Source organism: Engystomops pustulosus, chromosome 10, assembly GCF_040894005.1.
Source record: "Engystomops pustulosus chromosome 10, aEngPut4.maternal, whole genome shotgun sequence".
Classification (NCBI taxonomy): Eukaryota; Metazoa; Chordata; class Amphibia; order Anura; family Leptodactylidae; genus Engystomops; species Engystomops pustulosus.
The window spans coordinates 54,755,670-54,899,848 of NC_092420.1; the positions used below are offsets into that span (position 1 = coordinate 54,755,670).

At 42.2% G+C, this 144,179-nt stretch overlaps 4 protein-coding genes and 1 long non-coding RNA gene across 11 annotated transcripts in view; 3 read left to right on the forward strand and 2 right to left on the reverse strand.

Annotated features, from left to right (window-relative positions):
* The window catches only part of ZBTB41 (zinc finger and BTB domain containing 41), a 14,099-nt gene extending 11,739 nt beyond the window's left edge, over window positions 1-2,360 (forward strand). The window contains exons 9-10 of the mRNA XM_072126672.1: window positions 420-508; window positions 1,365-2,360. Coding sequence (XP_071982773.1) covers window positions 420-508; window positions 1,365-1,894 — 619 coding nt within the window. The 3' untranslated portion in view covers window positions 1,895-2,360. The remainder of the gene's footprint in view (window positions 1-419; window positions 509-1,364) is intronic.
* A 17,149-nt stretch (window positions 2,361-19,509) lies between these two features.
* On the forward strand, window positions 19,510-49,025 carry ASPM (assembly factor for spindle microtubules). The gene is made up of 30 exons (XM_072128980.1): window positions 19,510-19,890; window positions 21,373-21,516; window positions 22,972-24,691; window positions 25,693-25,785; window positions 26,615-26,722; window positions 26,974-27,120; window positions 27,494-27,739; window positions 28,011-28,078; window positions 29,196-29,337; window positions 30,154-30,284; window positions 30,474-30,649; window positions 31,113-31,258; window positions 32,284-32,369; window positions 32,845-33,063; window positions 33,272-33,476; window positions 34,837-34,982; window positions 35,113-35,241; window positions 35,526-35,720; window positions 36,049-40,542; window positions 41,199-41,348; window positions 42,270-42,436; window positions 42,913-43,072; window positions 43,340-43,549; window positions 43,892-44,041; window positions 44,168-44,359; window positions 45,327-45,519; window positions 45,620-45,774; window positions 46,984-47,160; window positions 47,280-47,455; window positions 48,701-49,025. The coding sequence occupies exons 1-30, from the start codon at window positions 19,585-19,587 to the stop codon at window positions 48,801-48,803; spliced, it is 10,734 nt and encodes a 3,577-aa protein (XP_071985081.1). The 5' UTR covers window positions 19,510-19,584; the 3' UTR covers window positions 48,804-49,025.
* Window positions 49,026-53,332: 4,307 nt separating this feature from the next.
* Window positions 53,333-81,694, reverse strand: EEIG2 (EEIG family member 2). 3 transcript variants are annotated; one of them, XM_072129218.1, is made up of 13 exons: window positions 81,543-81,694; window positions 80,984-81,149; window positions 80,608-80,847; window positions 77,479-77,599; window positions 76,849-76,878; window positions 76,389-76,505; window positions 74,159-74,205; window positions 73,267-73,370; window positions 73,078-73,173; window positions 63,787-63,973; window positions 63,237-63,364; window positions 61,454-61,523; window positions 53,333-58,700 (listed from the first exon to the last, which is right to left on the reverse strand). In XM_072129218.1, exons 3-13 carry the CDS (start codon window positions 80,754-80,756, stop codon window positions 58,658-58,660), a joined length of 1,092 nt encoding a protein of 363 aa, XP_071985319.1. In that variant the 5' UTR covers window positions 80,757-80,847; window positions 80,984-81,149; window positions 81,543-81,694; the 3' UTR covers window positions 53,333-58,657. The 3 variants fall into 3 exon arrangements, with proteins under 3 accessions (XP_071985319.1, XP_071985317.1, XP_071985318.1); XM_072129216.1 differs by having other exon boundaries at window positions 80,608-81,149; XM_072129217.1 differs by having other exon boundaries at window positions 80,608-81,149; window positions 81,496-81,678.
* On the forward strand, window positions 80,640-111,471 carry SLC25A24 (solute carrier family 25 member 24). 4 transcript variants are annotated; one of them, XM_072129212.1, is made up of 12 exons: window positions 80,640-80,780; window positions 83,782-83,995; window positions 85,023-85,229; window positions 97,394-97,520; window positions 97,765-97,852; window positions 98,817-98,928; window positions 100,197-100,355; window positions 100,544-100,693; window positions 101,437-101,544; window positions 104,939-105,106; window positions 106,498-106,648; window positions 108,689-111,471. In XM_072129212.1, exons 3-12 carry the CDS (start codon window positions 85,047-85,049, stop codon window positions 108,862-108,864), a joined length of 1,422 nt encoding a protein of 473 aa, XP_071985313.1. In that variant the 5' UTR covers window positions 80,640-80,780; window positions 83,782-83,995; window positions 85,023-85,046; the 3' UTR covers window positions 108,865-111,471. The 4 variants fall into 4 exon arrangements, with proteins under 4 accessions (XP_071985313.1, XP_071985314.1, XP_071985316.1 ...); XM_072129213.1 differs by lacking the exon at window positions 80,640-80,780 and adding an exon at window positions 82,077-82,223; XM_072129215.1 differs by lacking the exons at window positions 80,640-80,780; window positions 83,782-83,995 and adding an exon at window positions 84,790-84,838.
* A 9,147-nt stretch (window positions 111,472-120,618) lies between these two features.
* On the reverse strand, window positions 120,619-130,098 carry LOC140104344 (uncharacterized). Of its 2 annotated transcripts, XR_011850297.1 has the most exons (5): window positions 129,300-130,098; window positions 128,758-128,875; window positions 121,835-121,886; window positions 120,918-121,165; window positions 120,619-120,829 (listed from the first exon to the last, which is right to left on the reverse strand). It is a non-coding gene; the product is annotated as an uncharacterized lncRNA (long non-coding RNA). The 2 variants fall into 2 exon arrangements; XR_011850296.1 differs by having other exon boundaries at window positions 128,758-130,098.
* Between the last annotated feature and the right edge of the window lie 14,081 nt (window positions 130,099-144,179).

The following is a 144,179-nucleotide window of genomic DNA, read 5'->3' on the forward strand; positions in this document are numbered from 1 at the left end:
GGGCAGTTTGACCTTGTAAAATTGATGTTCCCAAATCTTAAGTAATGTAGTATAATTAAAGAATACAAGAAAATCTATTGTCCACTTTTTTTTTTATTTTTCATTTTTTAAATTTATTTATTTATTTTTTTTTTCTTCTTTATACTTTTGATCCTGCTGGTATATATTGTATTGGTAGGTCGCTGGTTTCCAGATGTTGTGAGAGTAAAAGCTCAATGAGAACTGTTCTTTCTCTTGTCAACTTGAAGTGTAATTTGCCATCACATCTTTGACCTCCCCTGTATGAATTTTGATGTCAGTATAATCACCATTGCTGCTGCTTTCACCGATTCCTAATATAGATTATTTTTATCTCCTACTGATATGTCTGCTACAGCTTTTCCATATCTTCTTAGTATGTCACCTTCTCCACTTTGCAGATACAAAGCCACATTTCATCAATGCGAAGTATGCAAGAAAGTCTTTAAAGGAAAATCAAGTCTTGAAATGCACTTCAGGACACATTCTGGTAACGCTAATCAACCATCAAACCAAATGTGACATTCCACCAAATCATTCTGGTGGCTTGGCCTTTTCTAAAGTAACGGTGTTCAGTATGTATATACTGGCGGTCCCCTACTTAAGGACACCCGACTTACAGACAGACCCTATTTAAAAACAGACACCGCTGTCCAATGTGACCTTTGATGAAGCTCTCTGAATGCTTTACTATAGTCCCAGGCTGCAATAATCAGCTGTAAGTGTCTGTAATGAAGCTTTATTGATAATCCTTGGTCCCATTACAGTAAAAAATTTTGGAACTCCAATTGTCACAGGGGCAAAAATATTTTTTGTCTTGATCTACAATTATAAAATATACATTTTCGACTTACATACAAATTCAGTTTAAGAACAAATTTTTGGAACCTATCTTGTATGTAACCCGGGGACTGCCTGTATAGTGCTTTTACTTTGTCCAGTTGTGCTGTGTATACAAAAACATTCACACTACTACTAGTAGTACTACTCTCTAACACAATTTTTTTTTTTTTTTACAAACCTCTGGTTTCTTGTTGTCCTGCCAGGAGTTGGGTACATGATGTCACTGGCACTAGTACTGGGTGTCATGTTATAGATTAATGTAGTGAACACCCTTCTCTAACAAATGCCGAAAGGCATCATCTTGGGTCAGGCCATAGCTCTGTAAATGGAAAAATAAAAATGTTATAGTTGGGAGCAATAAACGCGCAAAGTGAAAAAAAGGCCCATTGTTATTTACAAGTCTTATTTATATCCAATAAAAACACTGGGGTCTTGGAGAGCCCCTTTTAAAAGATAAAAAGGTTGATGGTAGGTAAACAAGTTTTTCTTTTTTAAACCCTTAGGTGAGAAGCCATACACATGTCACATCTGCAATCAGTCATTTTGCATTAAAAAGACCCTGACTAAACATTTGGTCATCCATTCTGATGCACGACCATTCAATTGCCAGCACTGCAATGCAACATTCAAGCGGAAGGACAAGCTCAAGTACCACATTGACCACGTTCATGGCTCTAAAGCAGAGGAGGACACGGCAAGACAGGAGACAAAGACCTACCCAGATACCACTCAGAGCTCAGATCCTGATATCTGTGTCCCAATAACTTTGGTACCTGTTGAAATGGGAGAAAATGAAGATGAACTGGAGACGCATGCTGATCCTTCTGTGCTGTCACAACCAACTGATTATCAGCGGCCCCCAGACTTGGCTTTTTTGGAAAAATACACTATAAACCCACAGCCTGCAACCCTTTTACATCCTGTCCGACCAGAGCAAATCATGGAAACCAGAGAACATTCATATTTGGGGACATTGCTCGGGCTGGACCCTCAGCCTCCTGTGCAAGCTGTTTCCAGCACTGAGCATCGCTAACAGAGGGGAGCCATCCCACATTAGTTATTAAGAAAGTAGGGGCTGCACTACAGGGGATCAGGGCAGGCACCACCCTGGGGGAAACACTTCCAGCTCTGTTTGTCTAGACTGTATATAGAGTTTTTACACTGCTGTACAATTAACTTGCTCCATTTTCTCTGTAAAATCTGTGAATGGTGATAAACGGTAGTCCTGACCTTACTATAGCAAGTTTCTTTTATCTCTAATAGAATATTGTTATTGATGATTATACAATAGACTGTCACCTACTTTTTAGTGTATTAATGAAAAAAAACTATGATACCAAAGATCAGTTGTGAATGAAATTTTAGTTTATTGTTTTAGAAGTAATAAATCCGTTGTAATCATTACAATCTATTAAATGGGTTTTAAAAGTTAATGAAAGATCTTTATTAGATGTGATTTAGGTTACAGACACTTGGCACATTACAATCTAGAATTAAGATTAAGAAAAAAGCTTCTTGATGTCATTTTTCCCATGTCATTTGCAAAACACACTGCAAGTATCACGGCAAGTTCACGCCAGCTCTCTTTTCTTCTGTCATCTTTTCTAAATGGAGAGTATCTTTCTCATAGACTTTAACGTACCTTACATTACAAATCCGTTACTAATAGAAATAAAACATGTGGCGTGCTGCACTATTGTTTTCACTGTTTAAAGGGAACGGAAAACACCGCAAGTGTGAACTTAGACTTATAAAAATATGCAAGCATGTGTGTTAAAGGACGCCTGTCATCAGGTCTGTGTCACTAGTCTTGTCATTACTACATGTTGGAGCAACTCACAAGGATCCCATCCCAGACTCTTTCTAGTCAATTCATACATTATTCATTGTAACATCATCTATTTTTTTATCATGTAAATGAGGCTGGTCACATGTGCAACATCCCCCACCGGGGCCTAGCCCTTGAGGTGAGGCCTGGAGACAGCCGGGGCCCGCGGTACCGGAGTGGCTGGCGGTTGCGGCCTAAGCACGCTATGGTCACGGTGCTTGGTACGGGGGAACCGGGGGGGCTGTCCTACAGCCTGGCAGGTCTCCAGCAGGGTGGTGTTGGCAAGAAATGATGAGGGAGAGGCTGCTATAGCGGATCTCCCTGGGGCAACCCCTTAATGTCCCGAGTGTGAGTCTCTGTGTGGTGGACAGGGTGCCGGTGATGAAGGCAGCCGTATTAGCAGGGACCAGACGGAGACAGAAGTTGAAGAAAACAACTTACAGTTCTTTATTTGAACCGGCAGGAACCGCAGCAACGTGCCTTTAACAGGTAGATGGAGTGCTGAGATGTGAGTTGGAGGGAGCCTCAGGAGAGAGTTCACCAGCCTGGATGTAGAGGGCAGGCTGGGAGGCAGCTGTGTCCTGGTAGGAAGCTTCAGCTTGTCCTGTAGGGCTTCAGGTATCACCTTTAAAGGTAAGATGATACCCCTTTTCCTCACTACACTAACTCTAGTCTGATGCTCCACTCTTCAGAGGCAGGGGCTAGGCTCTTCCTGCTCTGGTATGGGCTAGACTGAGATTACTCACTCACTCACTGATCTACTAGAATTCCATACTAGAATAATCTCTGAAAGAAGATCTCCAGAATCTGAGACCTGGGACTTCTCTCTTTCTCTCTGAAAAGATCTCCAGAACATTCCTGGCCAGGGAGTTTTATTACCTTCCTTTGGTCAGGTGGTGGCTGCTCCTCCAATCACATCTCAGCTTACAGAGCACAGGATGTAACACATATCATTGGACAACAGCATCTTGCATCATACAAAATACTTAACCTCTGCCTTGCCAGGCAGGATTCACCACTGCAATACCCCTATGTCCTATCAGGACCATGTAGTGTAAGGTGATTACATGCAGGTGGGACGTATTCGCAAACCCTCCCTCGCCATTGCATCGGCGAGGGTGTTGCATACCCCGGGGGCAATTGAAAGAGCCGCCCTCGGCTCGACTACAGATGGTTTGGGGCACAGAGGGGGCTAAGGGCACTTCTAGGAAGTGCAGGCTATGTGAGGTGTAGGGACAAACCGCCCATGGTCCTGGAGACAGGCACCTGGGTTGGTGTCGGACTAAGACAAAAACATGTAGCTGTATGACAGTTGGTCGCTGACGCCATTAAACCGAACTGTACAGTAGGAAAGGTGTGGTGTCATGTCCTGTAATCCACTCCTTGCACCAAGGCCTGTATATTTGTTATATCAACGCTTCTTCCCTGGCGGCAATTATATAGTGTGTATATCTGCATTGCGTTAGCATATGCGACACAAGTACCTCCTGACTGCCATCCTTACCCATGTATGGGTGGCATCCAGGTGCTATCTCTGTAACACCCCCGGTCCCCGTAGGACCCGCAGTTTACGGACTACCCCCACGTGCAAACCTCAGTTTGAGGGATCAGGTAGCGGTCAGTGTTTTACATAGAAAGACGGTCCGACACAGCCACACTACAACCTGAAAAGCCTATGAAAGGGTTAATGCAGACTACTGGCATATATGACAGTGTGCAAACAGGTTAAGATCACATTGGCTTAGGAGCCCAATGGGTACACATCTTGAACGTTACAAACGTTACAGAAGTAGATAGGCTACTCAGGGTAGCACGATAGTAAATGTCTCTTTTCCTGCAAAGAAAAGGCATAAAGAGTGCAAGCAGAATGTCCATACCTAAAAAGGAAGGCATTAAGTGCAAAATAATAATTTACATGGCAACTTTTCCTGGTAGTATCTGGCAAAAGTCTCACAGAAGGTCTCTAATGACAAAGTCCATCTTCTGGGTACAGCCCTTGATGTGGGGAAAAGTGCACTGAGAAGCAAAGGGTCTCCTCTTTGTGTAGAGGGACAGAGTCCTTTGGTAGGAATCTCTGCTGTGGCAGAGGAAGGGGTGCTATCATAGCACAGGGCAATAATCAGTTCAAGGTATGTCTCTTGACTGAGATAAATAGGGTAAGAGTCTCAGGACAGTTTCTGGCTCTTTGGGGAAAGGACAGAAATATACAATATGCACAATGGACATAGTACCTGGAGAGGGCTACAGCCCTTCAGGGGTTAGTCAGATGCACCTTCGCTGGGTTCAGCAGGGACAGGATCCAAAGTCAGTAGGGAATCCTGTGCATCCTCAGCGGGAGTAGGTGCCGGCTGGGGACACCCGGTGGCAGTAGCGGGTACTGCAGGTGCAGCAACATCCTCCGGACCTTCAGGGGGAGGAGCGCTGTCGCCCGGGGTGTCGGCTGTTCCAGCCGGGGGCTCAACTGAGCCAGGGACCACGGAGGGGTCCAGAAAGAAATAAACAGGGACCTGCGGCAGCGCCGCCGCTCCCTCCAGCTCCGGTTCTTCCGGGGCCGGGTCATCACCCCATTGGTAACCGGCAAGGGGAGATGTGGGCCTAGACGGAACCTCCGGACAAGGCTCGCTAGCCGGGATGTCTTCTCCCACAGAAGAGCCGCGGGATCGGGCAATACTCCCGGCAGGGGAGACGGTGGGGGTGGCGCCCTGAATCATGCCCGGCCCATGGATGGCAATGGGACCCGTACTCACAATCACCGTGGATGGAGCATTCACGTGGGTCACCGCCCGGAGACTCGCAGCCGAGGAAGAAGAGGTGTTCGGAGATTCCGGCCACTCGTCGTCCTCATACAGGTCGTCATACGGTGGGTAGCGGTCCTCATCGGAGTCGGGGATCCGGATCACACCAGCCACCCAGGGTCCTCGGGGCCCCTCCTGCAGGGAGAATTCAATGCACTCGCCTGGCTTCAGGTTGTGCTGGCTCTCCGGCAGATCAGGCCTCTTGACAGACCGGCGGGGAATAAATACCTCCCGTCCGGTGTAGTCTTGAGTGGCGAAGCCATAGCCACGTTGTTTGTCGAAGAACCGGACCATACCGGTGGTGCGGTTCTTTTCCACCCAGGCTCCAGCTGTAGACCGGCCGGCCATGTAGCGTTGAGCCTCCTTCTCGCGGCGTCTCTGCTCCGAGACAGCGTCCCGGAGTCGCTGGCGGGCGGCCTCACCTCGGTCTCGAGGCTGCGGAGGTGCCGGTGCTGGGGCTCGTGGCTCCAGTGCAGGCTCGGATCTCCGTGATGGTCGGGCAGGTGCCGGAACAGGAGCGGGAGCAGCCGGAGGATCAGGAACCGTCACAGCAGGGCTAGCAGGCCGAACAGCAGGGACAGTAGGCCTCGGAGCAGGTGGCACGGCAGCAGTAGGCCCAGGCGTTGGCTCAACAAGAGTTGGGGCCTCCCCACGTGGCGCCTCCACCTGGGCCTGCGGTACCGGTATGGTAACCGGGATAGGCACGAGGAACCGCCCGGGTGGTACTTGGTACTCCGTCACCGTCTGGACATACCTCCGGGTGACGAACGCTCGGGTCAGTCCTCGATGCAGCCGGTGCCCAGCAAAGGGCCTCCGGACCGGCTGCGCAGAGACCACCACCATGGTCTCCAACACTTCAAAGAACTCGGGACGCTCCACAGGAGGGAATGGCGGAGGACCCCACATGATGCTGTCCTCACTGTCCAAAATCCGCACGAGTTCTGGCGTTTCTCTGAGACGGGGCAGGAAGTCCGCCTCAAGCCAGTGGGAGGAGTCCAAGTCCTTCCCGCCAAGAGCTGTGGCGGGCTCTAATTTTTCCTGCGCCACAGGAGGCGGGGTTCGCGCCATTCGCGCGTGGGCGGAGTTTGGTGAGTCATCTGGGTTTCCCGCCAGTGAAGGTTTTGGCGGGCTTGAATTATTTGCTGCGCCACAGTTTCTGAGGTAAAATCTTCAGGTGCGGCAGCGCCGGATGTAGCAGAGCTGGTACAGTTCTTGCAAGGATTAACCTCTTGAGTGCTGGAGCGGCGCTCGACAGCACGTGGCAGCATTAACACAGTTCAATCCAGAAGCACACAAATACTTGGGCCTAAACCCGGATGGCAGCAGGGTTAGGCAGCACAGTCTTTTTAATAAAGGAAAGTCTTTAATGCCGTGATAAGGCACAGAAGTATCAATCCTGTTCGTGACGCCACTTGCAACATCCCCCACCGGGGCCTAGCCCTTGAGGTGAGGCCTGGAGACAGCCGGGGCCCGCGGTACCGGAGTGGCTGGCGGTTGCGGCCTAAGCACGCTATGGTCACGGTGCTTGGTACGGGGGAACCGGGGGGGCTGTCCTACAGCCTGGCAGGTCTCCAGCAGGGTGGTGTTGGCAAGAAATGATGAGGGAGAGGCTGCTATAGCGGATCTCCCTGGGGCAACCCCTTAATGTCCCGAGTGTGAGTCTCTGTGTGGTGGACAGGGTGCCGGTGATGAAGGCAGCCGTATTAGCAGGGACCAGACGGAGACAGAAGTTGAAGAAAACAACTTACAGTTCTTTATTTGAACCGGCAGGAACCGCAGCAACGTGCCTTTAACAGGTAGATGGAGTGCTGAGATGTGAGTTGGAGGGAGCCTCAGGAGAGAGTTCACCAGCCTGGATGTAGAGGGCAGGCTGGGAGGCAGCTGTGTCCTGGTAGGAAGCTTCAGCTTGTCCTGTAGGGCTTCAGGTATCACCTTTAAAGGTAAGATGATACCCCTTTTCCTCACTACACTAACTCTAGTCTGATGCTCCACTCTTCAGAGGCAGGGGCTAGGCTCTTCCTGCTCTGGTATGGGCTAGACTGAGATTACTCACTCACTCACTGATCTACTAGAATTCCATACTAGAATAATCTCTGAAAGAAGATCTCCAGAATCTGAGACCTGGGACTTCTCTCTTTCTCTCTGAAAAGATCTCCAGAACATTCCTGGCCAGGGAGTTTTATTACCTTCCTTTGGTCAGGTGGTGGCTGCTCCTCCAATCACATCTCAGCTTACAGAGCACAGGATGTAACACATATCATTGGACAACAGCATCTTGCATCATACAAAATACTTAACCTCTGCCTTGCCAGGCAGGATTCACCACTGCAATACCCCTATGTCCTATCAGGACCATGTAGTGTAAGGTGATTACATGCAGGTGGGACGTATTCGCAAACCCTCCCTCGCCATTGCATCGGCGAGGGTGTTGCATACCCCGGGGGCAATTGAAAGAGCCGCCCTCGGCTCGACTACAGATGGTTTGGGGCACAGAGGGGGCTAAGGGCACTTCTAGGAAGTGCAGGCTATGTGAGGTGTAGGGACAAACCGCCCATGGTCCTGGAGACAGGCACCTGGGTTGGTGTCGGACTAAGACAAAAACATGTAGCTGTATGACAGTTGGTCGCTGACGCCATTAAACCGAACTGTACAGTAGGAAAGGTGTGGTGTCATGTCCTGTAATCCACTCCTTGCACCAAGGCCTGTATATTTGTTATATCAACGCTTCTTCCCTGGCGGCAATTATATAGTGTGTATATCTGCATTGCGTTAGCATATGCGACACAAGTACCTCCTGACTGCCATCCTTACCCATGTATGGGTGGCATCCAGGTGCTATCTCTGTAACACCCCCGGTCCCCGTAGGACCCGCAGTTTACGGACTACCCCCACGTGCAAACCTCAGTTTGAGGGATCAGGTAGCGGTCAGTGTTTTACATAGAAAGACGGTCCGACACAGCCACACTACAACCTGAAAAGCCTATGAAAGGGTTAATGCAGACTACTGGCATATATGACAGTGTGCAAACAGGTTAAGATCACATTGGCTTAGGAGCCCAATGGGTACACATCTTGAACGTTACAAACGTTACAGAAGTAGATAGGCTACTCAGGGTAGCACGATAGTAAATGTCTCTTTTCCTGCAAAGAAAAGGCATAAAGAGTGCAAGCAGAATGTCCATACCTAAAAAGGAAGGCATTAAGTGCAAAATAATAATTTACATGGCAACTTTTCCTGGTAGTATCTGGCAAAAGTCTCACAGAAGGTCTCTAATGACAAAGTCCATCTTCTGGGTACAGCCCTTGATGTGGGGAAAAGTGCACTGAGAAGCAAAGGGTCTCCTCTTTGTGTAGAGGGACAGAGTCCTTTGGTAGGAATCTCTGCTGTGGCAGAGGAAGGGGTGCTATCATAGCACAGGGCAATAATCAGTTCAAGGTATGTCTCTTGACTGAGATAAATAGGGTAAGAGTCTCAGGACAGTTTCTGGCTCTTTGGGGAAAGGACAGAAATATACAATATGCACAATGGACATAGTACCTGGAGAGGGCTACAGCCCTTCAGGGGTTAGTCAGATGCACCTTCGCTGGGTTCAGCAGGGACAGGATCCAAAGTCAGTAGGGAATCCTGTGCATCCTCAGCGGGAGTAGGTGCCGGCTGGGGACACCCGGTGGCAGTAGCGGGTACTGCAGGTGCAGCAACATCCTCCGGACCTTCAGGGGGAGGAGCGCTGTCGCCCGGGGTGTCGGCTGTTCCAGCCGGGGGCTCAACTGAGCCAGGGACCACGGAGGGGTCCAGAAAGAAATAAACAGGGACCTGCGGCAGCGCCGCCGCTCCCTCCAGCTCCGGTTCTTCCGGGGCCGGGTCATCACCCCATTGGTAACCGGCAAGGGGAGATGTGGGCCTAGACGGAACCTCCGGACAAGGCTCGCTAGCCGGGATGTCTTCTCCCACAGAAGAGCCGCGGGATCGGGCAATACTCCCGGCAGGGGAGACGGTGGGGGTGGCGCCCTGAATCATGCCCGGCCCATGGATGGCAATGGGACCCGTACTCACAATCACCGTGGATGGAGCATTCACGTGGGTCACCGCCCGGAGACTCGCAGCCGAGGAAGAAGAGGTGTTCGGAGATTCCGGCCACTCGTCGTCCTCATACAGGTCGTCATACGGTGGGTAGCGGTCCTCATCGGAGTCGGGGATCCGGATCACACCAGCCACCCAGGGTCCTCGGGGCCCCTCCTGCAGGGAGAATTCAATGCACTCGCCTGGCTTCAGGTTGTGCTGGCTCTCCGGCAGATCAGGCCTCTTGACAGACCGGCGGGGAATAAATACCTCCCGTCCGGTGTAGTCTTGAGTGGCGAAGCCATAGCCACGTTGTTTGTCGAAGAACCGGACCATACCGGTGGTGCGGTTCTTTTCCACCCAGGCTCCAGCTGTAGACCGGCCGGCCATGTAGCGTTGAGCCTCCTTCTCGCGGCGTCTCTGCTCCGAGACAGCGTCCCGGAGTCGCTGGCGGGCGGCCTCACCTCGGTCTCGAGGCTGCGGAGGTGCCGGTGCTGGGGCTCGTGGCTCCAGTGCAGGCTCGGATCTCCGTGATGGTCGGGCAGGTGCCGGAACATGAGCGGGAGCAGCCGGAGGATCAGGAACCGTCACAGCAGGGCTAGCAGGCCGAACAGCAGGGACAGTAGGCCTCGGAGCAGGTGGCACGGCAGCAGTAGGCCCAGGCGTTGGCTCAACAAGAGTTGGGGCCTCCCCACGTGGCGCCTCCACCTGGGCCTGCGGTACCGGTATGGTAACCGGGATAGGCACGAGGAACCGCCCGGGTGGTACTTGGTACTCCGTCACCGTCTGGACATACCTCCGGGTGACGAACGCTCGGGTCAGTCCTCGATGCAGCCGGTGCCCAGCAAAGGGCCTCCGGACCGGCTGCGCAGAGACCACCACCATGGTCTCCAACACTTCAAAGAACTCGGGACGCTCCACAGGAGGGAATGGCGGAGGACCCCACATGATGCTGTCCTCACTGTCCAAAATCCGCACGAGTTCTGGCGTTTCTCTGAGACGGGGCAGGAAGTCCGCCTCAAGCCAGTGGGAGGAGTCCAAGTCCTTCCCGCCAAGAGCTGTGGCGGGCTCTAATTTTTCCTGCGCCACAGGAGGCGGGGTTCGCGCCATTCGCGCGTGGGCGGAGTTTGGTGAGTCATCTGGGTTTCCCGCCAGTGAAGGTTTTGGCGGGCTTGAATTATTTGCTGCGCCACAGTTTCTGAGGTAAAATCTTCAGGTGCGGCAGCGCCGGATGTAGCAGAGCTGGTACAGTTCTTGCAAGGATTAACCTCTTGAGTGCTGGAGCGGCGCTCGACAGCACGTGGCAGCATTAACACAGTTCAATCCAGAAGCACACAAATACTTGGGCCTAAACCCGGATGGCAGCAGGGTTAGGCAGCACAGTCTTTTTAATAAAGGAAAGTCTTTAATGCCGTGATAAGGCACAGAAGTATCAATCCTGTTCGTGACGCCACTTGCAACATCCCCCACCGGGGCCTAGCCCTTGAGGTGAGGCCTGGAGACAGCCGGGGCCCGCGGTACCGGAGTGGCTGGCGGTTGCGGCCTAAGCACGCTATGGTCACGGTGCTTGGTACGGGGGAACCGGGGGGGCTGTCCTACAGCCTGGCAGGTCTCCAGCAGGGTGGTGTTGGCAAGAAATGATGAGGGAGAGGCTGCTATAGCGGATCTCCCTGGGGCAACCCCTTAATGTCCCGAGTGTGAGTCTCTGTGTGGTGGACAGGGTGCCGGTGATGAAGGCAGCCGTATTAGCAGGGACCAGACGGAGACAGAAGTTGAAGAAAACAACTTACAGTTCTTTATTTGAACCGGCAGGAACCGCAGCAACGTGCCTTTAACAGGTAGATGGAGTGCTGAGATGTGAGTTGGAGGGAGCCTCAGGAGATAGTTCACCAGCCTGGATGTAGAGGGCAGGCTGGGAGGCAGCTGTATCCTGGTAGGAAGCTTCAGCTTGTCCTGTAGGGCTTCAGGTATCACCTTTAAAGGTAAGATGATACCCCTTTTCCTCACTACACTAACTCTAGTCTGATGCTCCACTCTTCAGAGGCAGGGGCTAGGCTCTTCCTGCTCTGGTATGGGCTAGACTGAGATTACTCACTCACTCACTGATCTACTAGAATTCCATACTAGAATAATCTCTGAAAGAAGATCTCCAGAATCTGAGACCTGGGACTTCTCTCTTTCTCTCTGAAAAGATCTCCAGAACATTCCTGGCCAGGGAGTTTTATTACCTTCCTTTGGTCAGGTGGTGGCTGCTCCTCCAATCACATCTCAGTTTACAGAGCACAGGATGTAACACATATCATTGGACAACAGCATCTTGCATCATACAAAATACTTAACCTCTGCCTTGCCAGGCAGGATTCACCACTGCAATACCCCTATGTCCTATCAGGACCATGTAGTGTAAGGTGATTACATGCAGGTGGGACGTATTCGCAAACCCTCCCTCGCCATTGCATCGGCGAGGGTGTTGCACATGGTCAGAGGCAGTGATGTGACCCCTGTTACCCCTCCCCTCTCCTCCCCCTGCTCATGTCTGTGTGTAATGTATAGTAAAGCATGGCTAGTGTGTGTGCTGCATCTGCTGACATGCTGCATCCTCCTAATATACATGTGAGAGACACAGACATCAGCTACACATGAATCTGACATGTTCTGCTGTAACATGGCTGCCTGGAGCTGCTGTATCTCTCCTATACACACACACATGCACACACAGGCTGCAGGGGGTGTGGCCACCAGCACCAGGAAGCACATCATTATACAGCCTCACTCCATTATACAGGCTGTCAGTCATGCACTGGGAGTGTGGCTGTGCCTCCCACTCATGAATAAGCTGGACAGCTTGAATATGCTAATGCTTCATTGGACATTTCACAGGTCATTTGCATACAGCTTTAGGAACTCATTGCTTAGGTTTACAGGCATGTAGAGGGACAATGAAGGGATAGAGGCAATGCTCTCTAATGGCAGTTTATGAAAATATATTTAGTTTAGGGGGGTTATTTTGCATGACTTGTTCTCTTTAAAGAATACTGATCCAAATGCCATTGGATCTAATGGGTCATCGCTCAATGGGAGTCCCACACTCGAAAGTAGCCTCGGACAGTATTTTTACTCTTCTGGACAAACCTAACCACTGTAAAGGCTATTTAACCATTTAGTTGCTACTGTCAGTTCTGTGTCAGCAGTATCTAAATGGTAGGGGGGCTCATCCTCCATCGGCGTTTGTGGGGTGTCAATGATTGCCCTATAAGTTACTAACAGTTTATAATTAGAGGCAAAAAATGTAATTAAAGTTTATTTAAAAAAATTTGTTTTTGTCTTGTCAAAGTGAATTGTCAACTGCAATTTACCATCAACATGAAACATAATAAACCAGGGGCTATGACTGTGGTAATCTTCTTGTATGTGTTATGCATGGCCTCCTTACTTCTAAAAATCTACTTTCCTAAGTATGCTAATGAGCCTGGGTTACAACCTTAGTCCTTTTATCATCTAATTTTACAGGATGTTCTAATGTCCTGCTCACTTCACAAGTGCTGAGGGAGCAGGGGGGTGATGTGACAGTGTAATAGTCTGTAATGCCAGATCCCAGAGGGGCTAGTGTGTCTGATTAGGGGGGGGCGGGGCACAGGTAACTTCCGTTTGGGCCTGTTTGTTTGTTTGATCTCAGTGGGGAGGAATGACTTCTGATAACGCTCCCTCTCACTCTTGGGGTGAAGCAGTCGGTCACTGAAGGTGCTCCCCAATGCCACCACAGTCTCATGCATGGGATGGGAGCTATTCTCCAGAATAGATTTCCCCCTACACAGTGTCCTCCTCTATGCCACCACCTGCACAGTGTCTGAGGACCCCCAGGACAGAACTGGCTTTCCTAATCAGTTTGTCCAGTCTGCTCCTCTCCCTAGCTGAGGTGCTGCTTTCCCTACAGACTACACCAAACAAGATGGCTGGTGCCACTACAGAGGTGAAGAAGGTCTTTTTCAAGAAGAGCCTGCTCTGACCCTTCCCGTGAGGTGCGTTTATGTTCTCTGCCCAATCCAGTTTATTGTTGAGGAGGACACCCAAGTACTTATAAGACTTCACTATCTCAATGTCCATCCTCTGGATGACCACTGGTTGAGAAGGAGGACGGCGCTTACAGAAGTCCACCACCTTTTTCTTGGTCTTCCCAGCATTAATCCTAAGGTGGTTTTGCTGGCACCAGTCCACAAATTTCCAGATCAGTTCTTTGTACTCTCTCTCGGTCCCAGTAATGAGGCCTACTATAGCAGAGTCATCAGAGAACTTCTGAAGGGAGCAGCTACCTGAATTGTACTTGAAGTCTGCTGTGTACAATGTAAAGAGGAAGGGAGCCAGAACTGATGTAGCAAGTAGAGGGTATACAGACAAAGCCCTCTCCATACAGGGGAGGTGTCTGCTGTAGTATAAAGACTCAATTTTGGGATATACAGAGTTTGCAGTAAGTAACTGCGTAATTGCTGATGGGTGAGTGAATAGCATTTATACAATGGACAATTTATGATGCAAACGTTGACCTGTTCAGACTGCACGGTATGACTTTCTTTTCCTTTATTTTTTTTACTAAAGCTAAAATATATGTGTAAGTTAGACCCCAGAGGACAGGAGTGATCATTAAACGGAACCTGTTTTATGAATTTTGGTGCACAAACATCCACCAAACTGTAATACAGGTCAGTGACAGGATCGCAAAGATTTTCTTTTGGATTCTGGTAAATTTACCTTTGACCTTCAAATAGTCACATGGGTGGAGGAGAGTTGTATGTAATGATGTCCCCTCCAAACTAGTACCCACCAATTGACTGGTTATAGTGTCCCTGTTGTATGGAACATCTGTTTATTTTTTTCTGGAAAAATGTCAGGCAAATAAGAGTCTTGTGTTTTAGTGTATTCCATTACACCAACATGTCAGATTTTTACACCAATTTAGCATTTTTGGGTGCAATCTTTATCACCCTCCTCTACTCCCAGTTCCTCGAATACTTCAATAGGCATTGTCCCAATGATTCTGGAACATTTAAATGTTTTTTTTGTCTTTAGCCATTTACAAGCATCTATATCATTATCTTAAACTCTGTATTGTCAGATGGGCGGAGCCAGGAAGTCTGCTCTAGCCCATAAATGCCCATCTGATACAGAACCTAATTAGCATAGTTTGAGTACATGATATGCTATTAATGCTCATTGCTGTCAAACGGGTGGTTCTAGGCTGGAGAAGAAAGACTGGCTCTACCCATCTGACTATAGATATCAGAATTCAACAACACTGATTGATTGCTCAGCAATGGTGGAGACAAGAGAGAAAATTCCAATTGTGCCACAATCAGTGGAGCAGCACTTTATAAAGGATGGAGGTAGTGTAAAATCTTCCTTAAAGGAAATCAACCATCAAAATCAAGCATGATAAACCAGGAACACTATGGCCTCCTTCCTTCTAAAATCAACTTTTATAATTGTGCTAATGGGGGGTTGTTTACAGGGCCCTTCACTGCTGTTCCATAGATCACGAGAACAAGGGATCCGTCGGACCGTACCTATTGACATATACTGGCACACAGAGAAACAGTTGTTTCCGGTATAAAAGACAGAATGGAAAGACATAACAAGCTACATCTCTACATCTTCTAGTAGGGGCGTAACTACAGTAGTAGCAGCTGCTATGGGGCCCACAGTGTAAGGGGGCCCCAGCATCTGGGGCATTGGGTGTGTATTGGGTTTATTTGGAGAGTATATAATGTTTGTTTGTATTCTGTATATATAAGTATATTAATGTGTGTTTATATGTTTGTATAATATGTATATTTTTTTTAGGGGGAAGGGGGGTCCAATTCAAAGATCTGCTATGGGGGTCAGCCTCCACTAGTTACGCCCCTGTCTCCTGGATACATTGCGCCGCCATCTTTTCGAGGATCGCCACTCCCTGGGACGTCATCGGGGAGCGGCGATCCGTCGCCAAGGTAGCCCCGGGTCTCACGAAGACCCGAGGCTACTTCTGGTTAACCCATGCATTACAATGTGCTATCAGCACATTGTAATGTATGAGGAGTAAAATCTCCATATACTGCCATACTGTAGTATGGCAGTATATGATAGGATCGTACAGAGAACCTAGTGTTAAAGTACCCTAGGGAGTCTGAAAAATAGTAAAACATTAGGTATTGCCGCGTCCGAAAATGCCCGATCTATCAAAATATGATAATGGTTTTTCACTGCGTTTTTTTCATCCCGTAACAGAAAATCGCGAACAAAAGCCAAAAATGGCACTTTTTTGTCATTTTAAAAAAAAAATTTAAATTCTAAAAAAAGTGATCACAAGGTCGTACAGTCCTAAAATTGATAACATTGTAAACGCCATCAAAATCCGCAAAAAACAACACCACACACAGCTCTGTACACCAAAGTATAAAAAAGTTATTAGCGCCAGAAGATGGCAAAATCCCCAAAGAAATTTTTATACAGGAGGTTTTAATTTTTTTAAATGTATGATAACATTATAAAACCTATATACATTTGGTATCCCCGTAATCGTACCGACCCAAAGAATAAAGTAGACATGTCACTTGGGGTGCACAGTGAAATCTGTAAGATCCAAGTCCACAAGAAAACGGCACAAATGCGTTTTTTTACCAATTTCACTGCATTTGGAATTTTTGTTACGCAGAAAACAAGTTGTCACACAGCTATGGACATGGATCATGGGGAGTGAAAAATGGAAATGAAAAAAACAAAAAAGGGCCAGGTCCTGAAAGTGTTAAAGGACACCTGTCATCAGGGGTCTGTCACTATTTCTGTCACCACTACCCTTTGGAGCAGATCACAAGGATCCATCCCAGCATTTATCTATTCAATTCTTACATTAATCATTATAAAATCATCTTTTCTTTATTATGTAAATGAGGCTGATCACATGGTCAGAGGCAGTGATGTCACTCCTGGTACCCCTCCCCTCTCCTCCCCCGCTCCTGTCTGTGTGTATCGTATAGTAAAGCATTGCTGTTGCTTGTGCTTTACCTGCTGACATGCTGCATCCTCCTAATACACATGTGTGAGACACAGACTTCAGCTACACAAGTGCCTGACATGTTCTGCTATAACATGGCTGCCTGGAGCTGTTGTATCCCTCCTTTACACACACACAGGCTGCAGGGGGCGCCAGCACCAGGAAACACATGGAGGAGCCATTACACCATTATACCTCACATCATTATACAGGCTGTCAGTCATGTGTATAGGAGCATCTCCTATACACACAGGCTGCAGGGGGCGCCAGCAACAAGGAAGCACATGGAGGAGACATTACACCATTATACATCACACCATTATACAAGCTGTCAGTCATGTGGTATACGAGTATCTCACATACACACAGGCTGCAGGGGGCATGGACGCCATCACCAGGAAGCACATGGAGGAGACATTACACCATTATACATCACACCATTATACAAGCTGTCAGTCATGTGTAAAGGAGTATCTCACATACACACAGGCTGCAGGGGGCATGGCCGCCATCACCAGGAAGCACATGGAGGAGACATTACACCATTATACATCACATCATTATACAGGCAGTCAGTCATGTGTATAGGAGTATCTCATACACACAGGCTGCAGGGGGCATGGCCGCCATCACCAGGAAGCACATGGAGGAGACTTTACACCATTATACATCACACCATTATACAAGCTGTCAGTCATGTGTAAAGGAGTATCTCACATACACACAGGCTGCAGGGGGCATGGCCGCCATCACCAGGAAGCACATGGAGGAGACATTACACCATTATACATCACATCATTATACAGGCAGTCAGTCATGTGTATAGGAGTATCTCATACACACAGGCTGCAGGGGGCATGGCCGCCATCACCAGGAAGCACATAGAGGAGCCATTACACCATTATACCTCACACTATTATACAGGCTGTGAGTCATGTGTATAGGTGTATCTCATACACATAGGCTGAGGGATGGGGGCAGCACCAGGAAGCACATGGAGTAGCCATTAAACCATTACACCTCACACCATTATATAGGCTGTCAGTCAAGCACTGGGGGTGTGGCTGTGCCTCCCACTCATGAATAAGCTGGACAGCTAAATATGATAATGACATCATTGGACATCTCTCGGGTCATTTGCATGCAGCTTTAGTATCTGATTGCTTAAGTTTACAAGGATGTAGAGACAATGAAAGGATAGAGGCAATGCTTTCTAATGGCAGTTTCTGAAAATATATTTTGTTTTGGGGGTTAATTTGCCTGACGGGTTATCGTTAACAATAGCAAACTGTACTCCATGCATGTATCTGACCACATCAAGTCACAGCAGCCTCCATGGACTTCTACTTCTCTCCATCCTACATGGAGGCTGTTGCGATTTCATGTAATCACATACATGGTGTACAGTTTGCTTTTATTAGAAGGACCTGCGATTATATCTTCTCCTCTCTCAGGAAGTCAGAAAAGGTAATTTGCATATCAGAAACACATCTGTAATTAAGGTACAGTGCCGGACTGCCAACTAATTTTAGGTGATGGGGAGGACTTGTAACCCTTTATTAGCAGGCACTGTTAGTCAGGGAGGGCAAAGTGGCTATAGGACCTAAGACCAGTAAGCTCGCATAAGCAGGAGTAAATGGGAGGGGCTAGGTGAGCAGGGCACGCCCCCTCTGATGCCAGATAATAAAAGATAAAAGGTGATTTATGTGTATTTTTAGCTAAAATAAGGGTGCCAGTCAGTTAACGGGGCTCTATAGGAACCTATCAGTGGCTGAATATGTGCAAATGTGGTGATAGGTTCCCATTAAAGAGAACCCACCACCACATATCTACCTATAAATGTAGATCGGGTGGTAGGTACATCTATAGGACAATAGGATAGCCCTTTTAAGGGCTAATTCTAACTTCCCCTGTACCTTTTGCTAACTTTTATTACTGAAATATGTACATTTTCTTAAGTGGCTACTGGGGAGTGGAGAAGCCGGAGCTGAGGTTACACGGCCCCAGTAGCCTCGTTGTTACTCCAACCAAAAATCCTCATCCAAGAATCCTGCTGTCCTCATCCGGCTTCGGGCCTGCTGTTCTGCGCATGCGTATACAGCAGGATTCTCGGATGAGGGCGCGCAGCTATGAGGAGGTGGACTTTTGTTGAAGGAACAAAGAGGCTACTGGGGCGTGGAGTAGCCGCGACGTGTAGCCTCAGCTCTGGCTACTCCAGGCCCCAGTAGCAGCATAAGAAAATTTACATATTTCAGTAATAAAAGTTAGCAAAAGATACAGGGGAAGTTAGGATTAGCCCTTAAAAAGGCTATCCTCACATCCTATAGATGTACCTCCCACCCGATCTACATTTATAGGTAGATATGTGGTGGTAGGTTCCCTTTAACTGTATGCAGGTGGTTGGTTTCATGGAATGGCATTTTGTTATACAAAAGGCACTTCTCTAACACAGAAAACTATTTTATTTGTTTGGCAGCACACAATGTTATTTTGTCACACAGTTGCAGTTTTATTGTACAAAATATTTGTTTGTCAGACAGAATAGCATTTTGTAGTGCATCCTATTTTTATGTTATAAATAATTTGAATTTTACATTTTTCCTTCTGCAGACAAACTGATACTGAAGCGGGTGTGTGGCTGAGCCCTGTTCAGACGAGAGGGGGGATTTGAATGACTTCCCCTCTGACATTATCCATTACCATTGTAGAATGTGCGGCGGCAGTGCTGGGCTATACTGCACGGTCACACACCCCCTGACACTGCTGTAATGCTGCCACTGTTTTGTTTTCCCCGTTGCCATAACGTGACCGCAGACTTGCCGCAGACAACGTTTTAAATAAATCTCTGGCCTCTGATTGGTTCTTAGTTCTGTCTCCGCCCTATCCGCAGTGGTATGTGCTCTGAATGGCTAAAACATATAGTTGCTTTGGGTAACCATTGGATGACATGAAGTAGTAGGCGGAGATAACTTTGACGTTGGACCTATCAGCGGCTTCTGTAGTTTTGAATGTGTGGATGCACGGAATAGTAGGTAGACGAGTACATGGCCGGTGTGATAGCGGCGGGGACACGGAAGACATGCTGAGTATCTCTCCCCCGGCAGCGGCGGGGCACAGGCTGCCTCCGGAGGATGTACCGGTGCTGCTCCTTACACATTTCTGCAGGCCGCCCTTCGTGAGCTTCGGATGTGTCCGCCCCGGCTCGGCCCGCAAAGCGGTTCTTCTCCTGCAGAATCCGTCAGCGGACCCGGCACAAGTGACTGTACATAAGCTGCCGCAGCATCGAGGCTTCGCCGTTACTGAGACTGAGCTCATCGTGCCGGTACGTGGAGAGAGAGGGGACGCCGCACCGGCTGTAGTGTAACCGGGCTCCTGGAGGCCACCGCTGCCTGCACCAGGGCTGCCCGACACGAACCATTGAGGGCTGTCCTCACTGATGGAGCTCCCCCGCTATGGGGTCCCCAGTGTGGACGCCCCCGCTTTGTGGGTGCAACTAGGGTGCTCCTTACAAGTACAGCCCCATGAAATGGAGCAGTATGATATCTTCATTTTTTCATGGCTAGAGTGCTAGAAACATGCATGAAGAGTACAGGCAGACCACCAAACTCTAAGGACCTGTGGAGCACCTGGTCCCGGGCCACGGACAAACACTGAAAAGAAGAAAGTCCAATACTCACCTTCTCTGTTCCCCTGAAATTGTCTTCTCATCTTCACTTTGCTTCTGCATTAATGCACGGCTCTATTGACGGAGAACATGACGCTGTTATCACATCATGTCTGTCAGCAATAGAGTCGTGGATTAACGCAGAAGTGACGATAAGAAGACAAATGCAGGGGAATGGGGAAGGTGAGTATTGGATTTTTTTTTTAACACAGGGGAAATGGGAGGAGAGAGACGGGACATGGGGGGCATGCTACAGGATGTCCTTTGCACTTGCTTGTATGATTATGTATTACTTTAGGGATATAAGCTGTGGTCACTACTATCTGTAATAAATAAATATTCTTAATTTGACTTATTTATTAGCACGTGCTATTTATTTATCTGGTCTGATGTTTTTGATGCTTATTTATACATATTAAGGGGTTATTTATGTGTCCCACCGTACATTTTGTTTTCTTGCTGAATGTACTTTGTTCAGCAGAGTTTGCCGTCTGCTATTCTAGAATCACTTGTGAGGACTTCTGTAACACTGTCGAATTAGTCATTTCTTACCATACTTTTATATTTTTAGTCTTTTATCTTTAGTTTATTATAATAAAGATTATATTGGTATAAATTTGGGTATGTTGTGAAGCTGACACTTTGGCCCCTTCTAGATCATGCTCCTTAGATGAACCAGCATTAAGACATCATCCAGAAATTTTACTTTGTGTTGTGAGATGTCACTGAGCCGGAGAGTTCAGCAATTAAGTCACATTTGTCCTACCTCAGAACATCATCTCTGCTATAATGGACATCAAGCAACAGACTTATGGAAGAGCCAGTTATGATGTGTCTGTCTACAGCACCAATAATACCAGGGAAGGGCCGCATTCCAAAGAGGAGAGAGCTTGACTTCAGTGCTGAGCTCTCCACATCCCTGACCTTATACAACACATTTACATCCCACAGTTGATTTTCTGGATGATGTCATTATACAGGGTCATGAAAGAAATGGGATCTGGAAGGTGTTTAGCTGCTTGACAACTTACTGGTGTAGTAGGGCAACCTGTGCTGACAGGTTCCCTTTAAAGTATTGTTGGAGTCCCCCTATAACGTAGACATTTTTATACATTTCTGTGATTTATTCAATATTTGCAGCCTTATGAAACTCATCCGCTGACCATCACATGGACTCCCTCAGAGGAAGGAGGGATCAGGGAGCTGGTCACGTTTTTGCTGAATGATGTAGTCAAGCACCAGGCTGTGTTGTTGGGACGTGCTGAGCTTCCAGTAAAAAAGAAGGTACGTGTCTAAATATAAACGTGACATGCTCATGATGCTGACTGTCTAAAAAAGTGGACGTTTAAGAAGGCATTTTATGTAGTATATATTTAGAAGTTCTGTGCAGGTCACTGCGAAGGCCAAGGGATTAGCTGCACTAAACACTTTTTCTGCCCTGGTAGACTTTTTTTTTTTTTTTTTTTTTTTTTTTAAATGGTTTGGGCAACACCTTTAATCCTTTGTTCACACTAATGTTACTGATGCATTGATAAATTTAATAGTGACTGATAAGTCTATGGCAACATTTATCATGAGGCAGGCCCTGTTCCGCTGTTCTTTGGCTGTCTTGGTGGCTTTGGCCCTTTTAATAAATTTGTCTGCAGTGTTCTTCTGTTCTGCTGCAGATTACACTAGACTTAAAGGAAATTAACCAGTTAAGAAAACACAAAAAACCTAGAAATAGGAAGTGACCTCACGCAAGAGGGAGGTACGGGGACGTGCATAATTAGCAGCTTGGAGTGCTGGACATCTAATATGTAAATTTATGCAACTATTCTTTACGGTGAAACAGCGAATGGCTCATAAAATCAGTTATGGTTCCTAATATGTAAATATAGTTATGCGGCTACTGGGGCGTGGAGTAGCCGGGCACGAGGCTACGCGGCGCGGCTACTCCACGCCCCAGTAGCCACGTTACTCCTCCAACCCCGTTGTGTGCGGCAAGCCTCGGAGCTGTGGCTGCTCAGCCGCGGGGCTGCGTTCTGCCCATGCGCAGAACGGCAGCATGTCGGACGCAGGCGCGCAGCTACGGGGCTTGTCGGACGAGGGAGCGCAGCTACGAGGCTTGTCGGACCAGGGTGCGCAGCTATGGGGAGTGGCTTTGTTGCATTCTGGCCATCACAGATCCAGGTATAGTGACTTACATGTGTTATCCATGGCTTCCTTCTAAAATAAACTTCTAAAAGGATGCTAATAAGTCAGAAGGGCTCCAGAAGGGGTTACCAAAGCCCCTCCCTGCTGTAGCTTCACTGGCTGTTACAGTGCGCACTACCCCTCCCTCCTCCAATTGTGTGCTGGAACTTCCTCTACTGCATTGGGATTACAGCAGCCAGAGGGTGGACTGTGATTTTATGCCAAGTGATTTGGGTAGTAGAGCTATCTGTCTGAAAAGCAAACAATTCAAAATGTATTTTTCCTCTCACGATTTTTGAGTTTAGCGCCACTGTGTTTGTGTGAGTGATTCTCCGTTAACTTGTATGCAGTTGCTGGGATATTTGGACTCCCATCTATTGTTCTATTGGTCATTTATTTCATATCTTGTGGATGTTTTTATTGGGCAGGAGAATGCTTTTCCTACAAGGTTCTAATATATGTTGCACAGGACAAGTCTAATTGTATATAAATCCTGGAGAGTTTATTGTGAGAACTCTATCTTGTGCTATTCCTCTTTTATTCATTTGTTCCATATCCTTCCAGAGAAGCAGATGGAATACTGTAAGAAAGAAATATTCTCCGTTGGGATCCAAAGCTCCTCAGATGAAGACCAAAGTTTCTACTTGTAGTAAAAATAAAACTTTCAGCTTAACAAGCAAGAGTGGTCATGGCACATTACCAAGGGCAAGAAGTCCTCTTCAGTCCTGTGAGAATCTGTCCACACCAATGACCAGTCCCTCCCCACTCAGAGAGTCCAGAAGAAGTACAGAGAATAGACTTCCAGTCGGCCACATCAGCCCTCTTGCCAGCCAGCTACAAGCATTTACTCCTGGGTCACTTAGGCGCTCCAAAACCTATTCGGTTCTGTGTACTACAGAGTACAGTGAGACCATTGAAGAAGTGACCACTACATCCACTATACAGAGAGATGTGCTTATTGAGGAAGAGTGGACCCTAAGTGAACAGATGGTGAATAAAGTGTCCATGTCCCCAATTAACCCTGTACATAATCAGCAGGGTAACTTTATTTGTACACCAAGTGTAATCCATGAATACTCTGGTTACCCTGCCTTGTCTCCCTCTGAGTTCTGTAAAACTGAGGTTAAAATTAAACATTCCCAGACTTCTCACTCTTTTCAAGAGTATTCACATAAGCACAGCGGAGAAAACCAGACTCCCCCCTCCGTCTTGCAGACACCACAAAGAAACATCTTAAGTCCTGACTCCTTTGTAAATAACAGCTTTGTGGTGTCGGATGAGTACCTGATGACCGCTCCTTCAACTCCAATTCTGTCACCTGATCAGTTTGTGAAGGACAACTTCCTAACACAAGTTGATTCAGAACATTTGGGTGTGTTCTCCTTAAATACACCCCCTTGTACATCTTCTGCTATCAAAGAAGAGGTTAAGATATCACAATTTGCAAGTATAGACCAGAAGTTGACAGACAGAACACCAGAGGATTTTGAACCAGTTGCCTCTAGGTTAACGTTCTGTGTCAAAAAGCCAAAAGGAAGCTATGGTCTCTTAAGAAATGACAGACATTTTTCAAAAGGCTCTGCAAAACCGCCCATCATCACATCCACTGTTACAAAAGTGAAGGCCGGGCATGGTGGCACAAAGCACATTAGATCTCAATCTCCATCGCTCAATGATGCCACTGGTATCCCAAACCCTTTAACACCACCTATAATACCATCCACTGTTACAACAGTAGAAGACGGACATGAAAAGCAGCCTGGACTTCAGTCTCAACGAAATGATGTTCCTGACATGAAGGATCTCACAAAACTTCCTATAATATCAGATACTGATGCCCATCCTAAGGATGATCCAGGGTTCCAGCCTCTCCACTCCTCATCAGAGGTTTCTGTGAAGCCGCCCATAGCATCGGCAACTGTAGTAAAAGTCAAGGCAGTGGATCGTGTTGATATGGGACAGAAACTCGAGCGAAAGGCCCGCAGAAGACTGAAGAATATTGAATCTGATGGGGACGTTCAGCTTCCAGATTTGCCTGTGATACATGTTTCTGACTGTACAGCGAGTGCATCTAGTTCAGTCAGCAGTACTGAATCCTTAGCGAGAGTATCCAAAGCCAAATCCATCTGTGGTCACAAAAGAAGGAGCGAGGAAATGACTAGAGATGATTCTGTGGCCTGCAGTGACTCCCTACAGAATGTTTCTGCCCAATCCAAAAGAGTACACTTCTCCAAAACTTCTCTTTCACAGCAGGGTGGCAAGCAAACGCAACAAACCCGATCAGGTAAATCTGTCTTGTTTAAAGGGGGTTCCTTGTTTATTGCAATTGATGGCTGAGCCTTAGGGTGGCTCCACGTTGGCGTTATTTTTCACATCAGTGACTTTTCACTGAACCCATTTTGCCTTATGGACACATACAGATTGGTCTCGTCTTCCTAGATTTAGTGATTTTGAACTGATGCCTTACTGACCCATTATTTTCAATGGGCTTTTCACTGATCAGTGATCAGTTTAGAACCTGTTCTTTTTGAGTTCACTAAGGGCTGTTCCACAGACTGATCTCTATGTTGGGGATTGAACTCTGTGCATGATATTAATATATGATGGATGGAGTTCTTGTTTCCCCGATATGACTGTGGAGTTCAACCCCCACCTCAGTGGTCCCCAACACGTCCGTGATCACGAACTAATGTGAAACAGCCGTCAGTGAACTCAAAAATAACAGGTTCTAAACTGATCAGTGAAAAGCCCATTGAAAATAATGGGTCAGTAATGCATCAGTGCAAAATCACTGAAGCCAGGAAGACGAGACCAATCTGTATGTGTCCATAAGCCAAAATGGATTTGGTGAAAAATCGCTGATGTGACAGCACCTTTTAGGTTAGGCCATTAATATCAGACGGGTAGGGATCCAATGCTTGGCAATATAAAGTAAATTGGTGGATATCGCAATAACCCACCATTAGCTCTTTAAGAAAAGTGTAGGGACGTGTCCACACAGCACTGCAGATTTGCTCGTCTTCCATGCATACCTTGCTGTGGGGTGGCTACACCTTCACCCACTGTATGCATTGCGATGGCTAATAATCATAAAAAAAATTCTGCATGTAAAATAACGAATACCTTAAAAGTCTTGCATACTTTAAGAAGAGGAGAAAACGATGTGTCTTCACATGCGCACATTTACAGTCATTGGCTTGCAAGGTATAAATGTTTAGAAACATCGGTCTATATAAGTAACTTCTTTTCAAGCAACTAATGCCATTTGTTTTTGCTGTTTTTCAGCCAATTTAGTATCAAAAAGCAATGGAAGAATACAAAAGGTCAAAGCTGAAACTATCAAAATCAAACCGGCTTTGACAAAAGCTAACCAGAAAGGTATGGAAATATAAAAGCGGTTCTATACTAGATGTAGGATAAGGCACTGTTTATTATGTCGTCTATTTTGGGCAGCACATTGGGGCACATTTACTAAGGGTCCGCAGCCGCGAATCCGTCGGGTTTTTCCCGAATATTTCCTCTTTGCGCTGTATTTCACGGAATTCTGGCGCACGCGACAGACATCGGGGGGCGTGGCCACTGGACAACCCAAAGGATTCGGAAAAACCGCAGAATTTAAAAAGCCATTTGTGTCGCAAGATCAAGCACTCACATACACCAGAAAAAAGCAGGTGAACTCCGGCAGACCTCGGCGCAGCAGCGACACCTGGTGAATATCGGCGCCCGGACCTTAGTGAATCCCGGCAGAACCCGAATCAGCGTCGGAGTACCCGCCGCTGGATCGCGACTGGACCGGGTAAGTAAATGTGCCCCACTATGTACTGTCTTCGGGAGATCTGTCAAGTTGGACTGTATACGATTGTAAAACACATTTTATATTTAAAGCGGTTTCACAAAAATGACCATTATTGCATGTATATGCATGATGTGTTATATATGTCTGATGGATGCAAGTCAAACCTCTGGGAGCAGCTTCCCATCTTCCCATCTCTGCAGACAGTCTGTGGTGGTCCAGAATTTACATAAAGGATGTAGATCTGAATTAGTGTTTTCATAACTCCTATAGAAGTGTAAGAAAGCTTTACAAACCGTGTTGACAGAGGAACTCACATCTAAGTTATTTATGGGAAATCCACAGGAAAGAAAAAAATCACGGAAAAACACTTGAAAATTAAAGTAGATCAATTTTACTTTTTGTCTTTGTCAGAAAACACCGGGATACCAGCACCAAAGTCTGCCCTTTCTTTTAAGAGTTCTAACAGAGTTGTTGCAGTTGCACAGTCAAAGCTGACGTTTATGAAGCCACCCAAAACTGGTAAGAGATGTTACAGCATGTAGTTAGGCTTGTCCACCAACTTTGGCTCTGATCATTCTCCCTCCTGGATAATCAATCAGATGTGTTTAGACCTAGGGAGAAGCTTCTCCCCACTGCGCCTGATTTACGTACTAAACGCAATTCAAATACAACGTATGAAAATGGCCTGAACAATGTGGGGGTCTATAGATTGATCATTACTCTGCTGTATAAATATCTGTATTGTTCATAGAGGAATGTTTATCGTTTAGTCATACCCCGCCACCCGATGCCGTTCGCTGCCAAAAATATGTTTTATGATGAACGATGGATGGCAAAACAGGAACGTGGTTTCACTTGGTGGCTGAACTTCATTCTTACACCTGACGAATTTGCTGTGAAAATAGATTTAATGAAAGGTGAGTCAGTAAAGTAAAATCTGTGCGCGTTGGAGTTTTAGCAAAGTTAAATATTCTGTCTGTTCTCTATGTTGAATTTCATAATGCAGGATTGATTATAGGTTTGTGGAGAAAAAAATTAACTCATTCAAATCCCTTAGTTTCAGGGGGTCAATGAGTTGTTGTACTCAATGATTGTAAGCCTTGTGTATAGAAGTATATATAGAGATGGGGGTCAGTCACCCCTCGCCATGAGTCAACATTAGGATAATTTAATATTAAGCCACAAAACTATATTTAGATCTGCTTTAATATACCAGTTCTGACTGTGCCATGTTTCTTAGAACATGATACTATTATTTATGGATGTCTCATTTTGTTATTTCCTTAATAGTTAATGCAGCAGTTTTGATCCTTGGGGCTGAGAACAATCATAAAGTCAGTGTGCCAAAAGCACCGACCAAGGAAGAGGTCTCCCTCAAGGCCTACACAGCCCGATGCAGGTTGAATAAATTGAGGAGATCTGCCTGCCGCCTTTTTACCTCAGAACCTGTGGTGAGAGCAATACGGAGACTAGAAATAGAGATAGAGGCTCGTCGTCTTCTTGTGAGGAAAGACAGACACCTGTGGAAGGACATTGGTACAGTGAAAACTTCTTTATATTATTTGCTCTTTAATACGTAATGAGGCATGTGTGACCCTGTTGTATATTCAGTCACATATATTCAGACTTGGTCGCTTCTGTCTGAGTATACCAGCATTTACCACTATCCACTGACAGAATGGCTGAAATAAGTGTCAAGCACTCTATTGTCTTTCACACATTTATGGCATATTGACTGAATTTATATATGTTCTTCTAAGTAATTTGCATACTGCAAAGGATATTCACTAGTGGATTTATTGTATAGGTGAACGTCAGAAAATCCTGAACTGGCTGCTTTCCTACAATCCTCTGTGGCTTCGTGTTGGGCTTGAGGTAATATCTTCAGCATAAAATATGTTTTATTTGAGATTATACATCTTTTCACAATTCATAGATTTTGACAGCATCTGTGACTACATTTGTTTTGTCCTTCCTGTTGCTCTACAGAGATGTGCAAGGTCACCAGGGATTTTTGCAAAAGAAATAAAAAATGTACTGTATTTTTAGGAGTACAATGCGCACACCAAATCCTTTGATTTTTCTCAGAAATTAAAAGTGCGCCTTATAGTCCAGTGCGCCTTATATATGAACAATATACACAATGGAGATGGAGCTCTTGGCACCATCCACCAACATAGAGGTGCTCTCGTATCGGGCAGGAATGTAGCAGGCGTGGCGCAACCTCTTCACGAAAAAGCACAAATGGTGGTGCTCAGCTGGAGCGTAAAGTCCATAAAATCATCAACGGAAGGAGAGAAGTAAGCGGCACTCACCAACGTATGCGAATATCCTTTATTTAAGTGCAGTGACCAAGCTAGGCCCCGCTCTGTCACTGCACTTTAACACAATAAAGAATCTTCACATACGTTGGTGAGTGCCGTTTACTTCTCTCCTTCCGTTGATGATTATATATGAACTATACTTACAGATAACAGCTGCCTTGATCTGTGCACAGGTCTGCCACCTTCTGGTCATTCATCCTTATAATCCGGTGCGCCTTATATATGAACCTAGATGTTTTAGCAGGCATTTATGGATGGTGCGCCTTGTAGTCCGAAAAATACGGTACCTCTAGTATAGCTTCAATAACCCATTGATTTGCTCATGGTGATTTCCTGGAGGATAAAATTTGAATCTGCCTATGGGTATCTTCTACTTTGTGTTCCTCACTTTTCTATAGCCGAAGATTATGGTGGAAATTAGAAAGGCTGACTTTCCGTCTAGTTGGATTGACGCCCATCAAGCTAAGATTTTGGATGTGCCATAACTTTTTATACTGCCGCACACCCGATGTTACTGTCACTCAAAGAACTTATTCCTTGTATAGAGAGTTCTTCTTACCAGGGACATAGGACTACAAGTTTTTTGGGGGGTTCAAATTCTTTTCAGTAGGTCTTTTTATTCATGTTCTGAGTTTAATGGTTGACTTTTACATTTGTTTGTTTGTCAGACTATATATGGAGAGCTAATCTCTTTGGAAAGTAATAGTGATGTGACCGGCCTAGCTTTGTTCATCTTGAATCGCTTGCTGTGGAATCCAGACATTGCAGCAGAATACAGACACCCTTCAGTTCCACACCTTTATCATGATGGTAAGTTTATTATCATATAAGGTTATCACAGTTTAGTCAGCACAAAATAGATAAAGTCCGGAAAAGTGGGAGAACTAGAAATACTTATAAAAATTGGAGGAGCCACTAACACGGCATACTCCCATATAAGCCAGAAAAGTCCAAAATTGTAAAGTTAGTGCTCTACTCCTTATGGTATTATCAACGATGGGAAACTCTCACCACCTTCTTGTAGATTGAAAATAAAAGATATCCCCGACTCCTTGCATCACCATACGTCCTCCTGTGCTAGGTTCAAGCGCGATCTCTGTCCCGTTACCGTGTCCGTGATACGTTCTTGATCCTATGTCAGGAGGTTGCAAAAGAATAGTGCAGATTGCCAGGTACAAAGGGAAATTGTATTTATTGATGTACTCAATAAGATCAAGAACGTATCACGGACACGGTAACGGGACAGAGATCGCGCTTGAACCTAGCACAGGAGGACGTATGGTGATGCAAGGAGTCGGGGATATCTTTTATTTTCAATCTACAAGAAGGTGGTGAGAGTTTTCCAACGTTGATAATACCATAAGGAGTAGAGCACTAACTTTAGTTTTAGCACAGTTTAGTGCTTAATTGATGGACTGTAGCAGTGGGCAAAATATTGTGAGCGAGCTGGAATCTTCCATGGGCAGGATGGTCCTTTATAGCAGCCCAGCCAGTAGAATTTACAGAGACCATAAGTTCACTTATGGCTAGCAAACTTCAGATATCTCCACTGATTGTCTCCTATAATTTTATTTTCCTTCTGTAATGCCATACTAAGTTTTATGGGCTTTTTCTATGTGTTTTCAGGTCATGAAGAGGCTTTGTCAAAGTTCACCTTGAAGAAGCTCTTGTTGTTGGTTTTCTTTCTTGATCATGCCAAGCAGTCTAGGCTCATCGATCACGATCCCTGCTTATTCTGTAAAGATGCAGAGTTCAAGGTTTGTATTTTTAGGTTTGTGCCATTTATTGATAATAGCCAAAGGATGTATTGGTCAAATTAGTTTTTGGGGTGGTATAAAAAAAAACTGCAATTCTATTAAAGTCCATATATATTTTTCAATTATGGGTCTGGTTTAGACAAAGAATGACCTGATTTTCTCTTTTTTTGTTTTTTTTTCTCTTTGCAGACTAGCAAGGATCTTCTGTTGGCATTCTCACGTGATTTCTTGAGTGGAGAAGGAGATCTATCACGCCATCTTAGCTATTTGGGTTTAACAGTTGGCCATGTCCAAACCCCATTAGACGAATTTGACTTTGCAGTGACAAATCTGGCTGTGGATTTGCAGTGTGGTGTTCGTCTAGTGTGAGTAGTTTGTTGTGTTTTATTTTCTTTTTACCAAGTTTGCCTCACGGCTCCATAGACCTCTATTGTACACGGTTCTGGTGTATGCACTGGGGAACATGGGGCATTTTTTAATGGACCACTGTGAGGGCAAGCAGTGCATCTAACTAACCCCCCTACCTACGTCCACCAACCCAAATGGCCATCATGCACACACATGTTTGTGTGCACTGGGCCTTTTTATGGTTCTGTTAATCTGCAATTTGACTACTATAAAATCCCAATACTAGTTCAATCGAAAAATGAGAAACGTGTCACAAAGTTTTTGCTTTGTAGAGGACACTGGACATTGGAGCGTGTCAGACTTCCTTACTTATGACTATTTTGGCCTAGCAGCAGTTTACAAACAGTTTACAAACTGTTCATTGTGGCAAACCTTTGTGTATATGCACATAGTATTTATACTGCTCTTTTCTGTATTTAGGAGAACAATGGAGCTTCTAACTCAAAACTGGAGTCTATCAAAAAAGCTGAGAGTTCCAGCAATAAGTCGCTTGCAGAAAATGCACAATGTGGAAGTTGCTTTTCAAGTTTTGACAGATAGGGGGGTGCAGATAAAAGATGAACGTGGTAAGTTATGATCTTTTTATAGTAAGAATATAATATAAATGAATGAGGGAAAATATCTGTAAGACCTTAGATTATTTGGTATGTGGGACCCTTTTTAACAGCAGTTTTTTCCTAGATTGATGGGACTGGCTGGCCTGTCCCTATAGAGTTTATTCCAACATATCCATGGTTCTCAAGAACCTGACAGACCCTTGGTTGTCCAAGACAAACTATCAACTTTCCGAACTATTACATTACAATTCCCAGTAGAGGTCTGTTTAGAGAAGGCAGAGGTACTTCTCTGTACTTTCATACATGCTGCTTGTGAGTGGTGCCATTTGGATATCTGACCATATTGCATATTAAGTGTGCATTTAAAAGAGAACCTGTTGTGCAAATTAATCCACCCAAAATAAATTCTTCATTAAAAACTATGATTAAAAGCATTGTCTTAATACCTTTGCATGGCTGCAATGTTTTAAAAAAATCAGTTTTGTAAACTTATATGCAGTTCACCTGATGTGAATCAAATGTCACTTCTTGAGTTCAATGAAGCCATGTATATTCATGAGTTGCTTTCATTGCTCTGCTATCTAGGTCCTGATGACATAATCTAAGGCCCTGTTACATTTGCACAGTCTACCCCATGTATGTATCTGATCATATGAAATCACAGCATCCTCCATGGAGGATGGATAGAAGTGGAGTCCTAAGAGGCATGCTGTGAACATGATATTGCCATGTGATCAGATCTATCCATGGTGTAAACCTTGCTAATGTTATGAGGAAAAACGCTATTCTATTTTGATCTGACACAGTATGGCAGTATATGGGGATTTTGCACATAATCTATTATCTCTGTTGTAGTGGCGGGTGTTTGATCACAATTTGGACAAACTCACTTTGATATAACATATGTATGAGGATGATGATTATTATTATTATTTATTTTTTTAATATATATTTTTAGCTAAATCCTTTTTGGTCCATTCCTTTTGCTAAGCTTGTAAATTCACTGTATGTAAGTTATATGTGTTGTTTTGCAGGTGTTGCCATCGCTTCTAAGGACATTGTAGACAGACATCGTGAGCGTACGCTGGCGTTGTTGTGGCACATTGTATTTACATTTCAGGTATAAATGCTCAAATTTTATTAACATTTGTGAAAACACAGTGGCAAATCCACTTGTAAAGACCTCAATCACAGTTTCCTCAAGAACCGTTCTAGTGTTTCTTAGAACCACTACTATTAGTAAGTTGGGCATGTTGAACACCCTTAAAGGGAATCTGTCATTAAAATGCGGCCTAATAAACCGCTGCCAGTACTGTATGTTGTCAAGCACCTGAACAGTTTCTAGATCTTGCTCATTCCGATAGTCTCTGCTGTGCTTGAAGCTGAGCTCCCCAAATTATAGAAGTTCTTCATTCTTATCCTATTGGTGACAGCTTTTGGGCATAAATCCTCATGACAGGTTCATTTTAATGCAGGTTATTATGATAAAGAGATTATTACCAGATAGAAAACCCTTCCATTAAATATTTGTGACATCATGAAACAATTGTTTTGTGCATAAAATGGAAAACTATATTATGGTATTAATCTTATAGGTGGACGTCTTGCTCAATATTGATCATCTGAAGGAGGAAATCAAGTTTCTAAGGCACAGTTATGGCGTCCAGAAAAAGCTTGCCAACCTTCGGGCTTTGTCTGCTCCAGCAATTTCTAAGAAACGTGACAGCGACCCTTTTACCCCTGACAATTACAGTGAGCAGGTCCTGCTGCTGATGGAATGGGTTAATGCAGTTTGTGCCTTCTATAATACAAAGGTAAGATCTCATATGGTGTCAGATACCCTATACTCCTGTTATAAATGTTACTGTACTAGTATGTTCTACAAATCAAACTGTTACTATGTAAACCATTGGATAAATGTAAATACTGATTTAATATTATGTTATATACTTATAACCTTTGGAAATCAATAAAAAAAATTTTAATTTCCAAAAATAGGACTGATTTATTCTTCTCACACAGGCTGAAAACTTCACGGTATCCTTTTCTGATGGTCGAGTACTCTGCTACCTTATTAATCATTACCATCCAAGTTACGTGCCACTAAATGCAATCTGTCAGCGGACAACTCAGACCACAGAGTGTAGCCAAACTGGAACAATAGGACTCAATTCTTCCTCTGACTCTGACAGTTCTTTGGATACTTGGCCGGGAATGTGTGATCAAGGTGAGCCATGATATCAATAAGACTATTATTGTGTTTGTTAATGAGGAAACTTGGCAACAAATGAGGAATTCCATCACTGTCCTTAAAGGTTCTTCCACCTCCCAATTTTCTCACGGGGTGTTGCCTGCTATCTGTCATGTTTCTAACCATTCTTTTTGCATTTGTTTGTCAATTATTGTGCAAAGGGATGACACCTCTCAGTGCTAGGCAGCGTAAAAAGCAGAAAATGAGTGCTATATTTGCATGGATATATCATCTTCTATTTCTTATCCATGGCCTTCTTCCGTCTTAAAACACATTTTTAAATTAATAATAAGGTAGATCTGATGGTAGGTTGATGCTCCAACCCTAATCCCTAGAGGGGCGTGGAGTAGCCGGCGCCGTGGTGCGGGAGTAAAGGGAGTCAATGTCGCCTACAGTTTTGTCTTCAGTGCCCTTCACCCGGGCGTGGAGTAGCCTTTACTCCCGCTCCACGACCCAGCAGCCTCGGACGCTAATTTGCATAATAACATTAGGTTTTTAACTAATTATACTGATTGAATTGATTAGATCTGTGATGATGGGTTTCATTTATGTGTTCCTGGGGGTGTTACCAGAACCCCTCTGTGTTGTAGATTTACAGGCTGTTAGAGTGCCTGAGACGCTTTTTGGAATTACTGGGACAACCCACAGAATAAAGCAGAGAACACACAAGCTCAATTTAATGTGTTTATTGGTCAGATTTAGGCTTTAGGCACACGACGTGTGCAATTTCCATGCTAAAACATGTTTGAAAATGGTGGGTGATTGCTGCTAAACTCATCGATGTCTGAAATATGTCTGGTCACTCAACAAATCCAAGCAGGAATGGGACTTGCTTTATAGTTTATGACGTGGACAGTCAACACATTCATGATACAGGGAGGCATGGCTAGCTGAACCTTACCTTGGACGTCCTTAAAGGAAAACTAGCATTAAGATGAATAAAAAACAAACTACAGTAAATTTACTTGCCTACTCTTCTCCATCACAATCCCGGGGGGTGCTCTTCTTTAATCTTGACACGCTAGGATCATCTGGAAAAAATACTTCTTTTAATTAGCCGGCTGGAGCGCGGGGACAAGATGTCATAGCTCTCGGCTGCTAATGGCACATACAAATCGGTTGTGTGCATGAAGCCTTATTCCCAGAACCCAGTGCTAGATGGCTGGCAACAGACCAATCAACATTTTAGCCACTTTTTTACTATGCACCTGTGTGTTGTCCTAAAAGATGTGCATGTAGTTAAAATGAGGCTAAATTCATGAAAATTTTTTCATATGCCGTGAACCTGGGTATACATAACTGCAAGGATGGATATTTATCACAACTCTTTCACTAGGTTTGACGTCTTCGTCGGTGTTTGCGGAGTTGCTGGAGAATGAGAAGGCAAACTTCAGTCTAGTGCAGAAAGCTGCTGCTGATCTGGGAGGAATCCCTGCAATGATCCATCACTCTGACATGTCTAATACAATACCAGATGAAAAGGTAAGGAAGGGTTTCAACAGGAATGCCCCCGACTTTTTAAAATCCCAATCTGCCATTATATTAAATTTAATCGTAACTATTTGTAAGGTTTTTTTGTTGACTATTATATATATTTTTTTTCCCCCTTTAGGTTGTGATAATTTATCTCTCATTCCTTTGTGCCCGGCTATTGGACATTCGCAAGGAAGCTCGGGCAGCCAGAGTGATACAGACAGCTTGGAGAAGACACAGACTGTCAGCAGAGGAACAGTTGTTAAAGGTGAGGTTTTCCATGAGATATCTATGCATTTCTTTCAATACCTAAAAAGGCATGTATGCAATGTATGTAATAATTATCCCACAGTAACAATTCTGTGTAACTCATTAGTAGAGCTGCTTTGTGTACTACCACATAGTAGATGTGAGTTGGGATTATCTTAACATCTTTTAAAGTGTTGGCATATTACTTGGATAATGCTGTCACATGACGTAGCCCCCCTACCCCCACACTGATCTTTGGAAGGGTTTAGCCTCTGGTTTAATTTGCCTATTTTCCTCTTTTAGAAGAAACACACGGCTGCTTATGTCATTCAGCGTGCAGTGCGCAAGTTTCTATCAAGACGAAGAATTGAGAGGAGAGTATCGTCTGCCCTTTTAATACAAAAGCATTGGAGAAGATTCTTGGCCTACAAGACGTTGGTGCAACTAAAAACAATCAGAAAAAAAGAGATTGAGACTTGTGCAGCGGTCATTATTCAGGTGTGTAGGAATGATCAACTTTAATTTTATTTTTGTTTTTAAAACCTCAATGTAAAAGAGCAACAAAAAGAGGGTAAACAATTCTTAACCAGATTGAAATAAATTACCTTTCTCACTGATTTCCCTGATTTGACACTGCTTTGGTCCCCCTGTGAAAATGAACTCTTAACCAGTTAATGACCACATCAGTTCTGTATATCAAATCCAAATGGGGTGCAGGGACTGGTGACGGCCCTGTTTAGCATTGGAGTGGGGTGGCAAGTATTGGGGAAGGGTGAATATTACTTATTAATGGCATAACTAACTCCTTTTTCATTCTGCTTTACAGAAACATTGGAGAGGATTTGCTGCTCTGAAATACTACAGATCCTTAAAAGTCTATGTTGTTCTCATGCAAGCAAGAGTCAGATCAAAGATTGCGGTTTCTTCATATAAAAGGACAATGTATGCTGTGAGAACCATTCAAGCTTATGTTCGCTCGTGGTTAATAGCTATAAAGCAGCGCAACCGCTATCTCCAACTAAAATCTGCAGCCGCTGTTATCCAGTCGTCTTATAGGAGATGGAAAGGTGACAAGATTATAAGGGAACGTGCAGCTGCGATGGTGCTTCAGAAAACCTACAGGAGATGGCAGGAGCGCAAGCTGCAAGCCAGGACTAATGCAGCCATTACAATACAGTCACAGTATCGCATGCTTAAGGCAAGGCGTAGATACTTGAGCTTGCGGTCAGCTGCAGTACAGCTACAATCCCAGTTTAAAATGAGGCAGCAAAGAAAGAATTATCATGTCTTGAAGGAAACCGTGATCTTCATACAAAGATTGATTCGTGGTAATAACTTGATGATTCAAGAGAGAGAATTCTTCGTCAGGAAAAGGGCATCCTGTATTAAAATACAGTCTGCTGTTAGAGGATACCTGGTGAGAAAGCAGATAGCAGCGTGGAATAATGCTGCAACAACGCTACAAGCTTGGTACAAAATGTATAGGGAAAGAAAGAAGTATTTAATCATTTACAGAGCTGCTGTCATCATACAGAGGAGATTTCGGGCACACACGGATTATATTCGTCATAGGACAACTTTCCTGGTAATGAAAGAGTCTGCGGTTCGATTGCAAGCAACCTACCGTGGGTACATGCAACGTAAAAGTCTGAGACTACAACGCACTGCGGCAATTACCATCCAGGCCAACTTCCGATGTTATATAGCAAGGAGGAAATATCTGAAGATGAGATGGTCTGCAATGACTATTCAAAGTTGGTACCGAGATCACAAAGAAAGGAAACAAGGAATGGAACATTTTATAAAAGCTAAAAGGGCAATTACTGTGATACAATCTGCATGGCGCGGCCTTCAAGTAAGGAGAGACCTTTACAAGCAGAATACCGCTGCAGTTATTCTTCAGTCTGCTGTCAGAAGGCTTCTCGCTCAAAAAAGGTTTGAAGAAATAAAGAAGTCTGCATTAATTCTCCAGTGGCGCTACCGGGCTGTAGTGACTGGTAGGAACCAAAGGCGTGACTACCTTCATAAGCGTTTGCTGGTGTGCAGGATACAAGCTATATGGAGGGGTAGAGAAATTAGGAGGGAGCTTTTGAGATTGCACACAGCAGCCAGTGTAATCCAGTCCTATTACAGAATGCATGTCTGCCAGACACAGTATAAGACAATAAAGCAGTCTGCTCAGCTCATTCAGAGTCACTACAGAGCTTATGCTTTACAAAAGTGTCAACGATCCCGTTATCTAAAAATAAAAGTTGCTGCAACAGTCCTTCAGGCTGCATATAGGGGGTGGAAGGCCAGGAAGAATATCTCGGATCTTCATAAAGCAGGCAGCACTATTCAGGCCTGTTACCGTTGTTACAGAGTCAGAAAACAATACCTTAAATTAAAGAAGAGCACAACCACAATACAGCGGTGGTACCGCACTACCATAGCTGCTCGGGTGCAGAGAGCAGAATATGTTCATCTCAAGAGAAGTGTTATAAAAATCCAGTCTCTGTACAGAGGAGCGATGACAAGACGAAAGCTCCTTCAGATGCACCAGTCTGCAACACGGATCCAGTCTGTTGTCCGAATGCACAAGCAGAGAGCGGAATATCAGAAAATGAGGCGGGCGGCTATTGTGATCCAGCAACAATACAGATCTGTGCTAAAACGCAGGATGGTGCAGGGTCAATACATTAACCTTAAAAAAGCTGCATGCACTATTCAAGCCACATGGAGAGGGAGAAACCTCAGGAAGCAGATTGGTCGCATGCACGCTGCTGCAACTGTGATACAGTCACAATATAGAATGTTTAAGCAGCGAAGTTGCTTTAACAAGTTAAAAAAAGTTACCATAGCAGTTCAGCGGCGCTATCGTGCTTGTCAGGAGAGAAATGGACATAAGCAGCTGTACTGTGATATGAGACGTGCCACTCTGTGCATCCAATCCTCTTTCCGGACAATGAAGCAGCGACGTGAATTCAAGGCAAAGTGCAGAGCTGCCCGGGTCATTCAGAGGTATTTCAAGTCCTTTATAGAAAGACGCCGGTTTCTAACATTGCGAAGTGTGGCCCTTATTGTTCAGAAAAGATATAAATTAAAAAGACTCCGGGACCATCAAAGACAAGAGTTCATCAAATTAAGAAAGGCCGTCCTTGTTTTACAAGCTGCATATAGGGGACACCGAGCTAGAAAAGAGCTGCGAAGCATACACTCTGCTGCCACAGTCATCCAATCAGTGTTCAGAATGCATAAGGTACGTGATCAGTATCAGAATCTAAAATGTGCAACAATCCTCATACAGCGCTCTTACAGGTCATATAGATCAGCTGTATGTGAAAGAGAGACTTTCTTAAAGTTGCGTAAAGCAGCCATAACAATTCAGTGTGCTTACCGGGGTGCAAAGGTGAGGCAGGAACTAATTAAAATGCACCAAGCTGCTTCTAAAATCCAAGCCACGTACCGAATGTATATATGCAAAAATAATTATAAAAAATTTCACTGGGCCATCTGTGTGATGCAGGAAAGATATCGAGCAAAGAAGATGAGAGACTTTGAAGTTTTGCGCTACTCTTTTATTAAGGAGGCTTCCATCTGCATCCAAGCTGCTTATAGAGGCTGGAGGGTTAGAAAAGAGCTAAGAAACCAAAATAGAGCAGCCATACTCATCCAAAGACAATTTAGAACATACATTGAACATAAGCAATACCTCACATTAAAGAAAGCCGCTATTCGCATTCAGAGACTGTATAGGTCGGCTGTTGTAAGCCACCAGGATTATTGCCGCTATCAAACAATGCGAAAAGCTGCATCTCTCATTCAGGCTTCATACAGAGGATATAAAGTAAGGAAAGATCTGGATTTGAAGCACAAAATGGCAACCAGGATACAAGCCTGCTTCAGGATGCATCGAGCCATAGTGTTGTATAGAAGACAGCGTGAGGCCGTCTGTAAGATTCAGATGTGGTATCGCTCAGTAGTCAAATATAGACTGATACGAAGTAGATTTCTACGATTATATAGATCTGCTATCATTATTCAGGCAGGGTTTAGGGGAATGAGGGTACGCAGACAAATCAGTACCATGAATAAAGCAGCTGCTGTAATTCAATCCAGTTATCACATGCACGTCCATCGTACATACTACAAAAACCTTATTAAAGCCACCATAACAATACAGCAGCGATACAGAGAAAGGAAGGCAAGGGACAGAGATTTGTGTATGTACCAAACAACCAGAAAATCTGCTATTTTACTACAAGCTGCCTTTAGAGGAGCACAAGTAAGAAGACGCCTAAAAAGATTGCACTGTGCAGCCACGAGCATCCAAAAGTGTTTTAAAGGCAATCTACAAAGAACAAAGTATGTAAGACTGAGGTCTGCAGCAATTTGTCTCCAGAGAAGATACCGGGCACTGGTGCTTGCCAGGGCTGTGCGCACAGACTATCTCCGACTGCAGAGGGCCGCCGCTTGCATCCAATCCTCATGGAGATCACATAAAGCCAAGGAAAGACTCAAGGCGGAAAACAGAGCGGCAACGGTGATCCAAGCATCTTATCGTATGTACAAACAGAGAAAATCCTATATGGCCTTGCAAGAGGCGGCAAGAAAAATACAGCTACGTTTTAGAGCAAATTTGTACAGAAATGAGGCAGTCAAGCAGTTTATCACGCTAAAGAAAGCCGCCACATGCATACAGTCTGCTTTCCGCGCTATGAAAAAGAGACGCGAATGGAGGCGTGTGGCAGCTGCACTTGTGATCCAGGCAACATGGAAGATGCATCAGAAGAGGAAAGCCTTCTCACGGATCAAGTCTGCAGCAATGCTTCTCCAAGCAGCCATCCGAGCCTATCTGGTTAGGAAAAGGATAAAGGACATGGAAGTATCGGCTTGCTGCATCCAAAATTGGTTTAGGAGTTGTCGCCAAACTCGTTTGCAGAGAGCCGAGTATCTATCAATGAGACAATCTGCTATAGTAATCCAGGCTGCTTTCCGAGGGTTGCTGGCACGCAGGATTGTGCGCCAAGAGAAAGCCGCAAGAAAACTACAGGCTTATCTACGGATGGTTGTGATTCGGAGAAGGTTTTTAATGCTCAGAAAATCGGCTGTAAAGTTGCAGTCCATATACAGGATGCAGAGAATGAAGACCCTGTATAATAAGCAGAGGGACGCGGCAGTCCTCCTTCAGCAGCGGTACAGATCTCTTATTATTATGAGACGGCAGAGAATGGCGTACCTGGATGTACGGAGACACGTCATCAGTCTGCAGTCAGCAATAAGGAGATATTGTGCTCAAAGGAAGTTCATAAAGGCTCAGTGTGCTGCAGTAATAATTCAGGTGTGTATTTATGGTTATACTATATTTGAAATAATTGGTAATGCATAAATCAGAAATCCAAGGTATTCCTTTAGAAAATTGTCCAGTGCGGTTGCTTTAGTTATGTCTTAATTTCTGTACAATAATCCCCAGATTCTGACTATCAAAGCATGTTGTTATTAGCGGAATCTGAGATGCTCCTATTCTCCCATTATCTGTGACATATATAAATGTTACTTAATGTGTAAATAAAACTTGGGGCATCAAAAGGGTTTTGCCTGGAGGTTAAAAAACATGGCTGATTTCTTCCAAAAACAGCGCCAAACCTGACCCTGGTTTGTGCTGATATTGCAACTTTGGTCCTTTTAATCTCTAAGCAGCTGAGTAGCAATTTGGAAGAAAGCAGCCATATTTTTCAACCTCCAGACAAACCCTTTCACTAATGAATTTTTTCAGTAGTTTTCACCATTCAAAGCTGCAGACAGTGTTAAGTATGGGCCGAGTGGATCCATCTAACATAACCTTTGTGATTATTTGCAGCAGGACTTTTTTTGTAGATTTAATAGAGACTTATTTGTTGGACCTGTCATGTATAACATGTCATGGTGTTGAATAATGTATCTTGTTTTAGCTTCTTAAGAGAAAAAAAGGTTTTAATCTCCATTTTGTTGTAATAGGCCCAATGGCGCAGATATGCGCAGAGAAGGATCTTCATGCAGTATAAACTGGCAGCCATAGTCATACAAGAAAGATATCGGGCACGCCGTCTCCAGATGCTCCATCGTCATTATTACTGCAATGTCAGAGCAGCTACTCTCGTCTTACAGGTATTTTTTAACTATATCTTTTAAAAGGATTTGCCCGTGAACGAAAGTTCTCAAATTTTAATCCCGTAGTGAGGTTTACACTATAAAGATTAAATGTACTCAGTTATATTGCTCCTATAACTTGGTGATGGTCAGAGTGTGGGTGGGTAGGCAGACAGAAGACACTTCCAGATTCCTCTGTGCTATGAGATGCAGTGCGCTGACAATGTGCTTAGATTATCAGGCTACAGGGTTTATCTACACTTTCATTTAGCCTCTGAACGGTCTACTTGTATCTGCCACATAGAAAAAGAGAGATATGGAAAGCCCTGTGTAGCAGAATTAGTATTATTATTATGCCCTCCCCTGGGAGATTATCTTGTTTGTAGAGCAGCTGCTACTGTGTCCTCCGCACGCTGCTAGAAGCACAGTATAACCAAAAAGTGTCCCTCCTGCAATGTAAGTTAATCTACAGGGAATTGTCTGACCAAGATTTATGGTCGGATCCAGGGACAACCAAATTGTAAGCACCTGGACTGGGACTTATATCTGTTATTAAGAAAAATACAGCATTTCATAGAATGTTATTATTTTTTTTTTTATCCGGAGTTCATTTAAGAAACTTGTCTTCATGCGAATAATCCCTTAAGAAAATTTAGTTTTTAGTTGACATCAGGGCGTGGATGCACATATTGCAGCTTGTGTATTGTAATTACAATTTTAGATTTGATTTAGATTTATGAATCTCTGGCATTGAATGAACCACTAACATGCAGACTGCATTCTGATAAACCGCCTCTTGAGTGGGACTTTATTCACCTCATATACTTTTTTTTTTTCCCCTAATGATTATGTTGCGCATAATCTTCCAAATGATTATTTAAGAAATATATCTATGTTTTAATGATTAAAACACTACTGCCATTATTTTTCCAAATTTAGGCTGCCTTCAGAGGATCACAAACCAGGACATTATTAAGGAGAGATAAAGCTGCTTGCGTGATCCAGCGATTTTACCGATCCTACACTATTCATAGAAACTTCATTACTCTGATCAGGACTGTTAAGAGCCTTCAAAGATGCGTTCGAGCCAAGCAGGAAAGGGCAAGGTAAGCGGGTACTACACATTTGTAAGCATCATACCCTACTTTGAGGTACTGTATATACTCGAGTATAAGCAGAGTTTTTCAGCACAAAAGATGTGCTGAAAAACCCTAACGCGGCTTATACTCAAGTGTATTAAAAAAAAGTGTACTCCCCTTCCAATGGTGGCGCACACACTACAATGTCAGCGGGGGCATCAGGAGCTGCAGGCTGTATACTGGGAGGGGTGGTCAGGGGCTGCGGGCTGTATACGGCTGTATACTGGGTGGTGGGCAGGGGCTGTGGGCTGTATACTGGGAGGCAGGGCCTTATCTCCCCGAATGGACTCCAAAAGATCCTATTGACCGTAATTGGATCCATTGTAATTGCTAAGGGGATTTCTTAACTGAATCAGAAATGAGGGGCATCTAATGTAGCCTGTGGTGCAGATGATCACATAGCGTTTTAGTTTTTAATAGTCTATTTCTCTCTGTGGTGTCAGATTTCTAAAGATTCGAAAAGCTGCTGTGTGCATTCAGAGAAGGCGGCGAGAGACTCTAACTTCAAGGAATATCCGCAAAGAGTTTCTACAGAAAAAAGCAGCCGTGCAAATACTTCAGTCTGCATACAGAGGACATGTTGTTAGGGCAGAGATTCACAAGGTAGGTTTCCGCACACATATATATGATTTAAGCCTTAATATAATAAGGGTCACTTGCTCACAGCATTATTGTGACCCATTTTTTTTGCATTTAGTATTCTGCCAAAACAAAAAATGGTTCCAAAACCTGCATCCTTACTGGGGTTGTTTGGGGGATTCTATAGATTTTTTTTTTAACCTTTAAACAGGACATATTTACCATTTGTAACCTGCTGAGAACCATAAACTCAAGGTTGACTTCATTTTTATTTTTGCTCTTTGTCTCTAGAAGCGGCATGCGGCTGGCATCATACAAGCAGCATTCAGGGGCTTCTGGCATCGGCAGCAGTTTCTCAGGATGAAAGCTGCAGCAGTAACTGTACAGAGACATTTTAGGGCTTTGCAACAAAGAAGATGTGAACAACTTCATTACCTGCAACTGAAGAATTCTGTCATCAGATTGCAAGCCTGTGCCCGAGGCTGGCTGGTCAGAAAGCAGGTAACTACTGCAGACACACAATTTATACTATTCATGTCCTTGTGAGATTTGTCTTATGGATGGGTGATTTGTTGTCCATGCTCAATTTTAGGATAAGGTCCTCTTGGTGACTTCTAATAATAAACTGAGATCAACTAAGGTGCAGCTCATATCTGCACTAATATTTCCATCATTCCCTTCCATAATAAAAATCCATAAACTCTTTTGAGGATTGTTCTAACAATTTACTTTACTATTCTCACACGGTTCACTTGTTTGCTATTTGTTCCCAATAGTATAGCATTGGCTTTTTAAAAAAAGAAAAAAATAATCTGCATTGATACCTTATTACACATCTTCTAGGTTGCGCGTCTAAAGCGAGAGAGGCAACTTCTGCGGTTCAGTTCAGCTGTTCATCTCCATCTCTGTGCCATGAAAATTCAGAGGTTTTTCCGAAATCGTCTGATTCTTAGAAAAGCACAGGAACAAGTTACCTATGTCATTTACATACAGGTATGTAGCTTATGTGGACAGTGAGTTATGAATGTCAAGTAATTCTTATAGTTTGCAGATGAGGTGTGTGTGTGTTGAATTACAAGTGGATGTTGTAGATTTAATGGCTCCTGGTTGCTTCTGCAGAGGTGGTATCGCTCAAGAGTACAGCAAAGAAACTTCCACATCACACGGAATAAGATAATCACTGTACAGCATGTTGTACGAGCATGGCTACAGCGACGTCATGAAGCTGCCATTAAAATACAGAGAAATTTCAGGGTTTTCCTTCAACATCGAAAACTTAATAAAGTCAGAAATGGGATAGTAAAATTCCAGGTACTTATAACATCTTCATCATATCATTCTCTTGATTTGTACATAAACTTGTATATCAGTGGGTCTCGTCCCCTTTGGGGGGTCAAGCGACAATTTCACAGGGGTTGGTGAAGACCATCGTAAATATGTATGTAGGGACCTAGACTGCTCACCTATACATCTTGGCCTGCTTCATGACCATTCTTCCCATAATTAATCAAGATGCAAGTACATTTAATGAGGAAAGCAGCGCTGCACAGTTACATACATAGCCCAGACACTGGCAGCGTCCTTACTTGGGAGAATGGAGAGGCACAGACGACCAGAGAGGCTATGGGAGCGCAGGCAAGTAAGTGCTTTTGACGCTACTGCGGGCCATCCCTGGGACTGCTGGCTACTGCGGGCCCTCCCTGGGACTGCTGGCTACTGCGGGCCCTCCCTGGGACTGCTGGCTACTGCGGGCCCTCCCTGGGACTGCTGGCTACTGCGGGCCCTCCCTGGGACTGCTGGCTACTGCGGGCCCTCCCTGGGACTGCTGGCTACTGCGGGCCCTCCCTGGGACTGCTGGCTACTGCGGGCCCTCCCTGGGACTGCTGGCTACTGCGGGCCCTCCCTGGGACTGCTGGCTACTGCGGGCCCTCCCTGGGACTGCTGGCTACTGCGGGCCCTCCCTGGGACTGCGGGCATGATTCATAACAGTAGCAATAAAAATTATTTTTCTGTTGGGGGTCACCACAGCATGATGAACTGTATAAAAGGGTCATGACACTAGGAAGGTTAAAAAAAAATGCTATAGATGGACTCGCTGAGGGACATCAATCTTAACTTGCAAAACTACAATCCTATTTTTTGTCAAATGGACATAGAAAGTATCCTGCAGTTCTGTAGACGTTTCTGTATTAAGGTCAATGTAATGTGAATGGTTGTGCTAATATTTGTCTGACATATAAATTACCCATCAATCATGAGTCTTTTATTTTACTGGAAGGCTCTCTGGAGGGGTCATCAGTGGAGGAAGACGCATGATACCAAAGTAATGAAAAAGTTGCGGATGCGTCTCCGGGAGGTAAATGAACAGATAAAAGATGAAGACAGACTCTGTAACAGGACGTTTGTTGCACTGAATTACTTGCTGACCCACAAGCACCTCTCGTTTATACTGGCGGCTCTGGAACATCTCGGTGAGATTTGTACTTGCGTAAAAATTATGCATGGTAATGTATATGTTATTAGGATCTTGTTATACTCACAGGCTGCATGTTTTCCCCGATTCTCCTATAGAAGTTGCCACCAGACTTTCCTCTGTTTGCTGTGAGAACATGGCACAGAGTGGAGCTGTAAAGGTCATATTCACCCTGATACGGAGCTGCAACCGAAGCATTCCCTGCATGGAAGTGATCAAGCTGTCTATACAAGTGCTGCTCAACCTGTCCAAGGTAAGAACATAGACCTGGGATGTATGGCATGAGCTGGGGATTGGGCACATATACTGGTGCATCATGTGACTGCTGCAGTATATGCCCCATTTATAAGCATAGAAATGATTAGAAAGCTTGTGTGTTTTGGCAAGACTCCACGGCCTACCGATTTCTCCAATACTTTAGTGTGTGTTGTAAATGGCAATCATTTCTCTCAAAGATCAAATTTAGTGCAGGAAAAACTGTACGAATACATCTGCCCCAAACCTGAATGCTCTTATTGAATTTTCTAAAAAAAAAGTAAGCGGGTCGCTGCTTGAATCTTGACTCCAACAACAATTGGATACGTGTTGATCAAAACATATGACCTAACAAGTATACCCCCTATTCCACAGAGCCAATATTTGTGCAGGAGTGTGTGCAATACTTATTTGACCTTTAGTAACCTCATGTGCTAACAGTGATATACGTAGGTCTCCTTATAGTGCATTCAGACCAATTGTCCTGGTTTTGTCTACTTTGCTCCTATATCTGGCATATTAACCAACTTTTGGATACAATGTTCTACAGCATAGTCACGGGTCTCCTCCTGTATACCCGAGCCTATAAGAGGACAGGATCGCCTGTCTTTAATGCACAGGCATGTGTAGCAGATTTTGCAGACCTAGCAACTCAAATTACTCATTCTGTAGTGGTGTAGACTTAAAATCTGGTGACAGTGTCCCTTTATCTCACTAAACCACTAGCCCTGTCATTATGAAATATCTCTTCTAGAATAACCTCTTGTAACTGAACAACTGAGAAGAGCCACTTTTTTTATTTTTTAGATGAGTGAGAGTCTTCTTAACAGAAGAGTCTTTTCAGATGTCCATTTCTTGGTTTCTACAGTACAGAGCCCATGCTTTTCGCTTGTGAGCTAAAGAATAAAGTTACACACAGTTAAAGAAATAGGTGATTTTGATCTGTATCTGCAGCTCACGTTTCCAACTATGAACGCAGAGCCACAAGCAATTTGTGGAGATAGGGTGAGGTTCTTATGTTTTATATTTTACCACTGAATCCTATAATGCTATAGAGCCCAAGATATGGAAATCTGAAGTGACGCAGCCCCTAAAATTGACTCCCATCAGTTTGTTTGCATAAGACTTTGTGAACTCTACTGTACAGAAAATCTATGGACTGGTTCCAAAGACCAAACCTAAAATTCTGCTTTTATTTTATATACAGTATGAAAGAACAGTATCTGCTGTCTATGAAGTGGAGAATTCTGTGGAAATTCTACTCGATTTGATGCAGATTTACAGAGAGAAACCTGGAGACAAAGTATCGGATAAAGGGGGCAGTATATTTACAAAGGCCTGCTGTCTTCTGGCAATCTTTGCTTTGAACTCCCAGAGAGCTCGGGTAGGTGCTCGATGTAGAGTGATGGTATTATTTTCTGTGCATGGATCACAAAGTGGGTGACATAAAATCTTAGGAAGCTTTCAAATTCTTTGACTGCACAGATCTGTCTTTATTCTCAGGAGATCCGTGCCATACCAAAAACCATAGACCGGATCTGCAGCATCTACAAATTGACTACACGAAAACACAAGATGGACACTGCAAGGAATATAAGGCAGGCACTGATGGGCAGCTCTCAAAACCTTGGAAATGTCCCGTTCCAAGCAACACCCGTGCGCACAAGAATTGTTTCAAGGTAAAGTCCTTTTTTTATTTTTTTTTTCCATTGACACTTTTGCATTAGACTCATCACCATTTTTAGTGCTTTTAACAGTATAAAGTGACATAAAGTAAATCTCCAGTTCACAATAAATTCCCAATAAATGTATAGTACTTACTTTGGGGAAAATTTATCAAAAGCATTGTAAGGTGCAGTGCAGAATTGGACTAGACAGTCTTGTGCTGCATCCTATTTATCACAGTGTCTGGCCCTGGATGATAAATCTGTTGTAGTGTAAGACTGTCTAGTCATTCTGGGCACCTTCTATTAGTTGACTTAGTTTATGCTAGAAATGCAGTGCAATGTAAACACATTTGGGAGATATATACGATATACAAGTTTTCTGACGTACAAGCCATGAAATAATTGACCACGCCAGTCGGCAAAGTGGCCAGTGCAGGGCATTCATGCCCCACAACTATGCACTAGCTATGTATAACCTGTGCCTGCTCTGCCCAAGGCTATTTTCAATTTGAATAGTCTTCCTGGGTAGCTGCCCGGCAGATGCAGATACCTCAGGATACTGGAGCCTTCTTATTAGATCTGATGTACTGGAGGAGCAGGGTTCACATAATCGTGAACGCAGCCGAAGGTCTTGTTCGCACAACAAGACTAACTTGTCCCCAGACGCATAGGTGTTTGGACCTAAATGTATGCATTTGGCAAGTAGTCACATAGGTTGTGTTGTGTTTTGATGGGTTAGAAAAAAAACACAAACATTTAGGTCTAAACACATGCGTTTAAGGTGGAGATACTCCAGTTGTGCTTGAAATGAATCTTAAAATGCAATTCAAGCACATCATACTCAACACAGCCGTAGGCTTCTTTCACACTGCCGGCAGTACAAGGTAAGATGTTCTATCTTTTCCATGTGCACAGTATGTCACAAGGCCAGAATGAAAGGAGCCTTCAGGTCCTCCATTAGGCGGGACATCCCCCAGAGCAATCTGTGCCTCCCCCGGATCCCCTTCACCTTGTAGGTCTCCCGAGTCGCTGGCTCACCCTGTAGGTCTCCCTCCTCTCCACATTGTAACGTGGATACAGAGTCCTGGGAACACCTCCGACCTTGGGGGAATAATGAACCTGTCTCTGAGCGCTTCAGTGATTTCAACCAGTACAACTCTCAGCTGGTCACTCCAAAGTATATGGAGTTAACTATATTTTCTTTTTCCCAAAATTGTTTTCTTGCTTATAAATTTGTTTTTCCAAACCTCTTAACAGGATAAAGCCTGACTGGGTGCTGACAAAAGACAACATGAGGGAGGTGGTCAACCCCTTGAAAGCCATTCAGATGGTGATGTTGACCTTTGGAATGCCTATTTGAGCCTCATCATCTGTGGATCCTGGAAATTAATTCATACCGATTTGTAAAAAATTTTTTATAAATGTATATTGGAAGCCACCATTTTATCATCTCAAAAGTATAACGCTGTTAATTACAGCAAAAAAAGAAAATGTTTATGTAATGCTGCTGTACTATACATATGACTGTTGTAAATAGCCTTTTATATAGTCAGAAATTTACAGTAAAGTACAATGCTCAACATCTCAGACTTTTTTTTGCGTTTATTTTAAACTTTCTTGAATTTTAGATTTTTATTAAAAAACTAACTTTTAAAGGGGTATTCTCGTCTGGGCATTCACATCCAGTCTCATTAATCTGCCATATATAAACATTTCTTCAATTAGATGTTATTTAAAAAAATTTACCCGTGTGAAGATAATTTTTCATAAATGTAGTCATATGGTCCCTTAGAAACGAGATAGCTTCCTCGGATACGGCCACCCCTGCTGGAGGGATTGCACAAAGACACAAAGGTTCTTGTATATGAAATGTCTGGAAGTTACTGCAGGTCCCACAGCCACCCTGTAGTAATGATCCATGAATCCAGGCGGTCCAGCAGGACTCTATAGCGCATGTCTGGCCACCGCTGCCAAAATCTGAGGTGGTCATATCCGAGGAAGCTGTCTGGTTTCTAAGGGACAACATGGCTACATGTATGAGAGATTGTCTTCACACAGGAACATTTTTTTTAATAACATCCAATTGAAGAAATGTTTGCATGTGGCAAATGAATTAAATTAAATGTAAATGCCGAGATAGGAATAGCCCTTTAACATAATTCACACATCCCCAGATTCTGACTGGGGAAAAAATAATTTGAATCAAACTGTACACCTAATTTTTCCCCACATGTAATTTAAACCTTTGCTGTAAAGATTTTTTGGGAGCTTTGTGAATTTCATGTGAACTGCCGTTTACAAGGTCTTCTAGGACACTATAGGACAACATATTCTCTGTGGTTACCATAGCATTTTAATGAATATTTAGTAAAGGCCATGTCCTTTGAATTGTTTGACACACTTTTGTCAGCTTAGGTTGTGGTCAGCCTGAAGCATCGAGGCTGATAAATGCTTGTATGTGTGGAGGAGGAGAGGGGACTCTGCACTAGATGGAGTGGAAATGGCCCCCACGTACTGCATCCGCTTGGCTTTATTCAGAGCTGTGCCCTTGTTCCTGCATACTGGAAATCGCTACCTATACCCATTCCCGGTGTGTCCTGACGGGGCTTTACACTACTTGGGATCAATGACCCAGAATGGAACTACTACAGATCAAGGCAGTGTTAAAAAAAAGGTTCTACCACCATTACATGGGTAATAGCTGCTTGTTACATGATGTCAAGATATTAACATTTGAATGATTCTATTCTCTTGTTTTTCTTTTTTTTTCTTGTTATTTAGTCAGATAATTTTTATTAGAACATTTTTTAATGTTTAGTTTTTCCACAAATAGACTTGTATCAAACAAAGGAAGAACACACAGTAATGGCAGCGCAGGTCGGCCTGTTAAATACAAGAGACAAAATAGCCGCACCTCCCCAACACAAACAACCCACCCCCGTTGAGTGCTATTCTGTTAGTGTGATGGCACACGTTCAGTTTTTCAAATGCAGTTTTTGATGCCAAAAGCAGGTGTTGATGATAAAAGGTTGAGACATATAAGTGAAAGGTGTTGCTCCACCTCTTACTTTTACTCCATTCCAGGTTTGGGCATCAAAAACTGCATCTGAAAAACTGAACGTGTGCCATCACCCTTATTGTTCAGGTCACCTGACAGTGATATCCTTCCCCTTTAGGCCTGTGTACATGACCACGTTTCACCACAACCTGATCAAGCAAGATGGCACCACTGTACAAGACAAAGCAGATCTTTTATTTTCAGCATGGCGTCTCTTTTTCCTATGAAGATGGGGGGGTTGAGGAACGCTCACCCCTCCAATCTCCACCTGGCCGAAATGGGCTACAAACTTCCCTGTTTGTGCACACATTATGTGCGCATGAGGCCAAACATGAAAGGACAAGCCCATGGTGAAAAGACCTGGGAGCTGTCTAGTTTTTTCTCCTGGTCACTGGCAGTTGGATAATACTGCCATTATACTCTATAGCCTCCTATACAGAGGAACATGCTCAAGCCTGTAGGATTCAAAGGCCGAAAGACAACCAGACATACAACCTAGAGAACCTATATTATGTGAACTGGCCTCTGTGTTCAGGCTTTCATTTTGAAGTTTCTTTCTTTATTTTTTTTTTTTTTTAAAACTGATACTTTTATTACTTTTATTCCATTGGTATCTGTTTGTTTTTCATTATTTTATAGCCACCTGTTGCTTTCATTCCTCCAGCTTTGAGCACTACAGGTCACATGGAAACTCTTTCATTTTAAAATCTGAGTATGCGCATTATAAAAACACAAATGGATTAACTGTGCAAACTGATACAAATAAAGACCATCCGTCATCCATTGAAAAAAACTAGGTGTATTCCGTTAGCCTTCAGTTACTGCAGATGAAAAATAGTGCTACGGTTCACGTCTTACTATCAAAATAAATGGAAGAGATAGAAACAGATACTAACACACCATTACAAGTCCATTGAAAACTCCGTTAGTCATCAGTCAGAATGGGAACGCATGTGCGTTCGGGCCAAGAACCGCCCCCCTGTGCGCTAGTGTCGCGTTATGAACGGACGCCTAGTGGTACGTGTGACCGCGGCCTCAGGAAACACATCCTGAGCGGAGAGAAGCTGCAAACTATAAGCTACAAGCACGTAAGTTATCTGAGGGAAGGGGAAAGGGAAGGTAGGGATACATCTGTGAGAACAGAGCTGACAGTGTAAGTCTGTCATCCTATGGCCGGTGGCACACGTGGCTTTTTGAACCCGTTTTTGGGCTGTTTTTAAGCAGTCTGTTTAAAAAAGCGCATCCTTTTTTTGACCGGTTTTACCAATTATCTAGATTAAAACGGCTCAAAAATGGATGCATTTTCGAAAAAAGCATGCGTTTTTCAACACACTGCTTAAGAACGACCGAAAGTGCCACGTGTGCCGCCGGCCTCTGTCGGTCATGCCTCTGTGTAATAAGCATCACATCTCTCTTTCTATGGGTTAGTACAATGTCAGAAGTCAGATGAAAGTGTATATACACACCTGTAACCACATTGTCACCCCACAGAACTAAATGGATTATAATGTGTCTGCTTAGAGTCCCCGCCTACATCAGTAATTTTGCACTGACTATCACTTTGTAAAATTGTAAAGTGACGGGTTCAAATGATCTTAATTGTGTAAACATCACTAGGTTACAGAGATTTGAGAATTTTCTTTCGTGGGAAAACCCCCTAACTATATAACGCAGTCTGGAGGCGTGAAGAGGCAAGGGCCTGTGAAACACAACACTTCAGAGCTGGTCTGCCTAGGCACCAAAATAGTAGGAGGCCTGGGTGCCACTGTTTTGTAAGTTCGTTCCTGCCGGCTTTGCTATAATGGATGAACCATACAAGAAGTATCCTAAGCTCAGATGTGGGGTCTTCTATTTGCACAGCAAATTCTTTGGGCAAAATGTATAACTGAATGATGGAGAAAAGCACAAGCATTTTAGTTGATTTTTCCCAATGTGTCTGCAATGCAAACACAATTGAGTGAACACATAAAAGCAATCTTTGCCTCCCCCAGTTCCAAGAGTCTTCAAGATGGACTAGGGCGAAGTTTATCTCACAGTTCCCACACACATCGAGCCCATCCTTATCTCCACCTTCTTGTTGTGGTCAAAAGGAAGTATAAATGTATAAAGTGTGAACCCTGTAATCTTATATGTGTGTACTATTGTGTGTTCTACAAAAATAGCATACATTGCTACAAAAAGACTAACTCCAACCTAAATGAATATTCCCATTTCAGCCAATCATGATGACTGAAATGTTTCTGTTGCTTCTATGGAGGTGAATGGGAACAACAGAAATCGCTATGTACTGTCTATTGAAATCAATAAGCTGTATGAAGGGCAGAACAGGTCCTGAAGAGAGGGTGACATCCTTTAAAACTTCCCTTCCCTATGGGAGATGAAGATCCTAAGGCAGCGGTCACACGTTCTGCTAGACGTCCGTTCATAACGCGACGCTGGCGCACAGGGGGGCGAACGCATATGCATTTCCAGGGATACGCATGCGATTGGTAAGACGATCACATGCATTTCCCTGGAAACACGTGCGTTCGGACCGAGGAACGCCCCCTGTGCACTAGCGTCGCGTTATGAACAGACCCCTAGCGGAACGTGTTACTGTGGCATAAGGAGATTCGTATTTGATGGCTGTGACTTGACTAGAATGCATCTGAATGTGGTACACATAAAGTCTATCAAGCTATTTACAAAAAGAAAAAAAATATTTGGGGATCAAAAATCTATTTTCTGAGCTGGAAAACAGATTCAAAGTCTACGGGAATGGAGACATTTTTTAAAAATTTTCGATTTATGAAAAATTCTAGTATAAGCAATAAAGAGCAAAGGCACAGAAGTGAAGTGTGTGAAGAAGACTTTATTTGCATTCAGAAGGGAAGACCTCACATTTACAAATACTTTACAAGAAGATTAAGAATACAAAAACCTTTGTATAAAAGTGACCCCTTAAACTGAAGATAGCCAAGGATAAAGACATTAGAGCAACTTTTCCATGAAATGTCAATCCCAAGCACAATCCACTTTCCTATTGTTTCCATGGTAAATAGTGCTGCATTCTATACAGTCATATAGAATTTCGGATAAGGCTCTGTTCACATCTGGCTTCCTAAAACTAGATTGTAGGAATAGGACAATGAAACTGGGTGAATGTTGGATTCCATACAGCCTGGATCACGTATAATGAATCTATGGAGATCTGATATATTTACTGGCATTGTTGATCGAATCTGTAATGAAAAGCTTCAAACAGGGTTTCAGAAATTTCTCGCGTTGATTTTAAAAAATGTTTAAGGCATTCGTGAATCTGGCTGTATGTGAAGGAGATTTACAAAAACAAATGAAAGAAAACCCTCAATGTGCTGCCCAAAGCAAAACGATTATAGATTATATTATTATATTAAGGTAGGTTGGATTATGAAGTACAAGAAGTCATCACTGTCGGCTAACGTCCCATTCATCAGCTTTCTAACATTTCTAAAAAATCAATCTGGTCACTTGTAAAATATTCAGGATATTGTGAATAGTAATAAGGACATATATAATGTAACCATAGGTATCTAAGCTATACATGTTCTGCAGATAAATGTGTTACACATATGACCGGGAGCTTATTATACACTGCGATAACAGTGTCAGCAATATTATTACATAAACTATATGGCTCCATACATAATTTTCAGTTTAACAGGATACCTAAAGTAGTATATGAGCCAAACAGAACCCATGTATTTATTGTTTTGTTAGTCTTGTTACAAAGGGGCCATATTGCAAAGTCAGTTTCCCCTAGGGCAGAACATCTACCACCAGGATGAAAGACTGTATGCAAATGAGCCTGAGGGGCTCTTGTCTCTAACACATATGAAGCCCCTCAGGCTCATTTATATTTAGTCCTTCATCCTGGTGGTAGATGCCCTTTAATGGGACTATACAGGGTGGCTCTGCCTCTATAGAATAGAGTCATAGTGGCTCAATGTGTCCATGTACATAGCCTGCTATATACAATGTCATTTAGCACAACCTTTAGATTAGGATTTTACAAAGAATTTTTTTTTTATATAACTAGTACACATGTATTTATAGTGTATTAGTTTAGTTTAATATAAATCTGTCATCACCTTTACGCCAGTCTCTCTGAGGGGAGACACAGGTAATGTAGTGCTGAGATTGTAAATTTCACTTTGCACAATGTACAAATTCAATCCAATTGTGTGGAGTCCTTGGTATTAATGAGATCACTTGCCCCACCTCTGCTGTTTGACAGATTCCTCCCCGTGCACAGTAATAGGGAGAATTATGTCAAATTGTTCTGACCTAATCAAAAGCCTCTCACTCAGCCAAACCAGATCCCTACACTGTACTGAAGAGAAGCAAACACATAGAAACAGTGCTGTCTACAGTTGGGATCAGTGAGTTTTGGAATAGATATGCTGGTTACAATAGTTTTGGAATAGATATACCAGCCTTGTAAGGTAGCAAAAGAGGCATGGTTTTCCTCGTCCCATCCTGGAAAACGGATTACCACTGTGGTCAGAGAGCAGTAAGCCTTTGTGGAAGCACTTATTTTCCAGAAAAACATATAATCTGGCACTTAAATTAAAAACGTCTGCTGCTTCTGTCTCCCTAGATTCTACTGGAATGAAATGTGGTATCAGACATGGCTGCTGTACAACACCTAAAGCAGTTCTTGCAATTCCTTTTATCAAGGACCATTTTTGCAGTAGTTACTACAGTCACTTTAGCCGTGCACCAACCACTCAACTATGTGGCAAAGCTGCACCAAATTAACACAACCTGCTTCATTGGTCTGGAGCGTCTGCTCCATGATGCAAAGGGAGTATACAGGTTTTTTTTTTTTTTGCCAGTACAAGAGGAAAAACTACAGGGGGATTTGAGATTCTAATCCTCCTCTAGTCCATAAAGACCTGTAGGTGGTTTAGCATCACAAATCACACTTCCACCATATTCCCTTTAAATAAAGCAGCTTCTATGTGCCATGTTCCTGCTTTCTCCTGCAGTGAGCAGCATATCTTCTGAGGATTCTCCAGTTCAGGCAGATAAGGAGGCTAATGTGATGAACCCTTTCCAAGCCTAGAGAATAGTTCCTCGATTCAGCTGTATGAGGCGATTAGACAATCTAGAGGCTGACTGCAAAGAGTTAAGACATAAGGCTCCTTTATCTATAAGCTCTCAGTGGATACAGGATAGAAAGCCGATTTACACCAACTGCTTAAATAAGGAGTGAAGGCAGGAGAAAAAGAAACACAGGAACATATTTCTTTAGCTATATAACAAAATTTACTATCCTCTGCACTATTAATTTACACAAGTCTGTGGAACATTTAGTTGCACTTTAAATTTTCCAAATATGAATTGACCTTAAAAAGGGCTTTTTTCTTGGCCCTGCACATTCAGAGTATGGGGTGGAAAAGCTATGTGAAAGGTCCCCTTTAAGAATATTGATAAATCTACCCCATTGTGTGAACCTGATGTGACTGTTCTCAAATAATTTCATTAGGGTAATTATATTTATTATGTAGTTTATCATAAAATGGAACTTGATTTCCCATGCTATTTATAACTTTGCTATGCTACAGTACAGACTATAATATATATATCCCAAAAGAATGATTTATTTTGGATCAGTTAGTACAAATATTTACTGCAATGTCACTGGTGCCAGTCAGACACCCTCGCACGTCAGTCCCACTTTTCAGAAAGGTCATAAAATAAACAGATATAATAACAACAACAAATGCTATATATAAAAATACTATTTTACAAACCAAATTCAGAATTGCACCATAAAAGAAATGTTGCATTTTTCATCAAAATAAGTAATTTCCCTGTATATTATAGTTAATGCTTCTCAATATTTCCCATAAGAAGTCTATTTATTTACTATACATATTAAACAATACAACATGTAAGAAACTATGTGATAGTCTTAACCATAAAGTCCCAAAACACAGACCCCCCCCCTGCCTAATATCATAGTGTAAACATCAGCCAGTCAAGTGGTCAGCACTGTTATACATTACAGAAACCTGGGAATACGAGCTGTGGACAGGGCGGCTCCAGGTTACAGTATATGTAGTGTAGCAGAGTTACTGGAAGACCTTTCTTGGCCCTTTGTTTTTGGATTACATTCTGGATTGATAGTGGATAAGGATGCCACTGGGAAGTATGGAAATGTGCAGTTGTAATGGGTTGGAAAAGAAGGAATATATTGGTGAGCTCCATTACTACACATGGATATAGTTGGTACATGATATGCTTAGACATTGCATACTTTTAATTTGACTATGTGAAATATAGGCTATAAATCTAATTTTGCTGGTAAATTAGAGGGAAGTAAATAGTATGATGGCAGCATCATTGTAGGCTGATGCTTATGGCTGGACAGAAGGGAGATTTCTGGACGCTCCACGGATTGTATCAGACAAGAAGTCTATCGAAGATTTGGTGTAATTTGATATTAATGTTCTTGGGTACGACATCTAATGCCCCTTGGGACTAGCTTATATATTACTCAATCAAGAGACCCATCTCCATTATGTAACCATATGGGACTCTGAAATGTTTTGCTCTTAGTGTAAGGTCCAGAGCAGAGTATGCAAATAAAAAAACTAAATGCTGCCTTTTCTAGATGTTGAATGTATACAGTATATCATGCCTGTCCATGGCACGTTCTACCAAGCTTATGAGGGTTGTTTGCCTGGGAAAAGTTTTTGACAAATGGCTTTAAACGGGTGATAAAAGTTAAAGGACCAATACCCACCTCACCTCACGATTGTGTCCGGTCACTAATGTTGGGTTGCTAACCCTTGTTGCCTCCACTTTTTATGCTCAACATAGAGAAAATACTAGGGGTCACCTGTGCAGCCATACATTCATTGGGCTGTCATTCCTGCTTGGTCCCTCAGGTGAGGGATCAGTGAAGATTGTTTTACTTATATAACCCATTCTAATTCATTTCCTTAATTAATGTTTATATAATAATAGATCAGTTTTTCTCTGACTAATAACAGCAGTACTATCCTGTATAGCGCATTACCCATTCTCCCGGTCAGCCGGCACATCGATCGCTCGTAAAGTGCCAGTAAAAATAATCTGGATAAAGAAACTTACTTTTAAGAACAATAACTTCAGGCCTTTATTACAGCTTATTTTCTTGCGGAGCTATAAATATGCTCCCAGAGTATAGTAATGCAAAGGTGTATACTATAGGCAGCCTACAGAAATCCGATAAATAATACTCCATCAGACCATGTGGAGGCTGCACAAGGAGCGTTAGGACGGGGCATACACAATAAAATCTGGCGTATATATTGAATTTCTACAGATTTGTTGTTATACAGCGGATGGGTTATCACTCCCCAAATGGAAAATTAAAATGACTTCTGGTTAGCGCCTATACCATGTGGCTCCGCAGCATCAGGCGGTTCTCTACTAGGGAGTCAGAAGGCTTTGTGAACACGGCTCTGCAGTCAGCTCTTTGGCAATGGCAAAATCAATTTCTTCTCACACATTTAAGTGTCTTGAAATGTGATTGTTCTGTGCACTAAAATACCTAAAGCTTCATGTGCAACCTACTGACTACAGATCAGTCAACCACCTCTCGTAAAGAAGCCACATATAGATTTTAGGCTTTGTGGGAAACTCAATATAACTTTGCACCGATGAGGCCATCTCCATTCTATTATATTTCCCTGCTGATATGAACTGCTTGTGATCTGCTCTCCACCCATTAGCTGGTAGTAATATCCAAATCTGATAAATGTCTACAATATATAATGTCCCCGATACAATGTTACCTGTGGAACCGATACCAGAAAATCCATGTGATAGCCTAATACCCTTATGTCATCTGCAGTGATTGTCTGTACCGAATGCAGATAATGTCATAAAGAGGATGACAGCAATTCATGTGCAACTACCAGTCCATGTCCTGGAGATTAGTTTGTGGCTGATCTGATCGCTGGTAATTCGGATGTTGCAGGATGTGGTGAAGAGTTGATCTCTGCCAGGAAAACAATGAGGGATGGAGAACATCACCATCCCTGACCAGCGTGCATCTCCCACCGGGAAGCGGTTTATTCCTTCCAGAAAAAGTCTGCAAAGTATAAAACCACATAGGCTGGATAGGGACTCCTCCTATCTTCTCAGCGTTTGATGACAACCTGTTCATATGCTCCTGCGCCAACCCTAAAAAGAACGTACAGGAGGAGGTGAGACAATGACAAACACAAAGAGCTAAAAGTTATTTAGGGGGCATCACAGATTTTCCTCTTCACCCGAGCCAAGTGCTATATACATTGCATTGCTCTGTAGCATGCAGCAGAGTGAGAGGGATTGCTGTACATTGCCTTGTGACCAGGCCATTTTTTGCTCCCCACCGTCGAAACTTTTTTCTTTTTTGTGTAACAAATTTCACTTCATAGTGACAGTATTTAATATTGACAGTTTAACCCCTTAACACCGCAGCCCTTTTTCATTTTTGTGTTTTCATTTTTCACTCCCCACCTTCAAAAATCTGTGACTTTTTTATTTTTCCATGTACAGAGCTGTGTGACGGCTTATTTTCTGCATAACAAATTGCACTTCATAGTGATATTTAATATTCCATGCTGTGTACTGGGAAGCGGGAAAAAAAATTCCTAATGAAGTGAAATTGGTAAAAAAAACACATTTGTGCCATATTCTTGTGGACTTGGATTTTACGGATTTCACTGTACGCCCCAAATGACATGTCTACTTTATTCTTTGGGTTGGTACGATTACGGGGATACCAAATGTATATAGGTTTTATAATGTTTTCATACATTTAAAAAAATTAAAACCTCCTGTACAAAAAATTTCATTTTCGGGATTTTGCCGTCTTCTGGTGCTTTTTTATACATCGGTGTAAGGAGCTTTGGGAGGTGTCTTTTTTGCAGATTTTGATGACATTTACAAAGTTATAAAAAGGTCGTACAGTCCTAAAAATGATAACTTTTTTTTTTTTTAAATGGCAAAAAAAGTGCCATTTTCGACTTTTTGGTTACGGGGTTAAACGCAGTGAAAAAAACGTTATCATACTTTGACAGATCAGGCATTTTCAGACGCATCGATACCTAATGTGTTTATGATTTTTACTGTTAATTTATATCAGTTCTAGGGAAAGGGGGGCGATTTGAGTTTTTAGGTTTTTTTTTTAAATTATATAATTAACTTTTTTTTAATTTTTATTTTTACTATTTTTTTATCAGACTCCCTAGGGTACTTTAACCCTAGATTGTCTGTAAGATACTATCATATACTGCCATACAGGCAGTCCCCTACTTAAGGACACCCGACTTACAGACAACCCATAGTTACAGACAGACCCCTCTGCCCCCTGTGACCTTTGGTGAAGCTCTCTGAATGCTTTACTATAGTCCCAGATTGCAATAATCAGCTGTAAAGTGTCTGTAATGAAGCTTTATTGATAATCCTTGGTCCCATTACAGCAAAAAATGTTTAAACTCCAATTGTCACTGGGGCCAAAATTTTTTTGGTCTGGATCTACAATTATAAAATATACAGTTTCGACTTACATACAAATTCAACTTAAGAACAAACCTCCGGACCCTATCTTGTACGTAACCCTGGGACTGCCTGTATAGCAGTATATGGGGATTTTACTCCTCATTCAATACAATGTGCTGATAGCACATTGTAATGCATGGGTTAACCCGAAGTATCCTCGGGTCTTCGTGAGACTCAAGGCTACCATGGCGACGGATCGCCGCTCCCCGATGACAGCAGGAAAACACCAGCGATCGGTGCTGGCAATATGCAGCAAAGACTTACCGGCTATGGAAAGGGCTTGGCCCGTGAGCCCTCTCCATGCACCGGGACCCGGCATGTGATGTAATACTACGTCACATGGCGGTAAGGGGTTAAAAAAAAAACAAAACCATTCGCACCATTTTCTTGCAGGCTTAGTCTTTACGGGTTTCACTGTGCGCTCAAGATGACACCCATCTTTTATTCTTTGGGTCGGTACGATCACCGTGATACCAAATTTATATAGGTTTTATTGTGTTTTAATACTTATATAAAAAAATTCTTTTTTTCCTGTTAACAGGCTTAACATTGCAAATAACCATTTGGTAGATCGGACACTTTGGGACAGGTCGATAACTGACATGTTTATGATTTTTACTGTTTATTTTTATATCAGCTCTAGTGATAGGGGGGTTGATATGAATTTGTTTTTTATTTAATTTTTATATTACTATTACCATTTTTCAGGCCTACTAGGGTACTTTAACCCTAGGTTATGTCTGGTTGAGCCAACCAACTACTGTGATACTACAGTATGGCAATATATAAGGATTTTACAGATCTATTACAATGTGCCAAAACCAAAGTCTGTCATGGCGACAGATGACATCACAGGTAGCGCCAATCACAGGGAACTTTTGACTGCTCGCAGCAAACACCATACATTTTATGGAAAAGGCTCAGCCTGTGATCCATCTCCATAGCCCTCTCCAAACACCTGCAGCAGACATGTGACCTACTGAGATGTCACACGTCGCTTGTCCACTTTCATGACTTTACATTACATAATCATTTGCTGGAACATGCTTACATTTTACAATATACTTTCTGTATCAATTCTTTGTGCTTTCCAGATCCAGATCTTTCTGAGATCAATAAGTGTCACCATGTACTTCCTGAAGATAAAAGCCGGTCCACGGTCATGTGATCTCAGGTGGGCAGCTCGTTATAACACACTGGGCAATCAAAGCTGTACACCCGTGTGATATCACATGACCACAGACCGCTGTCTATCTACAGGAAGAATTGATACAGAAAGTATATTGGAAAACTTTAGAACTTTTCATTACAGAAACAATATTAATTATTAGCTGTTATGTACTTAAAGTGGAGGGGGTTGGGATAGTTCCTCTATAAATAAGGACTTTTACCTGTTTGGTAAGTGGTGACTGCCAAGAGCTGTGCTCCCTCCAGGACCTACAAACAGCCTTAGACCTTCCTCTATAAAAAAAGAAAAATTGCATTAAAACTTAAAATGGTTTTCAATGTATAAAAATTGTATCAATTGGCTCCGATAGTTTAAAAAATAAATAAATAAAAGAACCAATACAATCGCACTGGTCTGAAAAATTTCCATTCCAATGTTGCATGGTCCTTACTTCTCTCTAGTACCAGGTACCTTATCAACACCACACTGACTGGGGTAAGTACTGCCATATGGGCAATGAGTGGGCATTCCCTGCCTACGGAGATCGACTGAGGCTACAATCACACGAACATATGGGGGACGTATATACGGCTGACATATGTATGTCCCCCATACATCGCAATGGCCCCACGGCGCCGTACAGGAGCGGTATGGTGCAGCACAAGTGCGGCACCGTACCCCGTAGAAAGATAGGACATGCCCTATTTGTCAATGGAATACGGCGCCAGCTCTATGTTAGGCTATGGAGAGGGGCGGGGTGAGCTGCCGTGTGCCCGCCGTGCTACGGTAGTATGAATGTAGCCTGAGGAAGAGAATGCCAGGGATCCATGCAACAGCAAATAGAAACAGGAAAACCATTTTAACTGCTTCAAAAATAGGATGGGGTTAAGAAAAAAAAAGAATTTTACTCCAAATAGAGAATCACAGGTTGTGTGTGGCATTATTGTTCATCTGCCTGTTCTTTGAAGGGGCAAAGCTGAAGTATCAGAAACAAACCTTGCCATGGTGTGGTGCAGATTTAGTGGTAAAAAAAAAAAAAAAAAGCAGCCATAGTTTTTTAATGAGCACCCCCTTTAACATTATGTGTGTCTGACTATACACATAGTGAGGAATAGTAAGGCTGCGTAGCATATTTTTGCCTGGAGGGGTAAGTGCACTTCACCCCTTCTCTCTGCATAGGGAGGCGTTCTACTGGGCCATTAGGTACAGCTGAAGATAGAGCACACTATGTACTCACTGCACCGTGCACTTCTATGGGGGCTGCACGCTGGGTCATTCATACAGCTAGAATATGGCACCGTATACGGTCATCTGAAAGGGGTCTAAAGCAGAGGCTCCTGATGTAGATGGTTTTCTTACCGCCTCACATTAGACCATGGTTGTGGACACACAGAAAAGATTCCTTAAAGGGGTATTCTCATCTGGGCACTTACATTCAGTTTCATTAATCTGCCATATATAAACATTTCTTCAATTGGATGTTATTAAAAAAAATGTTCCTGTGTGAAGATAATTTCTAATAAATGTTGCCATGTTGTCCCTTAGAAACGAGATAGCTTCCTCAGATACGGCCACGTCTCATAGATTGAGTGCACAAAGAAACAAAAGGTTATTGTATATAAAATGTCCAGGAGTTACTACATGTCGCACAGCCGTCCTGTGGTAACGATCGCTGAATCCTGGTGGTTTGGCAGGACTCTATAGCGCAAGTCTGGCCACCGCTGCCAGAGTATGACGTGGTCGTATCTGAGGAAAGTATCTCGTTTCTAAGGGACAACATGACTACATTTATGAGAAATTATCTTCACACGGGAACATTTTTTTTAATAACATCCAATTGAAGAAATGTTTACATATGGCAAATTAATTTAATTAAATGTAAATGCCCAGATGGGAATACCCTTTTAAGACATTTATTTTGCGGAAAGTCTAACATCAGGCAAAAAAAAAAAAAGGGGGGATTTTTGCGGGTACAGAAAAGCCAGGTCACTTTTTCTTGATCTTACCTTCTGCACTTGAGTCAAGGGTAAAGTCCTGGCTTTGGAGAATCGTTTCAATGACATCATCTGCATCAACTCGAGTCGCGTCCACTCTTTTTAACTGGGACTCCACAGAGTCCTGTTTCACTGGAATCCTATGGGAAATGAAAGCGTTATACTAGAATTATAATGGGGGAAATGTATTATTAGTGTCAGAGCTAAACTGTTCTAGTTGCTCATGGCAACTGGGATAATTTTAATTTTGGACACTTGTGATAAATCTCCGTCAGAAGTGTCCGAGTGCCTCTTCTAGATGTCAATGGAAACTCATCAGAGCTCAGCTTTCATTTTAAAAACAGCTGTGAGAAAATTTAAGCTGAGCTCCGATTGGTTATCGTGGCCAACTAGAACAGTTCAGCTCTTAGAAAATTCTGAAAATCTCCCCCATTAATGTCTCTTTTAGCAAATTAAAAAAGCAGGGAAGTACTACATGAACTATATGACTCTGGATACCTTCATGGCGTTCCCCCTAAGGAAAAACATTTTACATATGATATCACATTGGTTCATACTGTACCTGCTAAGCTTTTCAGAAGAAGACCCTTCTTCCTTAATATCCTGGTTGAATGCCACGACTTTGTTACCGTCATCTTCATTGGGTTCTGGAATACTCCCGATCCCAGTGGAGGCGCTACCTACTGATGTATTCCTCCGATGGCTCAGCTCTGACAAACTGGAAGACCGTGAGTGGCCCGTGCTGTATCCTGAATAGGGAAGACATGCAATTTAATAATTTATACTATCCTTATCGTTTTTATGTATTTTGAAATACTACTATTTAAAAACATTTTTTTTTTTTCAAAAACTATGGGTCACACCTGTTAAGTTTAGTAAAACTGTGGTAGTGGTGTAAAAAGCGGGTTTCCTTTAACCCCTTCATGACTTCCATATACCGGATGTAACAAAAAGGCAATACACATAGGATCCAAAAACTAAAAAATATACATGTCAAATACTTTTCAAAAATCTATCCAATGATACCAAACTTGGCCGGCTACGAGGGGTGGGGCAACTTTAAAATCTTATTGCAGTTTCTGATACCCCAGAAAAAAATGACATTGAATCAGTATAGTATTTTTTTATTAACAGATTGCACTAAAATCGCCGAAAATTAAAATGGGTAAAATTTGTTCAAAAATGGGGATCTTTCGAGAACTACACATGGGATCAAAATACAAAAAAAAATTATTAAATAATACTAAAGTTTACCCTGTATTTTCACCCCCTTAGGTAGAATCAATTTTTTAAAATGTAGAAACTACATTCAGTGTAATCCAGGAACAACAATGTGGACATACTAGAGGTTTTTGTTCTCTTTGGTGGCTGGTTTAATGGGAGTCCCCTTTTCTGTCACACATCGGAGAACGTGATTAACGCAAGTCTCCTCCCCTCTGAAGATGGGGATTTCTCTTGTTGCCTCCAAAGTTTTCAAACATTGAATGCTCTACATTAAGTACTCGAATTTGGTAACATTGCAGAGCTTTTAGAAAAATATTCCATAAATCCATTTTCAGATTTTGGATCTGATGTATCGGATTTATCGAAATATCCCCCTTTTCAAAGTTTAACCCTGTTCACATTTAGATTTTGGGAATTCAAATCTGCAATAAAAAAAAATGGGAGTTAAGTTGCTCCCTGCCCCCACCCCAGGGAGTGGGGAGCAGGAGTTAGAGTGTGGATTTTTGAAAAATATTTAAAACATATATTTTATCCAATATATATTTCCCAAGATATTCCACTGTCCTGACCTTTTTCTTACACCGATGTCCTAAATGTGCTCAACACCATGGCAGGGAGCACACTTCAAAATGGTTATATTCTGAACTGTGGCACCTAGAAACACACATCTGGTGCCATTTTAAAGTGGAAAATCTCCCCATTAATATCTGACCAAGATATCTAGGTGTCACAGAATGAAATGTATCTTCTATTAAAAGTGGGCGGTAGGGAAGATTCTCCTTTTTAAAATGAGATCAGAACTGCTTCTAGCTGCCATGGTAGAGAAGTACTGCATTTGTAGTTGAACTTGGGGAAAGGTGATGTATTGACAAGGTACATATGTTTTACATATTTTGGTAGAGGTATCATTTTACATTTATAAAACACAGTTACTGGTAAAAATGACAAAAAAACATGTTTTTTTTTTTTTTTACAATTTGTCTATTAACAAAAATATGTAATTAAACAATTTTCTTAAGTAAAAAAAAAAGATATACATCTCAAGAAAAATGGCAAGTTATATAAAATGGTTATGATTTTCACAGTTCTGTTCTTCTTTAAATGACAAGATATTTGGAATTGCTTTAATTTTTACTTTTTTGTGGCATGTGAGACTAACGTGATAGAATAATTTTATTTAGGGATTGCCAGGGGCCTGCAGGAGTGAATGAAAGAGCCATTAAATGTAGACAGACTCGGATAAGTTCCGTCTATCTTTAAACGTTATAATAAGCAGCCCAATGTGCCATAAAAATAAAGCAAAGATCTTTTCCAGCAACTTAAAATAATGCAAAATAAAAACAAAAAGGAAAAAAAAAAAAAAGCATTGGGTCAATAAAGCTGTTCAGGTCATTAAGAGGTTAAGCGACTATTCAATCATCTTTTTTCGAGAGGTCACCAAGATGTATGTTTATTTTGCAGGCCGGGTTATAGTCAAAGCTATATGTAAAGCAGGGATCAAGACACAGGTAAACAAGTCTAGATGCATCGCTGCCCATGAATAACATGGAGCTTACTACATGACAGCACAGAGGGACAAGGGTGTAGCATCTGCGGAGCTAGGGTCTAGCGGACATGTCTCCTACACTGTGATCTCTATGGCTGTCAACAGCTGGAGATAATAAAAAAGGCAGATATAAAGGCCTAAATACCTTACAATACAGGCATTAGCTAGTAATAGGGATATCATTGCTAAGGTGTCCACCTAGAAAATACAGTCACTTTCCAGCAGAACATCGCACAGACTTGGCATCTTTCCGAAGTGCACTTTGATGCCACCTCAATGTCAGCTAAGCGACCCACATAAAGCAAGAAACCCATAAGATAGAACACAAAATAATAATAATAATACTTCCTTTATTTATATGGCGCACACAGATTCCGCAGCGCTGCACAGAGCTTGCCACATCAGTCCCTGTCCCCTATGGGGCTCACAATCTAATCACCTACCAGTATGTTTTGGAGTGTGGGAGGACACAAAATGCAAACCACTAACCCCAGACATCTTCTGCAATGTTCTATGCTCCAGGTTTGATGATCATGTGCCCGCACATTTTTTCTTACCATTGTGTGCTCCACAGATCAGACTTGGTACCCAACGCCCCTCACACACACCTCAAAATCTCAGACCTCCAGAACATGGTCACCAAAATTCTGAACATGATGCCAAACCTTCCTCTGCCAGGTACACAAATTGTTTTGCTTTCATGCACAATAACATAAAATTCATGTTATTCACTCATTTTTGGGGGCCTTTTTTCTTTCTTATTATATTTAAGGGATTATAAAAATGATACAAATCATTTGTAATATTTCCCACTACTGGCCACTAGTGGGAGCTTCAGCTATGTACAGTGTCAATGAAAACAGAATACAGCCCATAGGAGAGTAGGGAAAGTATGCAGCACATAAATGGTTAACATCAGTGCTGCCAAGGTGTCAATACAGTAGGCACCTGCACAGGCTCAGCCCGTGAACCCTCAACATACACGCTCAAAGACCATAATAGGGCTCATTCGGATGAGCGTGTCCGTGTAGTCAAAAATGTATCCAAATCAATTTTCCACTTCTGTTTTTTTACGTCCGAAAACAAAACACACACTGGGTTTCTAAATTAGTTCCTGCCCAGCCCACTTGGTTGCCTAGCAGTATTTTTCAGAAAAATCGTACTGCAAATGGATGTCATCTGTTTACCATCCGTTTTTTTGCAGATCCACTGACTTCTATGGAGCAGAGCATGCTGCTATTTTTTTTCTCACAGTCTGCAAAAAAATGGACATGTGAAAAGACCCATTAAAAAATAAATAAATAAAATAAAAATAAAAATCAATGGGTCCATATTATATGGGAAAATAGAAAATACAGCCAGCATACGGATATCAAAATGGCCATTTGAATGAGCCCTAATATGCAATACAAGAAGTCAGCTTGGCCATGGCGCACGTGGATTCAATGTTCATGTGCATGAGCCCATAGAAGGCCAACAGTGGGCTATGTGCTCGCTGCTGAAAAATGGCTAGCTCACAGCCCCATTACAAGTTCCTGTTCATGAGACATAAGTACATGTTCACACACTGCGCTTCAATTGGATTTTGAACCGCAAAAGAAGTGGGGATGAGCAATTGGGAACAAGCATCAAGATAAATGATAAATCAGGAAACAATGATAAAAAAAAAAGTGGTGTTCAATCGCTTCAGTGTAAACCCCTATGTGATTGGGCCAAGCTCCTTCCCTCCTGCCTTTGAATTTCGTTTTCAAACATACTGGTAATTGAAAAGCAGTGTGTGAACGTGACCGTAGAGAAGCCCCATTTTCCACTAAAGGAAACTCTGAGGGCACGTTCACACGTTTATAACGCGACGCTAGCGCACAGGGTACGGGGCTCGGGGTGATCTAAATATACCGCTAGGGCTGTGTTTACAAATGCAATGCTAGCCCGATCTCATTAGCATTTCTGGTGCGATTACATTGCGTTTGGAAAAGCAAAGGTTAACAATAATGTAATTAGGCAAATCACCTCTCTTCAGATGATGTAATGCGTTTAAAAACTCAATGTAAACGCAACGTGTGAATTTTTCAGCCGCTGTTTTTGATGTCCAAACCAGGATGGGAAAAGAGCAGGAGTAGCACCTTTCAATTATATGTTCTCACCCATTATGAGAAATCTGTGTTCATACAAGTCTTTTTGTTTCTGCTTTTAAGAAGGTTTACACCAGAATCAATTCCCTTCCTGATGTGTATAAAGTCATTGGCAAATATTTGCTTTCCGCCATATACAAATAGTAAGAGAAAAAAAAGGAACTGCTACAAAGAGATAAACACAATGGGAAAGAAAGGATCGACACATTACCTGGACAGGGAGTGACATTCTTAAAATTCACTGAAACAGCCCACTACTTAAGACGACAGGATTGTCCTCATTCCTAAATGTCCTCACACAAGTCATTGTCTGGAGACTAGCTGTAGGCGAGGCCATGTATGGAGACCTGCAGGGCGATGACAAGCCAAATAGGGCGGGTGCTCAGGTATGGATCTTTTTAGTCAAGTTTCAGCCAACTTCTTTGCAGAAAGTTAAGCTGGCCGTGCAGATTAGACAGATATCAGGGAAATGCTTATTCAGTGGACACATAATCCTCCCAACACCCCCCCATACACAGAGGGAAGAAAACTCATGGCAGAATCCTCAGGCAGTGGCTTATCTCTCCCAAGAACATAAACACGGGGTGTGTTATAGCCCAAAAACCTGATGCTTCTCATATGTAGGAGAAGAGACAGGACCCCACCTAACACATTTGCTAGTAACATGGCCCCATGGTGGGTTTCATCTAAAGTGTAATTACATTTTTACAAAGCACTGGCGGTTTAAAAAAAGGTTAACATTTTTACTGCAGCAATACCTTTGTAAGCAATATTAACTGGCTTGTTCATTGTAATAATTACTTTTATATTTATGTGCCCCTCTGGGTTTGGGGATCAGGCCCCCCCTGGGCAGTTCAACAATGCCTGCAGCCTCCATCAACCCCATCCTGGGGCTGCAAAAAAGTGGCAGCCGCTGAAAGTAGCAGACAGCACTGCATTGCAAGGGCATAGCATGTATGCACAAGAGCGGCAATGTCATCAGAAGGGGGCAGCGCTGGAGGAGGCAAAAGGGGTGTCGAAATTCTCCATGGCACGTGAAGCCTGGTGCGGCTCTGTAACGCCCCCAGAGAAATTTTTGGCTAATATACCCAATAAAGGCCTCCCTGCAGTAAAGATTTTAGCACTAGTGGTACTTTGTAGAGGTTAAATTAAGCAGAAGATTTCCCTTAGGTAGCGATCTAATATATTTTCCAGATTTACACATTATATAATTGTTTTCCGCTCCTACCGATTTTGGTAGGAATGGATGAACATCTACTAGTGTGTGAGGTAGTAGGAAGGGCAGGGCAGCTGGATTTTAAAACACCCAAAACTTTTGTTCCAGGTGTCTAAGCGCCTGTGAGTTGTGTTCATGTGTACTGGAAGTATCATAGTATATAAGGCTGGAAGGAGACGCAAGTCCAACCTTTAAGAGTTAAATAAATGTTTTATCCTCATAACCCGTGATATTTTTTCTCTCCAGAAAGGCATCCAGGCCTCTCTTGAACATGTACATAGAGTCGGCCATAACAACCTCCTGCAGCAGAGAGTTCCATAGTCTCACTGCTCTTACAGTAAAGAACCTTTGTCTATGTTGATGGTAGAATCGCCTCTCCTCTAGGCGTAGAGGATGCCCCTTGTCCTGGTCACAGGCCGAGGTATAAAAAGATCTTTGGAGAGATCCTTGTACTGTCCGTTCAGGTATTTGTACATTGTAATGAGGTCTCCCCTCAGTCGTCTTTTTTCTAAACTGAATAATCCCAAATTTTGTAATCTGTCATTGTATTCTAGTTCCCCCATTCCCCTAATAATCTTGGTTGCTCTCCTCTGAACCCGTTCCAGTTCTACTATGTCCATTTTCTACATCGGTGCCCAAAACTGTACACAATATTCCATGTGTGGTCTGACCAGGGATTTGTATAAGGGCAAAACTATGTCTTTATCATGAGAATCTATTCCTCTCTTGATACATCCCATAATTTTATTTGCTTTAGCAGCAGCCGCCTGGCTCTGGTCACTAAAATTAAGTTTACCATCCACCAATACGCCCAAGTCCTTTTCAGCTCCAGTTTTACCAAGTAATTGACTGTTTAGAACATAATTATACTTTTTGTTTCCATGGCCCAAGTGCATAACTTTACATTTATCTACATGAAACCTCATCAACTATTTCTCTGCCCACTCCTCAAGCTTCCACAAATCCCTCTGTAATGCTAAACTATCGGCCTCAGTATTTATTACTTTACACAGCTTAGTATCATCCGCAAATATTGAAACTTGACTGTAAACCGACTACAAGGTCATTAATAAAAATATTAAAAAGTGGCCAGTGGCCCCAATACTGACCCCTGTGGCACTCCACTGGTAGCGTCAACCTAATCTGAGAATGTGCCATTAAGGACGACCCTCTGTTTTCTATCACTAAGCCAATTACTTACCCAAATACACAGATTTTCCCCTAGTCCAAGCAGTCTCATTTTAGAAAACCAACCTTATGCGGCACAGTGTCAAATGCCTTTGATAAGATACACAACTGGAAGAATAATGCACTTGGCTGACCAAGGTCTATTACCAGCTTAATGCCTCATTTAGATGAGTGTATTTCACGTGCTATACATGGATGGTACATGGACACATTGTAGCACAAATCATTTTGCTGTGGATCACAATGTTACCGTTCAGATTTCTATGGTTTGAAGCTGCACTAAGGATGATGTAAATTAAAAAAAATAAAAGTTTGATAATTCTGGGTCTCTATAAATAGGTGGACTTCACCTGCAAGGATATATTTCAAAGCCGTAACAACCCAGTGATATTGGAACCAGCTTGTACATGAATAAGCAGGAGGGTTCAAGACCTACAAGAGAAAGTGTTGTAAACACATTGGCCCTTTTTTGGGCTATTTAAAAATTGCTATAGGCCATAAGCTGGACTGTAGATGGCAGCTGCCACCAGCCATGAACTGTGTACATATGTTATGCGTCATCTGTATAAGCTCCAGGCAATTGTTTTATAGAACACCAGAGACCAAAGACACAACTCCTCCAGCAACTATCGGACCACAGGAAAGCCTTGCAGCACATTTGTACAAATTCATATATTACACTCATAAAAGCAAACCTTCTATACTGGAGTCTCAGCTCAGTCCTGTCTATGGAATACAGAAACATTGTAAGATTATGTCTCAATAGTAACCTATGAAAAGATTTTCTCAGGTAACAGCAATGAATCACTAGAAGGTTGAAGTGTATTTCCTTAAAAATGTATAGCAATGACCTTTAGTACAGTTTACTCTTCATAGCATATGTCAAATCTCTGATATTCAGGGAGATCTGATAAAAATCAAACATCAATATACCCCCCCCAAAAAAAAAATTCTCTTTATAAATGTTTGCTACGTAACGTCTTTTCCACATCTTCCATATAAAATAGTCACTTTACGTCTCTCCAATACCACCCAGGCTCAATTGCTCTGTAGTGAAAATGTATGGTGTTATTCTTCAAATGATTCACTCTGCCCACTGATAACAAAACTAAATTGGTTGTAGCAACTATTTAAGTCGTGCCATATCACAAAGTACAGGGATTACACACTGATCAGTGATTTCTGACTGCTGGGAACTCCTCCGATCAGGAGAACCGGACCCCCAGGAAACCAGATAAGGGAGTCTCTTTCAAATAAAATAGTAAATTACATGCAGTCATATGGAACAATAGGAGCGAGGGCCCTGCTCGATAGAGCTTACAGACACTCCCGTACAATTCAATTGGGTGTCATGAGGTCCATACTCCATCCATTAGTAAGAACAGCGACCCGTTCACCGCATTGCTGTGGGTCCAGCAGTCAGACCCTCACTGATCAGCTTGTTACCGTTAAAGGGGTTGTATGAAGCTTCTGTGGCAAAAGAGACCAAGCTCATATTCCTCATATACCCACAGTACATGTCCTGTGCAAAGGTTTAGGCCTAATCATGCCAACTGCGCACACTAGACAGCAGCATACACAATCTAAACATCAAATTCTCAAGAGTGTGCGTTTCTTGGGCTAAGTTTAGCTTTCGCATAGCTTCCCATTAGTTAGCTGTTGGCTAAAGCGTCAATAGATTGAGAGCAATTTCTCTCAACAACCACATGCAAGCTCCGTTTAACAGGGAGAAAAATGTAAGCTGCTGCCAGACAACCCCCTACAACACATGTATCTGGCAAGATCAAATTCAGTCTTCCTAACACTCTTCTCCCTTGACCACAAATATCAAAGCTTATCACTGTAAGAATCCCCAATAGGTTCATCCATATTGTTCTCAAACTAATCAACATTGGTCTTCTGCCAGCAAAATCCTCTAGTAACGTGACCAGGGCCCTGAACAACTTACATGAATTACTATATGTCAACCACACTCTCCACCAACCAGGGTCTTCATGATAGTGGACTCTAGTGTTCAGGGAAGAGGCATGGATATAGTAGTGACTGTAGGTTTAACAACTCAAAAGAGTCTGGTGCCAGGTCACGTAACCCAAGGATTATACTTATAAACTTTGGATGTTGGTGGCCAATCCTATAATAGTGGCCATAAGGGAAGTGTCAAGAGGGATAAATGCAGATTAGATGGGTGTATGGACCTACCAAAGTCCGCTAGTTCTCCATTCACACATATAAAGAGACAGTGTGCCTATAGTACTACAGTAAGAGTAATTTGCGCTTTTTTAATCCGTTATAGTGAGACAACCTTAGGTAGTGGTTGAACACAGAGAACAAGTAGTGATATTTCCTTCACACAATACTGCTTATTCAATCCTAGTTTTGGTTCACAATAACCCATTCAGTAAAAGATAACTGAGTTATAAAGTGGCTCTCATCCAGATTGCTAAAAGTAATAAAAACAGGAGAAGCAGCAGGTTAAGCAGGCCGAGCTAACACTTCAGCTTAAAGACAAACCCTCCATTGTTCGTGTCCCCAGTAAGGGGATAGTACCTGATGCTTTAGACTGCTGACTGGCGTAACTCGATGTCCTGGAATGTCCACACGCTCCAAGTTCATCAGGGACGGAGGCGCTCTTAGATGAAAGGTCTCAAAATAATACAGAAATACATTACTTCACAACCAAGAGCATGCACACAAGTATCACGTCATGTAACGTATATAGGGAAACTATAAACTTACCGGCAACACCCAAGTGCAATTTCACAGTCTCTCGTCCTTTCCGGTCTTCATGCAGAGAGTCAGAGTCTCCAGTAATAGCAATTGAGGTGGCGGTGGAAGGTGCCCTGGAGGCAAAAGGAGATTTTTTCATTGATCGTGAATGTACAATAGAATTAGGGATAGACCAATCTAGAAAACAAACAGTCTAGTAGTAACTATTTCTACTAATCTAATCTATTCTCATCTACTTAAGTGTAATGTCTACAATACTATATACAGGCAGTCCCCAGGTTACACACTAGAACTGTTCCTTGGGTTTGTACTTAAGTTTAATTTGTATGTAAGTCTGAACTGTATATTTTATAATTGTAGCTCCAGACAAATTTTTTTTGCCCTAGTGACAATTAGGTTTTCAAATTGTTTTGCTGTAATGGGACAAGGGTCTTCAATAAAACTTCATTAGACCCCTGACAGCTGATCATTACAGCCTGGGACTAAAGGAAAGCATCCACAGAGCTTCACCAAAGGTCACAGTGGGCAGAGAGGTTCGTCTGTAACTACGGGGTATCCTTAAATAGGGGACCGCCTGTATATGAGAGATTTAAAATTAGAGAGGAATACCATGATCAGTGGGTAGAGATTGTATCTATGGGAACTTATGTAGCTTGCAATCTTCTTTTTCTAACAGCCTCTGTAGATTTGCAGTCCTCTCAGAGTAGACATAGCTGCTGTGACTCGCTCCTTCCCCATCCCTTCTAAATAAACTATGAAATCTGTCCATCTTATTAGCAAGAGAGAATTAAGCCTAGGTTAAAAAAGGCAGGAAGGAAAGAGGGAGGCTGATAAGAAATAAGAAAACAATTTTCAAATTAAAAAAAAAAAAAGTTTTTTTTTTAATACAAGAGTAACTCACGTTTTGAAACACGGGTCTCCAGACATGAGCTGCATACTGATTCCAACCTATATAAAAATCGACATAAAAGACTTATGCATTTCCGTGTAGCGGACTCTAAATAAGCTGTGTAGTCTTATGCTGTTCAAACTTAAGCTGAACTTAAATCCTTTGCTTGGCCCCGAAGCTAAAATATTTGCCAGTGCGTTGTGGTACTTGTTAAATAAAAACAAAAAACATATTAAATTACTTTATTTTTCTTTGTAAATAAAATATCAAGAACACAAAAAAAAGTCAATGGCCACAAGTCTGTAAGTGACGTACCAAGCATTTGGTAGGAATATTTCTCTTTTGATGTTCAATCGGTTCTAGAAAAAAAATTAAGCCCAAAATGCAAAGCTAGGGAAAAAAAAAACCTAAATAAACTTTTTACAATTATCACAAAAAGCCTGGGCTCACATCCTGTTATTCTCCTAGTAAATGTAATAAAAACAAGCTGATGGAACAATGGAAAACCACTATTCTCTCTCTCACTGAAATATCTGCCTGAAGCTTTTAGGAATAATAAATTCTGATCCAATCCCTCCCGGCAGTGCTTGAAATCTATAATGGCAACAAGAGCAAGAGAGACAGCAAAAGTGTTTAGATCCCAGAGCTGAAAGTGCATTAGCCGGGAAGGAGAATATTTAATAATTCACAATCATCTCCTACAAAACTATGTAACCATGACAGAGCTTCTAGATGAGTTCTGCGCTGCAGGATACACAGATTTAGCTATTACAAAGTATTTGTATACATAAGCTAAAAACATGGTTTTTTATCTAAAAACAACTATTATGTACACCTGAATATTTATCAGCTCTGTGAAATCCCGTTTTTTTTTTTAAAATAAAAAACTTGTGTAGGCACATACTGGAAGCGGATTGGTTATTCACAATGAACTTTATAGGACATTACAGGACATCTACCATCAGATATACTGATAATAGACTCCTATAACTCCCATGTCTGACATTGTTATAGCTATATAAAACAGTCCTGCGTATCCTTATTGTAAGAATATAAACTTTATATGCTAATGAGACAGAGGCGATCTGGATACGCTGGCTCCGAGGGCTCATAATTTATTCACGCCCCCTGTGTAATAAGGTCAGGATTAAACTTTCAAATTGTTACGCAAGACAATGCACTTGGAAGAAGAAGGTGAACTCCGGCGGACCAGAGCGGGGAAGCGACACATGCAGGATATTGGGCGCAGGATCTTAGTGAATTATCGTCAGATAATGCACATTCAGGGATCTCACTGGACTGGGTAACTAAATGTGCCCCAGTAACTCCCTAAATAAAATTACTCTAACAGAAGAATTTGCGGGGGAACATGCAAGGTCTGCTCTACTTATCTTTTCATTACTAAAGGGACCAAAAATCTGCATTAAATTTCTTCAAAATAAATAAATAAATATATTTTAATGGCTAATGAGTTTGGAAAGACACTTTATCTTTTTTAATTTACAAATTTTAATTTGTACCAGAACAGGATGAGCATTATTTAATTGTAAGATTTATAATGAGAAAACAAACAAATGATTTAAAAAAAAAAAAAAATGTTCTCCATTAACAAATAATCTTATACCAAACAATAAATTGTAGAATAATCCCAAACATGTGTAATTTCTTTGAAGGGAACCTGGCTCCCTACTAGACTAGTCCCCTCTACTAGGGTAAGAAATGTTCTTTTTAGAGTTCCCTCATTTATGTGAAATTTTACCTCTTCCACAAAGTCACGTGAAAATAAGCCAAAAAGAGATGAATTTCACTGCATGATTACCCAGGGTCATATACTCATAGATCCAGGCACTGTGACTGTGGTATCTTCTTATATGTGTTATCCCAGGCCTCCTTCCTTCTAAAATCAACTTATAAAATTATGCCCCTAAAAGGCTCCTGGGGTGTTACCAGAGCCCATCCGTGCTGTAGCTTCACAGGATGTTACATTGTGAAGGGAGAACTTCCCCCTCCCACTGCTAGTTGAAACCTTATCTGCTGCAGTGCAATTACAGGGGTATCGTGTGACTGCACATGTAACGCATAGTTGTCAAGAGAGTTACGTGATGCCCCCGTAGACGCCATTTAATGGACGCAACACAATTAGTCCTTCATGGTGCACAGGCAAGAGGTCCCCTGGAATCTGTCCAGTTCTCCGTCAGTTCAACATCACAACAAAAAAAGATGTAATATTAACTATACTCACCTTTAATATAGAGTTATCTTGTCTTGTGTTTTTGGTGTCATATCCTTCTAAGAGGCATCGCCGTACAGTGTTGCCAGAGCCAGCAAACTCTGCAAGGTTCAAGTCTGCAAATCCAAGCTATAGGAAAACAAACACAATGTATGGGCAAAACCTATCAACACATTTTACAGTAAAAGATCAAATTAAAAAAAACAGCTTTGGGCAACACAGAGATAAACTACCAATGATTATACATGTTATTGTAGACAGTCAGACATAAGTTGTACTGCTGGATTCTTCATATGGGGAAGAGGAACCTTATAAACCCCCCCTTAGGCTCCAGGTGTGTCTGTGCCCTCTGCCCCTACTATAGATACATGCCTGTACTTACACAGAGATATCAATCTGTTTTATATCAATTTATCATTACAAACACAGAGTAAAGTGAATCTGCAAAAAAAATGTGTAAATACATTTTTACCTTTGCGTATGCCTTTCCACCTTTTAGCTCCTAAAATAGGTAAGAGGTAAATATTAGTGAACTTACATTTTTCCATGTAATGAGAAACCTCAATAAACAGCAATGGATTCTAAAGCTTTACACAACTTAAATGGCTGCTGACCCATAGCTATCCCCCGGTCTATACCTATTCATATAAATACTTGTCATACACAGTGGGGACAGGAGAATAAGTGCCAAAGCCAGAAACTTATATCCCAAGAAATCAAATGGATCAGACATATGAGCTCCAAAATGTCAGATCCTCATCATCTGCCACTGGGGGACACATTAAATGTTGGCCACAAAATAGTAGATGAGAACAATCTTCATGTCATAAATCTTTATTTACACAAAGGCCAGACAATTTAGAAAATTCACCACTTGTCATAAAGCAAGAATTTGAAGGACAATTGTTATTAGATTTATTGACTTCACAACCAAACCACGCCGAACACCACCAGTCAACGAAGTCCATTAGTTGCTGTTTCAATCCATTGTAAGGCAGATCCGTCAAAATCTTTAATGATTTCTGTTATAAACAGATGAGGCAGCAAGAACAGAGCACTTCCATTCCTGCTTCATCTCATAGAGCAGAGGAGGCAGTCTTACCTTTCGTACAGATACTCTACAGATACACGGGTCCAGGATACCGGAGGCTGCACTTGCGCTCATCTTGCACATGAAGGAAAAGCATTTTTTCCAGTGGACACTGTTAGCTTGAACAACCTCTCTGCCAAAATATGAAGAGTAAATAATATAAGAAGCAGCAAGCTGGCATGTAAAATGGTTTGCACATTAAATAGGGCTACACTGCAATATAAGGCCACGCAATAATAATAAAACAAGTGCTGTGAATGGTTCTGGGAATAAAGCAGAGCATTTATTTTCTATTCTCAGGTGGTTGAAATAATTTTAAGAAAACTGTTGCCAACCCCCCCCCCCCCCCACCCTTCTCCACAGAATAGGGCCCAACTTGCTGATCGTTGGGGGTCTCTGACGGGATCCACACAGTTTGAAGATCGATGTACCCCCATCCGAAACCTCCTTGCTACCCGAGATGACTGGAGCAGGTTTTCGTGTATGGCCGGGCTACAGCGTTCATCTCTATGGAACTGATGGAGATTGCCGAACACCGTACTTTGTGATCTTCATCAGCTCCATAGAGAGATAAGGTACAATGAAAAGACTTAAAACACGTGTACTGTGAGTCCCACTACTACTGAATTTGTCTCACAATAACTGAAAGAAATAACCGAGATGTGAACTGAGCCTTACATGAAATTTGTACAGCACATGGCCCAGGTATTGCCAGTCAGATTTTGTGAGCAAGTGATACTTCTTTTTGTGAACTTCCTGCCGACACCATAATAATAACTTCTGTGTTCTAGTTACGGGGTGAGTAATAATGGACTGTGTGGGATTTTCCCTCTTCCACACACACTGCAGGCAGATGTGGTTTGGGCAGCTCTGGTTGCCAATGCCAACAAAACAAAATGCTGACCACATGGTTGATGTAGGACATCGCTTCCTAAGATTTGACTCATCGCTTCCTCAAGCGCGTCACATATAAAGGCAAAGATCGATTAAATTGTATGTTCAAGGCTCGTGACTAATCACCCTAAAAATACACATATCTGCAGCCCAAAGTGCTTGTGTTCATGATGTGACTCCAATTGTGGAGATCAAGATGTCCCTTATATGAGGGTGCGTTCAGAAGAAGCGGTTGCATTGCATCTACAAACTTAATGCAAACACTGGGGGACGGAGCTCGGTCCAATCGCATCTGTTATTCAAGTGAAATGCATGCGATAGGCAAAAAGCACCCGGTGTTTTGCCTTTGTGTACATAAAAAAACACTTACTGATTTCATGCGTTTCACTGAAAATGCATATTCAACTGGGCCAAGCCCCATTTCAGGGTGGCTGCATTCCGATTGTAAACGCAATGCAAAAGCCATGTGTGAATGCACCCCAAGTGATCTGCAAATGGCTGACATCTTTATCTAAACTGGCATCAGAGGAAAATACTTCACCCCTGTATATCACCATTACAATATCAATCTAAAATAGATCTCAAGACTCCCCCGTACCGAGCCGTACAGAACAATAACAGTGTCCCGGGTCATTAAACTGCGTATAGGTTATAATCATTGTGTCATGGATGTAATAGAGATCAGTGATCCATGTACAGACTTTCTAAGTACTGTGCCAGCCATACAGCCAGAATGCTTCTGAATTCACTGCTTGCCATTAACCAAGTACAGAGGCTTCTGTACATGTACGAGGTGCATATATTGTGGGTATAGGGGCACCCACAGACTTGCACTGGTTAAGGCAGAGAGGATCTAACAAGTACAAATCTGTTTTGTCATTGCTGGACTATAAAGTATGTAAGAAAGATATGCAAGTAATTACCTCTAAGATACATGTGTAGTTTTACCAAAAGAAGCAACAACAAAGAGTATTAGCTAGAAATTGCATGTGAACAGGGTATTCTGGACTCTCAGACCTTGTTCACACACTGCGTCTGTGATTTGAAATGCAATGCAAATGTCTCAGGGAGAGGCTTTGCCTAATCACAGATGTGTTTCCACTTAAGGCCGATATCACACATGGCGTTTTTGGTCTGTTTTTAAACATCCGTTTTCAGTCTGTTTTTGGCAGTTTACCATGCATTTGGCTGCTTACAACCTGTTTATCTCTTAAGATAGTTGGGAAAAATGGACTAAAAACGCCATGTGTGGCATCACCCTAAATCTTTCTACCACTTTGGAAAGTTTTCCACCCAGCACTCCACTTTAGGGTGATGCCACACTTGGCGTTTTGAACCTGTTTTTGGCCCGTTTTAAGCAGTCCGTTAAAAAACGCACCGTTTTTTAACGCATGCTTTTCAAACAAGATTGCTAAAAAAACGGCCCAAAAACGGGTTCAAAACGCTACGTGTGCTGCTGGCCTTAGGTGTGACAGGGCTGTGAGCGCCTCGGCCACAACATTTATTTTAGATAAATGCTGGAGGATACTATAGCAGAAATCTTCACAAGATCACACCTGGTTTAAGCAGGGCAGAAAGTGCGCCCACATCTAACACCCACAGCTCTTAGTAGATCTGGGCTGGCGCTGGGGATGGAGATTTTAAGACTGGCCAGTAAAACACCAGTCTTAATAAATTCCCTCCAGAGTGTTTGACCCAGCAGTCAAAGGTCTGACAAAGACCTAAGGAATTACCTAATAAGCTAATGCTGAAAAAGTACACTATACTGCAAAACTGTATTTCAATATATTGTGCAAGCGATCACATGCCCCAGCCCCATCATGTCTAACATAAAAACATTCAATGAACAAAAAAAAAAGAAGCTAAGAAGTCTTAAGTGCTGCTTCAAACTTAAAATAAATATATAAAACAGGGGTTTTTGTAAACCATATAAAAGGTTAATATCTAAGCAATGTGTAAAATGTCAAAAAAACTATAGTAAAAATGATAAAAAAGTTAAATAACAGCAGCTAAATAGTTGTATGGAGGTGTTACACAGACTTCTGCCACATCCTAATCTGTGAAACCCTAGAGGTGATTTCAGGTTCTTATTAACCCCATAACAACTTTCTGGAGACAACTGAATCTTAATGCTGACACCATTACAGGATAGTCATTCCTTTAGATATATGAGGAACACTATAAAATAACATGAGGATGATCCAGCCACACCTGCTGCTCCTTACCATCACTTATAGAGCCACTTACCTGGTGGACTCAACACTGAAGCTGCCGCCATCCAGCAAGCGGATCTTACAGAACAAAATCCCATTTACAAACGGAACGGATGAAAGTTCGTCCAGCTCAAAATCCACCCGAAACTTAAATTTCTTCTTTTTCATCATCATGAAAGCCATAAACTGGGCTCGGGAGGCCACAGGGTGAGGATATGAGTGCTGATGCTCAATACAATAAAAGAAATCCTGCTCTTGATGGGTTTTTCAGTCACTGTGAACCAAATATATGACTTACTGATGTGCTGTGTAATGCAAAGTACATTCCAGGGACGGCAGGGAAGGAAATCCAAAAAAAGGGGAAAAGTTCAAAGGGTTCTGGAGATTCCACTTCTTTCCCAGGAAAATACCTGTGTTACCAGTTCAGATCTGCCATCCCGCCTGCGCTGTCCGCTTTCCTTTATCCGCCCTTCTCTGGCCGGAGGATCCAGGAGCTGATGTCATTCTGATCGTCTCTATTTTCCAGATACATTTACAGGCATCACCCTGCAGCGTCTCATAGATGTGAATACAGTCCTGTACAGGGGGAAAACGTACAAAATTTTAGCATCACCCTACATTCCGTGCATCTCCCCAAAAATCTGTCTCCCCAAGAATGTCACATCAATTACAGAACTCATTAACCCATTCTGGCCTGGACTCCTATCCTATAGGTGACTGTGCAGAAAGCCCCATTGATAATAGGGTGTGGTGACCCCCCAATATTTCCTGCATGGTGCAGGGCTGGCGGATATGCAGAGCTGACTAGTATCTATATGCAGGAGCAGTGTCCATGTATTTTTAGCCATACAGCCCAGGGATCTGCACAGGCTCCAGCTGTGGACGTGTGTTTACATGCAGTATTGTCCCGCAGACATCTGACCTGTCTCGTCTCCAGATATCCCCTGCACGTGGAGTCCCGTAGCTCACCCCTAGATGTTATATTCCGTGCACTGCCCCTGTCGTTGCACAAGTCGTTTCCTCCGTGTCCCGCCCGGATCGCCCTCATCTCTTTCTGTCTTTTCTCGGCTTCCGTAGCTGTCTGTGTGTCATGTAGAAGGCGTTGTCTCACTAGTGACCTCTAGCGAATAGATGTGGGGTTTGCAGTATCCGAATCTATGTAATTTTCTTTGCCGTGTCGCATTCCTGTCATACAGTGACACCTAGTGACGTTCTTTGGGTAATGCAGAGTACTAATAAGGAGCCTTAGTACTGTATGGGGTAATTATGAAGCTTGGAGTGTGAGCATAGCGACATCTAGAGGACAGAGGTTGCTGTGGACTGGAAATAGTTTATTGCCACGATGCAAGGTTCTGGACATGTTCTCCAGTACAAATGCCATTGCTTAGCGTTGTATTATGGCTCGCACAGACTACTTTTCTTGCCTTTGGTCAGTTAGTAAGAGTTTTCCTTACAGAGGCTTTGCCAGTTATGGCCACCTTACAGCCATGTGGAGACTTATAGCCATTGATGCTCCAATAGGGAATTCTGAGAAATATGCAAATATGTTTTTATCCTGTCTGTGTGTAGCCCCAGTGTGAATACACAGCCAATCATACAGTATGTTTTGAAAAGCTGGACCGTCTTTGCAGCCATATTGCTCAGAATAAGGTAATGTAGTGTGTATGTGGGGCCATAGGAAAAATATGCTCACGTGCAGGAGGTCGGCTGTTTCACAGACAGACCACAGATCAGAGGATGTGTATCATGGGATACAGGGCCCTTTCACGCAAGCATTTTTCACACACATATTCAGTGGGATTTGCATTGGATCTTAACCCATTGTATTGAATGGATTTTCATTTTTTTCATTTTTTTTATGTGAAACTTGCACTTTACAAGTCCAAGTTTTTCCATGATCCATTGCAATAGGATATAAATCACAATCATGCATGACAACAATTACAAAATGTAAAAGAAAACAGATTGAAATCTGATCTAACTCTGAAAATGTCTGCTTCACGTGTGTGTAAAGGACCTCATTTCATCCCTGAGGGCGCATTCCCACGTTGCGCTTTCGTCGCGTTCATAACGCGACGCAAGCGCACAGGGGGCGGAGTTTGGGGCGATCGCATATGCGTTTCCAGAGAAACGCATGCGATCGGGTTATCAATCGCATGCGTTTCCCGGGAAACGCATATGCGATCGCCCCAAACTCCGCCCCCTGTGCGCTTGCGTTGCGTTATGAACGCGACGAAAGCGCAACGTGTGAACGCGCCCTGAGGGCGCATTCCCACGTTGCACTTTGGTTGCGTTTTCATTGCGTTTTCAGCAATAGCTGAGGAGAGGTGATTTGCCTAATTACATTACTGTTAACATTTGCATTTACAAAACGCATTGTAAACGCGATGTTAGCGAATCTGTTAACATAGTGTTAACTAATGCGTTTTGTTGACACATGCTTTAACATAGCATAAACAATGTAAATAGTAATGTAATTAGGCAAATCACCTCTCCTCAGCTGTTGTAATGCATTTTAAAACGCAATGAACATGCAACCAAAGCGTAACGTGTGAACGCGCCCTGAAGAACAGTCGCTCTAAATTGTAAGGGCTCTTTTGGACTAGTGTTTGGCATGCCACAACACTATAATGTGCCACTAAAGGGGCATTCCGGTGCGTATTCGCAGTGGCCTGCACATTTATGTCGGAAGTGCAACATAATTATGGTGCATGCCCGTTAAACAGTTCATACACTTTGATTGCACGCAGGGTGCATCGGGTACCTGAAGACCTTGCTCCGGTCTTAATGAATGGGGTGCACTCTGCACTATGGTGAGGCAAACTGCATGTAGTACAGTGTAATAAATGTGGACCACTGGCTTTATTTTGGGGCACAGACTATTTTTTTGAATGACCATTCCCCTTTCCAGATGCCATGCCCTTTAGGCCACGGTCACACGTTCCGCTAGTAGTCCGTTCATAACGCGACGCTAGCGCACAGGGGGCTGGCCTCTGCCTGATCACATATGCGTTTCCACAGAAACGCATGCAATCGGGTTAGATGTAAATGTCAATTAATAAATTCCTCATTTGTATGTGGTTTTCACAACCAGCACCACACCGCCCTCACACCACCATTAGTCCCTGGCATAGCTTTTTAGTATATAACATGACATGTGCAGGACGAGCCAGCTCTTAATACATTTCCCCAATTTTCTTTTGTTTAGATGATTCTAGGGAGCCAGTTTTTTGCCATCTAATTTTAGCCAACCATCCTTTCTTTTTGTGGCTGTGAAAAAAGGATGCCATACAGATGTGAAAATAAATGTGGGGACACCACGCAGACTGCAAATGAAAACCCCCTTTTTTTTTACTGATGCGCAATGGACATGCTGGTCTGAAAGAGCCCGATCATGATTAGTTTGGCCTTGCTGTTACAAGGTAAGGACTCCTTGCATCATATATAACTATCCTGTCTCAGGCACTGTGGTTGGCCCACTGTTAAGGAGCTGTTCTGGTTTCAGGTTGAATATATAAATAATGTGTACAGGCAGTCCCGAGGTTACATACAAGATAGGGTCTGTAGGTTTGTTCTTAAATTGAGTTTGTATGTAAGTCGGAACCGTATACTTTATTATTGTATCCCCAGTCAAAATGTTTTTGGTCTCTGTGACAATGGGATTTTAAAAATGTTGGATTGTAATAAGAACCAGGATTAACAATAAATCTTAATTACAGCCACCATTAATAACTGTTAAAGCTGTTTATTGTAGCCTGGGACTAAAGTACAGCAAATTACCAAAATCCAGAGGTCCGTTTGTAACTAGGGGTCGTATGTAAGTCAGGTGTTCTTAAGTAGGGGACCGCCTGTATTCTTTGACCAAACTAGCCTATGAAACTTACTCCTGCAGGACCATTTTATAGTATGCTATGCTTATTACAGTTACAACTGAATTGAAAATATTATATACATTTTATGTATCTGTTTTTACATCAGGATTTAAGAAGCCTAGAAACAGACTGGATTCTATTGCCCACCGCTGCTCCTTACCATAAAGGGATCTTTCACATTATACGGATGTGCATTGATGCTGTTATAATGGTGGAATAATAGGTCAAAACATTGTAACATTGTTTTCTCAACACTCATCTGCAACACATTTTTTTTTCTATACGATCAGCATCAGTGGTAAATGAAGGGTTAATGGGTGAAGTAAGAAAAAGTCCAGGGGGTGGAGAGGGTTGTGTAGAGAAGACAGCAGGGCAGGGTGGAGACAAGCAGAGGTATCCCCCTCCCTCCCCTTCCTTCAGTGCAGGGAATTCCCTCTAAGGCCCTCCCTGAGGTAGCTGAGTCCTCCCTGTGTCTGGGCGTTTTCCTGTGACAGCTATATTACTTGCTTTGCTACATTTTTTATTTTGGCCTTTAGTATCCTGCTCTCTTTCCTTAACATCTGCTTTGTCTTCCAAGCCCAGCACTTCTGCAGCCGCCACAATGTATGAGCACATGAAGAAACTGATGCTGAGCCGAGCTGTCTGCGAGGGATCCGACACGAGAGCAAAGTACGGAGAGCTCTTCAATAAACTAGATGTCAATAAGGATGGAAAGGTGGACATCTTGGAGCTGCAGCAGGGCCTCAAAGCTATGGGCATGGCAGTTGCAACAGGAGCTGAAGAGGTAAGATCATGTGTGATGAGAGATTGTAAGCTCTGAGGAACACTAGTACAGACATCCGATACTTTGGTCTTTATCTTCTGTGAGTAGTCGTTATGGCTTCACTGTTTTTAGTACAAACTTGTCTATTTTACAGTTCTGCAGTTAATTATTTGTACATTCATTATTCTTCTTATAGACTACCCATAGTACTGCACTGCAGTCATCACGTGCAATACTTAGGGGTGTCCCGCTTCTTAAATTCCTAAGACTGTGCTGGAACTAAGCTTTTCTTTATTTGGTAGTCGTTATAAGGCCTCATGCACACAAACGTATATTTTTGACTACTTCGTGTTTCACTGCGCTGACCGGGCCAGGCATTTCTAATGCACATTGGTGCGAGCTTACATGTCAATGTCCTACAGGCCACAAACTGCACACAGTCCAGAGCATAAAGCCTAAATGTTACTATATAATATTCATTGATTAAAACTGCACCAGAATTAAGTCAATTGTTGCTGGCCGGGACATCATGGATGCACAGCGCTGCTTACATCCACAGACATAATCTAACCCTAGCCTAAGCTGTACAACCGCAGCAGAAGCTGCTATAGTTCTACAGAATTGTAGTTGTAAAAATGGTGCATTAATGATTTGTACTAGTAAAGATCTAGGGAGACAGTAGATATTAACTACTTAAAATTAGGATCCTAAAATTGTTATACAGATCCACAGAAGATTACTGTCAACCTAATGATACAATAATTAATAGACAATTCAGCAACATATCTGCTTCAATAGCATTTTAGGAATGGTAACTATGACCCTAGTGCGCCCGGACTAGTATCTGCACTGGGAGGAACTTGCCTGGGTCATAATTTTTTTTTTTTTTTTTAGGTTTTGTTTGTGTGATTTACACCTTGCAGTAGTTTCTTAAGCCTTGCTATGACCCCTGGTTAGATCTGTGGCAGTTGGTTTCTCCTCTGCAGGATCAATACCTACAGGGAGTGGTGAGGCTTGTCATCAGGATGACACATTTGTTACTTTGCTCTCTGTATTGAACCTTTCCCACTATAAACCAGGCCTGCACTTTATTAATCTACTAGCTGTATCCCCAGGCTTAGCTATAACAACATAGAGTGGGTTAACAAAAAAATATTGTATATCTCTGACTGTCTCTGACTGTCTCTGACTGTCTCTGACTGTCTCTGACTGTCTCTGACTGTCTCTGACTGTCTCTGACTGTCTCTGACTGTCTCTGACTGTCTCTGACTGTCTCTGACTGTCTCTGACTGTCTCTGACTGTCTCTGACTGTCTCTGACTGTCTCTGACTGTCTCTGACTGTCTCTTTCTGTGTCAATCTGTCTTTAGCACTGACCGTCTTTGATTGTGTCTGTCTCAGTTTCTCTGTCTCTGACTCCAGTTTCTCTGACAGTCTTGGTCTCTGACTGTCTCTGTATTTGTCTCTTACTGTCACTTTATCTATGTGGGGTTTTATCAGAAGTCTCTGAGAACAGAACTGTTCTAGTTGCCAATGGCAATCAGAGCTCAAGTTTCATTTTCCCACAGTTATTGATAAAATTACAGCAGATCTCTGATTGGTTTCCATGGGTAACTAGAACAGTTGCACCTCACATTTCTGATAAATCTTCCCTGGGGCAGGGTTCTGTAAAACACATTGGTGCTTATTTACTATGGGTTTAATGGAAGAATTTTGTGAGGTTTCCCGACTTTTAGGAGATCGCGCCGGGGATTGTGGTGCGATCTTATTGTGTCACAATCGCGCTGGCTTTCACGCAACACAAATCGGGGGGGGGGGGGGGGATTTAACATTTACATTTATGCACTTACACCGGGAAGAAGAAGGTGATCTCCAGCGGACCTGATCGGGGAAGCGACACATGCAGGATATCGGGCGCAAGATCCTCATGAATCGCGGCAGCTGTGCATTCTCGTCGGACAGTCCGGATCGGGGATCACGCAGGGACCGTGTAAGAAAATGTGCCCCACTGTGATCTGCCTAATCAGACATATACAACCATATTGTGGCCATTGTTGATCAAGTAGTAAGGCTGAAACAGGTAGTTGTCTTCTCAGGCATAAAAGGCATTGGGGCAGATTTACTTGCCCGGTCCTGTCGTGATCCCCCATCAAGATTGCCTGACGAGGATGAAGTCCGGCGCGATTCACCAAGATTGTGCGCCCGATATCCTGCATGTGTCGCTTCCACGCTCAGGTCCGCCGGAGTTCACCTTCTTCTTCCTGGTGCATCTAAGTGCATGGCTTTCAACACAGTTAGATTTTTTAATCAATTTCCAAATCAGTCGGGTTGTCTGACGGCCACGCCCCCTGATTTGTGTCGCATAAAAGTCAGCACGCCCGCCAAAAACCCCTGTTAAATGCGGTGCAAATCGGAAATAGTCAAGAAACCTGACAGAAATACGGTCCGTGGACCCTTAGTAAATGTGCCCCATTGTGTTCTTTAGTAGCTTAAACGCCTATGAATTTTTTTTTTATGGGGGGGGGGGATAATGATATCCCAAAACTTTCTTTTGCCTTCCAAAGTTATGCTGTTCATGTTGTGGCATGAATAACATGATAACCTTATTCTACAGGTCACTATGAATCTGATCTGTAGAGCACTTAAGAAATATTCTGTTCTCCTGTCTCAAGACCCATAATTTATTTTCCTGCCAAGAATATTGGGAAAGAGGTTGTTTTTTGCAGGACTAGTAAATAGAAAAGATTAAAAATACCACATCTTAGCAGGAAGCTTCTACCAAGCTCTGTGCTGCTATAGCCTCTAAGTGGTAGTAGCTGAAAGAGCTGAGGGGTAGGAGAGGATTCACCCTGGGATTGTGATTTGGGGGACAATACAGCATTGTCTTCTCAAATTATTTTGCTGCTTGGCGGAGCAGTGATGAGAAGTGGTTAATCCATTATCAATAATATTTAATGGTTTATTCATTTTGTGATCAGTTGATTAGATTCATATTTGTACAGTAATTCAAATGTTAAACTGGCCTTATAATCTAGATGATGGCTGCTTACTAGATCAACTGACTTCTTTTTGTCCCAGCCTTCTCTCCGCCCCAGTTTTTTTTTTTTGTGGGATGAGTTGTGCAAAGATTTCAAAGATTTTACATTTTTATGCCATTGACCTCACTTACAGTAATGAGCCTGGGTAGCTGAAACACGCCAGTGTTAAACATTTGGATGGAGATGATTGCAGTACTGGTACTAGCAATACTGACTCCCCTTGTAATAAATCACTCCCATTATCTATGCTCAGCCCCCTGCTTCCAGAGATAAGTCGTGTGCACCTGCAAGCACTGACTTGCAGTGCACACCTTTAAATAAACACGTTCCCTGAGTACATTGCAGGATAATCCAGTCCTTCTCTATGTAAGTTTATAAAATATCACATGCTATTATTTGGGTTTCTTTTATTTAAGGCCCAGCTCTCTGATCAAGTATAGAATAAGAATGCTAAGAATCAAAAATGCACAATTGAATTTATTAAATAATTCTCTGTGCTTCACCTTTCTGTGTGATTGGGTTTTATATAATAGAAAGTTTCTCCACGGCAGAGCATGAAGTTGCACAGTGACTTTGTTAGCATTTATGTTTCACATGAGCAAACCGATACTTTTAATGGTGTGATCCTTTAATTGCTACAGTGCTGAATTAATATTAATAATGTGAGGAAGCTTGTGACTTTAGTTGTGCTGAGTTTACTCATGGCGATCTGTATAGTTAGGAAACGCACAAGCTATTGCTTACGTTCAGACACAAGAAAAGCATAATAAATCATAAATTCACAATATAGCTTAAATGACTTCTATCACCAGATCAAAGATTGTAAACCAAACATACATTCTTCTATATAAAATACATAGAAGAATGGGAGGGGGTGGTGGCGATGACAGGGTCTTGATTGGTTCAGGTCTAGAAGTTTTATGAGGGAAGACTAGAATCCATTGCGCAACACTTATTGGGGGTCATTTACTAAGGGCCCGATTCACGTTTTCCCGACGTGTTACCCGAATATTTCCGATTTGCGCTGATTTCCCCTGAATTGGCCCGGGATTTTGGCACGCGCGATCGGATTGTGGCGCATTGGCATGCACACGACGGAAATCGGAGGGGGCGTGGCCGAACAAAAACCCGACGGATTCGGAAAAACCGCCGCATTTTTTTTTAAAAAAATGTGTCACGAAAATTGCACTTACCTTCACTCAGCCCGGCTCGGTGTATTCCAGTGCGTTCCGATGCTCTTCAGCGCAGCAGCGTCACCTGGTGGACATCAAAGGAACTGCCTTAATAAATCCCGGCCGGACCCGAATCCAGCGCAGAGAACGCGCCACTGGATCGCGAATGGGCCGGGTAAGTAAATCTGCCCCATTGTGTTTGCCTCAAATCCAACCCTGTGGAAACCCATAGTCATGACTACCCGAACAATCACCTTTTGTAGCCATCCCTGCAAGTCCTCCCCAGGATGGCAACACGGTTTTGTTGAGAAAATCTTTCCCGCCCAAACTACTAAACCTTAACCCATGGTATCACTATAATCCCATTGGAATCCCTCACTACAGTCCGGGCTCTTTACATCCTTTTCTAGTAAAGAGAAGCCTTAAATACAATGAGGAACATTTGTGAACTCCGCAGGACCCGGTAAGTAAAAGTACATTGTCCGAAGATAATGCACTCTGCCGCTTTTCACTAAGATCGTGCACCCGATATCCTGCATGTGTCGCTTCCCTGCTCAGGTCCGCCGGAGTTCACGTTCTTCGTTCTGGTGTATGTAAGTGCATTTTCTTGTGACACAATTTGAAAGTTAAATCCCCCCCCAATTTGTGCCACATGGAATCCAGCGCAGCTGCACCACAATCTGATCGCCTGCAACACAATCCCACTGAAAACCCCTGTTAAATACCTGTCACAGCCGTGAAAACCGTGAACAGTCCGACGAAAGTGCGATCCTCGACCTTTAGTAAATACGTCCCAGTAGGTCCACTTAAAGCTCTTCTTCATCTTCATTTTGGGTAATCAGTCTTTATAATTCACTTATGTCCTGGCAACCTCCTTATCAGTTAGGCAGGATGATTTCCGGATCTTTCAAAGAAGAAACACAAAGTAGCACTTGGATAGTAGTTTTGCATCTCTGTAAACAGACTTGCTCGAAGTAGGATGAGCAGATTCCAATAAAACGATACTATTGCTATTGTTGTGAAGTACTCTGGAGTACTGTTTAGTTTACTACTCATGTTACTGATGAGGTAGTTCAGGGAGAGACCCTGATGTCTATGCTTTTGCTAAATCCTTTTGGGTCCTGATGGAACATTGAACCAAAATTAGGAATGTGAGAAGCAGCTCCCGGAGCTCAAAAAAAGGTATATACTACAAGGGGCCTGTAGAAACGCAAAAGGATTGTGGTGAAAAATGAGCACTCATGGTGCTTTAGTTGTCCACTCCTAAAAGTTTATCAGATCAGACAATATCTGAATTAAATTTACAAAAAGTATGGTGTATAAAAATATATATGTTTCGATATCATAAAACCAAAATTAAAATATTATGTCCAAGTAACGAATTTCCAGTAACATAAGCCTTTTTTCAAAATACGGCAGCCCAAGGGTACAATGAAGGTCCCCAGAGCTGCCTTCAGAAAATGCTTGTTAGATTTCAGCACAATGTAATATTGTGTCTGTCAGCCTAATATGCTACAATACATCAGTAATGCAGTATATTACAGTGATCAAACGATTATTTATTTATGTCCCATATTGGAAAAAAAACCTAATTATTAAAAAAAGAAAGTCCTCTAAAGCCCATATCCTACCATATTCAAAAATAACATGCACAACATAAAAAAGTGAATAACTCCACAAAAACACTACACATGGGGTATCACCACATCCATAACAACCTATACAATAAAATAGTTACTGAACCTGTGCGGTGAATGCCGTAAAAAAGGAGGGGGGGCATGTGCCCTTTAATTGCAAAACAGAGGGAGGGGAGTGCAGGGTCCCACTAGGTCCCTTATGATGGCATTGTGACGCATCGAATTATATAAAAAAGAAACAAAAAAAACTGGTTCCTCTATAAAAAGCACATTCCCAAAATTACTGGGCAATAAATAACCTGCCAAAACTAAGGTTTTCATTTTTGCAAAGTGTGCCTGCCTTCTTGAAGTGGCCGAAATTTGACTCCACTGTTCTGGTGCTTTCTAGCACTATATCTTTGTGAAGATCGTCTCCTCTTATGTATGAGAGTCATCAATAATGTACTGTCTTACATTGGGGATGGACCAAGGGAAAGGGGAGGAGCTACAGACAGGAAGCAGACCATGGGAGACAGCAGGAGGAAGCTGATCACCCCACCCCTCCTGGTCTCCTGGTTTCGCTGTGGCTCTGGAACGGTATCTCATTTTCTAAAAAAAATCTGAAATCTGTGTTTTACAATGGTCTTGGGCAACGCCTGGGAAAGGTTTATTTGACCCCCAAAAGGGTCACAACCTACAGGTTGAGAACTGCTGTTTTATAGAAGGCTTCACTGTGCATTCTTTTTTTCTTCTAGGTTCCACGCCTTACTCCGCCCCTCCTCCTACTCCATACATCGTGCCCCACTAAATACGTTATGCTTCCCCCTAATTAACAGATTGTGGCCCCCTCTCCTCCTATTGTGGCTCTATATTTAAAAAAAATACTGCTGGTATACAGTTCTTTTCTTCATCCATTACAGCCGAGCAGATACCTGGGATGGCAGGACAGAGGCTGAAATCTGGGACTTTTCCATCAGTTACTAATGAGCTGTGCACCTGACAACACAGGACTATGGACCAGTTTTTATCCACAGGAAGTATACGATGAAGCTTCCTGTTGAAAGACAGCAATAAGAGATCTAGAAAACTGCGAGGAATTGATACAGAAACTATATAAATTTTAATTACAAGTGGGCAACCCCTTTAATTATAACCATATTCAACCGGGTTCTCACTACCAACATGTCCAACAGAAACCAAATATGGATACAAACTAAAGCCATGCAGTTAAATCTCTCACTTACCTTTGAATTCCATGCATGAAGGGCTACCTTCCATCATGTGTCCAGTTATTTATGATGAAGGGGTAAAAAATAGCACAGCAGCCTGTACTATTTTCTTCCACCATAAATATCTAAAGCATGACATGAAGTACACTTTTATATATGTGACCACTAAGACACAATATAAATTAGAGTTGCCTGAGAAGGTACATGTAGGAATTCTGAGATCCACATGACCTATAAGCCACTGATTGGTGAACATTGTGCAACATCCCCCACCGGGGCCTAGCCTTTTCTCGGGGCCTGGAGACAGCCGGGGCCCAGAATACCGGAGTGGCTGGCGGTTGCGGCCTAGGCACGTTAGTGTCACGGTGCTTGGTATGGGGACCGGAGGGTTGTCCTACAGCCTGGCAGGTGTCCAGCAGGTGGTGTGTGCAAGAAATTAGATGAGGGAGAGGCTGTAGTACTGGTTCTCCCTGGGACAGCCCTTAGAGTCTGTAGTGTGTGTCCCTGGTAGATAGATGGGGCACCCTTGGTGGTGATACAGCAGTAGCAGGGACCAGACGTAGGCAATGTTGTGCATAAAAGTAACTTACAGTTCTTTATTCAATCAACGGTAACAACACGCCAAACGATTCTGTACAAATGCAGTACTGGAGTGATCTTGGAGAGGAACCTCAGGAGTTGTCTCACCAGCCTGGATGCAGGGGCAGGCTGGGATGTAGCTGTGTCCAATCCTGGAAGCTGCAGCTTTGTCCTGTTTGTGGTTCTGTGTCACTCTGTGTCAGGTTGATGAGCTGAGGCCTGTGAGCAAAGCAGGTGCTCTCAAAGATGCTTCCCTGTCAGAAGCTTCTGGAACACTCTCTGAGACTGACTAACTCCTCCCCTGACTAGGGGTTTATAATAATAATAATTCTTTATTTATATAGCGCACACAGATTACGCAGCGCTGCACAGGCATGTCAAATTGGTCCCTGTCCCCATGGGGCTCACAATCTAAACAACCTAACAGTATGTTTTTGAAGTGTGGGAAGAAACCGGAGTACCCGGAGGAAACCCACGCAAACACGGAGAGAACATACAAACTCTTTGCAGATGTTGACCTGGGTGGGATTCGAACCCAGGACCCCAGTGCTGCAAGGCAGATGTGCTACTCACTCAGCCACCGTGCCGCCCTGATAGTTACTCCCTTGTTAGGTGGTCTCCTCCTCCAATCACACTTCAGTTACAAACAGTGGAACATCATTGGATGATGACATAACATTGCTTTAACCCTTGCCTATCCAGACAGAATCTACCGCTGCACAATTACCTTTATATGTATTGTATAGGAAAAGGGCTTATTCGCAAATTCCTCTGCCATGCGCATTGGCAGGGACGTTGCAATTGCTTTATATTAGGGGAAAAAAATTATCCTTATTGTGGCAATGTCTCCTTTTATTTGCATTAGTTGGAAAGTTCCAGGGTAACTTTTTCTAGTAAATTTAACAGTTGGTGGTAGTAGATGGGGTAGGTCCTGAAATATAGTCTCTGGCATTATATGGTTCCCATAGGGACCCTGTACAGTTAAGTAGTGAAGTTTTGTCTCATGGTGCTATGGCAGTGATGGCTAACCTATGGCACTGGTGCCAGAGGGGGCACTTGGAGCCCTTTCTGTGGGCACTCAGGCCATCACCAGAGATGACTCCAGGTATCTTCCTACAGTCCCAGGCAGCCCAGGACTTGCTGTGCACAGAGATATTTTAAAGTGACAGCTCTACCTGGGACTAATTTCTGCTTTATTGGTGTCCTCAGGGGCTGGTATCAATGAAAACTGTGACAGAGAAGGGAGTATAAATCACAAATTCAATTTCTGTGATGGCACTTTGCGATAAATAAGCGGGTCTTTGCTGCAATTTGGGCACTCGGTCTCTAAAAGGTTTGCCATCACTGTGCTATGGGCACAGTGTTATTGACTAACACAGCACAGTTTTTTTTTTTTTTTAGTTGGACAGGCTTCGTAATGGGGCCCCTTTCTACTCATTGAATGATAAACCATGTATTAGTTATGTCAGACTTCTGTTTACTATTGGATAGGATACATATCAGTGTGTCTGCTTTTTCTGCAGCACTTTATATTGTCCATTCAGAAGTGTTTTGTAGGTCACTGCTGTGTGATGCTTGTTTGCCATGTGCAAACGGTTGCACAATAAGCCTGGTTTTACTCATCTGTTGCAAAAAAAAAGTCACATTCGTCACTGAAAAACGAATGATTTTTTATTAGATTTTAATCCATTTCTGCGAGATTTTGTTTAGTGTATCAGTTTTTCACATCGGATCCATCCATTTCTAATGCACATTTAAAACATGACTGTGGACTATGTTTTCTATAGCAATGGTTCAGGGAAACATTGAGTGTTTTTAGATGGTGTTCCCTGACCCATTGACCTGAGTACCCAAGAATGGATAAAATCAATCATCAGATTTTCTCTGAATTCTATCATAAAGGAGCCCTGAAATGTGGACCGATACTTTGCACATACTCGCCCGTGCGCCTGCGTATGATGCAAGCCCTGTTGTGGTGGATACATCAAGAGACTTGGATGTGGTATAGTTTTGTGTGAAAACCAACACAGGCTTTAGCGAGTGCGCCAACACAGGGCAGGAACGCTCCACCAGCGCTTGCAACCCTTCCAGGCAAGACTAATCATACATTTTGAAGTGTGCAAGAAATTGGGATTATTTCAGTGCTTCTCTGCCAGAAAACAGGTGTAGAAGCACTGATACATCTCCCACAGCGTGTGAGGATTGAACCTCCCCAAACGCAGAACTGTGGGACTGACATGCAGGATACAGCTCAGAAGTTACACATTTGGGTTGGCAAATCTTGCAAACACACAGAACAAACTGTGAAAGCCTAAAGCCACCTGAACGTGTCACAAAATGGCTGCAAAATGTATTCACTGATAATTGTGCAGCCATTTCAACGTAAAACAAACCATACAAAATTGAAAAAGTTTGCCAAAGCCCATGCAAAGGTTGACTTTGAATTTTGTATGCAGCCTGTGTATGGGATTTTTATAACTTGCATTGTAAATTTTAAAAATCCATTTGTAATATATGTGATTAACGGTCAGTTAAAAACACGTGCAGCACACACCAAGAAAAAAAAAAGAAAAAAAACTGCTGTGTGAAAAGGCCCTAAGAACATACAAACAGCGGCGTGGTTGAATCTATTTATGTGTTAGGCGTGGTCCTGAGTTGTAAAGCTGGTGCTTGTACTTCAGCCAGTATCTACAATAATCTTTTGTCATGTATAGGTCTATAATATGTGACAGCTGCATTCATCTGACAAATGCAGCTGTTATCACTGTTATGTACATGACCTATTCTGAACTGTAGGGGCGAGTTCATGTGATCCAAGTCCTCCTGAGGAGTAACACTACTGTGCGGAAAACTGTTAATGTTATCACTGTTATTCTTCATTATCTGTATAAATCCTTATAAAACTGAGCTTGTTGCTTAGATCGTCACAGAAGTGTGTGTGTGTGTGTGTGTGTGTGGTTCCATGTAACTGTAGTGCGGTTCTGTCCATGAATAGGTATAAGTAATGAGTTGAATGCAGAAAATTTTATGTAGCTCTTATTCCATTTATACCTTATTCACAGTGACTTGGACGCTTGTATGTTTTTTGCAGACCCTTTTCCTGTAGGTACAGGCGGTCCCCTACTTAAGGACACCCACCATTCAGACGGACCCCTCTGCCCACTGTGACCTCCGGTGAAGCTCTCTGGATGCTTTACTATAGTCCCAGACAGCAATGATCAGCTGTGTCTGTAGTAAAGTTTTAGTGATTAATCCTTGCTCCAATTACAGCAAAACTTTTTGAAACTCCAATTGTTCGGGGTCTACAATGATAAAATATACAGTTCAAACTTACATACAAATTCGACTTGAGAACAAACCTATGGAACCTATCTTGTATGTTTCCTCCTTAGTGCCCCCATCTCCCCATCACATTGTGGCCCCCTCATATTTGGGTCACTCGGATATTGTTCCCCCCCAAGCAGCTCATCTTCATACTGTGGTCCCTTCTGTTGCATGCTGCTGCTTAGAAAGATAACTAAACCCCTAGGTACTTGTGTCTGCCTTCCTCTCCTCTCCTGCCTGCTGTAAGAAGCACTGAAGCCGGCAGGCAGGATGAAGTCATATCATTGTGCCTGCTGGCTTTGCTCCATAAAGCACCCAGGATAAAGAGACATTGGGGCAGATTTATTAAGCTGTCTGAAAGTCAGAATACTTCTAGTTGCCCATGGCAACCAATCACAGCTCAGTTTTTATTTTACAAGTGCTCATGAATATTTTAAAGGGGAGCTGTGATTGGTTGCCATGGGCAACTGGAAATATTCTGACTTTCAGACACTTGATAAATCTGTTCCAATGTGTCGGGATATTTCAGCTGTAACGTAGATCCACTGGGTCCTCGTTGGTTGAAATGTATGGATGTGCTGCATTCATTTATGCAGTTATGGGACCTTTTGTTTCAAGTGGCATACAAAGGCCATCTCCATAGTGAGATTGAATTCCTTCCTAAGGACTGTTCCGGATGCTGTTAATAGAAAAAAAATGTATACTTGATTTGTAAAGCGCTGCAGAATAGGATGGCGCTATATAAAGATCATTATTATTTCCTTGCTTTCCATCACTGTTGACCTCCATTGGTATAAATTGTAAAGATACTAATCCACCCATCTACAAGATAAAGGACAAGTGTATGATCAATGGAGGCCCAACCGCTGGGATCCTCGCCAATCTCCTGGGAAGGGTCCTCTATCCGTATGGAAGAATTTAATGTTGGTCACATATGTCTGTGTTATTATGGATGAATCTCTACAGGACAGCTGAGACCAGTTTTCATACAAGAACCAGTGATGTGATCTATAGCTACCAATAAGAGTTCATCTTTTATTTTTGGCTAGCAAGTTTAAACATGAAAGCAGGGATTAGATTAGTTGCTATAGTTGACACCTTCATATATGAAACTCTTCATAGAATAGCTCCGTGGTGAGAATATGTAATGTAAAATGTACCTCAATCCTTTTAATGCCATTTTTGTATATTAAAAGGTCTACAAACATTACTTAATTTATCTCCATAGAAAATAGTTGCTGCTGGTGATACAAATAAGGATGGACAATTGGATTTTGCAGAATTTATGAAATATTTAGAAGATCATGAAAAAAAGATGAAAATTGCATTTACCAGTCTGGACAAAAATGCAGATGGTGAGACCCTTATATTCTCTCCAATAAACATTGGCATAATTCTATTTCAAATGTTGCGCATGACATTTATCATCTATTTTAGGCATTTTTGCACCTTGCTAGATGGCTTTTAGGTGTCTTTAAAAGGGGCGTGATGTTGCTTAAACAGCTGTAGATTTTTAAGCCCAATCAAGAAGCGTACTGAGCAGGTAGAAGTATGTTATTTTGTTCTCCAGTTAAAATATTGTTTCTTTTTGCATTTCAGGGAAGATTGAAGCTTCTGAGATCATGAACTCACTTAAGACTTTGGGCATTAACATTCCAAAGGATCATGCAGAGAAAATCCTCAAAAGGTCAGCAAGAAAAAAAAATAGAGATTATATTTTTTGGGGAATATTGCACCAGAATTCTAACTCTAAGGTCTCATGTTGGCCACAAAAATTGGAAAGTGATCCCTTGTTTGCACCCAGTTTGTCATCGGTGGGTGAGCGCAGCTCACGATGCCAATGGCTATAGAAAATGTCTCCCCAGGCTGGAATTATGGAAGCAGGGATCGGAGCTGCTCGTCAAGGGTGCGGTGCATGCATCGGCTGTGGGCAGGAGCCAATGAAAGTAATGTGGCTATGTCTATAAGGAATAACTGTGGCAAAAATCTGGAAAAAATCATGTACAAAAGGAATTATGGAGCACATTTATCATATGTTGGCACTAAGTGCACCAGCGTATGATGGTGCCCCCAGCATCGGCCAGACTCTCCGACCTCCTAATAAATCCCAGCAATGCGCTGCATCGGCGGGGAACTTTAATACAATGCGTGATTCGGCATAGAATTGCTCCCTAGTCCGCGTCCGTTCAGGCTAGGATAGCCCCAGGCCAGACACCTCCGCTGCTTGCAGAAGAAATATGTGGGAAATAGCACGGTTAAGAATTACGTCTTAAATGGGTTGCATGTGTGGTTAGTTTTTGCACAAATATTAAAAAGTAAAGTTTATCACTATTATTATGTAGTGATGTAAGAAAGATCTTTAGAAAGTTTTTTGACTTTTTATATCACAAGTTATGATTTAAGACACCCCAATAATCCCTGAACTTAAGGGCAGAATATTGTGCCCCTTCATTTCTGATCTTCAGTCCAAGGACAATCGAGCACTGATCACCACATCTTTGTCTAGCAATCATTAGAAATCTTGGAATCCAGATCACTACCAACCTAAACCTTAAGTATGTCAAAAGATTAGTAAAATAGCAGCTCTTTAATAAATTTGATGTTTACTTTTAATGTACGTAACTGTAATCTTTTTTTTTTTTGAATTACAGCATGGATGCAGATGGAACCCTTACTGTTGACTGGAATGAATGGAGGGATCATTTTCTATTTAACCCAGCTGATAACATTGAAGAAATTATCCGATATTGGAAGCATTCAACGGTAATCTCATGTTATTAAGGATGTAAAAGCTGCACAGCCATAGGGGAATATGTATTAATGTGTCGGTCTTTAGATCAGTGTATAGTAGAACTATACAGTTAGTTCGTTCTGTGCTGCTCCAGATGAATTACTGTGACTGATGCCGTAAGATCAATCTGGTGCAGTATAAGAGCGGCAAGTTCTACTTTGCACCTCCTTTTAGGTCTAGTTTCCTGCACCACGATATTGAATTTTCTGGCGCACTCTCTTTTACTCAAGACGTTTCCCTTTTTTGAAGACAGCCTAAAATTGGTCAAAAACCTTTAGTAAATGTGGTGCATAGTATTTCGGGTACAAATGACTCCAGTTTTCTGGTGTCGACAGATTGATAAATCTTCTCCATAGTGTTGAGATTAACCGTATATACTCGTGTATAAGCAGAGTTTTTCAGCACAAAAAATGTGTGAAAATACTCAACTCAGCTTATACACGAGTCAACAAACGAGCCCAGTACTAAAAAAACAAAAAAACCTTATATACTCACCCACCGGCGGCCCCGATGCGCAGCGCTGCTCCCCCCAATGTCCGCGCCGTTCCCCCAATGTCCGCACAGCTCCTCTTCTGTCTTCTGTGCCGGTCTTCTTTCTTCTGCATCAGGCTGCAGGGCGCGGCCATGTTTCTTCCTGGACGGCATGTAGTATGACGTCAGCAGTGGCCGCGTCATAGTATGCGCCTGCCGTCCAGGAAGAAACATGGCCGCAGCCTGATATAGAAGAAAGAAGACGTTGTGGAAGACACAGGAGCCGTGCGGACATTGGGGGAGCAGCGCTGCACATCGGGGCCGCCGGAGGGTGAGTATATAAGGGGCAGGCTGGGCTGGCAGTATACTAGTGTGGGCTGGCTGTATACTACACGGGGCAGGCTGGGCTGGCTGTATACTACAGGGGGGCTGGCTGTATACTACTGGGGGCAGGTTGGGCAGGCTATATACTACTGGGGGCTTGCTGGCTATATACTACTGGGAGCTGTCTGGCTATATACTACTGGGGGCTGGCTTGCTATATACTGGGGGGGGGGGGGTCTGTGACCAATGCATTTCTCACCCTCGGCTTGTACTCGAGTCAATAGGTTTTCACAGTTTTTTGGTGGTAAAATTAGGGGTCTCGGCTTATACTCGAGCATATAGGTACTTGTAATTTGTACTTGTTCTGCAGTATTCAATCATACTAAAGAGAAGGTAGAGTGTGATTTACTTCTCCTATATGATGCATGTAACATACTTTTACCAGGTTTTGGATATCGGTGACAGCCTCACAATCCCTGATGAGTTCACAGAAGAAGAGAAGAAGACTGGTCAGTGGTGGAAGCAGCTCTTGGCTGGTGGGATGGCTGGTGCTGTGTCCCGTACAGGAACTGCTCCCCTCGATCGTCTGAAAGTCATGATGCAGGTACCATTTCAGCTATAAATATATAGAGGGCTTACGTAACGAATGTAGTTCTTACAGATACATTTTAACAGCAAAGATTGCTTGTAGATATTTTCTATTTGCCTTGGCTTTTACATGGTTAATAATAATGGTTCGAAGTACGGTATTTTCTGCTTGTGCCCTAATGACTCATTTCTTTCATTTGTCAGGTTCATGGCTCTAAAGGAAACTCAAATATACTAGGTGGTCTGAAACAAATGGTGAAAGAAGGAGGCGTCCGGTCCCTGTGGAGAGGAAATGGAGTGAATGTCATCAAAATTGCCCCAGAGACCGCCATGAAATTCTGGGCATACGAACAGGTAATAGATTTCTTCATTGCAGAATGTAAAATACAATGGGCATTTCACATATTATTTTGCAATACTTTAATAGGGTTCCTTACATGGATGATGCTTCTGAACTCTTACATAACTTCTGTGTAAGACCTTGTGGTTCCTCAAATGTACAGCTACTATTCTTATATGGCCATGGGGAACATTTATGCTTCTTCGGTTAGTAGCTACTTCTGCACCTTTTTTCCAAGTAGTTTATTGATAGGACCTGGCACACCCTTTCGTCTATCTATCACAGCAGGTGAGTTTCAGAACTGCTTTACCAGGATTTTTTTGGGATTGAGAAACCACAGGGACCATGGTTTCTGGATTGTGCATTGGACTGGCCAAAACTATTGACACCACTATCTTACCATCTTACCACTGATGCTTTGTTTTCACAATGTACTTAAAAGCAAAGGTGAAAAATAAAAGCAAAGGTGATATTATAGCTTTTATCATGAACCGGGGTTTATTTTTAGTGTTTTTATAGCTCTGCATCTGTTTGGTTCGTGGGGTTGCTGGATTAATGGAATTCTAGATCACATATATTTTTCTGTGTTTTTGGCCTTTCATTGTACTTTATGCTGCAGATACACTAGCAGCTGGTGATCCATATGCTTCTTGTCTCTGGGCCATATAATTTCTGTTACTAATATTTTTTTTTTACTGTACAACTGATTTGCAATTGCAAGACAACTGGATAATGTAATGTTTTATCTCTATTTCAGTATAAGAGGATGTTCACCTCTGAGAGTGGAAAATTGGGCACAGCAGAACGATTTATTGCTGGGTCTATGGCTGGAGCAACAGCGCAGACTTCAATATACCCTATGGAGGTATTGGAATTTCTTGTTATAATTTGTCTTTATTTACTCCAGGTCTAATTTAGACAAGGCTAGAAGTCAACGATAAAACCTAGACACGATGATAGTTGTTACTATTGTTGCTTGTACAGGCAGTCCCCTACTTAAGGACACCTGACTTACAGACGACCCCTAGTTACAGACAGACCTCTCTGTCCGCTCTGACATATGGGGAAGTTCTGGATGCTTTACTTTAGTCCCTGGCTACAATGATCAGCTGCAACGTGTCTGTAATGAAGCTTTATTGATAATCCTTGTTTCTATGACATCACAAATTTTTTAAAATCCTATTGCCATGGGGACAAAAAAAAATTCTGGATTTACAGTTATAAAATATACCAGTTCTGACTTGCACACAAATTCAACTTAAGTACAAACCTAAAGAACCTATCTTTTACTCAACCTAGGGACTGCCTGTATTACTATTAGATTTATAGATCAGCAACTAGTTTTTTCATCCGTCATAATTGCAATAAATGTAAATAACTCCTAAATCTTGCAGGATGATCAGTAGCACTCCTACCATTTAGGCGGACCATGCAGTGGTATGGAGCCTGTGGGGTGAAAGAAGTCTGGCGCTGATCATCTTCTCCTACTTGCAAGCATTGGGGCACATGTATCATAATTTTTGGCTGCCACTTTTTGAAATTTCCTGAAGCTGGCCTACTTAATCATTGCAATGTATCTTAAGTTTTTTTCCCTTTTGAGTCTTAAACGGGCAACTCATCACATGTATCACACTTTTGCGACTTTTCCTAAATAGTAGCTCCCAAAAGTAAGGCTAGCATGCTTTGTTTTGCGACTTATTAGGCGCAAGAATTGGACAGTTCCAAGCCCAAAAGTTGCACAAGTTGAACAAACATCTGGGCTACAAAGATAAATATGGCATACTGCATCAAATCCTTGAGACAGATAACTTCGGTACACTGCTTGATTCTGCGCCTAAAAAGCCGCAAACTGCAAAAGGTCGCACAAAAAAATAAAAAGGAAGCAATAGGAGTGATACATGTCCCCCTGTGTCTAGCATGCTCTATTTTGGGACTTATTAGGTTCAAGAATGGGACAATTTAGGGCCCAAACATCTGGACTACAAAGATAAATCCGGCAACACTGCATTACATCCTTGAGGCAGCTAACTTTGATACACTGCTTGATTCTGCACCTAAAAAGTCTCAAACTGTGAAAAGTCTCACAAAAAATTCCAGAAAAAAATAAGCAAATATATGGAGGACACATCACTCCTATTGCAATAATTTTCCTGCAGTCTGTACTAGTGGGGCCTCTTTTACTTTTTAATTATGGGATCCTCCCCTTATTCATATCGCTCACTATATTTGTACATTGCTTGGATTTCTATTCATGTTATTTCTAGAGTAGTTCAGCATTTAGCAAAAAATTGGCAACTTTTATAAACTTTATGAATCAGTGACCCGCCCCTACTGTAAATTGATGTGGCCTTCCATTTCACGGCTGAGTTGCTATGGTTCCATTCACAGTAGATTGTGGAATAATTAGGACTGAGTGTATTTCAAAAACTTGTATCAATGGTGGAATTCTAAAACGGTACCAAAGTTCAATTTCATAAACCAATAGAGTTTTCTAGATCTCTGCTTGCTGTTATTCTATAGGAAGCTTCTATGTTTACTTCCAGTGGATAGAACCAGTCCCTGGTCATGTGATGTCACACAGGTGCACGGCTCTTATAACACACAGGTCTGATTACTTTCTGATACTGACGAGCTGTGCACCTGCAGCAATCCTGACAATGCAAATGGCAGGTAGGTGTTGCTAAAGTGTCCCTCTCCTTGCCTCTGCCTTGAAGGTTAAGAGTTAACATCTCTATACAGCTGTATGCCCAGTAGGAAGAAGGAGTGTTCTGGTTGGACAAGTGCTTGCCACATCATAAGGGGTAGTCATAAAACCCATTGTGGGTGGGAGCACGTGGTCAGTCTAGTGTGCAGGACAGTGCTGCAGAAGTCGGTATTCCAGATCACTGAGTTATCAAGAACGGAATCTAATCCCTATTGGGAACCAAATCTTTTGATGCTACACACATGAAAAATGTACAAGGGGAAACAAAAAGTAGCTCGAGTAGCTATAATAATAGAAAATATTTTATTGAAATTCATACAAAAACAGGAGACTCAAAAGGACAGAAAAAATATAAAACCAATTAAAACACGAAGAGGCAGATCAATTGCCTTTGTGATAGAACATAGCAGGTAATGTCATATGGTAGTGACAAACAGCCTGCTGCAGGGCCCCCCCAGGACACTCCACAAAAATGCATACAAAAGTTACAAAATGTACTCTAGTTGCAGCAGAAATTAACTACACAATGCAGGGGTCTAAGCAGAGAATACAGAGTATGTACAAATTCAAAGACGCCCCCTGGGGCAAGTGATAGATGAGACAATCCTTACTGTAACAATAAGAGATGTGAATGTCCCACTGACTATCCAGATAGAGCACGTGACCCAAATAACTGCATACAAGACTAGAGACAAGATATTACCAAAGTGTAGTGGAGGTCTGAAGGGAGCCCAGACAAGGCCCCACACGTATCGCCGCAGACCGCGGCTTCCTCAGGGGTCAAGGGTATTCCAGATCAGGAAGCAGAGGTGTCGTCTTGGGCAGTTAGGAAACTAGATGGTGGACCTCTGCTCTGAGCTTTAGACTCTGCTCCATCTATTACCAGCCCAGCTTGAAGCTATTATCCAGGCTGAGAGCAACGATCTTCCTGCGGACCTGCACTCCGATCAGCTATCTCCTTCCAGCTGAAGTTCTGCTGATAGTAAAGCTGTTGTCTGCTGTTTAAAGTTCCAATAAAGAACTGTTAGTGATTCTGCACCAACGTGCCTCTGTGTGATTCCTGGACCAGGCTGTTCACCAACACAGGCTCCCCATCCTCCATCACCCAGGGATACCTATCTACACATTACCCTTGTTCTAGGGATGAAACCTATTCTATCAGCCTCTCCCTCCGTTTTCTTGAACACACCACCTGCTGGAGACCTGCCAGGCTCTGGACATGGACTGGTTTTTATCCACAATGAAGCTTCTTGTTCAATGATTGTAGGCAGATCTAGAAAACTGTTGGGAATTGGAAAATTTGTATAGGTTTTCATTCTACAAACAATAGCAACTATTTGATGAAAGTAGACATCCGCTATAATATACCAGCAGGAGTCCCACTGAATGTCAGATTTTTTTTTCCAACTTCTTTTTAACTTTTCAACTTCTTGTTAACTTTCGTACATATAGTGGTTAATTGCAGTACATGGCAATTATATATATATTTTTTCTTTTTTTATTTAAATGTTCTCTATTGAGTCTTTTAGCTTGTACTTTATTGTGTGTTCTGCAGGTTATGAAGACTCGTTTGGCTGTAGCAAAGACTGGACAATATACTGGAATGTTTGACTGTGCTAAACAGATTCTGAAAAAAGAGGGTGTGCGGGCTTTTTATAAAGGATATGTGCCCAACATACTGGGCATCATTCCGTATGCTGGCATTGACCTCGCCATCTATGAGGTAATTTTTTCTGTTGTCCTTTTTTACGGCACTGTTTCTGATGAAACAAAAACTTAAAGAAAAGATACCATCAAAACCAAGCTTGAGAAACCACGGACACTTACAAATAGACCAAGGCACACTGACTGGGATAATCTTCTTACTTTTGTTATTCATGGCCTCCTTTACTCTAAAATAAACCTTTTAAATTATGGTAATGAGCCTGTGGGGCTCTGATGGGTGTTTAACAGAGTCCTTCACAGTCTTTTCACAGGCTGTTAAAAAAAAGAGCAGGGCGGGTCTCCCTGCTTACATGTTCTGCTTATTGTAACAGCCTGTAAATCTGTAGCATTGAAGGGCACTGAAAACACCCAGAGCCCCTCAGGCTTATTAGCATAGGTTTAAAAGTTTCTGTGGAAGGAAGGAGGCTGTGGATTACAAAAATAAGAAGATTAACACCGTCCCGGTGCCTGGATATATGAGTAAGTGTTTCTCGTTTATTTATTCTTGATTTTTAGGGTAGATTTCCTTTAAGATCTATTCAGTCATCTGGGGTATCCGTCTATGTAACGGTTTACCCATGATTTGCATGTGTTTTTATACAGGTTTGTGGAATGTGTAGTTTTGTTTTTCTGCAGTAGTTTTTTAACTTTTTTTTTTTTTTTTTTTTTATTTTATTTTTTTTTTTTTATCCCCACCTGATCTGATATAATTTCCAGGAAAAATGTGCATCAAAACATATATTGCTTCTGGTTTTTATATAAATTTTCACAAGCCTCATAGCCTTCAAAGTAACCAAAAAACACATGTGAAAATGGCAAAGCAAAGTCATAAAAGTGATCATTTTAATTTATATTTTTTCATTTCAGTTTCTGCTCTAAAAATAATCCATTGTCTACTACTGTTTCGTACTTTTTCTAATGTAGATTCACTTTAATACAACTCTATTACATTGCAGTTTTTCTGCAGCAAATTCCATGCGTTATGCACAACATGTGCAGATTCACTTATGGCTCTTTGACGTCCAAAAGACAACAGACTGTGTATAACAAACCATAACCAGCATAAGCAGCAACTAGATCCATCATGCTGAGATCACATCTAAGGCAAATAATTGGATATTGTAGAACATTCTTTCACCAAAATATATCGCTGATTGATACAGCAGTACAATGTTACCAAGATTGACTTGTCACTGTGCTTTGCACTTCAAGTTTCTGTATGCATCCCCATAATGAAAAAAACGGGTTGTGGTGAATTATCTCATATAAATGCAAGGCATTTTGTGTGTGGTATTTTGTGGTCTTTTGGGTTAGTTGCATATGTTTTACATAACCTTGTTATGATGCTCAAGGTAAAGGGGATTTTGCTAGAAAGTAACAGTTTTTTAATACTTTATCCTCTTCTGGCAGACTCTGAAGAATGCCTGGCTTCAGAAATATGCTACAGACTCTGCCAACCCAGGAGTGCTGGTCCTTCTAGGTTGTGGGACAGTTTCCAGTACCTGTGGTCAGCTGGCCAGTTATCCATTAGCACTAATCAGAACTAGAATGCAAGCTCAAGGTAAGCAACATCACACTAAACGTGTATTAGAATTAATTATAGAAATTCTATGTTCTTAGTGGCCATGAGGGCTTGTTTGTTTACATCTGCTCTATAATATGTATGAACGCCTCTGTTCTATTATATGATTAAATTACATATGGAGTTATATTCACATGGACCTCCAAGCTTCTGTATCATAATTTTACCAAAATGCTTTTATGTGGCAGATCATAGATGTAATGTGGAGAAGCAGGGCTGTGGATATGTGGGGTAGTAGAGTTGAAATCATTGGAATAATTCAATGTCACAGATTTAGACTCCCTTGTTACCAGCGTTACATCTGTTGGATAGCAAATCCAAAATAGATATTTAAACCGTTTATTTCTATTGGAAATTAAAAGTTAATTTATAATAGTTGTCCCAATTTCCCCCTGAACTTATTAGTGTGTTTAATTTAGCTGCACAGATAAGGAGCAGTTGTTAAAGTATCTAGTGACTTATTTTCTTACAGACCGGAATTACCAAGTGAAACGTTCTCCTTAAGCCTATTGATTTCTAAAATAAAAGTACTGCTTTAAATGGAACCTGTCACCAGGGACCTCATTTCCCCTAAAGATAGATTACAGAAGCCCATCACAACTGTATTGCAAATCTGCCTTTCTGCCTTTTCTAAGGATTTGCATTACATTACAATTGTATGGTATAACTTACCTTGCACCCTGACACAATCCTCTGTGTAATTCTAGGAGTTGTTCTTTGGTTTTGATGCATTTCATAAAACAACATGTGACTTGTCTGTGCTGCTCACTCCTCAGGCTCTCAGCCACCACCTTTGTGCTCCTGTACAGCTTCTCCCTCTTGCTCCTTCACAGAGGTCACAGCCTGGTGAGCTGACATCAGTGGGAGAGGGAGGATCTGTACAGGTGCACAAAGGTGGTGGCTGGGAGCTGAGGAGTAAGCCGCACAGACAAGTCACATGTTGTTTTGTGAAATGCATCCAAATTAAAGCCAACCCCTAGGACTACACAGAGGATTCTGTCAGCATGCAAGGTAAGTTATAACATACAATTATATTGTCATGCAAATGCTTAGAGAAAGCAGAAAGACATATTTGCAATGCAGGTGTAATAGACTTCTATAGGGAAAATGAGGTCCCTGGTGACAGGTTCCCTTTAACACCTTAAGGACATGGCCTTCAGGACACAGGCTTTTTATATGTTTTCCCCTGCTCAATTCTTGTATTACTATTTTATCAAATTAAAAACTCCTTTGTAAGGAAACTGCATTTGCCTGTGTATCTCTCTATTCTGAGTGCTATAACTTTTTTTATTCCTAAATATTAGGAACTAATATTTAGATTGGTACTTTTATTGGGTACATCTGACCTTTTTGGTTGCTATCTATTACATTTTTTTTATGAGGAAGGAAGCACTAAAATAGCAATTTTAAATAATTTTTTAAATTGTTCCCTATCCGCCTCTCTCCTCTCATCTCGACAGCTGAGGGGTTAAACTGCCTGGCAAAGAGAGATCTTCCTGCCGGGGACACACAGATGGGTCCAGGCTGTATGTAATAGTCAGTGTGCGTCAGTGTGCCACAGTGTCAGTGTGCCAGTGTGATCAGCAGAGCGATACAGATCATCCTAATGCGGAAATGGCCCACTAATTAGGACAATCTATGTCCTTAACCAGTTAAGATGGAACCAATGTTGAGGCTTTGGTTAAGTAACACAGCATTCCAAAGTCTTATCAAAGGTCTAAAGAGGTACACTATGGTAGAGTTGGATAACTCTAGAGGTGACATCACTAGTGCCCATCAACCTTGCTTGGCATTTCTAAAGGAGCAGCCACAAGAGAAGTTGTATTTTGGAAATTTGACAAACACTCCATGTTGGTAAATCTGCTCCTTTAATAAGAAGGGGCAGTGGACTCGAAGAGATTGAATATCCCAAGGACGCCTTGCTGTGTTAGTAGAACTTACATGTTGTACATATTTACCTGTAATGTTGAAAATGATTGGCGATTTTTAACAACCAGTCATATCTTCGTTCTCTTCCAGCTTCAGTAGAAGGTGCTCCTCAGCTAAGCATGGGAGGTCTCTTCCGTAAGATTGTAGCCAAGGAAGGTTTCTTTGGTCTGTACAGAGGAATTGCTCCAAATTTCTTAAAAGTACTTCCTGCAGTCAGTATCAGCTATGTTGTTTATGAGAAGATGAAAGAACAACTTCGGATTTAGGAGCATTAACCTGCCAAAATTTCCACTCAGGAACTCCAGTGTGTGTGGATACGTATGCCTGTGTGAATTCCTTGGTGAAGAGCAGAATATGAATTGGCTGCTGCCATATTTCTACACAATGAGAACCTCTGGACTTAATGAGCCATTCCCAGTCCATATCATTTTATGGCAGCTTGTGTTATTGGAGCTGGTCACTTTTTGTGTCAGACAATTTTTTTAAAGATTCTGCAAACTTTTGAAACCAAATATTTTTTTCTTTTCTATATGTTTAAGGGGTTTGGTTTTATATACTTTGTATTTTTTTGGGTATGTTATAAAATATATTCAATTATATTAACATGTGGGAAAATTGCAATACCTATTAGATATTGCCAAAAAAGACACCTGCTACTAAGTAAGATATGTTAAAAATAATGGAATAAAAAAATATATGGGCAAAATTGTAGGTAATCCAAATTGTACACTCCAAAAACAATCTCACACACATATACTTATACGTGAAGTCTCCTAGCTTCTGATAACATTTTATACCCAGTAAAAATATTTTGTAAAATCGTAGCTCAGTCACAAAACTAATTGTAACATTAGAATCAATTTTACGTGTTAAAAGTCTTCTGGGTTAAAATAAAAAAAGTATTTTTTCTGGTTTCCAGAGGATGAAAATCCATACATATCAGCTAGTGGAAGGAGTTGCACCCCTTGACGATTTCTCTTCATTCCCTCCCTTGAAGTGGTGATTCATCGTATTGCAGCTTTGTCTGGTTTGTGGCAGAGATATTGATGGCACAGTATAACCATTAAAGTGCAACTTTGTTTGCACATGATCACCAGCTAAGATACAGGGTGTCAGGAGTCAAACCAAACAACCAAGGCCATACTAGGATAGTGCGAGTACAATAAATTGTGTAACTATTTAACCCCAAAGGGTCAATTGAAAACCCATTTAATGAACTGTATCCCATGAAATGATTCTTTTTATTATGTATAATTAAAAACCTGTAGAAAAGATCTCCTAATGGTAGGTGTGCAACAGCCCAACCGGTCACTCGAAATCGAAAAAAAGTGAGCTAAATAAGGATCATTACTTATAACAGTTGGTGGACCTACTCCAGTCTCATTGCTTGATTATGCTATATGTCAAGTTACATTAATATATATCTAAGTGTATAAAGATATCACAGCCTACTTTTCATTCTTTAACCACATTCTCATCATTTCTTTAACCCCATTTTACCACCTCTACCAGTTTCAACTTATTATTTCTTTTTTCATTTCATGATTTCCTTCACTTCCTTTCTATTGCATTGATCCTTACTACTCTCGAGCAATCATTGGCGTTAATTTTTTGTACACAATTTAAGAATTGGCCTAATGACACCAGTTGTTCAGGCCACAGTGATGGCTATACAAAAATTGGACCTGCAACAGAATCATTGAAGAGTGCAAAGAGTAAGGGAACCTTTCACCTCTCCTACAACTCTGAGTAATTGCCTTCTACGTAGTCTAATTCATGAGTGTTGCCCTATGCTGGTTTCTCACTTTAAAAGTTAACCCTATGCATATGTACTTCTGTAGTATTTTATTATGAAGCAGACTGTTGGTCTTCCGTCCATGTTAAATGGACCAGCAAGAAAGTAGAACCAGTACACATAACAATGTGGTCTTCGCTTTACCATGCAGGCAAGATAATTTCCCCTTAAACTGTCATTGGTTAGTCAGAGATTCCATGTGCATTATGTAGCTGTAGAAAATGAGGTTTATGTAATGTATTGCAGCTAAAGACAACTTTATGTGCTATTACATTCTATAACATTAACAACATTCAAGATCTATTTGGTTGTCACTTATGACACGTGGAAAGGATTATAATTAATTAACCTTACAACATTCCTCAGATTTCCCTTGTACTTTCCCTATAGTATCATTATTTTTTTTGTTTATATCTGTATATAAAATAGTGCAGAAATATAGCAATAACCAGAAATTACTAGTCATGGAAGTAATTTTTTTTTACTGTGAAGGTGGTGAATACCACAATTGTTAGGTATATTCTGTCTGTTCAACAACAAAATAACAGGATACCCCTAAATTTGGATTCAAACAGGGTTTACTTTTTGTCATTACTCAAAACCTTGAAAGCATCAAAGAAGAAGAAATAAGCAACATGTTTTGAAGTCTCATTACACGAAACCAAATTGATCTTTCTAACTTTTATGTTTTATTCCATTTATAGATTGGTTGGTTATCTAATTACAATACTAATAACATAGACGTATGTATATCCAATGAAGCCATTGGTGCCTCAGTCTCTACCATGCTTTGAGATGTTGCAATATATTTTTTCCATTTCACTCCAATTTTCTTAATCTTTTAAGAAATAAAAAACACAAACTTGAAAAATAAACCACCTTCTGTCCCTTTGACATAGTAATATTTTGTCTAGTTTTCACGCAGGATCATGATGACAGAATACTTTACAAACAAATAAAAGTTTTACAGTGCAGAAGTTGGTAAAGTTTAAGTATTTAATTGTTTTGGGGGTTTGATTATCTCTGTGGTTCTGACCTACGGGTTCCTGTTTACAATAAACATCACCAAGATGTATTACTTCATTACTTAATGAGTTTTTTAGTGTACATTTCGTATTCCTGTATGCATGTTTCTAAATGATTGCCTGTAACAATGTTGGTAATGTAAATCTACCATCTGGAATCTACTTACACGTACAAGTACATCCAGTGATAGATACTGCACTGTATGGCCTCTTTTGTCTCTAAAATTAAAGTGTTATAATATACTATGAAGCTACTATGCATGTGAGGGCCCTTTAAATTCCCATAGGAGACACTGAAGATGCGCAAGGTGTGTCTTTGCAGAGCTCTGAGGGACCTGTAACCATAGCCCCTGATGCTCACAGAGGTTATGGAATGCCCCCACTAGCCCCACTTAATTTGTATAGTATTAAACTTTTATTTTCGAGACAACGGAGGCCACATAATTTATTTTGAAATACAAGTTCTAGATCATGCTGCCCAAGCGGAATCTGCCCCTGGACAAATGTTTTTTCTGTTTTCTAGCCCCTATATTTGTACATTCTAGCTTAAGTCTCCACTTTGTTTTCTCAGGTACTTTGCTATTTTTACATCTAGTTTCCTTCCCATTGAAGACTAAAGGTCTTTTACAGCTTTTTTAATATTCTTTTGCTTGGATACTGGGTCACATGCAACCAAGAATTCTGTTCGGAGGAAACATTTTTTATGTTTATGTTGGCATTAGAGATGAGCGAGCACTAAAATGCTCGAGTGCTCGTTATTTGAGATGAACTTTTCCAGATGCTCGAGTGCTTGTATCGAATAACGAGCCCCATTGAAGTCAATGGGAGACTCGAGCATTTTTTACTGAACGAACACATTGAAAGAACAGTGAAGAAGAACAAATTCAAGATGTTTGCAGATGTTTTCACTAAATAAACGCATATAAAGAACAATATGTGTGAAGAACACCTTCCAGATGTTCCCATACATCTGGAAGATGTTCTTCACACATTGTTCTCAGATACTATTGCGGAGAACACCGTTCTGCACGCGTGTCTTCGGAATAGATTACAGATGTTCGGAACATCTGTAATCTGTTCTGCTCTGTGTTATTTCAATGTGTTCTTCACTTAAATGATCCTGTGTTCACTGTTTTTATTCTATTCTTCACTGTCTTTTCATAATTAAATGCCAGATCGCGAGCAGGGGAAATACTCGTCCGGGCAACGAGCCGGTCTGAGTATGCTAATACTCAACCGAGCATCAAGCTCGGACGAGTATACTCGCTCATCTCTAGTTGGCATGGTTTTTTATGCATCCTCTCCTTTTCTATGATGTTATGAGGCTCAGAATTTTGGGTAAAATTTTTCCCATTTTTATGAAAATGGCCAAAGCCTATACACTGGGGGAAAATATTTAGTCAACTGGCAATTGTGCAAGTTCTTCCACTTAAAAAGATGAGAGAGGCTTGTAATTTACATCATAGGTAGACTTAAACTATTAAAGAGGTTGTGGACAGGTGTATTTTATACTGGTAATTATTACAAAGGTTGGACCAATTATCAGGCAGGGTTTTTTTTAGATTATAGTTACAAAAACCGTCTTGAGACGGCATAGAAGAGCCCATATCCGGGCAATAGAAAGTGGTAACTAAAAGTTAGCTTTTATTGTTATATAAAATAATTTATGGGGTGACCACTTAGTGCTCAATTCAAAAGATATGTATTAAAAACACAGATGCCCCAGGCAGGGTGGCCTTCAAGTGTGAGGTCGTAACTTGAGGCTATGTCAATATGTCAAAATTGGCTGGAAAAACAGCCCCCTGTACGAGGAGGGGGGAAGGGTTAACGTCCTAACCAATGCGGATGTTAGGGTTATGAATATGGTGTATCAATAGCTGGTAGAAAATATTTGCTAGTGCTAGAAAAATACAAACCTGAACGCAATGAGTTATTATCATTTAAACCCATGCATTGATTTCTGTGGTATGGGATCAATCCGATCCCAGCCTTATACAGAAACCTATTGCTCCTCCCTAGGATGTAACCCTAAATTCAACCAGCCAAATGAATGAAAGTCGCCCCCCAGCCTGGGTACACTGCAAATTAAAATAAAGATAGAGATTAGCCCCCCGACATGTTTCGCCAGTGACCTGGCTTCATCAGGGGTCAGGCTAATACGATTCAAGACTTAGAAACAGAAAAAAAATTCAGGTTCCTCATTTTGTCATCATCTCCTCTACCTCTTATGACAAATTTAATAGCTTTAGAAATCCTATCAAGCTCTCTCCGTCCTGTCTTGCAGCATTCTGCTTTTTGGAATCTGCTTCCTGGTTGTGGGAGGAGGGGCTGTGACTGACCTCAATGCCCCCCTATCAGGAGCTGTACTGAGCACTGCTGTCGGCTTTTCACAGAGGCAACAGCTTGCATTGGACTGTCTACTGCTGACACTAGGATTTGTTAGTAACCAGGACAGTGCAGGGGCTGCCTGTAGTGTAGGTGAGGCTACTCTCCGTGCTAGTAGTGCAGATTCTCCTGCACTTACTTGGATCTCTCAGTTGGGTCGGCCCACCGGCATTTCCTCCAGTGCAGTTAATTGCCAGTCTGTCACTGCCCACAGACATGTATGAGTACTTGCAAACAGAACCAAAACCAAGCTTAGTGTTGAGTATTGAATGAAGAATTGTAAGCTTATGGGTAATATGAGTACTTACTGTAAATCCAGCAGCCTACACGTGACATCTTTAGTTCATTATCTTCTTCTATCTGGAGGATATGTCAGATTCTTCCTACCAGAACTTGGCTTTGAAGACTTAGAAACACAAAAAATTTTGTTTTCTTGCCACCCTCTCCAATACCTCATTTGACAAATTTCATAGTGTACTGTTGCTCCCCTAGAGATCACAACTATGCCTCTGTGGCAATGGTCACAGTTATGCCCCATGTAGCCATTAGTAATAGCTGTAATAAAAGGTTTGTATATCAAATTGTTTTGCTATACAGTTGTATTGCAGTATATTGCAAAAGTTCTAACATCCAAGGGGTCTTAAAAATGTAGTAAATAAAAAAATGAAAAAAACTTAAAATAATATTCAAAAATGAAAAAATACTGTAAAAATTTAATTACTCCCCTTTTCCCTGGAACACATATGAAATAAATAAAATCATAAACATGTCAGGTATCACTGCATCCCAAAAATCCTGATTAATCAAAATATATAAAACACTTATTCCTAGCGGCGAATCCCATAATGGAAAATAGCGCTAAAATGTCCAAATCGCCACTTTTTCTCTATTTTACAACTCAAACATTTAAAATAAGAAGTGATTCAAAAAGTCATACAGTCCCAAAAATGGTAGCAGTGAAAATGTTGGCACGTCCCACAAAAAATGATACCTTACACAGCTCCTTACATTGAAGTATGAAAAAGTTAGTAGCGTCAGAATAGGGCAAAATAAAGAACATTTTTTCTTGTACAAAAGGTTTGAATATTTTAAAAAATAAATTAAAACTGATACAAATTTGGTATCCTTAGATTGGACCTACCTGAAGAATATATGAGAGGTGTCATTTCAAGTGCACAGTGAAAAACAGTTTCTATAATTTAATTGCATTTGAATTTTTTTCCAGCTTCCCAATACAAGGCATGGAATATTAAATAGCATCACAGGGAAGGACAAATTGTTGGGCAGAAAACAAGCCCTCATCCAGCTCTGTAGACGTAAATATAAAAAGTTATGGATTTTTAAAGAGGGGGAGTGAAAATGAAAATGTAAAAAAACCCGAAAATGACCTAGTCCTTAAGCAGTTAAAAATACTAATAATCTTTGTGTCATAATTCCATTTTGATTTTTTATAACGTAGTGTTTAGCAGTGCATCAACACAATGGTTGGATGGAGCTCAATTGCAAGTAATTTCTGTGCTTGTAATTCCATATTTGAACACTAGAGGCTGACAAAGTACGATGTTATGTCTGCTGCTTGGGAACAGTGGGGGAGATGAATCTATTATGCAGCTTCTTCTGTATTTTTGCAGTTACTTTTTTTTATTCTTTACAACCCTTTTGAACAGATGTATAATAGTGGCTAAGACTGGAGTGGATTTTGGACTTTTTGTAAAAAAAAGCTGCATGAAGGTCTCAGCTGTGACCCTAACTCTTTCTTGGGAACTGAAGTACATGTGGACCTAAATTTGCACCTTTCAAAAAGTCTACAATAAGATATTTAAACTAAAACATTGAGTGGGTTGGCTAAAAAAAGTGGTAAATTTGCAGATGAAACAATTTTGAGTCCTTTTAAAGCCCCCCCCCCAATAAAAACTATTAAAATAAATTAACTGGTTGGGTACATACTGGTATCAAGACTCCAATGGGCCCAAATGCAAACTTAGGATGCATAAAGAGCGCTCGGTGAAACAGCCTGCTATTGCGTCTGGTATGGCGCTTTAACATTTATGGACGTATGGACTAAGATGAGTACCCTAAAGTTTTTCACCATGTATTTGCTGTTTGCAAGATGAAAGTGTTTGATGGAAAAAAAAATTTGCACAAAATTAGAGTATTTACCTGTGGAAAGCAGAGAAAATGTGAATCAGTGGTACTAATTGCTTGTATTGACTGTGGATTTGCAAGATTGGGAGGTGACTCGCTGTTTTGCCATGACATAAAGTTTGCCATACGTGTGAAACACACACTGATATATGTTACAAACTTAGGATAGGGCCCCATATACCTAAATCCTCACTGTTGTCTCCATCCTGCACATTACACTTCAGAATCTACACATATATATTACAGACATATACACAATCATTATGATTTATCACTGATTCTATTCCAGTTTTCTGGTGTAGAAGCAATGAAATAATCACATATTACTGCACAGTGCAAGATTTTTAGGGAATACGGCACCTCCATGGCTTGTGGGCGTGGAGGGGGCATAAAGAGGAGCGTGGTGACAAGCAAACTTTCTTAAACCTGGGAAGAAAGCAGAGTGGCCCCTGCCAGCATTTATACACCCATATAGTCTTTTTTTGTCCATAGGTAACAGAGGAGTTTAACAACTGACCTTAGGTTGTGCCCTGATCCACAAACAGTGATGCAAGTTCAAGCCAAAAAATCCATCGAAAAGAAAGCGTCACTCACCATAACAGGTCCAAAGTTGCACACACAAGTCTGAAGAATGTTGTAAAGAGAAAAGTATGTTGCTGTTTTTGTGGTGTCCTGTGTGTCCTCCCCTCCCTCTGTGATGTACTAACTTGTTTCTTGTAAGTTTACTAAAAAAAGGACACTGGACCTGTTATGGTGAGTGCTGCTACAACCATTCCTTCTATGGATTTTTGACTACTTTCGTTTGTTGGATTTTATGCAAAACTACGCCAGAATGGACCTGGCCTTTTTTTGCTCGCCAGCCATGCCACCCACCTAAGCCCCCAACAAAGAGGGGCATAGCCGCTATCATATGATAATACTCCATATATATATATATATATGCATTGCAGCACATGCTTTGTGTATACATACACCATTTATATGCTACAATTATACACACATCATATACATGCTACACACATTTACACATACAATATACACTCACCGGCCACTTTATTAGGTACACCTGTCCAACTGCTCGTTCACAGTTCATTTCTAATCAGCCAATCACATGGCGGCAACTCAGTGCATTTAGGCATGTAGACATGGTCAAGACAATCTCCTGCAGTTCAAACCGAGCATCAGTATGGGGAAGAAAGGTGATTTGAGGCCTTTGAACGTGGCATGGTTGTTGGTGCCAGAAGGGCTGGTCTGAGTATTTCAGAAACTGCTGATCTACTGTGATTTTCACGCACAACCATCTCTAGGGTTTACAGAGAATGCTCCGAAAAAGAAAAAACATCCAGTGAGCGGCAGTTCTGTGGGCGGAAATGCCTTGTTGATGCCAGAGGTCAGAGGAGAATGGGCAGACTGGTTCGAGCTGATAGAAAGGCAACAGTGACTCAAATCGCCACCCGTTACAACCAAGGTAGGCAGAAGAGCATCTCTGAATGCACAGTACGTCAAACTTTGAGGCAGATGGGCTACAGCAGCAGAAGACCACACCGGGTGCCACTCCTTTCAGCTAAGAACAGGAAACTGAGGCTACAATTTGCACAAGCTCATCGAAATTGGACAGTAGAAGATTGTAAAAACATTGCCTAGTCTGATGAGTCTCGATTTCTGCTGCGACATTCGGATGGTAGGGTCAGAATTTGGCGTCAACAACATGAAAGCATGGATCCATCCTGCCTTGTATCAACGGTTCAGGCTGGTGGTGGTGGTGTCATGGTGTGGGGAATATTTTCTTGCCACTCTTTGGGCCCCTTGGTACCAATTGTGCATCGTTGCAACGCCACAGCCTACCTGAGTATTGTTGCTGACCATGTCCATCCCTTTATGACCACAATGTACCCAACATCTGATGGCTACTTTCAGCAGGATAATGCGCCATGTCATAAAGCTGGAATCATCTCAGACTGGTTTCTTGAACATGACAATGAGGTCACTGTACTCAAATGGCCTCCACAGTCACCAGATCTCAATGCAATAGAGCATCTTTGGGATGTGGTGGAACGGGAGATTCGCATCATGGATGTGCAGCCGACAAATCTGCGGCAACTGTGTGATGCCATCATGTGAATATGGACCAAAATCTCTGAGGAATGCTTCCAGTACCTTGTTGTATCTATGCCACGAATAATTGAGGCAGTTCTGAAAGCAAAAGGGGGTCCAACCCATTACTAGCATGGTGTACCTAATAAAGTGGCCGGTGAGTGTATATGCTAAAGACCCCCCAATATATATCAAATATAAATATTTATCTCCTCACCCTCTATACAATACTGACATACTTGTACAATACTGTAAATATACCGGCAATGAATATACTTCACATAAACCTATATGATCACAGTGCTGGCCTGGTACGTCTTGGTCTTTAACCTGGCGTACTCCTAACAGGTGATAATTCTTCTCCATTAGGTATAAAATAACTACTTATCAGAGAAATTATTTATAGCTGATGAATTTGCTGCCCATATATCTACTGCTCCTTACAGCACATCTCCACTATGCACTGCTAAAGATTTTACAGTCACTAACAGTACAATGTACGGACACCTTCTCATCAATGCATGTGCAGAGCCAGCACCCCTTCTTTATTATGTAGCACAGCAGTATCCCCCCATTTATTAATGGTAGCACAGAAGCACTGCCTCCCATAAATTATTATGTAGCACATCACTCCCCACTAATGACAGCAGCACCTGTAAGGTGAGAGGATTGTATAAATATACTACTCTAAGGGCTCTTTCACATTGACTTTGTTTTTCACATGTCCTATTTTTTTCACTGATGTGCATTACAGAAGGCAATAAATGACGGTGGGTCTGCAAAAAAAAAATGTTTTTTTTTCACTGATGAGGGTGAAAAACCAGGTGTGATGCTTTTAAAGCAATGTTAAACCATTTCTTGCAGATACGGAGACAAAACAAAAGAAAAACAGATACAAAACGCAACCAATTGAGTAAAGAAACTGAACATCAATGCCAATGTGAAAGATATTTTCACTGTTGCGCGTCTGTTACATTTTTTTTCAGTTTTGCTTACATTTTGTCTCTAAGATGCTCTCAAAAAAACCTGAAGGTTTAACATTGCTTTGAAAACATAAGACCTGGTTTTTCAGCTTCATCAGTGAAAAAAAAATTATGTTTTATAATTTATTTCATGGACCCATGGAAGTCTATTGTCTTTCGTGATCTGCCATACCAGCAAGCCAGATGATGCGCCACGAGCGCAAAACAGCTGAATCTTGTGTTTTTGTGAGTCTCTACGTCTCTTCCTCCCCAACATTAAATTGTTTGTTGTAAAACTTTTGGGAGTATTAACCATTAAATGGATTAAGAAGGAACAACTTGGTGAGTGCGGTTCTACTATCACCCATATTACTATTGGGACTATTTTTCATGATCTGCATCTGTGAAAAAAATATGACAAGTTTCATAATTCATTTCCATCGACAACGATCAGTGAAAAAATAAGCCAATGTGAAAACATTTAAAACAATGGCTTTGTGAGACATCCGTGGAAATCACTGAGCCACGGATGTGAAAAACAACACCAATGTGAAAGAGCCCTAAGACAGTTGCATCCAAACTTTCAGAAGGTGTGAGCCACTTTTGTGTGAGACCTTTCTGATCATGTTTCTTTCATGTTCCAGTCTGATGGCCACATCCAGAAAATCTACTTTGAACTAAGATGTAAATTGATTGTCTAAAGTCGAGGAGGTGGAGAGTTTAGAACTGTTTAGAACTGCCTAGAACTTAATGCCTTACCTGTTTTGATTGACATCATGCACCAGACTTCAGAAGAGCTTTGTAGTCATGTCCCTGGACATAGAAATGTCAATTACAGTTAACTAATTGAGGAAAAGGAGAACTTGACTTCAGTGTTCTATGCAGCCAAACTTTATACAACCTATTTACAGTACAAATCACTTCAAAGTTGATGTTGCAGAAGATACCACTGTGAGAGATATTATATTTCTCTCCAGACGCCATCTTGTTCACTGTCAGCCATCTCATGATTCGTGCTGGCCTGGTACGTCTTGGTCTTTAACCTGGCGTAGTCCTAACAGGTGATAATTCTTCTCCATTAGGTATAAAATAACTACTTATCAGAGAAATTATTTATAGCTGATGAATTTGCTGCCCATATATCTTCTGCTCCTTACAGCACATCTCCACAATGCACTGCTAAAGATTTTACAGTCACTAACAGTACAATGTACGGACACCTTCTCATCAATGCATGTGCAGAGCCAGCACCCCTTCTTTATTATGTAGCACAGCAGTATCCCCCCATTTATTAATGGTAGCACAGAAGCACTGCCTCCCATAAATTATTATGTAGCACATCACTCCCCACTAATGACAGCAGCACCTGTAAGGTGAGAGGATTGTATAAATATACTACTCTAAGGGCTCTTTCACATTGACTTTGTTTTTCACATGTCCTATTTTTTTCACTGATGTGCATTACAGAAGGCAATAAATGACGGTGGGTCTGCAAAAAAAAAGGTTTTTTTTTCACTGATGAGGGTGAAAAAAACATAGGAACTTCAGTGTTCTATGCAGCCAAACTTTATACAACCTATTTACAGTACAAATCACTTCAAAGTTGATGTTGCAGAAGATACCACTGTGAGAGATATTATATTTCTCTCCAGACGCCATCTTGTTCACTGTCAGCCATCTCATGATTCAGACACCATCTTGTGTAATCTGCTTGCTTGTCCTTGACTCCTGTCTTTCTTGGCAGCTGTCTGAAGGTCATGTTTTGACTAGTGGGGAGTCTTCACAGTGCATTTAGTGATAAGATCCTGTTCCTTTTAGAACAGTGCTGTTTAAAAGAAACGGAATATAGAGTTCATTTGGGAAAAGCACAAAAGGGGGGTTCTATGAGTTGCTCAAAGTATATTCAAACTAACCTATAGAATTTCAGTATCCTATTACTTTTTCACACCCTATGCAAAGCTTTTCTGTTTTCCATATACACAGCTGTGCACCCTGAATAAAAGTGTGATTGAGTACAGATTATACAAATAGGACTTCTGCTGCACACTACAATTAAAAGTATTGCGCAGGTTCTCTGAAGAGGGTCCTAATCCCTTGAGGCATAGGAAATTTGTAAACTCTAATCACAATGTTGTGTTGCAAATTCTGTTTTTTTCAGACCCTGTAAATACATGGTATAGATTTGAATTAGAAAATCATATAGATAATCATAGCCTATTTACACATATACAAAGTTACATAAACAAAGCACCGAGGAGCTGATATATCACATCATATTGAGGGTTAGATTAGTAATGATACTCTGTCGACATGAGGATTATCAAGCTTACATGTAGATGTGTGAAAAAGAACTAGTCAAATAATAGTACAAGTAGCATATTAGTTGAGTAGACCTGATTCATCTAGTAAGTAGTTTTGCAGTAAGCCCAATGAAATAGATAGTATCACATCATGCCCAATATTACAGATGGTGAAGGTCGGATCGTGTGAGGCAATATGTGGTTAGAACCTGAACAAAATGTGAAACATGGCTTACCAGTTTGTAAAGGAGTACAGGATTAAAGGTTACATATAGCAATGTGGCGCTTGGTCAAGTATGCAATGATGGAAAAACAAAAAAGAGGACAACAAGAAAAAATAATGAAAAAATTAAAAATTAAATTGGGATTAATGGACAGACAGATATACAAAAATTGATGAAACAATGGAAAAAATGAAAAATTTAAACAAATTAAAAAAATTAACAAAATGAACATAAAGGTAAAAAAACAGGACATATAAGGATGGGAAGGAAAAGAGGGTATTGACACATGATGGATGGGGATTATACCCATTATGAATCATGGTGTCCGGGTATTCACATCCTGGCTTTCTTATTGTCTCTGTAAAGGAATGTGACGTGTTAGAATATGTTGATGAAAGCAAAATGAATAAAGCTCTGAGTGAAGGCAAGCAAAATCAACAAAAACTTTGTATATTATAATCTGGTTGTAGTGTTTGTAGAGAATCCAGTAGTATTCACGTTTCTTCAACAACACAACTCAATCCCCTCCTCTTCTTAGTAGCCCTATGTGTTCGATCACCTGAAATTTGAGTTGGTTAATGGAATGTCCAGCTTCTTTGAAATGAGCGGTTACGGGAAGTAGTGTTTTACTGAGGTAAATGGTAGACATGTGTTTTGATATGCGGTCATGAATTTGTTGTGTGGTCTCGCCTATATAGTCTAGGCCGCATGGACAGTTATGAGAAAGATGAAAATTCTGAGTCACAAGTATAGTAACCATTAATGGGGTATCGTTTTCCTGATAACGGATGAGTGAAAGAATCACCTCGTTGGACATTGGTACATTGAGCACAATGTAGGCAGGGGAATGTGTTTTTTCGTGTATGTAGAAATGTTTGTCGGGGTTTGTGGTGCCAATGTTGTGGTGCCTTTACGAGTTTGTCTTTTAAATTAGGTGCCCTTTTAAAGCAAGGTAAGAATGGCTGCTGGAATTCTCTTATTGAGGGGTGTCCTTTGTGAAGAATGGGCCAGTGTTTTCTGATGGATTGATGAATTTTGTATGCAAAAGGGTGATAAGAGTGAACGAATGGAATGCGCGATTGTTCTCTCCATCTCTGATGGGGTGTCATGCTTTATATCGGTCCAGGGTGTTGTGTGGGTATCCCCTATTGTACATTCATTGTACAAAAAGAAAGGATTTATGTTTCCTTGTTTCCGTAAATATAAAAAATAATGTTTATACTACTATTGGCCACTAGAGAGAGCATAATGTATGTATTGTACCAATTCAAGGCACAGAATATAAATATTTTTACATGGTAAAGTACCTTTTTTGGTCTCATTATTGGGTAGAGTGAGGTTCCTGTTCTTATTTTACCAGAAAAAAAAACACAGGAAACCGAACATTGCACTGTGCAAGTCTGGTTACTGTGATGTACCTCGCTGCTGTTCTAGATATTCAGTTCTGTCTGTAATTCACATTTTAAAAAACTGGAATTTCTTTTAAGAGCTATGGAAAATCCGATTTATGACCTCTTCAAACTCATAAGTGGTGTTTCTTTGTCAGAAACATATTCTTAAAGGGTTCTTGTACTGTATCAGGGGTGACTTGGTGGTTAACCACATGAGAGTAAATATTTGGATAATATTAATGCAATCAGAACAAAATAAGAAAAAAGATAACAGATACAAGAGACATTTAACAAAAGTTAATATGTCTCCCGTCAATGTTTTGCATAGTAATTATCTAATCCCAGTATCTCCCACAGTAATGTCTTGTGTGTTTTGGTTAATTGGTTTAGTACTGACTTTGATACTTAATATTGCCTAATTAATTGGCTCTCCGAATATTGCTTTCTCCTTGTTGGCCACATGTACAAACCTGCAGTCTATGCTGACAAGATATTTGCATAATCAAAAAGTGTCTTGATCTCTTATCAGTTTTTAACCCCTTAAAGAGAACCCGTCATGCAAAATAACCCCCTAAACTAAATATATTTTCATAAACTGCCATTAGAGAGCATTGCCTCTATCCCTTCATTGTCCCTCTACATGCCTGTAAACCTAAGCAATGAGGTCCTAAAGCTGTATGCAAATGACCTGTGAAATGTCCAATGAAGCATTAGCATATTCAAGCTGTCCACTCTATTCATGAGTGGGAGGCACAGCCACACCCCCAGTGCATGACTGACAGACTGTATAATGATGTGAGGCTGTATAATGATGTGCTTCCTGGTGCTGGTGGCCACGCCCCCTGCAGCCTGTGTGTGTATGTGTGTGTGTATAGGAGAGATACAGCAGCTCCAGGCAGCCATGTTACAGCAGAACATGTCAGATTCATGTGTAGCTGATGTTTGTGTCTCTGAATATTAGGAGGAGGCAGCATGTCAGCAGATGCAGCAAACACACTAGCCATGCTTTACTATACATTACACACAGACATGAGCAGGGGGAGGAGAGGGGAGGGGTAACAGGGGTGACATCACTGCCTCTGACCATGTGACCAGCCTCATTTACATGATAAAGAATAGATTATTTTACAATGAATAATGTATGAAATAACTAGATAAAGGCTGGGATGGGATCCTTGTGAGCTGCTCCAACAGGAAGAGGTGACAGGACTAGTGGCAGAGACCTGATGACAGGTGTCCTTTAACGACTTGGCCTTTTTTAGTTTTTTCACTTCCATTTTTCACTCACCAACTTCAAAAATCTATAACTTTTTTATTTTTCCACATAAAGAGCTGTGTTATGGCTTATTTTCTGCGTAACAAATTGCACTTCATAGTGACGGTATTTAATATTCCATGGCATGTACTGGGAAGCGGGAAAAAAATTCCAAATGCAGTGAAAATGGTGAAAAAACACATTTGCAACGTTTTCTTGTGGGCTTGGATTTTACAGCTTTCACTCTGCGTCCCAAATGACATGTCTACTTTATTCTTTGGGTCGGTACGATCACGTGGATACCAAATTTGTATAAGTTTTATAATGTTTCCATACATTTAAAAAAATTAAAACCTCCTGTAACTTTTTCATACTTTGGTGTACGGAGCTGTACGGAGCTTTTGCAAATTTTGATGGCGTTTTCATTGCTATAATTTTTGGGACTGTGCGACCTTTTGATCACTTTTAATGAATTTTTTTATATTTTTCACAATGGCATTTTCGACTTTGAACGCTATTTTCCGTTACGGGGTTAAACGCAGTGAAAAAACTTTATTATATTTTGATAGATCAGGTATTTTCGGATGCGGCGATACCTAATGTGTTTAGGATTTTTACTGTTTATTTATATTTATATCAGTTCTAGGGAAAGGGGGGTGATTTGAATTTTTAGGTTTTTATATTATAAATTTTTTTTTTAAACTTATTTTTATTTTTACTTTTACTATTTTTCAGACTCCCTAAGGTACTCTAACCCTAGGTAGTCTGGTTCATCCTATCATATACTGCCATACTACTGGATTTTACTCACCATGCATTACAATGTGCAATTAGCACGTTGTAATGCATGGGTTAAAACGATGTAGCCTCGGGTATTTGGAACACCCGAGGCTACCATGGCGATCCGCGACAAGATGGCGGCACCCATGCGGCGTCATCTCTTTGAAGCCGCCGGCAGCATTGCCGGCGGCGATCGAGGTGAAAACACCCACGATCGGTGCTACCACCGATCGCGGGTGTTACCGGTAAGCCTTTGCTGCAATATGCAATATGCAGCAAAGACTTATCGGCTATGGAGAGGGCTCGGCCCGCAACGGGAAGGGGTTAAACTTCATTATTGACCTAAAATGTTCACTGCTGAAACATTGATTTACGGCAGAATGTTAATGTAATAATTGGGTTTAAACATTTAAACAAGATTCCCTAAAAACTGTAGAAATTTCCATTAATGGAGAGTAGAATATGCAAACCTATGGGGCACATGTATCACAGTTTTTCGGCTGCCACTTTTTCAAGTCTCCGGAAGTTGGCCTACTTAATCATTGCAATGTATCTTACGTTTTCTCCCTTGGTGATACATGTGAGGAGTTGCCTGTTTAGACTCACTTTTGCGACTTTTTGTGGTGTGTGACTTTTTAGTCCCAAATAGTAGTTTACCAAAAGTAAGTCTGTGTCTCGCATGCTCTGTTTTGGGACTTATGGGTGCAAGATTGGGACAATTTCAGAGCACAAAAGTCTCTCAAGTTCAACAAGCATCTGGGCTACAAAGATAAATATGGCAACACTGCATTCCATCTGTACTTTGGTATGCTGCTTGATTCTACACCTAAAAAGTCTCAAACTGCGAAAAGTCTCACAAAGTTGCACAAAAAAAGAAAGTAATAGGATTGATACATGAACCCTATGAGTCCTATGAGGCAGAAAAATAGCTGTGCCCAAGGTGCAGTATTGGGTGGGGGTGTGCAGCATAAGACAGTATGGAGGTAACCAAGACAGAGAAGAAGATTGGTTTGCCATGGAGGGAAAGGAAACGGGGGAGTATTCAGGTGCCATTTTAGGTGAAAAGCCTGTCTTTCAGAATATTCATGTTCTTCCAGCTGCACCTCCAGCTTCCTTAGGCCCCTTCTCCACTGGCGTTTTTCATGCGCGAGTTCTGCGCGTGCATTTGACGCTCAGAACTCGCATTGCACTCTGTCCCATTGTATTCAATGGGTCTTTCTCCATTTGCGTGGTTTTCAACGCGCGTGCTTGCGTTCGTTTGCACGCGCGTCAAAATCGCAGCATGCTCTATTTTTGCGATTCACGCGCATTTTTCACGCCCCATTCAAGTCTATGGGGACGTATCAAAAACGCATTGCACTCGCAAACATTGCAAGTGCAATGCGAGTGCAATGCGTTTTAAACGTAAGGGTTGCTAGGTGACCAGAATAACAGTATTTCCCCTGTTCGCGAACGATCAAATAATTAAAAAAACACAATGAAGAACAGTGAAGAATAGAATAAAAACAGTGAACACAGTGAACACAGTGAACACAGGATCATTTAAGATAAAAACACAGTGCAGAACACAGTGCAGAATAGATTACAGATGTTCGGCACATCTGCTTACTTGTCGGGAGATACGCGCGGAGCGGTGCGAACAAAATAGCATGTGAAGAACAATATATATGTGTGAAGAAGACATTGCAGATGTATGGAAACATCTGCAATTTGTTCTTTACACACATATATATTGTTCTTCACATGCTATTTTGTTTGCACCGCTCCGCGCGTATCTCCCGACAAGTAAGCAGATGTGCCGAACATCTGTAATCTATTCTGCACTGTGTTCTGCACTGTGTTTTTATCTTAAATGATCCTGTGTTCACTGTGTTCACTGTGTTCACTGTTTTTATTCTATTCTTCACTGTTCTTCACATCTGCTAACTTGTCGGGAGATAATATACGCGCGCGGAACAGTGAAGAATAGATCGCAGATGTTTGCAACTTATCAGAAGACATTATTTTTCAATTAAATAAAACATTTTATTCCCGAACCATGGTCCCTTTGAAAAAGTCCCATTGACTTAAAAAAACGCGCGTGAAAAACGCACCGAAAACGCAAAAAAACGCGAACAAAAATGAAACAAAAACGCAGCAAAAACGTCAGTTTTTCACGCATTGCACCCTGACGTGAAACGCAACGCTAGTGTGCAAGAGGCCTTATTGACAAGGAGTGTTCTTTTCAGCTGAGTCACGGTGTGATTTGGCTCAACTACCTTATTCCCCCTTCCCTCAGGAATGAGAGAGAGAGAGGCTGTCTATGTGTCACTCATGAAAGAGGATTCCTGAGAGAGGAATGAGGGAGCTAATTTTTTTCCAGCAAATCCCTTATAGCTAAATGGTTTAATTATATTTAATAAGTTTGGGTTAGTTTAACTGACAGATTCTCTTTAAAGGGGCGGGCCATTTTTCAAAAAATGTCTTCCATTAGACAAGTCTCTGCATGTGCATGTGTCTTTGCTGGCCTCTGCATTTATACACAGCTGCCCTTTCTGTCTCTGCTCTAGGCCATCCTCATGGTATCACCCCCTGTATCCCTGTACATTCACTATCTGTCACATTCTATTCTCATTATTGCTATGAGATCTAGTGGTAAGGGTAACATCTATGTAATTACCTTTATTCATTGGGCTCTGATGGCAAGAGTTTTAATCTAATTTAATGTACTATATTTCTTGTTCATTTATCACACCGATGATGAGCCTGTGTAGGCAAAACATGGCATGTAGGGTACGTACTGACCTTGATCTTACATATCTTGGTACAATTGACCTTGATATTCCAAATTTCTGATCCCTATATGGGCAAGTTGCCATCTCTGTCTCTTTGGTCTTTTATCCTAGGGACAGTCTGCCCGTGTTAGGGATAGGTTGCGGTCGGGGTGGCAGTCTGTTAGGGCTGCAGCTCCGAGGTGAGGACTTTAGGGTGACCTAGGCCCATGTCACAACCATAGGTCCTGCTTAGGTTTCTGCCCAGTACTATTTGTTCCTCCTATGCATCCTGGAGCTCACACACTATGCACCCCACTGTCCTGTCTCTTTTATCCTATTCTACCTGATTTCTTTCCGCATCTCATCCACATTTTCACTAGAGAGCATTGCCATAGACTTGCATTCCTGGCCTCGTGAACATGTATTGGCAACATTGAACATAGTCCTCCAGGTATGTGGATTCACTGGTGATTGTCTGATGGAGCATCAGGTTGCCTGTGCCACTGGCTAGTTATTTTTTATGATTTTACTATTAAAAGTTTTATATTTTATGATATTTGAAGCACAGATTGTACTCTGGCTCTTTTCCCAGGGAGCAGCATGAGTCATACTCTTATACTTCACCTCAGCAGAGCGCCAGCATATAAAAAGAAAGAAGCATGGAGGGTCTGCATGCAGTACAAAAGTAAGCAGTGCAACTGCTTAATCACTTGATGAACTGTCAAGGATTATCCAAAAGGCAGTAAAGGCACATGGGCAACTTATGTAAAAGAGTGTCTAACACCTTTAATGGTGTAATTTTATTAGGGCATTATGACATATCATAGTTTTGTATATTGTATGCTGCCAGTATTTATTCACTTTATAAGGTGAATTCAAACTGTTCTTTTTAAATAAGCATCTATTAGCATGTATGCAAACAATCATACCTGAGAATACTGTGCCCCATCCCCTGCTGAATACAAGCATATGCCACAATGTCTCTATGGATGAGCTGAAACGTTGCACCGTATTTTTCCATGGGTGGATAAGGATCACCTTTATACTTACCGGAGTGCTGCCTCATTGCATTTTTTTAGCATATGCCACAATGTATCTTGTAGATGTCTAGTAATTGGGCAATGTTAAAATGTATCTACTTAGCTGCTGTAGCCATAGCTGCCTAAAACTAAAAAAAGCAAACATTGAAAAGGTTAAGACAGCTTGACATATGGGGTGGACTTCATCACCTTACAAGATATTTTCTTATTATCGCTAAGTGTAGTTACAAATCTAATTTAAATTTTAATGAATTTGATGATAACATAAAAGGTCAAGAGCATACTAGACTATGGATAACAGTCCACTCTGGTCATTCAGTGATATATTCAGTTATGTGTTCAGCTTCTGGTGTTCTCCAGGTTGTATCGTTACACTTCCCATATTCCATTGTGGCAGGAAAATGCATGTAAAGCAGTGAAATGGCAGGTAAACCTCAGTTATCCTTACATCCCACCGGAGACCCATGAAGAAATGAACAGCATGTATTTCATGATAGAAATGTGTAAACTGGCGCTCTGTATATTCTGGTTTTAATACATTCTAATACTTACCTAAGCAGCTACACTATTGGCACTTTTTTCCTCCATTTTACCATTTCTCTTATATAACAGAAAAACTTGGAAAGGATGGGTCCTCAAAATATTTATACAGTTCATGGCCCATGGTAGCCTTAATCTGCCCCTGTGTATACTATACATTTTCAAGGACGTTTGATAAAGGTCCTTAGCAGGGAAGGACATATAGTAGGTATGTGGTATTATGATCTCCCTCATTATTATAATGGGACCCCCTCATCTACCCTTCATATTTTGACCTCTTATCTCCCCCTCGTATCATGATGCCCCATCTCCCCCCCTTATAATGTGAGCCCCTTTCATTATGGGTCCCCTCTTATCTTCCCCTCATATTGTGATCCCTCTCATCTACCCCTTTATATTGTCCCCTCCTTATATAATAGTCCCTCTGATCTCTTTCTAATATTATGGCTCCATCTCCCTCTCATATTGTGGACCCTGTCATCTCTCTCTCATATTGTGCCCCCTCATACTCCCCTTATTTTGTGGCCCCAACATCTCATATTGTGACATTTTCATCTTCCCTTGCTACTGTGGCCCCTAAACTCTCACTCAAATTGTGGCCCCACAACCCCCCCTCATATTGTGAGCCCTTTCATCTCCTCTTAATAGTTCTCTAATCTTTCCCTCATATTGTGACACCCTCTTATGTCTTTCTAATATTGTGGCCTAGCTCATTTTGGCACCTCTTATCCTTGTGTCTCTCATAATCTCTTGCTAATATTGTGCACACTCAACTTTCCCTCATTTTGTGCCCCCTTTATTCCCCTCTCATTTTATGCCCCCCTCTTATCTCCCCCTCCTATTAGTTGTGGTATTTTGGGTCATTATCCCCCCCTCATATTTTAGCCCTCTAATGTCCCCCTCATATTGTGACCCCTCTCATTCCCCCCTCATATCGTGGTCCCTTATATCTCTTTCTAATATTGTGTCCCCTCATCCCACCTCATATTGTGGACCCCCTCATATCTTTATCATTTTAGGGCTCCTTATCCACCCTCTTCTTGTGGCCCATCATCTCTCCATCATATTGTGGTCCACTGTTACATCCTCATCGTACTGAGGCCCCTCATCTGCTACTCATATTGTTGACCCCCTAATCTCTCCCTCATATTGTAGCCCCTCATCTCCACCTCATATTGTGGCCCTTCTCCTCTCTACTTTCTTATTGAGAGTAACCTCTCATTGTGCCCCCCTTGTTATTTTGGGCCCCTTTATCCCTCATACTGTGACCCTTTCTGAGCTAGGCAGTGGAAAATAATAAACACTAGATGTTCCCCTGCAGCTCTCCTCTCTTCTTCTTTTTCTGTTGCTGTGTACAACAGGTCGGCAGGTGATGACATCACAATATAGTGCCTGCTGCTCATAGCAGCAGAGGAGCACATTGAAGTTGTGGGGCACTGACAGATCTCTGCAACATCCATGTTATAAACTCTGTGTCTGAGGATGCAGATAGAGTTGGAGTCAGTGGCGGCGGGGGCAGAGTCAGAAGTTGTTGGGGCCCACCAGTGTATTCACCAGTATACTGGTGGGCTAGTCCAAACCTGTATATGGCCATTTGACAGCATTACTACTCCAATATAATGTAATACTGCTCAATAATACTATTACTATCTGATGTATATAAACACAGCAACACATAGCTTGTGATATGTCACTAAATGTCATAAAAATTATTGCTTCTGGTTTTCTTTGAAATCTGTTCTAAACTCAACCCAATTCACAGTAAAAGTGTCCTTTGAAAACAGCCTAACTACGAAAACTAGGGCAGGTGAATGCAAGCTATGTAGCCTACAAAGCTTCCAAGACGCAGGTCTTGAAAAGAATTGCAAGACCTCAGTGCAACCCTGGTAATTGCTTCTCCTACACACTTGTCTTATCCCTGAATGTAGATAAGTTAGCACGTAGCACACTTTTGCCTCCTGAAACTAGGAGATATGGCTGTTTGTTCATAAACATAACACCGTAAAGCATTATATATAAGAAAACCAATATTGAACTATATATTAATAGACTCATTATGATGTATCTCATTATCTTTAAATTGAGCCTATTAGCTAGCAAGCGGTATTTTATGGTTGTAGCTATTATCGCCGTATAAGATCGGACCAGGAATTAATTTTGTCTCTGTCTTTGGAAGAGTTAAATATTACCCGGGAGGCAAATCATTATCTCATTTTAGAGAACGATGTTGTGTTAATTTACTGTAGCAAGAAGTTGCATTAATAAATTTGTTTATGAAGAGCGTGATGAAACATCTCATTTATTCATCGATTTGATTGCATTTTTACAGCTGTTGGAAAATGATGCGGGCACAAATGGATTCTAGGACCATAGATCTATACAAGATATAGAGTAACAGATTTTACAGTGAATAAATTGTGGGGGCATACACCAAAATCTAATGGGGTTAGCTGACAAATAAAAATAGGGTCAAGCAGTGGCATAAAGGAAAAGGAGCAAATACAACATTGGATAAAATTCCTGCCCTTCTTAACCTTTCAAAGACAGAAATATTTGAGCTCAAAGGACCAAAGTGTTTTTGTTTTTCTCAATATGCAGGGCATAAAGGTATGGGGGCAGATTTATCAAGCTGTTTGAAAGTCAGAATATTTCTAGTTGCCCATGGCAACCAATCACAGCTCCCTTTAAAATATTCATGAGAACTGGTAAAATGAAAGCTGAGCTGTGATTGGTTGCCATGGGCAACTAGAAATATTCTTACTTTCAGACTGCTTGATAAATCTGCCCCATTGAATCTGAAGCTGAGAGGCCGTCAGGGGCTAAAATAGTGACACCCGTCCTCAGCCGCATACTGGCCACATAAATTATTCTCCTGACCTGACAGTGGCGGACAATTTTCCTAGTTTTCTGGTTCCCTGGGTATTAGGCCCAGTTCACACCTGTACTTGGACCATAGCTATTATCATCTGTTACATAAATAATAACAGAAGTCTAATGGACTTAATGGCTTCAGTTTCTATTTGTGCCGTCATTATTTGAGAGGAATATTGTACGATTTTTTCAATCTCTCATAATGGAAGTATTTTGGAAGGATTGCAAGTGGACACTAAGTTCAACAGTTCAGCCCCCATACATTCATCGAATCAAACAAAAATTGGTGCTACGTTTGTGCTGGTTTGTGCAGCAAAATTTTTTGTTTGTGCCGCTGTCGTTTTTAATGTGTTGATCATTTTTCCAAAGGTCATCAGCGTTCAATCCTTCCAAAGTACTATGTGTTTGCTAGCTCCCTCTTGTGATCAAACCGGAGAAGAGTCAGATTAGCTTTTTTTAGCAGTTCATTCTAAACACCTTAACTTATGTAAAAACCTAAACATACCTTAAAAACAATAGCGACACAAGCAAAAAATTTTTCTGCACAAACCAGCAAAACCGTAGTTTGACACCACTTTTGTTTGATTCGGTTAATGTGTGTGTGGATGGGCTGGCTGACCCTTTGAACTTTACAATTTAGTTAATATTTTCAAAACAAAAGCAGCACTTGAGCAGCACAAACCAGCACAAATGTAGCAGAATTGATTGGCACCAGTTTTTCTTGATTTGGGTAATGTGGGGGGCAGGTTGGCCTCTGATGACCAATGGATAACTTTTATTAATATCTTAAAAACAATAGCGGCTGGTTGACCTTTTGAACTTTACAATTTAAGTTCAATATCTTATCTTTTAGTTATGTTGTACAGTACCTTTCAATGTCATGTTCTGTGTGACTAGGCACTAGGCACCTGGGAGTGGCTATAGAGAAGCAGCCCCCCCTCCACCCTTTGAAAACTGCTCCTCTGTGTGTCCTTTTCAAATATATAAAAACACCCATCACTTGGCTTAGCAACGCCCCCTGCTCCTCTATAGCCACTCCCGAGTGATGGGAGTTATTCTTATATTTGAATAGGACACATGGAGGAGCAGTTTCCCAAGGGTGGGTGGGGGGCTGCTCCTCTATAGCCACTCCCAGGTGCCTAGTGCCTAGCCACAGAGCACATGGCATTGAAAGGTCCTATATAACTTATCTTTTTTTCTGTAAAACCTATTTTTTATACAAAAACTCTCTGGCAGTGTATGTACTATGCTCTGTAGGGACTGGTGGAATGCTAAAAATGGGTCACCTGATGACAGGTTCCCTTTAAGTCTGAAAAGTATTTTGGGGATTCATCTCTAAGTAAATTATCAACTGTTTTGATGATTTATAAAAGCCTCAGAAAATGAAGCTGTGAATCCCATGTTCTTCTTCTGGTGTATCTTGGGCCACTATGGTCTAAATTGAATTGTTGTCTCGCTGCTCATTTTTTCACATTTTCTTTTTTTTTCACATTTTCTAGATAGTCTTTTCCATCTTTTGTTAGCCACATGCTTATTTTCTAGCAGGATCTTCCTCTAGATGTGTGTACAGTGCCATAACTTCTACAAATGTTCATGCTATATATTGTCCATATTCAACAGCATCTTAAAGGGTTTGCCAGGTACTTTTTGGATATCCTCCTGAGGATGTATGATACTTGTCATAGTCTTTCACATATTCTACTGATGACCTACATCCTACAATTCTATATTGTATTCTTTAAGTACAGTGCACTGTTTGTGTGGTTATCAACTTTAGCACTGTATGAGGTAGGCACAAATACATTCGATGTAGTTGTGATGCATGAGCATAACTTATTGTACTCAATTTCTGTACCTTGCAGTAGCTTTTTTTGTTTTATATCAATATGAATTGGTCTCTTTGTCACGACAAACTATTTTTGTTTTCAGTGATTAAAATATCTAGTTTCTTTTGATTAAAACCCAAAACATCAAATCAAGTCTTCACCTATTGTTGTTCTTGCTAATACAGTAAAGTCCGTTTTACTACTTTTGGTTATTTTTTTAAATTAGATTTTTTTCTTATTCCAAAGTAAATTCTAAGAATTGTTCAAGGGCTAATGTGAACGTGTTCTGTTTTACTTTTTGAATTGGGATACGAGTATTATAATGTACTATATAATAAACAAACTATTCTTTTATTATTACCACATGTACCTCTTGTGCAACCTTTGCACCTTTGTCCAAATATATTATTTCCCAGGGCCACTTTTCTATCCCTGTGGGCCCTTGAGTATTTTGTTCATGTAACATCAGAACAATTACAATATACATAGAAGCATATTCAGATAAAATAATGGCCTCACACATACACTGCAGAAATACACAGTCATAGAGATACACAGTGGAGAGGTCTGACACTCAAAGCTGTGAATTATTTAAAGCCTCTTAAGATCTATGTGTTTCTTTTGAAATTATCAGTTTGGCAGCTGGAAAATGAAGGATTTGTTCCAAAGACCATGCACTTTATGAATGATTCACTGGAGACAATAAAACCTGCCAACGCTCATCACAAGTGCTTCTTTTATCCAGAAAACTAAGGGAAAAAACAGTGTATAATGTCAGAAGGTTCTCATCGCATCAACTTCAAGACAACAATACAAGGAGTGTCAATGACACCCAGTGGAGAACATTGGCAATGGGAAGAGGACCAAGAGCTATGTAATTCCATTATAAGCCAAAGGCACTTTTCTAACAGCATTGCTGGCTCATTGTCTGCTATATCACCAAAACATCACAATGATTCTGAAAAATGGGGCAAGTAAACTAATAGGGAGATCAGGGAATTGCACATTTCATCTTCAGTGTTGACAGAGCTATTTTAACTAATGGCAAATAGAGTATTTGCCCTTGGCGTACCACATAGGTATGAAGTAGTTATGGTTTGTGGTACTGTAATAGAGACATTTCACATCACAGCTGACCTAGGATGAAAGGAAGTCTTATTAAACAGTAATTCCACCCAGAATACATTCTTACTACCAGAAGTCATGAGTTGTTAAAAATTTCATTCCACAAAATTACACCATATCCATTTCTGGTGAAGTCACCAGAAACAATCATGTCCAAGTATTATAATATCATGTATTATATGTATTATGCCACAGCCATAGACTGCCCCACTTTCTTATTTATGTAGAAGAAAAGTACATCACTTATAAGACAGCCTTAGGCTACATTCCCATGAACATCATGGGGACGTATAGGGACCTCAAGCTTGTGGCTGCATATATGTCCCCATAGACGACAATAGGCTCCCTGTGGCGGTACCGCACTATACACATGGAAAATATAGAACATGTTCTATCTTTCTCTGTGTGCATGGCCATGCGCCGTGTTACCCAATAGAAAGGGGAAAGGAGCGCAGTGTGCTTCCTGGGCGGGCATACGTTCATAAGCAAATAGCCATTACCTATATGTTACAACTTGTGGTGATCACCAGGCTTACCCACAATAACCCCCATACCCAACACAATCGTTCTGACACTTATTCTGCTATGTCTCTTGGTCTTTTTTTCAACTTGGACTTTTACTGACTCCTTCCGTTGTAATTTTTCTACTAACAGATTTATTTTCTTTTAATGTCTCTGTTTTATGTGTAGTGCCTTTTTCATGCTCTCTTCACCACTTCAAGGTTTTTTTTAGCTTAACCTTATTAGGGACCCAACACACTTAAACTAATTTGTACAAACATAAAACATGAATTTCCTCTAAAGCCAATATACTTTCTGTATCAATTCCTTGTGGTTTTTCTTAGATCTCTGCTTGCTGTCTTTCAGTAGAAAGCTTCTATGTTTACTTCCAGTGGACAGAAATCTGACCGTGGTCACACAGGTTCAAAGCTCGTAATATCACACAGCTCTGATTACTCTCTGTGATACTACTGAGCTGTACACCTGTGTGACCATGGTCAGATTTGTGTCCACTGGAAGCAAACATAGAAGCTTTCTATACAATGACAGCAAGCAGAGATCCATGAGGAATTAATACAGAAATTATATAGGAAAACTGTTCAATTTCTCACCATACAAACAATAACATCAATTTGCCGAAATGGGAATACCCCTTTAAAGTAAATCTACCATCACATTCACACGACTGTAGATGGGGTATGGAAAGGAAGAGGCAGGCCTCTGAGAATGGGGGTCATGAATTTATTATATGTCGTTGCCACATTTTGCTTCTTTTCCGACACTCACAATTTTTATTTTTTTTTGCACAATTTGGGTGCAGCTCGTCAATTCTCACACTTTTCCTGCATTTCTAGATTCCCAACTAGAGATGAGCGAACACTAAAATGCTCGGGTACTCGTTATTCGAGACGAACTTTTCCCGATGCTCGAGTGCTCGTCTCGAATAACGAACCCCATTGAAGTCAATGGGAGACTCGAGCATTTTTCAAGGGGACCAAGGCTCTGCACAGGGAAGCTTGGCCAAACACCTGGGAACCTCAGAAAAGGATGGAAACACCACGGAAATGGACAGGAAACAGCAGGGGCAGCATGCATGGATGCCTCTGAGGCTGCTTAATCGCACCATTATGCCGAAATTATGGGCAACAGCATGGCCATGACAGAGTGACAGAATGAAGCTAGATAGCATGTAAAACATCCAATAATTGACCCTGACACTATAGGGGACGGCATGCAGAGGCAGAGGCAGCGGCAGCAGGCTAGAGAGTGGCATGGCGACATACCCTAATTGGACTCAGGCTTCAAACCAATGGGTGTCAGAGAGGAACCAAAGGAGGTGAGCAAGAAGCGCTCAAATAATATCGGTACATGATAAAAGTTTGCCAGTATATTTTGTGGATTACACAGCAGGGTGGCGACAAAGTTAACATGGAAGCCATGAAAACAACCCAAAATTCTGCCTGACACAGCTCGTTTGATAAGGGGACCATGTATGCTTACAGTTCATGCCAGTCGCTGCACTGGCTGCCAGTCTCCTTTCGAATACAGTTTAAAATAATAATAACCCTCATCCATAAAGCTCTGTATAATGCTGCACCCCCCTACCTCTCCTCTCTTATCTCAGTCTATCGCCCAACCCGTGCTCTTAGATCCGCCAGTGATCTTAGATTAACCTCTACCCTAGTGCGGACCTCCCACTCGCGTCTCCAAGACTTCTCTAGAGCTGCACCAATTCTATGGAATGCTCTGCCCTGGACTATCAGACTAATACCTAACCTCCAAAGTTTCAAACGTGCTCTTAAAACCCATTTCTTTAGGCAAGCCTATAACACTCATTAACTGCATGAAGTTTTAACTCTTCTACTAACCCGTCCTGTGTCGTCCTCCCATCTGTTATCCAGCAACCAACAGGCACCAGACTTCTCTGCAGTCCCATTCACCCTGGACCTGGTATATAAGATGACGGCTGAGTGGTTCAAGCGACAGCAATTCCATTTATTATATTTTTTTCTATTCCCTAAGAAGAATGGCTTGACCATTAAATATTCTTTTACCTCGTGTTACCCCATCATCTTCATAAACCGTAAGCTCTGGCGAGCAGGGACCTCACTCCTGTTGTTCCATACAAATGTTGTGCTCTGTTACATTACATTTGTATTTGTTTCCTATGATTTGTAAAGCGCTACAGAATATGATGACGCTATATAAATAAAGATTATTATTATTATTATTATGGAGGCAGTGAACTAGTAGTAGATTAAAGGTGCTGCAACTATGTTAGTTGGATCTTGGGATGGAGCTGGCGCTCTGCAGCCAGGCGAGCTTTTGCCAATCCAAGCCCCTGTCTCTAGGCTACTCCCCAAACAGCACTTCTAAGAACCTTTTGTATAAGATCAAGTGTAGTAGCGTTCTTATAAGTTTCGGATATGGCGGGTGAGGGGAATGTAAACAGATGCGCAAGAAGCGCTGAAATAATATCCCTAAATGGTAAAAGTTTGCAAGTATATTTTGTGGATTACACAGCAGGGTGGCGACAAAGTTAACAACTTTGATGTGGAATGCCCTGTAATAGCTCTTGGGCGGTGTGCCTTTTATCGCCTAGGCTCAGCAGTTTCAGCACCGCCTGCTGTCGCTTAGCGACGGCACTGCTGCTGTGCCTAGAGCTACCGACTGATGGCGCCATGCCCACGGATGGTAATTCGGAGGAGGAGGAGGTGGAGGAGGGGTGGGAGGAGGTATAGTAGGCCTTTGAGACCTGGACCGAGGTAGGCCCCGCAATTCTCTGCGTCGGCAGTATATGACCAGCCCCAGGGTCAGACTCGGTCCCAGCCTGCACCAAGTTAAGTGTAGTAGCGTTCTTATAAGTTTGGGATATGGCGGGTGAGGGGAATGTAAACAGATGCGCAAGAAGCGCATGATGCGCATGGAGCTGGCGCTCCGCTGCCAGGCGAGCTTTCGCCAATTCAAGCCCCTGTCTCTAGGCTACTCCCCAAACAGCACTTCTAAGAACCTTTTGTATAAGATCAAGTGTAGTAGCGTTCTTATAAGTTTAGGATATGCCGGGTGAGGGGAATGTAAACAGATGCGCAAGAAGCGCATGATGCGCATGGAGCTGGCGCTCCGCTGCCAGGCGAGCTTTCGCCAATTCAAGCCCCTGTCTCTAGGCTACTCCCCAAACAGCACTTCTAAGAACCTTTTGTATAAGATCAAGTGTAGTAGCGTTCTTATAAGTTTAGGATATGCCGGGTGAGGGGAATGTAAACAGATGCGCAAGAAGCGCATGATGCGCATGGAGCTGGCGCTCCGCTGCCAGGCGAGCTTTCGCCAATTCAAGCCCCTGTCTCTAGGCTACTCCCCAAACAGCACTTCTAAGAACCTTTTGTATAAGATCAAGTGTAGTAGCGTCCTTATAAGTTTAGGATATGCCGGGTGAGGGGAATGTAAACAGATGCGCAAGAAGCGCTGAAATAATATCCCTAAATGGTAAAAGTTTGCCAGTATATTTTGTGGATAACACAGCAGGGTGGCGACAAAGTTAACAACTTTGATGTGGAATCCATGAAAACAACCCAAATTTCTGCCTGACACACCTCGTTTGATAAAGGGACGATGTATGGAGGCAGCTATATGGACGACTTTTGGAGGTAGCAATGGAGACAACGTGTGGAGGCTGCTATGGAGACAATTTAATTTGGATAGTGCCTGTATGTGGCAGTCCCAAACATTTTTCAAACCAGAGGAGCAGGTAGGTGGCCCTCCAGTAAAATGGAATAGATTGAGTGCCTGTATGTGGCAGTCCCAAAAATGTTTCAAACCAGAGGAGCAGGTAGGTGGCCCTGCAGTAAAATGGAATAGATTGAGTGCCTGTATGTGGCAGTCCCAAAAATTTTTCAAACCAGAGGAGCAGGTAGGTGGCCCTCCAGTAAAATGGAATAGATTGAGTGCCTGTATGTGGCAGTCCCAAAAATGTTTCAAACCAGAGGAGCAGGTAGGTGGCCCTGCAGTAAAATGGAATAGATTGAGTGCCTGTATGTGGCACTCACAAAAATTGTTTCAAACAGAGGACCGGGTAGGTGGCCCTCCAGAAAAATTAAATGCATGAAGTACTATAGCAAGAGCCAGTGGGCCCTGTCAAAAAATAGCCATTTTCCTCTGCTTTACTGTACAAAGAGGAGGAGAAGGAGGAAAATGAGGAGGAGGAGGAGTGGATCAATTATTCAGGTTGAGCTTCCTTCACCTGGTGGAGATTGGAAATTCTGAGAAATCCAGCCTTTATTCATTTTAATAAGCGTCAGCCTGTCAGCGCTGTCAGTCGACAGGCGTGTACGCTTATCGGTGATGATGCCACCAGCTGCACTGAAAACCCGCTCGGACAAGACGCTAGCGGCAGGGCAGGCAAGAACCTCCAAGGCGTACAGCGCCAGTTCGTGCCACATGTCCAGCTTTGAAACCCAGTAGTTGTAGGGAGCTGTGTGATCATTTAGGACGATGGTATGGTCAGCTACGTACTCCCTCACCATCTTTCTGTAAAGATCAGCCCTACTCTGCCGAGACTGGGGACAGGTGACAGTGTCTTGCTGGGGTGACATAAAGCTGGCAAAAGCCTTGTAAAGCGTACCCTTGCCAGTGCTGGACAAGCTGCCTGCTCGCCTACTCTCCCTCGCTACTTGTCCCGCAGAACTACGCACTCTGCCGCTAGCGCTGTCAGAAGGGAAATACTGGTTCAGCTTGTGCACCAGGGCCTGCTGGTATTCATGCATTCTCACACTCCTTTCCTCTGCAGGGATGAGAGTGGAAAGATTTTGCTTGTACCGTGGGTCCAGGAGAGTGAACACCCAGTAATCGGTGCTGGAATAAATTCTTTGAACGCGAGGGTCACGGGATAGGCAGCCTAGCATGAAATCTGCCATATGTGCCAGAGTACCAACGCGTAAGAATTCACTCCCCTCACTGGCCTGACTGTCCATTTCCTCCTCCTCCAACTCCTCCAACTCCTCTTCTTCTGCCCATACACGCTGAACAGTAAAGGACTCAACAATGGTCCCCTCTTGTGTCTCACCAACATTCTCCTCCTCTTCCTCCTCATCCTCCTCCACCTCCACCTCCTCCGATATGCGCTGAGAAACAGACCTGAGGGTGCTTTGGCTATCAACAAGGGAATATTCTTCCCCTGTCTCTTGTGACGAGCGCAAAGCTTCCGACTTCATGCTGACCAGAGAGTTTTTCAACAGGCCAAGCAGCGGGATGGTGAGGCTGATGATGGCGGCATCGCCACTGACCATCTGTGTTGACTCCTCAAAGTTACTCAGCACCTGACAGATATCAGACATCCACGTCCACTCCTCATTGTAGACTTGAGGAAGCTGACTGACCTGACTACCAGTTCTGGTGGAAGTTGACATCTGGCAGTCTACAATCGCTCTGCGCTGCTGGTAAACTCTGGATAACATGGTCAGTGTTGAATTCCACCTCGTGGGCACGTCGCACAACAGTCGGTGAGCGGGCAGTTGGAGGCGGCGCTGCGCTGCCCTGAGAGTGGCAGCATCTGGGCTGGACTTCCTGAAATGCGCACAGATGCGGCGCACCTTCGTGAGCAAATCAGACAGATTGGGGTATGTCTTGAGGAAATGCTGAACTATCAGATTTAACACATGGGCCAGGCATGGCACATGTGTCAGTCTGCCGAGTTGCAGAGCCGCCACCAGGTTACGGCCGTTGTCACACACAACCATTCCCGGCTTGAGGTTCAGCGGTGCCAGCCACAGATCAGTCTGCGCCGTGATGCCCTGTAATAGCTCTTGGGCGGTGTGCCTTTTGTCGCCTAGGCTCAGCAGTTTGAGCACCGCCTGCTGTCGCTTAGCGACGGCACTGCTGCTGTGCCTAGAGCTACCGACTGATGGCGCCGTGCCCACGGATGGTAGTTCGGAGGAGGAGGTGGAGGAGGGGTGGGAGGAGGAGGAGGCATAGTAGGCCTGAAACACCTGGACCGAGGTAGGCCCCGCAATCCTCGGCGTCGGCAGTATATGAGCGGCCCCAGTGTCAGACTCGGTCCCAGCCTCCACCAAGTTAACCCAATGTGCCGTCAGCGATATATAGTGGCCCTGCCCGGCAGCACTCGTCCACGTGTCCGTGGTCAGGTGGACCTTGTCAGAAACGGCGTTGGTCAGGGCACGGATGATGTTGTCTGACACGTGCTGGTGCAGGGCTGGGACGGCACATCGGGAAAAGTAGTGGCGGCTGGGGACCGAATACCGAGGGGCGGCCGCCGCCATGAGGTTGCGAAAGGCCTCGGTCTCTACTAGCCTATAGGGCAGCATCTCCAGGCTAAGCAATCTGGAGATGTGCACATTAAGGGCTTGGGCGTGCGGGTGGGTTGCACTATATTTGCGTTTCCGCTCCAGCGTCTGAGGTATGGAGAGCTGAACGCTGGTGGATGCTGTGGAGGATCGTGGAGGCGACGATGGGGTTTTTGTGGCAGGGTCCTGGGCAGGGGGCTGACTAGCAGCTGACACAGGGGAAGGAGCAGTGGTGTGCACGGCCGGAGGTGAACGGGCTTGTTGCCACTGAGTGGGGTGTTTAGCATTCATATGCCTGCGCATACTGGTGGTAGTTAAGCTAGTAGTGGTGGAACCCCTGCTGAGCCTGGTTTGGCAAATGTTGCACACCACAGTCCGTCGGTCATCCGGTGTTTCCTTAAAGAACCTCCAGACTTCTGAAGATCTAGCCCTCGCCGCAGGAGCCCTCGCCACGGGAGCTTCACTAGTTGACACATTTGGCGCTGATGCACCAGCTCTGGCCCTGCCTCTCCGTCTGGCCCCACCACTGCCTCTTCCAACCTGTTCTGGTCGAGGACTCTCCTCCGTCTCAGAAGCACTGTGTTCACCCGGCCTCTCAACCCAGCTTGGGTCTGTCACCTCATCATCCTCCGATCCCTCAGTCTGCTCCCCCCTCGGACTTCCTGCCCTGACAACAACTTCCCCACTGTCTGACAACCGTGTCTCCTCATCGTCGGACACCTCTTTACACACTTCCACTACGTCAAGAAGGTCATCATCACCCACAGACTGTGACTGTTGGAAAACCTGGGCATCGGAAAATTGCTCAGCAGCAACCGGACAAGTGGTTTGTGACTGTGGGAAGGGTCCAGAAAACAGTTCCTCAGAGTATGCCGGTTCAAATGCCAAATTTTCCTGGGAGGGGGCAGACTGGGGGGGAGGAGGCTGAGGTGCAGGAGCTGGAGGAGTGGCGATTTCGGTGACATGGGTGGACTGCGTGGAAGACTGACTGGTGGTGGACAAATTGCTCGAAGCATTGTCAGCAATCCACGACATCACCTGTTCGCACTGTTCTGGCCTCAACAGTGCTCTACCACGAGTCCCAGTAACTTCAGACATGAACCTAGGGAGTGTAGCTCTGCGGCGTTCCCCTGCTCCCTCATCAGCAGGTGGTGTCTCACCCCGCCCAGGACCACGGCCTCTGACCCCTGCAGTAGTTGGACGCCCACGTCCCCGCCCTCGTCCTCTACCCCTAGCCCTCGGGTTAAACATTTTTAAAATGAGAGTTATAACTTTATTTTTTTTTTTACTTTTTTTTGTTTTTTTTTGTGTTTTTTTTTTTTTTTTGTGTTTTTTGTTTTTTTTTGAGTTTTTAAAACCAAACAATGCTATCCTATTGCTATGGCTATTTTCTAGCCAAGTATCAAAGCACACTACTATGCCAGATGAGATGACACTGAGTTAGTGCCTAATTGAAATCCAACCCCTACTAAATTTTCCCACTTCGGTCTTTGCTATGGATATGTGCGTCACTAAGCGCAGAACACAGCGGTCGCAAGTCTCACTACAAATTGCTCAGAATTGGCTAGTACATGCACTGCAGAAAGTACAGCCACCAGCAGATCAACCAGAAATCAAATATATAGAACGCTACTGTATGCGTAAGTAAGCTCTTTGTATTCTCCTATGGCTATTTTCTAGCCAAGTATCAAAGCACACTACTATGCCAGATGAGATGACACTGAGTTAGTGCCTAATTGAAATCCAACCCCTACTAAATTTTCCCACTTCGGTCTTTGCTATGGATATGTGCGTCACTAAGCGCAGAACACAGCGGTCGCAAGTCTCACTACAAATTGCTCAGAATTGGCTAGTACATGCACTGCAGAAAGTACAGCCACCAGCAGATCAACCAGAAATCAAATATATAGAACGCTACTGTATGCGTAAGTAAGCTCTTTGTATTCTCCTATGGCTATTTTCTAGCCAAGTATCAAAGCACACTACTATGCCAGATGAGATGACACTGAGTTAGTGCCTAATTGAAATCCAACCCCTACTAAATTTTCCCACTTCGGTCTTTGCTATGGATATGTGCGTCACTAAGCGCAGAACACAGCGGTCGCAAGTCTCACTACAAATTGCTCAGAATTGGCTAGTACATGCACTGCAGAAAGTACAGCCACCAGCAGATCAACCAGAAATCAAATATATAGAACGCTACTGTATGCGTAAGTAAGCTCTTTGTATTCTCCTATGGCTATTTTCTAGCCAAGTATCAAAGCACACTACTA

Coding starts and splice junctions, on each gene's coding strand:
- ASPM (XM_072128980.1), top strand. CDS start 19,585: ATGCACGGAATAGTAGGTAGACGAGTACATGGCCGGTGTGATAGCGGC. Junction 35,242..35,525: donor CAGAGGAACAGTTGTTAAAG/GTGAGGTTTTCC, acceptor TTCCTCTTTTAG/AAGAAACACACGGCTGCTTA. Junction 44,360..45,326: donor ATGGGATAGTAAAATTCCAG/GTACTTATAACA, acceptor TTTTACTGGAAG/GCTCTCTGGAGGGGTCATCA.
- EEIG2 (XM_072129218.1), bottom strand. CDS start 80,756: ATGGCTTTCATGATGATGAAAAAGAAGAAATTTAAGTTTCGGGTGGAT. Junction 73,371..74,158: donor GGAGACCCGTGTTTCAAAAC/GTGAGTTACTCT, acceptor TTTTGCCTCCAG/GGCACCTTCCACCGCCACCT. Junction 63,365..63,786: donor TCTTCTGAAAAGCTTAGCAG/GTACAGTATGAA, acceptor CATTTCCCATAG/GATTCCAGTGAAACAGGACT.
- SLC25A24 (XM_072129212.1), top strand. CDS start 85,047: ATGTATGAGCACATGAAGAAACTGATGCTGAGCCGAGCTGTCTGCGAG. Junction 85,230..97,393: donor TTGCAACAGGAGCTGAAGAG/GTAAGATCATGT, acceptor TTATCTCCATAG/AAAATAGTTGCTGCTGGTGA. Junction 100,694..101,436: donor AATTCTGGGCATACGAACAG/GTAATAGATTTC, acceptor TCTCTATTTCAG/TATAAGAGGATGTTCACCTC.